This window comes from Schistocerca serialis, chromosome 6 (genome assembly GCF_023864345.2).
Source record: "Schistocerca serialis cubense isolate TAMUIC-IGC-003099 chromosome 6, iqSchSeri2.2, whole genome shotgun sequence".
Classification (NCBI taxonomy): domain Eukaryota; kingdom Metazoa; phylum Arthropoda; class Insecta; order Orthoptera; family Acrididae; genus Schistocerca; species Schistocerca serialis.
In genome coordinates, this window is record NC_064643.1 from 161770026 (window position 1) to 161914204 (window position 144179).

Consider the following 144179-nt stretch of genomic DNA (forward strand, 5'->3'; position numbering starts at 1 on the left):
GCTAGGTTTAAAACTTCGGCCTTCTGTTTATCATTATCAGTTACGTTACCCATACTGTCAGCAAGAGAAGGTATTGAATTATTTGTAGCCTTCATAGATTTTACGTACGACCAAAATTTTTTGGGGTTATTTTTAGAATCTGCAGATAAAATATTGCTTTCAAATTCGTTAAAAGAATCTCTCATTGTCCTTCTGACACCTGCTTTCATTTCGCGTAATTTATGTTTGTCAGCGGGGCAGTGACTACGTTTAAAACTACTGTGCAAAATTCTCTGTTTTCTCAGCAACTTCCTAATATGCTACAAGACTGATACTACATAATTTGTCATAAAATTTTGAACAGCTTGATTTGTGTGACGATCATGACTGTCACATCCTCAAAACGATAATCTGCTTTGGAAAAATTTCATTATTGATAAACTACTGCAATAAAAAAATTAAGCACCACAGATATGCAGGCAAAAAGCAGCAAGAAGAGGAAGCTAGAAACACTATTAAAAAGATAATGACAATTGTTTTTCGTCTGCATCTTCCAATAATGCTGCTACAGAACTGAATACTTTTTATGGGTTGAAAGCTCCTTCAATGAACCTATCATTGCTTTGCTTCTTGGCTACTTCTACCTCCATTCTAAAAATTCTTATTGTATGCAGAAAGTTTAATCACAACTATACTGTATGTGTTAATCATGTACTTTGGCACATACAAATGTCGCGATGGCTCCTGCGATAACCACAATATATTAGTAGTATTTTTCTTTCTGTGTCGATTTGTGCACTAACTGTTTATTAAATAATTCTGATGCACTATGTTGTCAGTAGATTAAGTGTTGTTCTTCACAGGAACTATTTAAGTTGTGTTAGATAGATGCATAAGAGGTAGATTGACTTCTGTGAAAGTAATCTCATCACGGTATAAGAAAAACGACGGTTACCTGAATTTTGAATGAAGTTACCACACAAAATTGTGTTAAGGTAAACGATTCGCCTTCTGTAAACAGCGAATTTGTGTTGAGACTTTTCTTGCTAAGTGAGGTACTACCGTTGTCAAGCCAAACTAAGCTTGGTACAGGTACTACTGTGGTGCGATGGCATAGGTAGTGATACATTGCTACACTCTGCTACGTCTACACCTCTTGGCAAGCAACAGCGCTTGGGTGGACACCAGGCATGTGTGTGTTACTGGAAGATATCCCAGAAGCAGAGTTCTTCAGATGGGCATTTAAGAACATACATAATATTACTAAATGAGAGATAATTACCGTTGAAATCCACACACAAGAGCTGGATATCTGTGTACTTAGGAGGCAAACTAAACTGTTTTAAGAAGTGTAAAGGGATATTGTTGCTATGAACTGAGTTAACATGCGGGTCTAATGACTATATTCATCTTCATACCGGAAAAGTGGATGACTGGTGCATAGGTTGTGAAAAATATTAAACTGATCTGGAAGAGTACGCGCGCTCCAGCCCAGAATCATGGACGTTCTCTTACCTTGGGTGGCTGATGTGCTCATGTGAACCAATGACTTCTGAGTGTTGTGTGTGAACTATCGGCGATGTGACGCTGTGTTCGCCTGCGCTGCTCACCGACGATCACTTCGTCACTTCGTGTGATACAGCACTGCTGAGCCACCAGCTCTGCGAGGGCGTTGCTGGTATGAAATTTTGCTATGCAAGCTGTGTTTCGTGCTCTACTAAAGACTCTCAGCGACGACACTGTCTATGCATTGACAGATTTTTCAATTGGTAATTGAATCATGACTTGTACTGTTCCAACGACGTGTTACTTGCTTTCAAACAGCACCATGAGACGTTTTGTAAAGTTTACGATGATTACACACTGATTAACCAGAAAATTACGACCTCCTACCTAACAGCCGGTATGTGCATCTCTGGCGCGGACAACAGCGGCGGCGGATCGTGGCATGGAAGCAATGAGGCCTTGGTAGGTCGCTGGAGAGAGCTGATACCACAGGTGCACACACAATTCACCTGATTCCCGTAAGTTGCGGAGAGGGTTGGGGGTGGGGGTGAGGGGGGTGGGGGTGCTGAATTCTGACGTCACGTCCAATCACATCCCAGATTTGTCCAATAAGGTTCACATTGGGGACCAGCACACCTATAGGAACTCGCCACTATGTTCCTCGTACCATTCCATCACACTCCTGGCCTTATGACATGGCGCGTTATCTTCGTGAAAAATGCCACTGCTGTCAGGATGCATGATCGTCATGAAGGAGTGTACGTTGTCTGCAAACAGTCTACGATACCGCTTTGTTGTTATGGTGCCTTGCACGAGCTTCTCTTGATCCACAGATCATCCATGCGAATGTTCTCTAGACCATAATGGAGCCGCCGCTAGCTCGTCCCCGTCCTGCAGTACAGGTGTCAAGGAGTTGTTCCACTGGAAGGTGACGGATTCACGCCCTCGTACCAGCATGATGAAGGAGGTATCGGGATTCATCAGCCCAAGTAATGCTCTGTCACTGCGCCAATGTACGGTGCAGATGATCACGTGCCCATATCTGTCATAGTTACTGATGTTGTGCTGTTAATAATCGCACTTTCATCGGTCGTCGCCTGCAAGTCCCATAGTTAGGAGTGTTTGGCACACTATTTGTTCAGTCACACTTGTACTCCTTCCAGCATTAAAGTCTTATGTTATTTCTAACACAGTTCGCTGCCTGCCCTGTTTTACCAGTCTGGCCAGCCTACTGTCTGACATCTGTAATGAGGGGTCCCCTTGCAGTGTCAAGGGCTAGAATAGAACCGTGGCCATTCCTAGCTTGATCACGTTTTTGCCTTGGTATTTTGACTGTTCTTTGGACTTCTGAAGGTTTTTTCCTCTGTTCGCTTTTTAACGCCTTTTCACTCACTTTTTCATGTTTTGAATTGTGGTCCTCTTTTTGGGTTTGACATCTACTTTCCAAGTTTTACGGAAGTGCAGGCAGGTTGGGGAAGGATGCCTTACTGTGGTGAATGGACTCTTCACTGTGCACTGTTATCTATTGCACCCGTCAATCAAGTGTACATATCTTTGCACTCAAAGTCCAACGCAGTAGCCAGTCCATCGTGGTGGGGTTACCTTGTGCCTTCTCAGTGGTAGCCCTGTGACAGTGAAGGGGTAGCACTGCTTTGGTACCCACGTCAGCCAAGGAGTAGGCACGTATCCAGGTTACCAGGACTCCGGCCAACAACCACTGGTTGCCTTTGCGTCGGCTGCGTGGTGCCCATGGGGAAAGTCTCCGAAGAGTGACTAGTGTCAGGGTGGATGATACCACAATGAAATGGATCAAACTAAATGGTGGCTGTGCCAACAGTGGCGTCTCAACATTGAGGAACAGCGATTTTAATGCAGAGGTTTACAAATCTTATGGCATTTCCGTCTTTGGCCATGCCTCAGGACGTAAGGAGGAATGGAAGTCGACAGTTTGCTGAGTTCTTGATTTGTTCCTGAACTGATGGTGTGGCCCTCACTACAACGGAGTCACTGTTTTTCGTTGAAAATGTTGAAAATCGTTTTGGGGAGGTTGCTGCAATAGATAAGATGAGAAATGGTTCTTTACTGATCAAAATGTCGCACGTCAACCAGCTGTGGGCACTTCAGGCCTGTGTCAAGATGGGAGATACACCTGTCACCATTTATCCTCATAACATGCTAAATAGATTTCAGGTTGTTATCTTCCATTGGGACCTAACGCTACAAACTGATGATGACCTGTCTATTAATTTGGCGTGGCGTGGAGTCCATTTTGTTCACAGTATTTTGAGGGGACCCATGGATAATAAAGTGCTTTTATTGTGGCCTTTGAAGGCAACATTTTATCAGAGATGGTTAAGGCCATTGTTTATAATTGTGATGTTAGGCCTTATTTTCCTCCTCCAATGAAACGTTTTACGTATCTAAAGTTTGGACATATGTCCTCCCATCTATAGGGCATGTGGATGGGCATCTCACGAGGGCAGCCCTTGCGACAAAACCTCTCAATGTATCAGCGGCCTGGAACTGCAGACTCCTCGTTCACTTCAATGGTCAGTGTTTAAGAGGGAAAAGAAAGTTCAAGAGTATAAAATGTTTGACCGCGTGTTTTATTAAGATTCAAAGAAAAAGTTTGAAAGACTCCATGCGACTGATTTGGTCTGGAATTTTGAGACTGCTGTTCAACAGCCTATACCTCATGTGATGGAAACGTCTCGCACGACACCACCTGGCCTTTGTTTTATTCCATGGCCTGCCGTATAGCTGGAGGAAGAAATGTCACCCCACTCGCCCCCTATACCATCGGTGCGGCCAGAGATGCCTAGTCGTTTTCTGGTGTCGTCAGGGATGAGGACACCTGTCAAGATGCTCCCCTCTCAAGACAATGACCAGCAGCCACATGCTGTGGGCCGAAGAGAAGTGTTGTCCTCTTCGCCCCCAGAATAGAAGTTTTGTATCCCGCCTGGAAGGTGGCGCGTGGGTTGGATCAGGAAACGGTGAAACACGTCGATACTGCTGTATGAATTTAAATCCCCTTTACTCGAGCAATAAGAATACGTAACTTGGAATGAGGTGCGATGCTAAAGTGAAGTGTCCTGGCTGGCTGCACCTGATGAAATGGGGCCGAATCTGTAGCGGAGCTCATAGAGTTGCACAACACCAGCTAGAGGGCGCTGCCGTCGGTGTCTCCTGGTAGTGCCAACCTTTGAAACTATGTGGCATCGTTACTATCGATACCACAAGAAGATTGGGAAATCTTCACAGAAATGGCAGTCTCACAAGGATAAGAACGATAAGCAAAAGGTAACTACTCTCTGAGGATTCTGATGTTCCACTCCCCATTCCTGCAGAGGTCGAGCCTATCCACTGATGACGGATCACGCAATCAGGTTGTCTACGACCTGGTAGCGAACTAATCACACCCATCTTTTGCATTTGGCTCATCCTCAGACCTCACTCCAACGATCCTTCAATGGAACTGTATTGGCTACTAGCGCCATCTGACCGATTTTGACTTACTCTGCAATTGGCAGAGACTTAAGGGAACACAGTTTGCGACAGCATGTCTCCCTGCATGCAAATTCTATGGCACCATTCGCGTTAATGTCGACAGAACGCCTGGTGGGGCCTGTACCCTCATACGATCTGATACTTCCAGAGAACAGGTGCCCCTCCCCACTTCACTAGAGACCGCGGCTGTTAGTGTCAACCTGTCAGTTCGTATGACAGTGTCGAACGTTTATCTACACCCAGACGGACGTTTCCAGTATCACGAGTTGTCAGAGTGACTGGAAAAGCCATCTCAGCTCTTCCTCGTACTGGGGGACTTTAACCCCCCGGCAAGCGCGGGTTTTATTATTGCACGAGCAGTGGCGCGGCGCATTTTGTAAGCCACTTTCGCTCCTCAGTTCTGTAGTATTGACATTAATTAGTTTATTGTTTTTAAGGGTAGGTATGTATCAATCAGAATAATATTAATTATATCGAAATAAAAAATTTTACTGTGCAGTTAATAGAAATACTTTATTATAAGCACAGTGGAAAAAACTAAGAAATAACGTTTAATATTTAGTCAAGAAATGTGTATACACTGTTCAAATGGCTCTGAGCACTATGGGACTCAACTGCTGAGGTCATTAGTCTATACACTCTTGCTCACTTATAGTGGGAAAGAATGTTTCGTTATTTAACATGGCTGCTAATTATATTTTATTTAGAAAAGTTGATATACATCTAAACACATAAATTACATAGTTCTAAAAAGCTATATTTCGCTGTCAGCGTTGAAAATTAAGATACTCATAGTGAACGCATACGGAAACCATATTATAACAGCTTACAGACAGGCCATGTTCACTACTTAGTAATTTAAGAGATGTCAAGATTCAAATCACTAATCATCAGAGTTTGCAGGTGTAACTTGGTACTTTTCACAGGTGTAACTAACACTTGTATGCTTCCTGCATACAAAACTATTACGAGAATCGCGCTTTATTGTTGTTTTAATATTCTTGGCTCTTCCACAAATAACACAGAGCCCCCGTTTCTTAGCCGAATGCTTCTCAACTTGCTCAGATGTTGTCCGGTAGCTCTGAAGGAACAGCGATATGTCCTAGGGAAGGCTCTGAATTTTGGCTCTTTCTATTAGATGTAGTTTCATGAGGTCATAAGCCAGGTTCTTCAGAAATATTCTTCTCGCAACCTTTCGATTTTGTCCATTTTAGGATCTGGGCGTGATACCAGCAATTTCCGTTACAGCGAAAAAGATCACCAAAGGGCACCTTCTCGTTATACGAGCCACAGAATATTTTCCACACATCTGGGCGACTGTATCAACGCCACCCTTAGTGGGATTGTAATCTAACTCAACCTCTGGCTTTCGAGAATCTTCATCGATAGTACCTGAATCATGCATAATTGACAACAACAAAACCGCCCTGTTCTTCTTCGGTACGAAGGAAACCAACGTCAAATCGTTTTTATATCCGAAGACGGATGGTCCAGGTACTCGATTTTTCTTAGGCAGTAATTCCAAGGAAATTTCCCGTTTATTCTCTCTGAGTTTCGTAATACACGTAAGCCTTTTACCTAATAGCGACATAGCCAAGGGGCAACTAGTGTACCAATTGCCCAAATTTATGTCCCTGTTGGATCCCTCTATATGACTCACGCTGAATTTGAGACTACATAAGGTCCTTCGGGCTGCTTTCCACGATATACCTCCAAATATCATAATGCCATATTTGGCAGGTTTGTTGGGGATGTATTGCACAAATCCACAGCGACCACGAAAAGCTTTGAAGTTTCTCATCAATGGCTACAAACTCACTGATTCTGTACGTACTTTTGGAATTGGTTACAAATTCATCCAAAAGATAACGTACTGCGGCTAACTTATCAGATCTCCTCCTCTCTTTTCTTGTGCCTTTATCGTCGAAACGAATACAATGCAGCAAGAATAGAAACTACTTGTAGCTCATCACAGCATCCAATTTCGATTCCTGATCCATCGGTATTCTACACTTCCGTTACATTCGTGGTTAGCTTTCTTCATTCCGAAGAGATAAAGGAACCCAAGGAGTGCCAGTATGTCACTTCTCGTCGGGTCTTTATTGTGTCTTTCTCTCTGATAATCAGAGAATTCTAGTTTGAGGTCAATATATTTGTTTGCATATTTCACAGTAGTATCGATCATTTCCATGTTAATCATCTTGAGGAATCCAGAAATCTCGGTTGTTACATCCCTGACAATAGCCTTTGGGTCCAGGAAAAATGTTTACAATATTTTTCTTTCTCGCTTTGCTAGTCGCAGTCCATTTAGAAGTTTTGTCTCTTCCCACAGGCCAATCACCAATAGAACCTGATTGACAATTATTGTCTTCATTTTCGTCTGATTCTACTCTTGTTCCGTTTCAGTGTTATGGTCATTACGAGTAATTACCTCCACTTCCTCATCAGTATCATCGTCTGATATAGGGTCTACATCTTCCGTAGACTCTGGATCTTCATTCAAGAGCCATTCGAGTTCCTCGTTAGTTAAACGCTTTATTGCCCTAAAATAAGAATTTATATTGATCACGGACCATAGGAACGTTGTTGGTAAAATAACACGGCCAGTCGCGCAGTGCCCCGAGTGAGCCGGAAGCGACAGCGGTGCACTAAATTCTCCGTTTAACAAATTCCTTAGCACCCACAATTATTGCACCGCACATAACAGTCGTCAGAACTATAATGAATGAATACGTCGAGTCTCAAAGGTCTCCGTTGTTACCAACACGTTTGATACACCGATTATGTAAATTTGGCGTACTCCGTACGCCGGCGCGCTTGCTCGAGGTTGAACGCCCATAATCCTCTGTGCGACGGCGACACTGTGCCTGCTAGACTCTGAGCACTGGGACAATTTTTGGAATTGTTTGTCAGCTACTATCACTGGAGCTGCAACACATTGCAATGGGGCCCACGTAACATACTCAACTACTAATCTCACAGTCTGCAGCCCCAGTATCTTACCCCTGATCCAATGGCGCGTCCGTGATGATGTTTGTGACAGCGACCATTTTCCTATCGTTTTTTTCACAGACGCCCGGAACATGCTCCTTTCGGAAAGCTGACTAGCAGGATTTCTCCTGTACAGCCACTTTTAAGGCCATTTGGGGAACTGATTTCGACAAAGTCCTACAGGATACTCTGTTGCTATTATTCATGGTGCAGCAGCAGTGATACCCTACTCCTCTGGCTCATCTCAACGACCACCGGTGCCATGGTGGTCTGAAGATACAGCTACAGCTGTCAGGAAACACCGCAGGGCGCTTCAGCGGCACAAGGGCAATCCGTCTACTGATCATTTAATAGGGACTCACGGCGAAAGCACGGTTTTTGATAAAGAAAAGGAAGCATGAGGTAGCGTTGGGAGCAATATGTATCATCTATGCAGTCAAAGACCCCATCGAGCCAAGTATGGACTAAACTCCGCCACATTTGCGGCCATCCACCACCCACGGCGATTCCTGGCATCCTTGTCAATGGCAACATCCATACTGATACTGTGGTACTTGCCGAATGTTTTGTGGCTCACTTTACTGAAGTATCCGCTTGCAATGATTACCATCCACATTTCGTGACCTGGAAACACATTACTGAGTGCTGCCCGTTTTCCTTCCATGCACATTGCTCTCTAAATATAAGCACTCCGTCTTCAGGCCACAAGTGGCCCATCGGGACCATCCGACCGCCGTGTCATCCTCAGATGAGGATGCGGATAGGCGGGGCGTGTGGTCAGCACACCGCTCTCCCGATCGTTATGATGGTTTTCTGGGACCGGAGCCGCTACTATTCGGTCGAATAGCTCCTCAATTGGCATCACGAGGCTGAGGGCATCCCGAAAAATGGCGACAGCCCACGGCGGGCCGGATGGTCACCCATCCAACTGCCGGCCACGCCCGACAACGCTTAACTTCGGTGATCTGACGGGAACCGGTGTATCCACTGCGGCAAGGTCGTTGCCCCGCTCTCTAGCATACAACGTCCCTTTTAGTGAATGAGAGCTTTGCAGGGCTTTGGTAGAATGTCGAGATATGGCCTCTGCAGCACACAAAATCCACAAACAAATACTCAAACATCTTCGTGCTGAAAGAATGAAACATATCCTTGGGCTTATAAATCGTATTTGGCGGGAAGGAGAATTTACCCCCTGAACCGTGAATTTACTTTCAAAACTTTTTTCTTAAGAATTTGCTTTATTTACTAGCGATTCATGAAGAACATTAACACATTTAATCACACTATGTGAGCGTGGGTAACTGATGGAAAACAAATCCAATTTCTTTCAACAAATGGAAATTTTATTCCTAAAAGCCTTTAAAATTATAATCAGAAAGCACCCTCTAAATATCAAGTTACAATTTATTCAGAGGAAGAAAGAACAAATTTTTGACATTATGAGCTTTCGGGTGAGAACCTTGCCGCTCCCTTTTGACAAGGTCGTAGTCACGACGGCTCACAACAACCTCTGAAAGACTACACTGGTGCAAATCTGCAACACACAGATTACTTTAAACTAAAAATTTTAACGACTCACACAAGCACATAAACTATGCTCCCCGTAGGAAGGATGGAAATGGTACAAAACACTAACATTAAAGATTAACTTGCCAGCGAAGGTGCAACTTGATTAAAAAAACTCTTACGGTGGAAGGGTGGCAACCTTATATACTAAAATGATCATTTAAATAAAAACCCATGAAATGTCGTCTCACATAAAATATACAAGGTTGGCCAAACATGCTCTACATTACACATATACCGCCTCTCAAGATGATAGGCAAGATAAAAACACATTTCCGGAATTCTGCCGTTACACTTCAAGCAGTAAATTCATTAACACACCGAATCCGACAAACATGACAGAGGAAGCTATTAACGTACGGCAGACCGACAGACAGACAGACACTAACTGCGTAACAAATGCGGACGAGAGACAGACGAGGAAGCTGGGGACGACGGACTGGCCAAGGAAATAAATAGAATTTAACAAGTAAATGAAACAACATATCACGAATCACTTAACTTCTAATAAACTGCGATGTCTGGCGAAGACCTGGCGCAGCACCCCCAAAACTCCTCCTGTTTCTCTCGTGTCAGCCGCGAAGCCACCACACCTCGCTATACGGCGCGGCCCACTGGACTGACGTGGCGACCTCACATGCACCGACGCTCAAGACGGACAAGTCATCTTGTCTCCAGAATGAGATTTTCACTCTGCAGCGGAGTGTGCGCTGATACGAAACTTCCTGGCAGATTAAAACTGTGTGCCCGACCGACACTGGAACTCGGGATCTTTTCCTTTCGCGGGCAAGTGCTCTACCATCTGAGCTACCGAAGCACGACTCACGCCCGGTAGAGCACTTGCCCGCGAAAGGCAAAGGTCCCGAGTTCGAGTCTCGGTCGGGCACACAGTTTTAATCTGCCAGGAAGTTTCAAGTCATTTTGTGTCCCAGTACGCGCCCGACCAACCGATCGATCCAACCACCAATGACCATTGCCTGAACAAACTGGAGCAGACTAGCGGCCTAACACATACTAGCACTCCGGACGACAGACAGACACGGACTGCCCCACGCTGACCCAGCTGACCAACTGACCGACTGGCGAGTTCATAGCGCGCCTTAAATGCACGTGAACAGGCTACCTTTCCACTTTCCCACCAGAGGGAGACACCAAAGCTGCGATTGCCACAGCGGCGTCACCCCCAGAAACGGAGGGCGACTTCTTCACACAACGTGCTGTGGCGCGCTCTTTAAAACAGTAGTTTTTACCACGTCTCACCTCCCTATGGCGGAAAGATATTATTATTCCTGTCCTGGAACTGAGGAAGGATCCCACTTTTTAACCAACTCTCTAACGAATAGGCTATGCAAGCTATTTAAACGAATGGTCAGCTGGCGGGCCCAGGCAGGAGGGCATGTATCGCTAATCCGAAGTGGCTTTCGGGCTTCCCAGTCCACCGCATATCATCTAGTTAGTCTGGAATCTGCAGTGCGCAATGCTTCTGTGCATCGACAACATTTGATTACTGTGTTCTCTGACCTACAGAAGGCATACGATACCACCTGGCGACATCATATCCTATGTACGCTGCATGAGCGTGGTTTCTGGGGCAGTTTAGCCATTATTATCCAGAATTTCCTGTCTCTCTGACTATTTCGGGTGTGGATAGGTTCGACTCTCAGCAATCAATATCTACAGGAAACTGGAGTCCCTCAGGGATCGGTTCTGAGCGTAACCCTTTTCACTGTCGTCGTCAATGGTATCGTAAATGCAGTGGGCCCCACACTCTCTCCGTCGCCGTATCTGGATGATCTCTGTCTGTACCATGCCTCTGCAACTCTGTGCGCCACTGAGCGCCAACTTCAGGGGGATGTCTGGAGAGTACATGACTGGGCCCTGAAACACGGCTCATAATTTTCTTCTGCAAAATCACGATTTGTGCATTTTTGCCGATTCCAGACTGTACACCAGCACCCAGAAATTTGTCTTGGTGACCAGTTACTTGAAATCAATGGAACTTTTCATTTTTAGGCACTTTATTTGACTGCAACCGAACTTGGCCGCCACATGTCCCCCAACTGAAGGCAGTTTACACGAAGAAGCTAAACGCTCTTCATTTTCTTAGTAACTTTTCGTGGAGCGCGAATTACGTAGTTCTGAAATTTTACAAAGCGCTGATTTTATCCCACTTGGATTATGGATGTGTTGCCTATGGGTCGGCAGCACCATCCGTACCGAGCTTGCTGGATCCTGTTCACCACACTGGTGTCTGGTTGGAACAAGAGACCTTCTGTATGAGCCCTTTTGACAGTCTGCTGGCAGAAGCTGGTGTCCCAGCGCTGCAAGTTAGATGACAATAGTTTCTGGTTCAAATGGCTCTGAGCACTATGGGACTTAACGTCTGAGGTCACCAGTCCCCTAGAACTTAGAACTACTTAAACCTAACTAATCTAAGGACATCACATACATCCATGCCCAAGGCAGGATTCGAACCTGCGACCGTAGCGGTCGCGCAGTTCCAGACTGTAGCGCCTAGAACCGCTCGGTCACCCCGGCCGGCTCAACAGTTTCTGGTAAATTGCGCAGTTACAATCTGTAAGACGTCTACTTACCCACGTCACTCAACTCTGTTCGACAATCAACGGTTCAAACTGTTTGCGCATTGCTCAAAACTGGATAGACCAGCTGGTATCCAACCCGTTACTCTACTGAAGGACGTCTAACAACCTCCTTCAGCCTGTGTTCCTAGACTGGCCTCTTGACACCACCCGAGGTTTGTATCCTGTCCTGTGATGCGGATGGACTTCTTCTCTGGCTCCAAGACAGATGCTGATCCTACCGCACCCTGACACACGTTTCGTTATATCCTCCTCGATTATTCTAATTTCGTACGCATCCACACGGACCGATCGAAAGTCAACGACGGGGCTGGTTACGCTTTTGTACGTGTAAGGGGTCACGAGATGCAGTCTCTGCCGAGTGTCTTCAGTATATACACTGCAGAGTAGGTTTTCATGTCTCATTCTTTGTGGTAAGTCAAATAACTGGCCACGACGGACTTTCTGATCTGTACTGATTCCGTGAGTTGCTTAAAAGGCATATCCCAGTACCATTCCAAAAATTTTTGGTCGCCAACATCCAGAACCTACTGGTTGACCTCTACAATTCTGAAAAGACAGTGACCTTCATCTGGACACCAATATACATAGGCCTTCCAGGAAATGAACATGTCGACTGTCTAGCTAAAGAGGCAACTACAGGAGATCAACTTGACACTGGAATACTGGACACGATTACAACTTCGACGCAATGTTTTGAGGCTGTGGTAATTATAATGGCAGCCTACTACGACCCAAAACAAGTTGAGAGCAATTGAAGGGTCTACTAAAGTGTGGGAGACATCTTTCGAGGCCTCTCGGAAAGATGCCATTGTGTCGTGCCGACTACTCATCGGTCTCACGACACTCACCCATGATTTCCTTCTGCTTCAGGAGGATCCTCCTTACTGCAGTTGCAGTAGCGTACTAACGATGGTGCATGTTCCTGTTGAATGCGCCCTGCTGGCCGATCTGCGTCACGCTCTCAGTTTGCCTACTTCACTACCTCAGATGCTTGCAGATGACTAGACAGCCACAACCAAAGTGTTGCGGATTTTAAACTAAATTATAATACTACTCGATTTTAAGTGTTAGAAGTGCTTGGGGGGGGGGGGGGGGGGCGGAGTACTTCCTCCTTCGGCGGGTACCCCCTCCCCCTCGCTTTGCTTCTAGACACACTTGTGCAAGATGCTGCCTGGGTTATCTATATTTACTTTTGCCTCTCGTGTTAAAGTACCGTCACGCCCTTTGTAAAACTATTTCACTTGCTTATATAGTTAGAGCAGCCATGTTCCCACTTTTTCCGCTTTTTACCATTTTAAATATTTCTGTCATGAAATGGAGGGACTGATAACCCCTTTAAACACATAATCATCATCATCATTATCATAAAGTAATGGACGTGGTTTCACCATGGTTTTGAAGATACCCCAGCACTCCTCGAAAGCCGAGAACTCGTGCCGTCACAACCTCCCCTCGGTCAAACTCAGATCGCGCGCCTTCCCCATTCTACACACTGACAGGACGCTCACAGATATTACATGTAACGTGGGTGACTAGCAGTCATTCCTCCTCAAGTGACACTGCTATTGGCTGGATGTGTTTATATCGATAGCAGGTCAGTGGTCATAATGTTCTGGCTATCAGGCCCCGTCCGAGAAAGTTGGACCGCAGGGTTGCGAGCATAATTTCAGGTGGTACAACATTGGGCGACTTGCATGTCGATGAATGGATGATGAGAACAACACAACACCCAGTCCACGAGTGAAGAAAATCTCCAACGCTCCTGGGAATCTAACCCGGGCCCGCTGCATGGTAGGAAAACATATTACCACTCAGCTAAGCAGGTGGACAGTTCTATGCATAGTGTTTACTAACCCATTCGCCTTCAGGAAATTTACACCTGATTTTTTCCCTTATGCTTGTCATCTGACTGTTGCATGTATCTGGCCGTTGGGGATGGGGCCAAGCTGCCCTTCTCCATCCTTGAGTGTGCTTGCTGTTCACCTTGACTCATGCACAAGAATGGCTAATCTGATCGACCCATGAAAGAAGATTTTTTAACCAAAAGAATTTAATTCGCTTTCTGGCACTGTCAATAGTAAAAACTACTTCTCCACTCATCTTGAAGAAGAAAGATCGTTGAACAGATTGCATATACTTTTGTTATGCAAACATATCGTTCATGGTTATGCTGACAAACTAAATTCCATAAATACCAATTCACTTCATTCTGTATGTAAAACCAGTTGCTATTGTATTTCCACAGTCAATGATAGCCATATCGCACGATCTATGTACAAAAAATTTTAATATTCCCTATTTTGAAATTACAATGTGAACGTATGATTCAGAAGCAAATTTGTATGAGTCCAGAGCAAAAGATAAATCTAACTTTGAACAGCATAGATGTAGTCGAGTAAAACATTGTAATCACTGATGCACGTATCATGCAGTAAAAAGGAAAGAAATGAAATACTAATTCCACTCTGATTCAAATCGTAATAAAGAAAAAAAAAGAATATTTCGACCATTACTGCTAATGACATGCACTGTTTAAGATGAAGTAATTATCCAAACGTAAATGTAGCATTCAAAAAAATAAAGCATCAATCCTAAGGAAACAATTTATGGAGCAATGAAAAATAAAATCACACAAATTATGGCGTTCAGCTAAGGATTTCAGACACTGAATAGTAGCAGTAACATTTAAATACTTAACGATACCTGCTCCCATTGTGTGCTGCATAACATTTTATGAACTTCTTACGATTCTGTCGGATTATGTATTGTGTCAGATGTGACGACGAAGTATGCTGGTGGCGGACAGTTGATCCGAAATTCCGATCAGAAACGGAAGGACTTTGATATTGTTGGTAGATATCGTGATACGTGTACTTTAATGAGGCATGTGATACGTCATTTTGTCTGTACGCATTCGATGTAAGGATCATAGTAGTTCGTTGAAGAGACGGAATAAACATTAATCTCGTTGTGAGACTAAAATTACGTAATTACTTGTATTCATTAGTTTCATTAGTGTGGTATCGATAGCTACGATGTCACACGGTAGGTGCGCTCTGCAAGGTTGGCACTACGACAGACACCGACGACAGCGCACTCTAGCCGGAGAGGGAGAGCTCTACCAGCTCCGCTCCAGATTCTCCACTCTTCGTGAAGAGCAGACGGCCTGGAAACACCGCTTCAACCTCAGCTTGCTATTCAGACTATGCACTACTTAAGACGGGAATACGGTTTTGCACCTACGGGCTCTTCAGTTGTAAAGTTACGTATGTCATTGACTAATCATTAAATGTACTTTCACCTAAAAATCTGTACCGAGAGTCTTACCTCACCTGCTCCTGCTCACTTCCTACATTCGGCCTACCCACTCCGTTTACAGGAGCAGACCCACGCGCCGCCTTCCTGGCGGGATACAAAAATTAGAATTACGAATTTGATTGTTAACCCTTTTATCATTACGAGAATTCTTGTATGGTATTGTATTCAATGCCGGTTCATGGTAAGGCGCCAGAGCTTGTGCCTTCAGAAATGACTTACTTTTGCTACTTGCTGCAAGCTACTGGAATTTCCCCGCACCACCCATTGCTTGAGCAATCGGGCACTCATTTCAGGCGTAATGAATTCTGCTTTTTAAACTGAAAAGAAAAGAGCTGAAATTCTCAGTTTCACTGCATCGTTACTCTGTAATTAACACTTCAGTGCCTGGCAGAGGTTTGATTGAACCACCTTCAAACTACTTCCTGTCGTTGCACTCTCGAAGATCACGGGAAAAATCAAAACTTAGATCTTTCCGTGGGAGCTCTGATTTATCTTATTTTATTATGATGATCATTTCACCCTAAGTTGATGGGCTACAACAAAATCTTTTCACACTTTGAGGAGGAAGCTGCTGGTTGAAATTTCATGTGGGGGTCGTGCCGCAGCAAAAAACGCCTTTGTTTTAATGACTGCCAAACCAATTCGTGTATCATATTCGCGACACGCCTCCGTTATTCGCGATAATACCGGGTGATCAAAAAGTCAGTATAAATTTGAAAACTTAATAAACAACGGAATAATGTAGATAGAGATGTAAAAATTGACACACATGCTTGGAATGACATGGGATTTTATTAGAACAAAAAAAAGCTAAGTTCACAAAATGTCAGACAGATGGCGCTGGACAGCAAAACGTCAGTGACTCGCATGACAATAGTGTATAAAAGGAGCTATAATGAGAGAGAGAATCAGATGCGCCAGCAGTCGCAGCGTGTTGCCGTTACCTGAAAAGGCGCTTTTAGTGATGCTTTGTTATCAGAATGGGGAATGTGCTAGTTCAGCATTACGATCCTATCGCCATAGGAAGGGGATTCGAACGGGTAAAGGTCCGTTGACAAATGCAGCTGAGGCGAGAATGATTTCGAAGTTCGAAGCCACGGGCTCTTTAGACGATAGACCCCATAGTGGCCGACCGAGCACAAGGCGTAATGCTGCTGAGACAGTTCAGGAAGAAATCGAGAATGTAGCGGGTTCGTCTACGCACGGGGAAGTGAGCGCTTGTGCAGTCGCACGTCGCACCGGCATTCCATACACTACTGTTTAGTTGGCACTTAGCCGTTCCCTCCGATGCCATCCGTACAAAATCCATCGGCATCATGAACTGTTACCTGGTGATTTAGTGAAGCGGAGTACATTTGCGGTGTGGGCGTATCAAAAGATGGCGGAAGATTACGATTGGTTGAGTAACGTGTTGTGGACCAACGAAGCTCATTTCACGCTCCGAGGGTCTGTCAACGCCCACAACTGCGGAATTTGGGCTACCGAAAATCCTAGAACTGTCGTGGAAACTCCACTGCATGACGAGAAAGTCACGGCATGGGTTGGATTTACCACATCTACCGTTATCGGGCCTTTTTCCTTCGAGGAAACGCGTGATTCTGGTTTTGTAACTGCTATCGTGACGGGTGAGAGGTACGCCGATATGTACAGAATAGCATCATCCCCAACCTGGCTGATAAACACCGGCTGGAACGTACGATGTTTATGCAGGATAGCGCTCCACCCCATATTGCTAGACGCGTGAAAGATCTCTTGCGCGCGTCGTTTGGTGATGATCGTGGGCTCAGCCGCCACTTTCGTCATGCTTGGCCTCCCAGGTCCCTAGACCTCAGTCCGTGTGATTATTGGCTTTGGGGTTACCTGAAGTCGCAAGTGTATCGTGATCGACCGAAATCTCTAGGGATGCTGAAAGACAACATCCGACGCCAGTGCCTCACCATGACTTCGGACATGCTTTACAGTGCTGTTCACAACATTATTCCTCGACTACAGCTTTTGTTCAGGAATGATGGTGGACATATTGAGCATTTCCTGTAAAGAACATCATCTTTGCTCTGTCTTACTTTGTTATGATAATTATTGCTATTCTGATCAGATGAAGCGCCATCTGGAGGACATTTTTTGAACTTTTGTATATTTTTGGTTCTAACAAAACCCCATATCATTCATAGCATGTGCGTCAATTTGTACCTCTCTATCTACATTATTCCGGGATTTATTCAAGTTTCAAATTTATACTGACTTTTTGATCACCCGGTACTAAACGAGCTGTCTTTCCTTGAACTTTTTCTATGCCATCCATCAGTCCTGTCCGATGCGCATCCCACACCACGCAGCAATACGCCAGAGGAGGGCGGACAAGCGTAGTGTAAGCGGTCTCTTCAGTAAACCTGCTGTATCTTCTAATTGTTCTGCCAATACATTGCAGTCTATGGTTCGCTTTCCCCACAACAGTAGCTATGTGATCGTTCCAATTTACAGTTATTCGTATTTTAATTCCTAAGTATTTAGTTGAGTTTACAGCTTTTAGATTTAAGTGATGTATCGTGTGTGTGAAATTTAGAAGATTCCTTTTTGTGCTCATTTGAATTACTTCACACTTTTCATGATTTATATTAATTGCCGCTTTTTGCACCATACAGATGTCTGAATAATCAGTTTTCATCATTCGATGACATTACATTAGGGTAAGCCTTCTGGGAATCTAAAAATATGGAATCCGTTTGACGTCCCCTGTCGATGGCACTCATTACGTCGTGAGAATAAAAGAGCTAGTTGTGGTTCAAAAGAACGATATTTTCCCAATCTGTGTTGACCATTTGTCAATAAATCGTTTTCTTAGAAGTGATTCACAATCTTCGAGCACAGTACATGTTCCAAACTCCTATTGCAAACCGACGTTAGTGATATGTGTCTGTAGTTCCACGGATTACTCCTAATACTATCTTGGCTATATACGAAACTATTAGCCTCGATTGCGGTAATGAAACCAATCTTTAGCTAGGGTCCAGCCCAAGTAATTGAGCCTTCTTCAGAAGATAAACCTGATTCTATAATATGTCTACGAGGGCATGGTCTAGAAATAAAATAGCCTGAATAGGCGTAGTCACATTTTAAAAATGCCGTACATAGGTACTAAGTCAACACCAAGACTCAAGCTTCGGCGAGCGCCTCGTCTCCATGGACGCCGTGCGGTGGGCCTCGGGAGCTCATCTGCATCTACATCTACGTGATTACTCTGCTATTCACAATGAAGTGCCTGGCAGAGGGTTCAATGAACCACCTTCAAGCTGTCTCTCTACCGTTCCACTCTCGAACGGCAGGCGGGGAAAAACGAGCACTTAAATTTTTCTGTGCTAGCCCTGGTTTCTCTTATTTTATCGTGATGATCATTTCTTCCTATGTAGGTGGGTGCCAACAGAATGTTTTCGCAATCCCCTATTTCGCGATAATACAAAACGAGCTGCCCTTCTTTGTACTTTTTCGATGTCATCCGTCAGTCGCACGTAATGGGGATCCCACACCACACAGAAATACTCCAGAATAGGGAGGACAAGCGTGGTGTAATCAGTCTCTTTAGTAGACCCGTTGCACCTTCTAAGTGTTCTGCCAATGAATCGCAGTCTTAGGTTTGCTCTGCCCAGAATATTATCTATGTGATCGTTCCAGTTTAGGTTATTTGTAATTGTAATCCATAAGTATTTAGTTGAATTTACAGCCCTCAGATTTGTGTGACTTATCGCATAATCGAAATTTAGCGGATTTTTTTGGTACTCATGTGAATAACTTCACACTTTTCCTTAATCAGGGTAAACTGCCACTTTTCCGACCAAACAGATATCTTATCTAAACCATTTTGCAAGTCGTTTTGGTCATCTGATGGCCTTACAAGAGCGTAAATGACAGCACCATCTGCAAGCAATCTAAGACGTCTACTCAGATTGTGTCCTATGTCGTTAATATAGATCAGGAACGATAGAGGGCCTATAACACTTCCTTGACGAACGCCGGATATTACCTCTATTTTACTCGATGACTTTCCGGCTATTACTACGAACTGTGACCTTTCTGACAGGAAATCACGAATCCAGTCGCACAACTGAGGCGATACTCCGTAGGCACGCAGTTTGGTTAGGAGACGCTTGTGAGGAACAGTGTCGAAAGCTCACGTGAGCATCCATCATATTCAAAGATGGGACCACCTTTACGCTGAATGGTACCTTCACCTTTCACAACAGTCATCTGTGGGATAGCACGCAGAGCACCCATGTTGTGGTGACAGCGAATCATCAGCATCGGTGCAGCCCGTATATATTGGCCAGGATAATTGGCGCCCTATTTTGGGACCAGTCTTCCTTCCACGTCGCCTAACATGTCGGAACTATCGGAGTATCTTGCGGATGGCTTTGCCTCCCCTACTGGAAGAACTGCCATTGATGATTCGAACGGTTGTATGGCTGCTACATGATATGCTCCAGCCCACTTCGCCGTTAACGTCCGGACGCTTCTCTGTCGTGTCTTCCCTGCTCGATGGATCGGACGAGGGAATCCAGTTGTATGGCCTGCTTATTCACCAGGACTCAATCGGTGATATTTCTGGTTATGGATCCATCTCAAAAGTATCGTGTATGGTGTGCCCATTACAGATGTGAAGACACTACACCAGTGTATCCATGCCGCCCTTGACACTGTCTGGATGTAGCGTGGCCGATGTGAACGTGTGAGACAGAACATTTCTAGTAGGAGTAATCCATCTAACTACAGACCTATATCATTGACGTCGGTTTGCAGTAGGGTTTTGGAGCATATACTGTATTCAAACATTATGTATCTATTGATAAGTAATCAGCATGGTTTCAGAAAACATCGTTCTTGTGCAACGCAGCTAGCTCTTTATTCGCACGAAGTAAAGGCCGTTATCGACAGGGGATCTCAAGTTGATTCCGTATTCCTAGATTTCCGGAAAGCTTTTGACACCGTTCCTCACAAGCGACTTCTAATCAATGATGGGGTATTGTCTCAGTTGTGCGACTGGAGTCGTGCTTTCCTGTCAGGAAGGTCGCAGTTCGTAGTAATAGACGGCAAATCATCTAGTAAAACTGAAGTGATATCAGGTGTTCCCCAGGGAAGCGTCCTGGGACCTCTGCTGTTCCTGATCTATATAAATGACCTGGATGACAATCTGAACAGTTCTCTTAGGTTGTTCGCAGATGATGCTGTAATTTACCGTCTAGTAAGGTCATCCGAAGACCAGTATTAGTTGCAAAGCGATTTAGAAAAAATTGCTGTATGGTGTGGCAGGTGGCAGTTGACGCTAAATAACGAAAAGTGTGAGGTGATCCACATGAGTCCCAAAAGAAATCCGTTAGAATTCGATTACTCGATAAATAGTATAATTCTCAAGGCTGTCAATTCAACTAAGTACCTGGGTGTTAAAATTACGAACAACTTCAGATGGAAAGACCACATAGATAATATTGTGGGGAAAGAGAGCCAAAGGTTGCGTTTCATTGGCAGGACACTTAGAAGATGCAACAAGTCCATTAAAGAGACAGCTTACACTACACTCGTTCGTCCTCTGTTAGAATATTGCTGCGTGGTGTGGGATCCTTACCAGGTGGTATTGATGGAGGACATCGAAAGGGTGCAGAAAAGGGCAGCTCGTTTTGTATTATCACGTAGTAGGGGAGAGAGTGTGGCAGATATGATACGCGAATTGGGATGGAAGTCATTAAAGCAAAGACGTTTTTCGTCGCGGCGAGATCTACTTTCTCTTCCGAATGCGAAAATATTTTGTTGAGCCCAACCTACATAGGTAGGAATGATCATCAAAATAAAATAAGAGAAATCAGAGCTCGAACAGAAAGGTTTAGGTGTTCGTTTTTCCCGCGTGCTGTTCGGGAGTGGAATGGTAGAGAGATAGTATGATTGTGGTTCGACGAACCCTCTGCCAAGCACTTAAATGTGAATTGCAGAGTAGTCATGTAGATGTAGATGGAGATGTACGGCGCGTACACGCATCCGTTGAGGATCATGGAAACCATTTCTGACACACTCTGTAACTGTGGCTGCATGATACAGCGCGTATTAGACCTCAGTCTCCCTAACAATGTATGACTGAATAAATGGAAACATGGAACTCATGCATTTCCGGACGTAGGTTCATTAGACTTTTTTGTTCCGTGTCGTCTCATCGAACAATCCATAGAGCCTGTAGACGGTGGAAAAAATCACCCTGCACATAAATAGACGAAAATTTTTAGTGTGTGTGTGTGTGTGTGTGTGTGCGTGTGTGTGTGTGTCTGTGTGTGTGTGTGTGTGTGTGTGTGTCTGTGTGTGTGTGTGTGTGTGTGCCTGTGTGTGTGTCTATACAAAAGCACTTTTAGTAATATATTTATTTTTTGAGTTGAAATGTGTTTACTAGTATTTAACACACCGTTTATCCACAGTAAAAGTGAGTCTCTTTATGTCATCACTCATGTTTAAGGACATAACAATGCGCTTGTGTCAGTCACTATGTTTAGTCCTTTCTCCGTCGCTGTCTCTACTAGCATCTTCAAATTACGCTTGTTAACTCACTTTGCACTTTGGTCTGTGGATAAACCAGAAAAGAGGGAAATCTAAGCGTTTGAAATGTGGCGTTATAGAAGGATACTGAATATCCGGTTGGCTGATAAGGCAAGTGATACGAAAGATCCGCGCACAATATGTGAAGCAAAAATAAGTGAAAAACTCCGATTAGAAAAAGGACATGACATGGGTTAAAACATGAGGGAATAGCTTGTCTGGTACTAGTGGGAGTCATAGTTGGTAAGGAATGTAGGAGAAAACAGAGGCTGTAGTTATCATCATCATGAGGCACTACATGCAATGACTTGTTGATCTATCTCTATTTTCCCGGCCTTCACCGTATTTACCATTCGGCCGTGGTTGCTGCAGTTCTTTTTATTGATGACACTTTATAACATTTTTTTATGAAGCTGATAAATACAACAGACAAGTGAGGGAAAAAATTAAAATAGGAAAGAAAATATAAACGAGAGTAAATTAATTTTGTACTTGGGAAATACAGTAGCCGGCGACAACAGAAATATAACAGATATTACAAAAAAGAATTGTAGTGACTAAGGAGGCCCTCGTAAATAAGACTGAATTGTTAACAAACAAACAACTCAATCTAGAAGCAAGAAAAAAGTCATGAAGATATTTATTTGGAGTGTTTTAAGATTTGGTCGTAAAGGGTTGACTCTAGAGAAACCAGAAAGGGAAAAGTTAGATCCAACAGAAATTAGGATATGGATAAGAGCCACAAACACCCTGAACTGGGAAAAAATCTAATCGACGATTGTTAAAATACTTATTGTTTTTCATGATACAGAAAAAATCCTACATTAACTGTACACCTAATTCCACATTATTTTGGGTTATCTGACATTATCGCCAGCGACTGGAATATATACCAAAAAATTTAAGGGTGTTAAGTGTAACTGCTGCTCTTTGTTGAGGAAATTGTCAAAAGAGATGAAATAATGGTGGACCGCTTCGAACCAGTCAAAACACTAACGGGTTTGGAATTAAAAATTATTTCTTAGGCTTTAAGTCCACTTTTTCGATAATTCTCTGCCTCTGTGACTCTTTATAGAGGACATTTATTTTCTCATCAGAGTGAATGTATTGGTACACGCACTACAATATCACTAGGCCTTTCGTTGATTTTAAGTCTCTTTTCAGCGTCTGTAATATTGTTTACAACTGTTTTGTTTGCTAAACTGCATACCTTTGAATTTCCTTCCTGCCCTGTTTCTTAGTAATACGAAACATATCGTGATTTCAAAGGTATTTTTTTCTCTGTTTTCTACGCACTACTTTTAACGTTATAATGTCCTATTTTTCATTATTTAACTTCACATTTAGCCTCATTTACCCATCTTTGTGCGCTTATGTTCAAGAACTAACAGTATCCAATGATATTTCATCTATTTTGCCTTTGACTGCTACTTGGTTTTCTTACTACTACTGTGCTTTCCTCAAACTGCAACCTTAGTAATCGCTTTTCTCCTTTCAAAACATCTTTACAGAATTACCCCTTCTTTATTTTTACTTACTACTTTCCTGTGTCGATCGGGGTGTTTATTTCATGCAATTGTCCTTTTGCATCTTCAGGATGTATACGACCCGGGACAACCGGGAGGTCCGGGAAAAACCCGGGAATTTTTTCATCCGGGAGAAAACCAGGAAAAACCTGGGAATTTTTTTAGAATTCCGGGAATTTTTTGTTATTTTAGTTTTCAGTTAAGTTTTTGTAATTTTGACTGGTAACTATTGTATCCCGCTAGTGCAGAATAATACTGCAGCAATAAAACATGAACGAAAAAAAAAGAAAATAAAACATAAATTGAAAAGGACACATGCCACCCATATACGAGGGTTATTCCAAAAGTAAGGTCCGATCGGTCGCGAAATGGAAACGACTATGAAAATCCGATAAAGCTTTGCACAGATGTGTTGGGTAGTGTCTCTAGTATAACCCCAGTTAGCATCACGTCGCTCTTCTCATTTCTGAGCTCGCAGTGAGTGCGTAAAGATGTCTAGAAAATAGTGTCTGCCGCCAAGTACGAGGGCCTGGTGAGAAATTTCGCCTGAAGCTATGCAGCCAACATTACATAACTATCGTGCTGTTTCGTCTTCACGACAATTCTCAGCCGCATTCTGCAGGGGCAATGAAGATGCTCCTGCATCGTTTTCAAATGGAAATGTGAGATTACCCACAATACAGTCCGCAATTGTCTTCCCCTGAGTTTCATCTCTGGTCACATGAACCGCTGTCTTTGAAGACAACATTTTGACACAGACAACGAGGTGTAGGCCAGCGTGGAGAATTGGCGGAAAGCACTGGCGGCTGCCTTCTATGTTGAGGCTATTGAAAAGTTGGTACAACGCTATGACAAAAGTCTAAGTCAGAACGGCGACTACGTAGAGAAGTAGCTGAAAGGTGTAGCTAATTGTTACAAGTAAAACATTTCTGATGTTCACTGTGGTTTCAATTTGGCAATCAATCGGACCTTACTTTTGGAATAACCCTCGTACAACAACAAAACACAGTGCTCATACAAGCGTCTGCCAACAGCAAAATGTGTCAAAGGCTTTAGGAACACTATGAAATGCTTCATAACAACAAATTGGCTCCAATTAGCGTGACGTCACAACTGTTTAGATTCGTTTTAGCAGTTACGAGAGGGCTCATGCGCATGCGCAGTTGAGTCGCGTGTGAGTAGTACCACAGTCTATGTGGTAGTACCCTCTCCCGCTTCTGGCTACAGGAATATGGCTGTTGGCTGTGTAAGCAGTTGCAGCAAGCAGCTAGATGCTAGCGGGAAAAATGTACTGCCGCGCCCAAGCTGCCAGTTCACGCATGCGCAGCAGGCCCGTATCTATGAAGGAGGGAGGGGGGGGAGGTGCCAAATTATTATTCTTCAGGAGAAAAAACCTTATTTCACAAAGCGCCTAGCATCCAGCACACGTTGGTCTATCGATTGCACATGTGATTTTGAAACGCATCCCTGTTGGTTTTTGAACACTCTGTAAGTTGATTTCCGAATGAATCATAAATTGATTTTTGAATAGGAGCATAACGTACGTGATGTCTCTATCAGGGGAATCCTCGTCGCATCTAGAAATAAACTTTCCTGCAGGCAAAAGGCGACCTGCTATACGAGCTGAGCGGAGTAAAGCCGAACGAGTGAACGCCAATCGCTGTCTGATCAGGTGGTTGAATGGGTTTGCGAATAATCAGCGTAGTTATTATTGTTAGTGAAATCCGTAGATTCAGACTACCAGAGTGGAAATAAACGACTAACAGGAGTAACTGGTAAGAAAGATTACGTATTATCTTCTCGGTGTATCCAAGAAAATGAAATTTTGTCAGAAAATTTTTGGGCCGCCGCTATCTAGTATTGCCCCGGTTCGGAAATATCGTACATTCGGGGCTGATGCGCAGAGCAGTGTGAGTTATAGTGGGGATGTGTGTAGTCTCCACGTGACCCCTGTTTACATTTAGTGTCTCTGAGCACTATGGAACTTAACATCTGAGGTCATCAGTCCCCTAGAACTTAGAACTACTTAAACCTAACTACCCTAAGGATATCACACACATCCATGTCCGAAGCAGGATTCGAACCTGCGACCGCAGCGGTCGCGCGGTTAGAGACTGAAGCGCCTAGAACCGCTCGGCCACTCCGGCCGACTTACATTTAGTGAATTTGCTGTTTCCTCTTCGTTTACTGCCCTCACGTCAAATGAAAACAAAACGGATTTCTGTGACCGGGAGCTGTCAAGTGAATTAAAATATATTCACATAATTACGGAAGGCTAATATATGTTATTAGTTTCAGATTTTATTTTATTTCCACATTTCTGACAGTGATGGATTAATCGCCTTGTAGAACAATTAAGTTATTTTTGTCGGCTTGCTAAAGAAATCTGGTTTTTATTAATCTTTTACGCTGAAGCAGTAAATGTATTTGAAACGAAGTGTTTAGTTCCACACTATTGGCTAATTTCAACTGTTAACAACATTCCAAGCGCACTTTGTCATTTCTAGCAAGTATGGCATAATAAAGAATCAAAAATGAGTCAATACAGTACTGGTACTCCAAGAAACCCACACTGAAAAGCTTAATATCAGATCGAGGCCTACTTCATACGGAATCTGGAAATTCGAATGTGTTCTTTTAGTATGGACTTTAAATGTGACATTTCAGTATGGTTCAGGAAATTCCGATGCTCTTGGATGATGTCTTTGTCCTTTGGTGACGTAAAATCTTTTAATGCATTACACGTACGAACATAAATGCTTCCTGCGTCATAGTAGCTGTTAAAGCGCAGTGGCGCCTGTTATCTGGCGCTCTCTTACAACTACTGAAACGAACCTATTCCTAACAGGTCGCGCGAAAATATTGCGAATGGTGGTTTGAAAATCGTTACTTTCAAAGTAAATTTTCTTTTTCGCAAATTGAACTATGGCGAGAATGTACGATGAGTTTCTTAAATCACAGAGCGTTTGATGACGAGCCATTTAGAAGTATTTAGAGCCCAGAAGATTAGACATTCATGTCGTTATTATGAGCAAATTGATGTAGTGTTACGGCAAGCTCTCTCTGTTGTGCGGTAGCTAATTTATTTGTGGAATACTTTGAGGACAGGTCACCGGACTCGGCTAAAGATTTTATTGGCACATTTGTGTGACATATCTTGAAGTGTAACGCCGGCCGGAGTGGCCGAGCGGTTCTAGGGGCTGCAGTGTGGAACTGCGCGAACGCTGCAGGTTCGAATCCTGCCTCGGGCATGGATGTGTGTGATGTCCTTAGGTTAGTTGGGTTTAACTAGTTCCAAGTTCTAGGGGACTGATGACCTCAGAAGTTAAGTCCCATAGTCCTCACAGCCATTTGAACCATTTTTTGAATTGTAACACGCGCAAAAAAGATCAGCATTACATGTGAAAGCTTAGCTTCTCTTGCAGCTTATTAACCTTAGAGACCAATATTATATCTGAAAGCTTTGCTTTTCTTGTAGCAAAACTCTGTATATTAATTTAAAACATTAACTTTTCCTGTTTGTGTGTCCGCGCTACATAACAATGATGTTGCTATTAGCTGACTACATCACCTGTCCTGTGGTCTGAACATCCTCTGTCATTGTCTGGCGGAATCACGTGACATGACCTATGACTGGCTTACAAAAGCGCACTGCTATCTCGATTTCAATGGTTCGGAAAGTAACATGAGGTGTGTGGTGGAAATCGAATTTATACTTTCGTAATACGAAAATATGCTGCGTACATGTTGCTGCACATCAAAAATCTTTCCAAAAGGGGTTTTCTTCCCTGAGTTTCGTTTTCTAAAATGCCGGGAAATTCTACGCCCGTGTATAAAAACATAACCATTCAAAGGATTGATAAGTTTTACAGTTCACATGGGGAAATTAACTGTCACTTAATAATACGGAAAAAGTGTTTTCATCCGGGAGAAAGTGTATTTTTAACCGGGAAATAAGGGGAAAATCCGGGAATATTTTTTCCTTGTCCGCGTATACACTATGATCTTGCTTACTTTCGGCATTATGATATGCCGCTTGGACTTACATTCCCACATAGGAAGTTAACGCTCTTGGAGCTGATGAAATTAATGTTATCCGCAAGCTCAAAAACTTCTAAAGCGAACAGAAAATAATTATTTCCTTATCTTACATATTATTTCAATGTTGGAGAAGGTAGAAAAACTTTGCAACAAATTAATCTGATGTATAGTCTAGGTCGTGCAAAACACAAAGGTAAATCACACTAAGATAGAGACGCGTGATGTATAGCACTCACACCAAGTTGAGTGCAGTTTTAATGCGTTTTGCCAATACCGTCCAGGAAAATAAAGGAGTTTGTCCGTTTCTGTCCCTTGTCGTGTGCACAAAACATCACAAATACCGTTTATTTATCGCAATTTCATCCCATATGGCCCTGGTGGTAAAGGCCTCATTTGGTTCGTCAAAGCAAAATAAATTTTAAAAGTAGTAACAGATTTTTAAAATAAATTTTAAGTTCATAAAATCGTGTCATACAGGTATTTTACAAAAACTTAGATCTGTGTCAACCAAATGTACCGGTTTTATACCATAGCTGGATGTCACCTTTACAAATGACATCTATGAGATGGGCACTCATCCAGGAGGCTGTTGCCTATAGTCGTCACTGGATGACAACACCTGACAATGGCCGCTGTGGTTTTCCTTTTCGAGAGTCATGCGAATAGCAGTTGCATTAACAATCATCTACCTATAATTTTTTGAGCGAAAAAGGTAGTGATATTTGTTGAATTTGCTGCAGTCTTCCCCTAAAATTTATTCCCTATGCAATTACCTCCACACATCCTATTATCCTATCCCTTTTTCTGGCCAGTGTTCTGCACATATTCCATTCGTCACCAAACGTCTTTTAGCCTGGAAAACCTTCTTTGTGTGTGCTGCTATACTCTTTTTTTTTGTCCTCTTCGCATGGTCCTTCGTGAGTTATTTTGCCTGCAATCTAGCAAAATTCATTCACTTCGCCTACCTCGCGTTCTCAAATTTCGAATATACGTTTATCGCTAATTGCATTTCCCCTAATCCTAATTACTTTTGTCTTTCTTCGACTTTCTTTCAATTCATAGTGAATGACTGTTCATTCCACTGAATGGATCCTGTAATTCTTCCACCCTTTCACTGAGGACAGCAGTGTCATCATCGAATATAAACATCGGTTTTCTTTCAATCTCAGTTTTAACCCCAGTCCTGAACCTTTCTTTTACTGCTGTCCTTGCTTTTCCTATGTACAGGTTCAACTCCAGGGGGCGCTAGCTGAAGACATCGTAGCGAAATTATGTACAACATGCAAATATCGAACAATGACACAGTCAGGAGTTTGTATGAAGCTTTTGTCGACAGCTTCAAGAAAATTTACGTATTAGTGAAACGGCCGATTTTCTACTAGAGCAATTAAATTTTTTGTGTGGTGCTTCGTTCAGCACATAAGCGTTATGGCTCCTATTTGGGAAACAAGATATAGAGAGTTTATTATATCTGAGTAATACAAACAGGTATGTTATATCATACTTATGGTATGAAACCGCAACGCCCGTTCCGCATATTTCGATCATGGGTCTATTACCTTTCTTGCTCTATGTTCATGATCTACCATTTTATCTAATAACGACCAAAATTAATTCACTTTTGCTGATAATACAAGCATTATTGTCCAACCGATCATGAAATACCCACAGGGAAACGTAAATGTTCCCTGGTTTTCCCTGGTTTTGCATAACTGAATTAGCTTTAAAAAATAGAGAAACCAAAGTCCATCCAATTTTGTACTGTGAAAAATACATCTCCTGTGAATGCAGTTTACCAATAAATAATAATAATAATAATAATATTCTAAGTTCTTGATTGTGCACACTAGCGAAACTTTAACTTGGAAAAAGCTATATAGTCGAACTGGTACAACTTTACATATACCCACTTTTCTCGTAAGGATAATTGTCAACTTTAGTCAAATAGAAATAAGTAAGTTCACATATCTTTAACATTTTTATTCACTAAAGTCCTACAGGAAAATATTTTGTGATAGCACCATATTCGGATAAAAGTTATTCACAAAATGAAAGTAATCACTATTAAATTTTCAGGTGACACGACGTACATATAGCAGGAATATGTTTAAGCAACTGGGAAATTTAATCACAGACTTACACATTTATGCACTCATGAAATTCGTTGCCAGCAACCCATTTAAGTTTGAGAGTAGTGAGATATTCAGAAATACAATACTACATGTAAAAATGGTCTTCACATACCTCTAGTTGATCCGTCTTTGGGACAGAAAGTGGTGCAACAATCGACTATAAAATTCTTTGATTTTCTGTCTAAGAGAATAAGATGCCACCACTTGCCCGCAAAAGGCAAAGGTCCCGATTTCGAGTCTCGGTCCGGCACACAGTTTTAATCTGTCAGGAAGTTTCATATCAGCGCACACGCCGCTGCAGACTAAAAATCTCATTCTATTAAAGACTTGCTCCTTTTGAAAAAATAGTGCTATACATACAATAGTGTTATTATATTTTATTCACAAGTTTTAATTTTTTTTACTGAGTTTCCACCGCCTGTAGCTGACGTAATGCAGAAAATGCGCGCGCCCCTTCGTACTCTGTTTAATCCGTGGCAGAACAGCCACTAGCAGCAGGTTTACCCTTGTGGCCACAACCTCGCAGCTAGCTGGTCACCACGCCTCCAACTCCAACCAAATGGGCGAAGGCTGCACTATTGTATTTCTCATCTTCTGTGCACACTACGTAACGCTACGGCCAATTGTGACGCTACAGTATTTCTAGTCTTTGTACATGTTATATAAAGGCTGACTTTCAAATCTTTAAGGTGCTCATAATCTACAGACAGCCTTTTAAATATGCCGAAACCGGTCGCCTCATTAAATGAGAGATTCTACGATCTTGGCTCTTTTTTTCTAAATGATCATCAGTGATAATTAGGCGCGGAAGAAAATCACTGAACTAGTGTGGACATTTGTTGAGTATGCCATCTCATCGCTGGTCAAAGAAAACTGGGAAAATGGTAACAACCTGGTAGACGTAAAATTTTAATGCTGCAGACCACGCCGTTCTTGTTAAGACCACATCAACAAAATAACTCAGCATCGCAATATACACAAGGAGGCCACCCTGAATAGAGAGGCTTGGCAGAATATTGCAAGAATACGTCAAAATTTTGTCATTAATTGATTAACTGATATCAGTAACTGATTTTGATAATGTATGAGAAGTGATCTTGTGTAATACTAATAATAGTAATAATGTGTGTGTATGTCTATGTTTACATGTATGTGTGTGTACATAAGTGTATATAGGGTGAGTCACGTGAGACGGAACGCTCATTTTATTTCGTGAACGGTTCCAGATATCGAAACGAGAATATCGGCAAATGGTGGCACGCTAAAGGCCACTTCCTTTTATTGTGTTGCAAAGAGCGTCAACTCTTGTAACGATGTAGATATTGAAGCAAGTATGACTTTTTAAATAGAGTGACATATTTCAACGACATCAAGAACCTTGAAAAGACGAGTACTGCGATACAATTCTTGTTACCTTTGAGGTTGAAACTCTTCGTAAAAGAATCCGAGAAATATACTAAAGCTGAAAGCGAGCCAGCCACAATCGGCTACTGCGTTGTAAGCACTCTCATGCTAGGCTATGCCGTCGTATCACGTACTTGCCGGCCGGCGTGGCCGTGCGGTTCTAGGCGCTTCAGCCTGGAACCGCGTGACCGCTACGGTCACACGTTCGAATCCTGCCTCGGGCATGGATGTGTGTGATGTACTTAGGTTAGTTAGGTTTAAGTAGTTCTAAGTTCTACGGGACTGATGACGTCAGATGTTAAGTCCCATAGTACTCAGAGCCATTTGAACCATTTTGTATCACGTACTTGTCTGCACCGCAGAACTAGCAGACATGTACACCAATGAGGAGACATTAGATACGCTACTTTTTCACGGCCTTCAAAAAAAAAAAAAAAAAAAAAAAAGTGCTGTCGAAACGGATGGCTGTATAGGATCCCTATTCTGATCGTCATTGCCCACAGTATAAGGCACTTGCGCAAATTATTAGATCACCACAGTGCGAACATGCAGCCTCAACGTCAAACACAGGTCGAGTACGAAGACGGCAACAGATAGAGCACACGAAAAAGCTGTTTCATATACGACACTTACCAATATGCATGTTGGCACGAGACGTATTGCCGTAGAATGTGGGATCAGCCAGACGAGTGTCATTAGCGTCTTGCATCGGTACAAGTGCCATATTTATCATTTGTCACGACATCAGGCACTCGCAGTACGTGATTTCTAAAGTCGTACAGAATTTTGTCTGTTTGTTCTGCAGTGCCTGAGAGACGACACTATATTTTCCATAACACTCACTATTCGGCAGCTGAAAATCCGCCCTTGTTTCATCAGAAACAGCACCAACGACGGTCGAGCATAAACGTATGGTGCGGTATCGCAGGAAATTCCATTATGGGACCTTACCTCATCACAGGGCTGTTAAAAGGAAATACGTACGTACACTTCGTTACGAATATTCAGCCTATTCTCCTAGAAGAAGTACCACTGAATAAGTGACAATTTTCGTGTTTCCAAGACGACGGTTGTCCAGTTCACTCAAGCCGTGTTGCAAACCAAATACCGAACGGAAAGTCTCGTGACAGATGAATAGGACAGAGTTCTGCAGTACAATGGCCATCGAGACCCCTGATTAGACTCCTCTTGATATCTGTCTATGGGGAGCACTACAAGGTGCAGTCTGTCATGAATCCTCAACTACGTCACGCGGTACACGCTGTCTAAATTGCCATAGCATGCAACGATATATCATCCAACGTACTTTCGTCTGTTCATCTATCTTTCGAATGGTGACTGTACATGTGTCTTGAAGTCGATTGTAGATAATCTGAGCACATGCTTAAGTAAAGTGTACACTATCTTTTGTTGAGAAAGCCGGTCGGAGTGGCCGAGCGGTTCTAAGGGCTACAGTTTGGAACCGCGCGACCGCTACGGTCGCAGGTTTGAATCCTGCCTCGGGCATGGGTGTGTGTGATGTCCTTAGGTTAGATAGGTTACAGTAGTTCTAAGTTCTAGGGGACTGATGACCTGAGATGTTAAGTCCCATAGTGCTCAGAGCCATTTGAACCATTTTTTTTTTTTTTTTTTTTGAGAAAAGTATTTATTTTGGGGTGATGTATCTTCAGCCACTCTGAATAAAATGTTTACTTTACTTGAAGTGTATTCAGTCTAATTACGATTTATTATTGTGTACACAGACACATTTGTTCCACAGCGGGTGCTTTACATTAAGGGAGCATTGAAGTGTCTACAGGTGAAGACAGATCAGATTTCTCCTTTTTTCAAATCTAAGAGAGTTAACACAGTATCGATATTTTATTTTTAACGTGCATAGGACTCTTTATTACTGTGAAGTATGACCGACGGATGTTTCTGTTTTGGCTTTTGACAAGTAAACAGGCACGGTGAGCGTTTAAATAGAAAACTGCCAGACCAAACTGCAGTTGTTCCTACAAAAATCTTTAAGCGTACACACTTTGGAAACAGTTTTCCTACGCCGTGTCTGATGCTCCAGAAGATAGCATATCTACGTCTACATCTACAAAGATACTCTGCAAGGCACTGTACAGTGAGTGGCGGAGGGTACCGTGTACCACAATTTGTCATTCCCTTTCCTGTTCCACTCGCAAATAGAGCGAGGGATAAACGACTGTCTGTATGCCTCCATATAAGCCCTAATTTCTCGCATCTTATCTTAATACTCCTTACGAGCAATGTATGTTGGCAGTAGTAGAATCGTTCGGCAGTCAGCCGGTTCTCCAAATGTTCTCTACAGTACTTCTCGAAAAGAACGTCGCCTTCCCTCCAGGGATTCCCATTTGTGTTCCCGAAGCATCTCCATAACTTACGTGTTGTTCGAACCTATCGGTCTAGCAGCCCGCCTCTGAATTGCTGCGACGTCTCCCTTCAGACTGACCTGGTACGGATTCCAAACACTCGAGGAGAACCCCAGAATAGGTCGCACCGTCTCCTTTACAGGCGAAGCACTCTTTCTTAAAATTCTCCCAATATACCGAAGTCCACCATTTGCCTTCCTTGCCACAGTTCTCACATGCTCGTTGTGACGTACCTTTTGAATTTCTTACTTTTATGTTTTCGTTTTCTTTAAAGGTGAAGCAGTAGCCCAGCGTAGAGTCTGCGCCTACCGTCATGTATTTTCGATTTTTCAGATGTTAAAAAACATAAGAGGTTTTTACTGTTCCTCAGTAAGAGGAAGGATTCGCGCTCTGCTACTTACCTTAGCGTGTAGTAGTAGACCGCCATTTTGGGCGATGTGAATAAGTGAGGAGTGTGTATTTTCTATGTGCATTGAACAGAAGAATATAGTATTATTTTATTAACTAAAAGGTTGCATGAGTTATTATTAGTAGTATTACTGTAATAAGAAGGACTGTAGCCCACTTGTATACTTCGGAAAATTACGAAGATCCGACTAACGCAAAATGGACACAGTCAAGATTTTGTAGGTGGATACGGCGATCGCACATAATATTATAAATTTGTAAGCATAAACCTACAACAAGAGAAGAGCTATTTCATTTATGTGGAACTAATATGAAAAGATTCTTTACCTGTGTACAGGCATAGCTGAGCTTATTGTGTTTGTCCGAGTGCCGAAAAATTAATCTCGTTAATTCCACATATTTAAAAAACATTTTATAATTTTTTTATTATTCTATTATTTATTAGATTATAAAGTGGCGACCGTGACAGGCACGATACGTAATGGCCAAAACTGTTAGTACTAGTATTGTTAAGACAATGAATAAACATATATGTTAATAATTCCTTTATGTTCCATGTACGCTGATGACATGACGGAGACGATGCTGTAATGCTGAAAAAAATACTAATGGCAAGAAAAAGAAATAATAAATAAATTAGAAGGAAGAAGACAACAATCTGATAGGACCGCGCAATGTATATAGAAAATGCGTTTCCAGTAGACCTATAAGAAAATCCAAAAACCTTTTTCCCAAAATCCAAAGCCTAAAGCCTCAGAGGTTAACGCAGTTGCAGTTAAGTAGAGAGAATGACATTTCTGTATCAGTACTAAAAGTATATTGAGTGAACGACAATTGAGATTACAATCAGAAATAGCTGTACATGCATTTTGTAGCGCGAGAAGTAGCGCGGAAGTAGAATCTAAACAGACAAAATTTTAATTTTGGTAACCGCAGAGGCGTCAAGGTTCCTATAATGGAAGGACAAAACAATAAGAAAATGTTATTCAGAAATCAAAATGACAATGTAGTATACTTGCATTTGAAAAACGCAACAATGAGTGGTTTAGAGCAGTTAAGCGGTGATTATTTGGATGCTGGGTGCGACATGCCATTGTTGTATTCGACGGCCATGAATACAGAACATTTCATTACAAGCAATACGTTGATTACAATACACGAAATTAATGATACCTCAAGGCAAAGGAATATTTTAAATGGAAGTAGTACGCGAAGTACAGACGCAGATGCTGACAGGCGTAGGCCAGAAGTGACTAGAGAAGATAAGCCTTATTTCGAGCCTTAACAGGGATACAAACAGGCATGAACGCTATGAAAATAGACATAAATTCAAAAGTGTCGAGTTTAGAAACAATACAAGCAGATGAACACAATCAATTCAAAGATGGCGAGTTTAGACAAGATACAAACAGACATGAATAATATGAAAGCAGACATGACCACAGTAAAGTCCGAGATCGGGAACGTGAATACAAACATGACACACGTTTCAGACGAGGTAAAATATTTGGTCACAGAACTCAACAATTTGGATACGGAGTTCACACAGCAGATTCGCAAGTCTCCATGGAGGTAGATAGGAGGATTAACGAGCAAGTGCAAACTTCAGTTCACAATATGAGTGAGAAATTAAAAGACATAATGGAAGAGAAATTTGAAACACTAACACGCATGTATGGACAGGAGCTATCCGGAATCGGAGAAACTCATGGTAATTTACAGGTAATGCAAAAGAACACGCAGGTTAACATAGATAATGTACAATCGGAAGTAGCGAAGCTGCATTCTTTCGGATATAGGATTACTTAAGCTAGAACATAAAAGAATCAACTCAGACATTGTGCAACTTTACGAAACGGTAAAGTGTAATACAAAAGATGAAAACACAACGTTCGCAGAAAAATGAGTACGCGAACAGCGTACTTATGTGGAAGCGGCAAAGGAAGTAACGGGGGACAGGGAGGAAGAAATTTTAAAACGCGTAGAACATGATATCAAACAGGTAGAACAAAGGTTAAGGGACAAAATAGTTACAAAACAAAGTACGATAATATCATCGCCGGGGGCTGTAAACGGAGCTATAAACAGCCGTCCGCCGGTGAGAGAAATCAGTGGCACGGACAACAATGCCCAACCCACGCCGCATGTAAATGTTCTTCCGTCCTGCTGGACAGCGTTGCTAATGGACGAGAGTTTAATAAAACACCGACAGAGTCCTGTATTCTGAAATGAAAAAAAGCGAACGCACCCGGTAGTGTTTGTCCGAGCCTTTAGGAATGTGCTGCCCAGGACTTGGACAGAAGCTCAAAAGATCAAATATGTGGTAGGACACACTGAGGGTGACGCCCTTTTGTGGGCTACAGAGATGTCGGAACTTTGCGAGACATATGATCAGTTTGGAAATGCATTTTTAGGTAAACAGCTATCCAGGAGAGATTAAGACGAGAGGTATTTAACCCAGTATGATATCATCCAAAATTCGGAGGCTAAGGAACTATTTTGAAACATATCTAAACAAGACCCGCTACTGGAACAATCCGATATCTCATGTCGATGAATTGAAAATCTTCAGGCACAATTTACCTGTAAGTGTTAGTGAAAAATTAGTAACCATTCCTGAATATGATGTCGAGTATTTGCTCCCAGTGGTCGACTCAGTAGATCTAATTCATGAGGATGGGCAAGCCATGTCTAGTTATCGTAATGGTAATGAATACAACCCAAATGGGAAGAACAACTACTGTAACGGCAATGGCTTTGGAAACTATAATGGTGGTGCGCGTATGAATGAATGGCATCCGTATGCACCGCCGCGTCATAACGGAAATCCGCACAATCGGCTTACCCTTCAGCCACAGGGTGTCCGAAGGCACGAAAATAAATATCAGCCCCATAGGTACGGCAATGGCCGAGACAGGAGAAATTCAAGACAAAACTTTGACACTAGGCGACAAGGAAATGCAAGTTACCAGGGTAGGAATATGCAACACAGGGATCCGAGAGAGAACCGGCAGCCCGTACAGTCAAACCCAAACAACCGGGACACGAACTGGCGAACACACAGTGAACATAGTAAAGTGACGGCAGAAAATGAAGCAATACCTTTACAGCCCCCAGGAAATAGTAATCTAGCGTGGCTAGAGGAAGAAGGTAGGAGTTTTGTCACACATTGATGAATAAACCGACTGGCGCTCGGTTCCTCTCCAGCTAGGGGGTACAATATTAATATTTCCGGTACCCTTTCCTCTTTTACTATCCAGTTTAGCCAATAAGGAATGTTCAGTTTTCTTCTACTATCTAACATGCAAAGAATGACATGCAACCTAGTGAATAGGAATTTTCCTAGTGTTTTGATATTGCAATTTCTTAAGACTTAAATATCTATAGTAGCAAAGGAAACCTTTTGCTATTCCTTGAGGAAACACGGAATATACAACAAGAAGTAAAACAATTATACACAATACTGAGCGAGCGAAAACCATTAGATGACGTAGTTTTACTACATCAGGAGAAGACACTTGAATAAGAGTGATTGAAAAGAAAGGAATTCACAGCGCACGAGCTTTAAGCGGGCGTCATGAGCGGTGAAGTGTACTGAGACGCGCAGCCGCGCTTAAAGCAGAGTGTACATGAACAATTATATGCGAAGCGGCTAACAGCTGGTCGTAGGGGCAGATACGCAAGAAGCAAGGTTGAGTTCAGTGTTCCCTTTTTAAGATGCGCCAAGACACACTGCCCACCGCGACGGAAACCATTTGAGAATTTAAGCGAAGCGGCATCCACGGCGCGCAGCCAGCTGGACAAAACAGAAGCGATATGAAATGGTTATCAGCTGATTACTATGACGTAAATCAGTTACACAAACGAAATGAATAGAGACATTTACGTCCTAGTTGGAGACTATACTGTAAAGAGTCCCAATTTTAAGACTGTATCATTAAGTTAAGCATACGTAGTTTTAAGAAAATGAGCGCATTGACGCAAGTAAACAGTAAGGAGCGTGGAATACACAATTTTTTAACTTATCACAGGCTATTGAATGTACGTAGTTAGAAATAAGTATAAGTGTTCAAAGTAGAAGAGAATATACATGACCTATCCCAGTATGTACAAAAGGATTAAGACAAGTCTGAAAGAGAAGTAACAACCTGCACACTTCAAAGAACACAATTAGCACAGAACTTAAGAACTAAGCGACTTACATAGAGCACGTAAGTAAGAGACGACGAGAAAGATATAACGAAATATACACATATAAAAATGCGTGTGACTGAGACGTAAAGTATAAAATAACATATTTTACAAGATTTGGCGAAGAGGAGCAGTGGTGCACTTACAAAACTACATTTCTTTACAGACAACATTAGAAGTAGCGAGATTGATGTACAGGGAGAATACCTACAAATTTGCTTTTACAGAACTCACTTATGTTAGTTGCCATTAATTGCATGTTACCTTATATGAAAAGCATAAGCAGCAAAATAAAACTGTTAACACGAATCGTACAACACGCGGGAGATAAGCTAAGTAAATACTAAAGCCAACCAATATGCACACAACGTAATTACATGAACTTCAAATGACTGAGGTAAGTACTGTACGTTTAAAAAGGCGATATGGAGAAATAAACGATTTTCACTGCTGGATAATACTTGGAAATAGAGAGAGTGTGAAAGATTTTGGATTCAATTGGAGGTATTAATTAGTTAATCTACTTTGTGATGACACATCATACATGGAGTGAAACTAAGAAGAGAATGAAAGTGTATTAGAGTAATATGAGTTTATTTATAATTGCGGGAAGAAATAAATAGAGCGGTGGTTCCAGTGTGAGAAACCGACAGGTAATACATAGTTATAAATGGAGATTTATGTGGAAGATTTTTAATCAATAATTATATGGGAATACGGCGATGAATATGAAGATTAATGTTACAGGGGTACCTAGGGAAGGGCCACGAAGATGACGTAAGAAAGAATAGATTATATAATTTTAAGTCTTAGAATGAATGTTTGTATGAGTGTGGAAAGCGAAGTATGATGATGCATGTACGCTAAGTAATTATGAATACGAACATCTCGAAGAAGCAGTGAACAGTAAAGAAGAAACAGTGAAGTCAGTAGTAACAAACGTACACAGTACATTTAACATACACCAAACACGGTGATTTGCCGCACATACATTAGAATGTAAGATAACGTACTATGAAAAATATTTCCTTAGCGATCAATTGCTACAGCTTGAGCAACTATAAAGTGAATGTAAATGAGCACAAATTGCAGTGAAACAATATTTTCTACACTGAGTTCTTGACACACGCAGAAGCGAAAACAGTACTTTAACATAAGCACATTCTTCTATAGCGGGAATAAATTATGCGTGGAATTACACAGTACAAAAATGCAATAAAATTGCCGGTCACGCGTTAAAAAGGTACACATGTATATGTCGTCGCACCAATAACGCGGAAATACGGCTTGAAATATGTGTACATGAATGTGAAATATTACGACGATTGACAAGCAGTGATGAAGTCAGGATTGTCAAGGCATAAAACATCCCAAACACTCTCTTACAAACGAGCCCTTGCAAAAATATTGTATATAGTATGAAGTTTATCAAATGCCAAGGATAGAATAAGTACATTAACGACGCAGTACACGTAGCAATCCTAGAAGTAGCTTGATCTCTGAAGCAGACCCTAGCAAATCCTCTTTTTCCATGTAGTGCTGCAACGTATTTTCTATGTGTAGTTGTGGAGGCAAAATCGCGCAGGAGGTCGTTCCTGCAAGACAAGAGAAGAAAATGCAAATATTCAGAATGAATACTAGATTCCTTCTAATTTACTCATTAGAGGGTATGATGATACCTAACATGGAGCCCATATATGGAATGTGAATGTGAACTGTAAATTTATTTGTCAGTTATATTATTGTCATTGTCTATGTCTACGAAAAATGTATGTACTATTTTCTATGTGTAATTTTGAGGGTAAAAGTGCGCAGGAGGTCGGCCCTGCAAGACTAGAACAGCAAAACCAAATATTCAGAGTAAATGAAAGATTTCTTCTGATTTACATATTAGTGTGTAAGATAGTGCATGTCCATATATGACATGTGAATGTCAAATGTAAATTTATATGTCAACCTCATTATTGTCTATGTCTATGTAAAATGTATGCACTATTATAATTTTTTATGAAATTTTATTCTTGAAGGAGAACCATTTGTGTATGTATGTGAAGAGCAACGCTATGGACGAGTAAAACACTCGCACGTGTGAAGTGATAAAAAATAAAATAACGGCTGAGCTGTGATAAGAGTAAACGCTATAGTCTAGTGAAGTGAATACAGTGAGTGTGATGCGTGTGCGACGGAGGAATCAGAGGAAATCCATATAACCACGAACTGACGTGGGAGGACCGCCGAGCTATAACGCACAACGGAAGATAATGTCGAATCCTGCAGTGCGGCACTTACCTTCAATTTCACTGGCCGAAAACTTCGTCCAGGTGTGAGTTGATGTATTGGTGTTCTTCGGGTTGAGCGTTGGAGCTGAATCCGTCGTATCCAGTCTCCGGACTGGAGGGCATACACAACACCGACTTCATAATCCTGGAGCGACATTACAATGGATGCGCGGGCAGTGCTGCTGCTCACGTGGCGCTTGAGTCACTGCGACGGGTGCGCTAAACAATGAGCTGCAGCTGGCCTAAGTACAGCGAACAAGGAGATAGCGTGTGCCGAAAGGACAACTCCTCAGAATTTTCAATGAACCAAAAGCAAGAGAGAAAAACAATTTTTAAAACAGAGTGAAAGGACAATTTTAGAAATTTTAAATTTTTCCCCTGTTCACACCATACAACTTAACAAATGTAAAGAGAAATAACAAAGACGTTAGCACAACATGGATGTGCAATTATGTAATATAAGTACCGGGTGATCAAAAAGTCAGTATCAATTTGAAAACTTAACCACGGAATAATGTAGTTAGAGAGGTAAAAATTGACACACATGCTTGGAATGACATGGAGTTTTATTAAAACCAAATAAATAAATAAATAAACGAAGTTCACAAAATGTTCGACAGATGGCGCTGGACAGCAAAACCTCAGTGACTGCGCATGACAATCGTGTATAAAAGGAGCTGTAATGAGAGAGAGAATCAGATGCGCCAGCATTCGCAGCATGTTGACGTTACCTGAAAAGGCGCTTTTAGTGAAGCTGCATTATCAGAATGGGGAATCTGCTGGTTCAGCGTTACGATCCTGTCGCCATAGGAAGGGAATTCGAACGGGTAAAGGTCCGTTGACAAATGCAGCTGTGGCGAGAATGATTTCGGAGTTCGAAGCCACGGGTTCTTTAGACGATAGGCCCCGTAGTGGCCGACCGAGCACAAGGCGTAATGCTGCTGAGACAGTTCAGGAAGAAATGGAGACTGTAGCGGTTTCGTCTGTGGACGGGGAAGTCAGCGCCCGTGCAGTCGCACGTCGCACCGGCATTCCATACACTACTGCTTGGTTGGCACTGAGGCGTACCCTCCGACGCCATCCGTACAAAATCCATCGGCATCATGATCTGTTACCTGGCGATTTAGTCAAGTGGAGGGCATTTGCGTTGTGGGCGTTTCAGAAGATGGCGGAAGATGGCGATTGGTTGAGTAACGTGTTGTGGACCGACGAAGCTCATTTCACGCTCCGAGGGACTCAAAAATGGTTCAAATGGCTCTCAGTCCCCTAGAACTTAGAACTACTTAAACCTAACTAACCTAAGGACAGCACACAACACCCAGTCATCACGAGGCAGAGAAAATCCCTGACCCCGCAGGGAATCGAACGCGGAAACCCGAGTGTGGGAAGCGAGAACGTTACCGCACGACCACGAGCTGCGGACGCTCCGAGGGACTGTCAACGCCCACATCTACCGTTATCGGGCCTTTTTTCTTCGAGTAAATGCGTGATTCTGGTTTTGTAACTGCTACCGTGACCGGTGAGAGGTACACCAATATGTTACAGAATCGCATCATCCCCAGCCTGGCTGATAAACACCGGCTGGAACGTACGATGTTTATGCAGGATAGCGCTCCACCCCATATTGCTAGACGTGTCGTTTGGTGATGATCGTGTGCTCAGCCGCCACTTTCGTCATGCTTGGCCTCCCAGGTCCCCACACCTCAGTCCGTGCGATTATTGGCTTTTAGATTACCTGAAGTCGCAAGTGTGATCGACCGACATCTCTAGGGATGTTGAACGACAACATCCGAAGTCAATGCCTCCCATAACTCCGGACATGCTTTACAGTGCTGTTCACAACAGTATTCCTCGGTTACAGCTATTGTTGAGGAATGGTGGTGGACATATTGAGCATTTCCTGTAAAGAACATCATCTTTGCTGTGTCTAGCTTGTTATGCTAATTGTTGCAATTCTGATCAGATGAAACGCCATCTCTCGGACATTTTTTGAACTTTTGTATTTTTTTGGTTCTAATAAAACCCCATGTCATTCCAAGCATGTGCGTCAATTTGTACCTCTCTATCTACATTATTCCGTGATTTATTCAGTATTCAAATTTATACTGACTTTTTGATCACCCGGTATATGTGAATGTATTTGTGTGTATGAATTTGCAATGGGCAACGAAATGAAGCTTTGTAGATATACTTGTCGTAGCATAAGGGTATTAAAACTCCATTGACTTGCACCAAGTGACTGAACTATGAGCCCCAGTGTAAATAAGGTTACTGTATACTGTCTCCCTAAATAAAGAGACTTATTTCTGACAGTATACAGTAGGGTGGCATTTGTGATGTACCTTTCGCATTTCTTACTTTTATGTTTTCGTTTTCTTTAAAGGCAAAGAGAAAACGTGAAGCGGTAGCCCAGCGCTGAGCCTGCGCCTACCGTCATGTATTTTTGATTTTCAGATGCTAAAAAACATAAGATGTTTTTCCTGTTCCTCAGTGAGAGGAAGGATTCGCGCTCTGCTGGTTATCTTAGCGCGTAGTTGCAGACCGCCATTTTTGGCGATGTGAAAAAGTGAGGAGTATGTATTTTCTATGCGCATCGAACAGAAGAATATAGTATTATTTTATTAACTAAAAGGTTGTATGATTTATTATTTCAAGTAGTACTGTAATGAGAAGAACTGAAGCCCACCTGTGTACTTCGGAAAATGGACACGGTCAAGATTTTGCAGGTGGATACGGCGATCAGACATAAATTTGTAAGCATAGACCTAAAACAGGAGAAGAGCTATTTCATTTATGTGGAACTAATGAAAAGATTCTTTACCCGTTTACATGCACAGCCCAGCTTATTGTGCTTGTCCGAGAGCCGAAAAATTAATGTCGTTAATTCCATATATCTAAAAAACATGTTATCATTTTTTATTATACGTGTTATATCGTAACACCTCATATCGCTTTGCAACCTTATGCCCAGATATTTAAACGACTTAACTATGTCAATAAGTACACTAGCAATATTGTATCCAAACATTTCAGGTTTTATCTTCATACTCATCGGCATCAACTTACATTTTTCCACGTTTAGAGGTAGCTGCCATTCATCACACTAACTGGAAATTTTGTCTAAGTCGTCTTGTATCTCCCTCCAGCCACCGAACGTGGACACCTTACCGTACACCACGGCATCAACAACAAACAACCGCAGATAGCTGCCCACTCTGTCAACGAAATCAGTCATGTATATGGAGAACAACAGCGGACCTATCACACTTCCCTGAGGCACTAATGACGGTACCCTTGTCTCTGATGAACACTCGCCGTCGAGGACAACATACTGGGTTCTGTTATTTAAGAAATGTTTGAGACACTCACATACCTGTGAACTTATTCCATATGCTCGTATCTTCGTTAACAGCCGGCAGTGGGGCACAAATATCACAGCTGACCTTGTATCTATGTCGTATAGGAAATCAGGTTTTATCTTAGTAGCACAGGCCTGTTTTGCTGCATATATTGTTTACGCCGCATTGGTCGAATCTGGCCGCATTGCTTTCCAATTTTAGCACATTTCTCGCATTGTTTTACCGAAGGTTTCAGTGTCAATATTAACAACCGCTGCTCATTGTAATTGTCATTCCAAGAGCTCCTGAATGCATTTATACGGCACCATTACAAAAAATTGACCATACTTATTTCAATATCTTGATTGATACCAAAATTCAGGGCGTTATCGATACAAAACATCAGGTTGCTCTCGACATACTATCAACTGCAGAAACCCCCTTTACGATATCTGGAACGGTTTATGAAATGAAAGCTGTGCTAAGTCTTAGGTGACTCATCCTGTATGCTTATTATCACCATAATCATTTGTGCAGTCGACAGCTCCACATAATATCTTTTATCGTGAGGTGACGAAGAACAACAAGGACGCATATTCCGAGCAATCGGAAATTATCTGATTTTGCCTGAGTCACTCTTACAGGCAGTTTCCTCTGGGATTCCGACTGATTACCGGTTTCTCTGCCTCGCAGTAGATGACGTCACACGAAATTTCGCACAGTCACTGTGACTGGCGGAGCGAAGGCCAGCTGTTATATGAGGGAGCAGAGAGCGGGCTTCAGACAGGAGACAGCTCGCCACCCAGCGGTGAGTGTGCGGAAGCAGCCGCGTCTTGTGCCATCTCTCTCCTAGCTGCTCACTGCTGCGTGCTGTGGTTTGACGTGTGTGTGTGTGTGTGAGTGTGTGTCATCATTGTCTTTATGTTCTATTTTTGTACTATGAAGACTAACTGCTTAGTGAGAGCTCAAGTGCTCATTAGTCAGTTCGCACGCTTGTAACAGACAGCTGGCGGAACTGCCGTAGCTATGCGAACCGAACCAGCAGGTGTGCACTGCTCCGCCTTTGAACGTCCTTGAACTTCTCTGCGCATGCGCATTTCGTTGTTAGATCGTTGTTTTTCAAACAGCCTCGTTTTGTTTGTCAACAGCCGCGGCATTACTTCGACGAAAGTTATTCCACAAACACAGGTTGCGACGTTACCGTTCCACGGACTAAGTATGCGCGACTGACTAGGTACGGCCGTGTCGTAATTTAGTGTAGCTCCTGATGTTTCGTGGCTTTAGTATAGCAGGCGGCGATGGAAAATGTGCTCACAGATACGGGGGATGGTGTACGGGTGGTGTCATTAACTGTCTGAACGACAAAAGTAGGTAAGAGAGATTGCCGATGAAAAATGCGCATTGTTTTCAGAGAGATTGCCTATTAAAACAGGCATTTTTTTAAAATTTTGCATGGAGTTATTTCCGTGATCCGTGTGCCATATTCATGATATACGTTATGAGATGGCATGTGATTGTTGAACAAACGGTTACAGAGACTATTAGAAATATATAGGCGACACTTACATCAACGCTAAAGCCAGAGATGTTTAAAAATACTTAAAAATCATTTAAAAACATTAAAAAGGTGATAAATTATATTCTACTAGCTGACAAACACGGTGTTGTCCGGTACTTATTTACTTTAATTTTCTATTCGTCCATCTCTTCCTTCATCCTCTCTCTGTCCATTTCCTTCTGCCCCTCTCTCTGTCTGTTTCCTGCTCTTCCTTTCCTCTGTCCTTTTCCTCCTCTCCCTCTGTCTGTTCGTATCCACCTCCTCCGTCTCTCTGTCTGTCTCTTCCTCCCCCTGCCCTTGTCAATCTCTTTCTCTCTCTCTCTCTCTCTCTCTCTCTCTCTATCTCCTTCTCTGCTCTCTGCCTGTCCATTTCCCTCTCCCCTATCTCCTTCCACCTGCTTATCCTTCTGTCTGACCCTATCTCCCTCTTCCCCTTCGCAGTTTGTGCGTCTCTTCGTCCTCCCTTATGTCTGCACGTCATCACACTCACACCAATAGTTGGCAGCTGTTTCTTCCCAGACTGTAATTAATATGTGTACCAAATTCGATTGATGTTGTTCCGATGGTTTAGGATGAGCTTTTTACCTGTGGCTTTGCCCGCATATGCATATTCAAAGATATTTCACAAATATTTAACATATTTCATACGTATTTGTACACACATGTTACCTATTACCTATATGTCTAGAGAATTTCGCCCTGCACTTTCATTTTCACTTAATGTTTATGATACCGTATCTTCTAACTTATATGCTGTACAATGATATAATTGATGCAGGTGCCTTTTGTGCCATATGTGGACACAGTTGGCGAAATGTATTGCGAATAGAGATAGTAGCAAAGAAGTAATAAATTGAAACATCCAGCATGATGCGGTAGTTTTTTCTCGCATCTCAGCATTTGGCTTCATATCTCCTCAACCATGTGTTGTACAGTGCATATTTTTGTAGGTACATTAAGCTGCAAATGTGGCTGCTGCGGCAAATGTGGATCCTGTATACTAAAGTGCTGGGAATAGAGTTAGTGGTAACGAACTAATAAGTTTAAACGTCTTGCACGATGAGGTAGTTTTTGACACATTCGGCTTTTATGACGTCATTATCTCCTGACCTAAGTGTCGTACAATGACGTGATTTTTCTGATACGTACAATAATATATGTGTATACTGTCTGCAAAATATCTCAAGAATGCAGTCAGCAGTAAAGGAGTAATAAAGTAAAACTTTATGTTTCATATGGCAGTTTTGCTGCATGAATAGTGGAAATCTAAAAACAACAAAATTTTTCCCTTTAAACATTTTGTGGGGGTCGTCAATGAGAACAAGTTTCATAAACTTTGAAATTGCAAGTCACTAAGTGGTCTCTTTCTCAAATACTGGGTAGCTAAAGTATGGGCTACACTGATTTTTCACCCTCATTCCCATCCCTTGGTAGGCATGTGGTTCTTGCCCACACGGTGATTCTTTCCAGAGAGTTAATGATATGTGTAGCAAAGCTGGATGAAATCGGTCCTGTGGTTTAGGGGCAGATGTAGAACATACATACATGCATATGTAGGTACATCTATTTTAATAATTTGTATGAGTTTTTAAGTTATGATTTCCCTTGAACAAAGATAAAAGCCGATTTTATTTATGATTAAGGGTAACCACACATCTAAACCTGAAGTCTTCCACTGTCTGACATTGTTGAGCCTTATTCTCTTTTTTTCATGTCAGTCTTCTGTGTGTTTCGAAGCGGTCTACCACGAATTTCTCTCTTGCCCTGACCTCTTCACCTAAAAACTGCGCTTGCACGCAACGTCCTCAGTTGCTTTTTGGGTATTTTCCCATCTATGCCTTTGTCTACAGTTTTTAACTTCTACTGCCCCCGCTAGTACCACGGGAGTTATTTCTTGATGTCCTATAGTCTTGTCCGTTCTCCTTCTGAGTATTTCCCACACTTTCCTTTTCTCGTTGAGTCTGTGGGGAACTCCGCTATTCGGAACACTGTCAGGCCACTTAATTTTCAACATCCTTCTCAGGAACCACATCTCAAACGCTTCGCCACGCGGTTTAGCCGCGCGGTCTGGGGCGCCTTCCTACGGTCCACGCGGCTCCCCCCGTTGGAGGTCTGAGTCCTTCGTCGGGCATAGTCGTGTGTATTATCCTTAGCGTAAGTTAGTTTAAGTTAGAATAAGTAGTGTGTAAGCTTAGGGACTGATGACCTACGCAGTTTGGTCCCGTAATATCTTACCGCAAAGTTCCAAATTTCAAACGCTTCGATTATTGCAGCCCAAGGTATACTTTCATACAATGCTGTACTACAAACGTACATTCTCAGAAATATCTTCCTCTGATTAAGACCGACTTTTGATACTAGCAGACTATCCTTGACCCGTAATGCCCTGTTTTCTAGTGATAACGTGCTTTTTATGTCCTCCTTACTTTGTTCGTTACGTGTAATTTTTCTTCGTGATCCCCCATTTTGCTGTTAAGCTGATCGCTAATCTCATTTACGATACTTCTCACTACTTTCGTCTTTCTTTGGTTTACCTTCAGTACATTCTTTACTCATTAGACTATTCATTCCAATCAACAGGTCATGCATTTCCTCTTCGGTTTCATCGGCGATTCTAATACCATCAAGGAATCTTAACATTGATATTCCTTCAGCCTGAATTTTAATCTCACTCTTGAACATTTATTTTCATCATATTGCTTTTTCGACTCAACAGTAATAGACTGCATCCCTGGATTACACCCTCTCGAGATTTCATTCTTATTATTCTATTATCGTAATGTGTAAGAGGTCGTGGCAGTATTATCAACTCTCATCTCTACATTAAAACGAAAACTCGTAAATATTCACCATGTAGCCATACTTACAAATTAATTTGTGATGTGAATGTAAAATGACTTGTTCTACATCATTGCAATTTATCGTACAAAAAATCCATGGAACGTGAAACTAACTAACTTTGCACACACTGTATGTTACCCCTGTTTCCCTGTAGCTTACTCCTTTTTTTTCTGAATTTCGAGTATCGCGCACTACTCTGCGTACTCCAATATTATTCCAGGTTCGACATATCCTAAGAACGTGTAGTGATTTTTCTTAAGTCTTGCTTCCACTACCACGATCAACGTCAGAACTGCTTCTGTGACGCCGACCGCTGTGACCGAGTGGTTCTAGGCACTTCAGTCCGGAACCGCGCTGCTGCTACGGTCGCAGGTTCGAATCCTGCTTCCGGCATGGATGTGTGTGATGTCCTTAGGTTAGTTGGGTTTAAGTAGTTCTAAGTCTAGGGGACTGATGACGTCAGATGTCAAGTCCCATAGTGCTTAGAGCCATTTGAACCATTATTGAGCTTCTGTGACGCCTTTACTTTCCTTGAGCCAAACTGATCGCCATCTGACAGGTTCTGAATTTTCTTGTCCATTTTTCTGTGTATTGTTCTTATCATCCATGGGATGTTAAGTTCATAGTACGATAGTTTTCGCACTTATCTGCCATTCCCATGTAGAGTGTGTGGATGATAATTTTCCGAAAGTCTGATACTGCATCTGCAGACTCATGAATTCCACAAACATGCTGGAACAGCCACTCCTTTGCCACTGCCACTAATGAGTTTAGAAATTCCAAAACAGTTTCATTTGTACCTTCAGCCTTATTTGATGTCAACTCTTCCAATAATCTGTTAAACTCTGGTTGTCCAATATCTCCCATATCAATTTCCAGGATAGTACCGCAAAATTTGAGACTCCTGGAAGTGGGAGGAAGTGAAATCGGATATGTTGATTTTCAGAAAGACGTGAGCTGTAGTTGACGACAATTTTTGCAGGATAATGTGTAAAAGATGCTCAACGTAAATGAGAGGGGAGAGGATTCTGCAGCTGTTGCGAAGGGATAGGCAGGTGTGGGGGATAGCGGATGACATTCTGAGGAAAAGCGATGTTAAACATGAACGGGCGAGCATTCCTCTGCGCGGGTTCCATGGTCAGGCAGTGAGAGACGGAGAGAGAGGGAGCATGAGGGATTGCGTGGGGAGGGTGAGCGAGCAGATGTAAACATGAAAGGAAAGGGGCGGCGGGTTGATGTATAACTGCGGCAGCGTACAGGGACACGTAACAATGGATGAAAGGACAAAATAGTGAACAGTTTTTAAAAACAGAAACTGTCACTACTACGTGGTGAACCAGTGGCGGCAGTACTTTAATTAGTCAGGTCATTTTCCGCTGCGCAGCAAGGCAACATCAGCAGATATTAGGTTTCGAGTTTTGCTTACAGTAACGGAGCTGCGTGTTTTCGAACTCAGAAACTTGGATTTGCCGCCTAGACAGTCTTTGATATGCCGCGTAACAGATATTTTTGGGGAGGTTCTTAATGCTTGAATCGAGACAGAACGTTTTCGCGGCACACAGGTTTAAATCACCAGATGTGTCAGGCATGGAGTTTTATCTCGACAAATATGTCGTGTGCGGAGGAATTCGGTTTCGCATTTAGCTGCCAGTCACAGCACAGATAAGGGACAGTTAAAAAATAACTGATAATGAAAAATAACTTAAGCTGCGATGACTGTCAACAAGTAACAACCGTTTGGCACTTATCTATTCTCAGTGCGAATATAATAAACTTTATTGAGACAAAGAAGCTTATGCCCACGAATCGAATGAGCATGGGTTTAGAATGCGTCACTCATGCGAAACTCAGCTTGCCCTTTTCTCACATCATGTACTGCGAACTATCGACGAGGGGCGACAGGTAGAGTTCATATTTCCAGATTTCCGGAAAGCATTTAACAAGATGCCCCATTGCAGGCTGTTAACGAAGGTGCGAGCATATGGAAAAAGCTCACAGATATGTGAGACGCTCGAAGACTTCTTTAGTAATGGAACCCAGTATGTCGTCTTCGATAGCGAGTGTTCATCGGAGACAAGGTTATCGTCAGGAGTGCCCCAGGAGTGTGATAGGACCACTATTGTCCTCTATATACATAAATGATATGGCGGACGGAGTGGGTAGCAAACTGCGGTTGATGCCGTGGTGTATGGTAAGGTGTCGAAATTGAGTGACTGTAGGGAGACACAAGACGACTTAGACAAAATTTGCAGTTGGTGTGATGAATGGCAGCTAGCTATAAATGTGGGAGAAATCTAAATTGATGCGGATGAGTAGGAAGACCAAACCTTTAATGTTCGGATAGAGTATTACTAGTGTCCTTCTTGACACAGTCACGTCGTCTGAATATCTGGGCGTAACGTTGAAAAGCGATACGAGATGGAACGAGCATGTGACGACTGTGGTAGGGAATCCGAATGGTCAACTTCGGTGTATTTGGAGAATCTTCGGAAAGAGTGCTTCACCTGTAAAGGAGAATGCATATAGGACGCTGGTGCGACCTATTCTTCAGTACTGCCGCAGTGTTTGGAATCCTATCCAGGTCGGATTGAAGGAAGACATTCGAAGCAATTCAGAGGCGGGCTGCGAGATTGGTTACCGATAGGTTAGAATAAGACGTAAGTGCTACGGTGTTGCTTGGGAGACTGAAATGGGAATCCCTGGAGGGAAGGCGATGTTCTTTTCAAGAAACACCATTGAGAAAATTTAGAGATGCGGTATTTGAAGCTGACTGCAGAACAATTCTGCTGCTGCCAACATACATTGCGGGTAAAGACGACGAAGATACGAGAAATTAGGGCTCATACGGACACATATAGATAGTCGTTTTTCTCTCGCTCTATTTGCAAGCTGAAGAGGAAAGCAAATGAGTTATGGTGGTACAGGGTACCCTCCGCCATGCACCCTACGGCAGCTGGCGGAGTTCTGATGCAGATGCAGTGTGCAGTTCTGTTACGAAACTACGGAGCTAGTTGACGTTTAACCGTCGTGTCATGCTCTGTGCATTCAGCACTATTCTTGGATGGAAATATTTTATTTTTATTCATTTATTTAATTAACCTGCTCTCATTAGCGCCATCAGGTTCTTTCTTATTGCGGACCAGGGTTTCACGCGTACAATACACTTTTTACACCATAGATACCTAGCAAATAACGATTTTAATATGCAAATGGTATTAAAACGATTTGAGTGGTATAGTGAGGATGAGAGTAAATAATACTGAGGGCTCTGAGCACTATGGCTCTGAGCACTATGGGACTTAACATCTATGGTCATCAGTCCCCTAGAACTTAGAACTACTTAAACCTAACTAACCTAAGGACAGCACACAACACCCAGCCATCACGAGGCAGAGAAAATCCCTGACCCCGTCGGGAATCGAACCTGGGAACCCGGGCGTGGGAAGCGAGAACGCTACCGCACGACCACGAGATGCGGGCAATAATAATACTGACTGTGAACTACAAAAGCTTATACTGGCTGTACTTCTGTTACTGCTTACTGCTACCTCTAATCATGATAACAGCTATAATACTGAGCTGCACGGGATTTTCCGAGGGGTCTAGGCGGCTACAGTGATGGACTGTGCGGCTGATCCCGGCGGAGGTTCGAACCCTTCCTCGGGCATGGGTGTGCGTGTGTGTTCGTCCTTAGGATAATTTAGGTGAAGTAGTGTGTAAGATTAGGGACTGATGACCTTAGCAGTTAAGTCCCATAACATTTCGCACACATTTTTGAACAATAATACTGAGAATAATGATAATAATAACAATAACGAATTTAAAGACGTTCAAAACAGATGTTTTATGATTTAGCGAGTCCTGGGTAAAGGAAATTTAAGGAAACTGCACCAGGCAAGTACACTGAAAGAAAAAGTATAATAGATTCTAAGGAAGGACGTATGGTGGTAACAGAAGCAGTGGTAATCATTATTGTTGCTTTAGAAGATACGTCAGTAACTGCCTTCTGAGTCTGTATGTGTTATTTAGTTATGTAACATAATGTGGGTGATTATTGCAGCGTCGAGTTTCTGTTACTGACAAGGACTTAGAGGAAGTAGCTGAACAATGGAGAGGGACGGAGAGGATTTTGGTCTGACGGGATGGGACGTTGCTGTCATTTTGCTCAGGCAAGAGCGTCAAGGACGAGGAGAGATTATGAGAGACTGTCTGCGTTGATAAGACAGTAGAGAAGACCGATGGTACGGAAATCCCTGCGCCTGTCTGCACGCAGCTAAGACAACTGTTCATAAGTTGGCGAAATATGACCACGGATTCGAACATCACACGTATAAAGAACAATGGCATTCATAACCCGTTCCAGGTGCCGAGAGATTTTCTGAGAAAGGCCTTGCAGAGTAACATAGCTGAAATCAATAATTCGGAGTATCAAAGTCTGTACGTTTCTTTCCTGTTATTTTTGTAAGCTATCTCTGACTGCCAGGGCATCATCTAGACTGAAATCTCAATACATTTACTTCGAATTTTGGAAACAAGGCATCTGATGACTGTCTTTCGTTGGTTACAAACAGCGTTACTTCGTTTGCCAGATGAAGTACAGTTTACACAGAGAGAAAAGAGTGTAAATATTAGTGGAAGTCACGTGCCATGACTGATGATGAGAAGACCGATGGTACGGAAATCCCTGCGCCTGTCTGCACGCAGCTAAGACAACTGTTCATAAGTTGGCGAAATATGACCACGGATTCGAACATCACACGTATAAAGAACAATGGCATTCATAACCCGTTCCAGGTGCCGAGAGATTTTCTGAGAAAGGCCTTGCAGAGTAACATAGCTGAAATCAATAATTCGGAGTATCAAAGTCTGTACGTTTCTTTCGTGTTATTTTTGTAAGCTATCTCTGACTGCCAGGGCATCATCTAGACTGAAATCTCAATACATTTACTTCGAATTTTGGAAACAAGGCATCTGATGACTGTCTTTCGTTGGTTACAAACAGCGTTACTTCGTTTGCCAGATGAAGTACAGTTTACACAGAGAGAAAAGAGTGTAAAGATTAGTGGAAGTCACGTGTCATGACTGATGATGAAGCTGCCCAAGCAAAGCGACATCAGTACATGATCAATTAGTCCCTGCCGTTACGAAATACCTGAAGGGAAAGAAACTCGCTAAACGTTCTATACTGATACTCGACAATTTGACATCTCATCCATCCGAAGATGAACCTTAAAAGGTGAAATAAAACCTTTATTTCTTCCTGCCAATTTAGCATGTGTAATATTACCCGTGGACCAGGGGGTCATTGGGTGGCTGAAGAGGCGATACAGTCGAAAATACATTTGATCAGTTTCAGAAGGACACAAGAAGGAAGCAGCTCGTTTCAATGAAATTAATAAAAAGAAAAGATGTAATCAACACAGCTGCCTCAGTGTTGGAAGAAATTGAGGCATCAACGCATGAAAAATCTTGGCGCAAACTGTGACAAGAAATGAATGACGCTAAAGATGAAACACCGAAAGAAACGTGTGAAGAGAATCAAGATGAAACAATCTACGCCAAGAGTGATGAAATTGAGATGTAGACACTCCAGCGATTTTGAAGCAATTGCTGATTTTACAACCGGTTGTTGAGCAAAATGATGTAATGGAGTGGATGCTTACAGCTGTCGTTGAGTGCACAACGGGTGAAGAATTAACTGACGGTCAAATCATTGATGCCGTACATCGAACAACGGATGAGAACAAGAAAGACGATGACGGCAACAAAGACAAAGAACCTATGGCTCGAGTACCGCATACAGATCGTAAAAATGGATTTGATATAGTATCTCAATACATCGAACGAAGCTCTAAGTCTCCCCCATAAGACATTTTGTGCATACGTAAAGGCGGAGCATTGCGACAAAATCAACGTCGCTGGTTGCTAAGCAAATGCTCATTCCAGATTCTTTTTGTCCTGCTTAAGAACAGAACATTTTCTTACCATGCCATTTCATGTTTTAAAAAGTTAATTGCAAGTAAATTGTCTGTCACTTCAGTACTGTAATAAGGTAGGTAGAGCTATTAATCTTTCACTCACATTTACAGTATCTGACCGTACATTACAGGCGTGTCTTACAGTACAGATACTACACTACTGCCATTAAAATTGCTACACCACGAAGATGACGTGCTACAGACGCGAAATTAAATCGACAGGAAGAAGATGCTGTGATAATCAAATAATTAGCTTTTCAGAGCACCCACACAAGGTTGACACCGGTGGCGACACCTACAACGTGCTAACATGAGGAAAGATTACAACAGATTTCTCATACACACACAGCAGTTGACCGGCGTTGCCTGGTGAAACGTTGTTGTGATGCCTCGTGTACGGAGGAGAAATACGTACCATCACGTTTCCGAATTTGATAAAGGTCGGATCGTAGCCTTTCGGGATTCCGATTTATGGTATCGCGACATTGCTGCTCGCGTTGGTCGAGATCCAATGATTGTTAGCAGAATATGGAATCGGTGGGATCAGGAGGGTAATACGGAACGCCGTGCTGGATCCCAACGGCCTCGTATCACTAGCAGTCGAGATGAGCGGCATCTTATCCGCATGGCTGTAACAGATCGTGCAGCGACGTCTCGATCCCTGAGTCAACAAATGGGGACGTTTGCAAGATAACAACCATCTACACGAACAGTTCGACGACACTTGTAGCAGCATGGACTATCAGCTCGGAGACCATGGCTGCGGTTACCCTCCACGCTGCATCACAGACAGGAGCGCCTGCGATGGTGTACTCAACGACGAACCTGGGTGCACGACTGGCAAAACGTCATTTTTTCGGATGAATCCAGGTTCTGTTTACAGCATTATGATGGTAGCATCCGTGCTTGGCGACATCACGGTGAACGCACATTGGAAGCGTGTATTCGTCATCGCCATACTGGCGTATCACCCAACGTGATGGTATGAGGTGCCATTGGTTACACGTCTCGGTCACCTCTTGTTCGCATTGACGGCACTGTGAATAGTGGGTGTTTCATTTCAGATGTGTTACGACCCGTGGCTCTACCCTTCATTCGATCCCTGCGAAACCCTACAATTCAGCAGGATAGTGCACGACCACATCTTGCATGTCCTGTACGGGCCTTTCTGGATACAGAAAATGTTCGACTGCTGCTCTGACCAGCACATTCTCCAGATTTCTCACCAACTGAAAACGTCTGGTCAATGGTGGCCAAGCAACTGGCTCGTCACAATAGCTCGTCACAATACGCCAGTCACTACTCTTGATGAACTGTGATATCGTGTAGAAGCTGCATGGGCAGCTGTGCCTGTAAGCGCCATCCAAGCACTGTTTGACTCAATGCCCAGGCGTATCCAGGCCGTTATTGCGGACAGAGATGGTTGTTCTGGGTACCGGTTTCTCAGTATCTATGCTCCCAAACTGTGTGGAAATGTAATCACATGTCAGTTCCACTATAATATATTTGTGCAATGAATACCCGTTTGTCATCTGTATCTCTTCTTGGTGTAGCAATTTTAATGGCCAGTAGTGTAGTTCACATTACACTTTCGTGTAAGATTTTTTAATGTGCCGACGTTTTCTTTTCGTTTTGTTACTGTTTTAACATGGAACAGAATTTCAGACAGTATTTCCAGTTGAAAATTAAAGTCTTACTGTACTGTATTGTGATGTTACAGGTAAAAAAAAAATTTTTTTTCTCCGATAATCCGACCTTTCTTACCTTGCGACCATGCTCTCGATCCTGTAGGGTACGGATTAGCGAGGTTTACTGTATGCAGGGTGTTACAAAAAGGTACGGCCAAACTTTCAGGAAACATTCCTCACACACAAATAAAGAAAAGATGTTATGTGGACATGTGTCCGGAAACGCTTAATTTCCATGTTAGAGCTCATTTTAGTTTCGTCATTATGTACTGTACTTCCTCGATTCACCGCCAGTTGGCCCAATTGAAGGAGGGCAATGTTGACTTCGGTGCTTGTGTTGACATGCGACACATTGCTCTACAGTACTAGCATCAAGCACATCAGTACGTAGCATCAACAGGTTAGTGTTCATCACGAACGTGGTTTTGCAGTCAGTGCAATGTTTACAAATGCGGAGTTGGCAAATGCTCATTTGATGTGTGTATAAGCACGGGCCAATAGCCGTGGCGCGGTACGTTTGTATCGAGACAGATTTCCAGACCGAAGGTGTCCCGAGAGGAAGACGTTCGAAGCAATTGATCGGCGTCTTACGGAGCACGGAACATTCCAGCTTATGACTCGCGACTGGAGAGTGCTACGGGAGAACCAGTTGTTTCCGTACCATGTACAGCGTGTGCAGGCACTATCAGCAGCTGATTGGCCTCCACGGGTACACTTCTGCGAATGGTTCAGCCAACAATGTGTCAATCCTCATTTCAGTGCAAATGTTCTCTTTACGGATGAGGCTTCATTCCAACGTGATCAAATTGTAAATTTTCACAATCAACATGTGTGGACTGACGGGAATCCGCACGCAATTGTGCAATCACGTCATCAAAACAGATTTTCTGTGAACGTTTGAGCGGGAATTGTTAGTGATGTCTTGATTGGGCCCCATGTTCTTCCACCTACGCTCAATGGAGCACGTTATCATGATTTAATACGGGATACTCTACCTATGCTGCTAGAACATGTGCCTTTACGAGTACGACACAACATGTGGTTCATGCACGATGGAGCTCCTGCACATTTCACATTTGGTGCAGGATTCTAGAGCGAGACGTTTACGAGGAATCGTATTTTGAAAAGTTCCCACACTGACTCTTGTACAGCATCTGTTGTAGCACACACTCAGGAACAACACAAGTGTATACACTAGGTATGTCGATTCTGACTGTAGCCTATCCCCGATGTTATTCAATCTGTATATCGAGGAAGCAGTAAACGAAACAAAAGAAAGAAGAAATAAAAGAAGAAATAAAAACTTTGAGGTTCACCGATGACATTGTAATTCTGTCAGAGACAGCAAAGGACCTGGAAGAGCAGCTGAACGGAATGGACAGTGTCTTGAAAGGAGGATATAAGGTAAACATCAACAGAAGCAAAACGAGGATAATGGAATTTAGTCGAATTAAATCGGGTGATTAGGAAATGAGAGGCTTAAAGTAATAAAGGAGTTTTGCTGTTTGGGGAGCAAAATAACTGATGATGGTCGAAGTAGAGAGGATATAAAATGTAGACTGGCAATGGCAAGGAAAGCGTTTCTGAAGAAGAGAAATTTGTTAACATCGAGTATAGATTTAAGTGTCAGGAGGTCGTTTCTGAAAGTATTTGTATGGAGTGTAGCCATGTATAGAAGTGAAACGTGGACGATAAATAGTTTAGACAAGGAGAGAATAGAAGCTTTCGAAATGTGGTGGTACAGAAGGATGCTGAAGATTAGATGGGTAGATCACATAACTAATGAGGAGATATTGAACAGAATTGGAGAGAAGAGAAATCTGTGGCACAACTTGACTAGGAGAAGGGATCGGTTGGTGGGGCATATTCCGAGGCATCAAGAGATCACCAATTTAGTATTGGAGGGCTGCGTGGAGCTTAAAAATCGTAGAGGAAGACCAAGAGATGAATACACTAAGCAGATTCAGAAGAATGTAGGTTGCAGTAGGTACTGGAAGATGAAGAAGCTTGCACAGGATAGAGTAGTACGAAGAGCTGCATCACACCAGGCTCAGGACTGAAGACCACCACACTCGCTAGCATTTCGACAGAGATGTCTGAGCAGGCTGCAGTAATACGTTGTTGCATATCAGCGGATGTTGTTGATATGTACTTGTAGACAGCAGTTTTCAACTTTCCCCACTGAAAGAAGACTACAGGCATCAAATCTGGGAAGAGGCCGGCAGACCCTCTGCGTCCAATACAAAGACTTGAAAACAATTTGTTGAGACGTGCTGTTATACTTGGTGCACTTTGGGCTGGATAGCCATCATGTTGGTATCAAAAATTCGTGTTCTGTCTATGAAACACGGGTGAGTGAACTGATGGTTCACTATCCCACACCACACGTTTATGGTGGAACGACTGCTGCACACGTGCTAGCATTTTGGCAGAGATGTGTGAGCAGGCTGTAGAAACACGTCGTTGCATATCAGCGGATCTAGCTGGCTGTCGTCCCCATTTGACAAACGCAACGGAGATTGTCAAGAGACAAATAGTGCAGGTTTCGGAGGTTTATCCGGCCATAATTGGTTGAGTCTTTTTATCACTAAACAAGATACATGATACATCTCGAGTACCCTTTCTTTATGCCCATGTACAGAAGTTAATACGATTCTCATAATCGTTTTCATGCTGCTCTTGGTGAAAAGGGATGTGATAGCAATGGAACCTTGTCGACGAAGAATGCGTTGGACACTTGCCTCACTCGTGCCACTTCCTCCTGCGATTGCGCTGAACCTAAAGTGCGTATCAACTGCAACAGCAGCAAGAACATTAATTTCCCCCTCTTCGGTCGTCACTTGTTTCCTTGTTACGTTGTCAAGGTGTTACACTACGACTTTCACGTAACTGCTTGAAAATGTTGATAAATAATTTCCGAGATGGTTGATGTCAGTTGGGATATCTCGCAGCATACAGTTTAGACAAGAAGAGATTAGAAGCTTTTGAAATGTGGTGCTACGGAAGAATGATGAAGATTAGTAGGGTAGATCACGTAATTGATGAGAAGGTACAGAATAGAATTGGGGAGAAGAGGAACTTATGGCGCAATTTGACAAGAAGGGGGGATCGGTTGGCAGGACATGTTCTGAGGCATCAAGTCATCGCAAATTTATACTGGAGGGAAGCGTGAAGGGTAAAAATCGCAGTGGGAGGCCAAGAGATGAATACACTAAGCAGATTCAGATGGATGGAGGTTGCAATAGTTACTCGGAGTAGAAGAGTAGCATGGAGAGCTGCGTCGAACCAGTCTTTGGACTGAAGACTACACAACAACAACACACAGTACAAGACCGAACTGCATTGTTTCTACTCTCTCCATATACGACGAGCATGTCGCCTTTTTCTGCACTGGTAAATCCCATCGCCCGCTCACGACCTACTGCTTGAACCGTCACACACTGACTGATTAGCAAGTCGCAATGCACTCAAGGAACACACAAGCGCACTGCAAGCAAACATAGCACCATCGTTTTCAGCAGCTATAATAGTTGAAAGGCCGAAGCGAGTGTCGGTGTGGAAACTTTTCACAATACGATGTCTCGCACTTTGGTAATGTCAACAGATCTTTTTCCATATAAAAAAGTGTTTGTGAGCACAAAAAATACACTTTCTAAGTATGATTAGAGTATGTATATTGGCTAATAGTACGAGCCCCAGACTACCGATCCATTCTCTGAAAATCGGACATCAATAGCACTTTTCATTTCCGCAATATTTACGGTGCAAGTTTTAGGTGATTCACCCTTTACACATTGCGCAACAAAAATTAAAGTATCACTTTTTCGAAACCCCATAACTGTCACACACTGCGACGCATAATTCTGAAATTTCGCACGGGGGTGCCCACAATGTTCATCTCTAATGGTGCTACAGTGTGGCACGCTGTGACGTCACCCTCGGGCTCAGCAATAATTCGAAGTGTAAACACATGTGAAAAAAAGGCCAGAGTTCAGAAGTTCATGTGAGCTGTAAGGTGGGTTAATAATGCCACATTGCCACCGTATGTCACCACAAATATTCTGTCCTAAGCCCTTGTGGACGTGTCACAAGATGGGAAGGTCATGACATCCCCGTTAGCCATTTTTCAACGCTTACTGTGACGCCTCTACAATTGAAAAACGATATCCAGCGTTGAAATCATACGGTTTTCTTGTGGGTGGGCGAGGGAAACTTTACAGACATCAAGCCACTCAGAATACATACTTAAAAGCTCCAGTGGGTGACACAGGGAGAGTCAATGAAACCACCCCTTCCCTTGGGACGTAGATGCCCACGCATTTCACTGTCGAATACGACAATTTTGCAGTCCAGTGAGCAATAATATGACGTTCTTCACAACGTTTGACGCTGCTGCCCTGGGCGCTGCAGCCCTACTGTAAGGACTTCGTAGGCCGCAACCACACTGAACGCGATCTGCCCCTTTATAGTGTAGTGTGACCACAGTTTTTGCTCCATTACACGGATTGGGACCGCTAGGAACCGTTCAGAACCATTCGAAGAAAACTGAACAGCGATCCGAAGCAGCAAACGGGTCTTTTGTTTTTTCAGGGCTTCTGTTTTCTTCCCTTCTGTGGCGTGATCACAGGGGGATGCTGCATTATCATGTATGTGAATAAAACGGCAAACGGTCCCTCTATGACGCGGCAGTTCAGCAACTCCCTCAGTGACATCCCTCACATTTTTGTTGAGCACTTCAAAAATGTACCTGTGCGAGATTTCGACACCAATTTCGTCTCCAGGTTTCTCTAACTCCTGAGGGTTAGGCAATTCTTTCGACTCCCCATAAGTGGGTTTTGCTTACCTTCAGGTGCGAGGTCAGCCACAAGAGTAAACTGGCGTCTGCGTTTCTGACATGTACGTTTATAAACTGATCCTTTAATTTTGTTGCAGTACATATAAATATTGCAATTACTGGTAGAATGTCACTTCTTGCAACTAACAGGTTTTTTGAGTGTCATAACCAGAAGTCGTCTGAACAGAGACTTTCAGCATTTCGTCTTAGCGATTCATTTGACGGTCTCTGTTCACTTTTGATGAACAGGACTAAATTTCACACAAGTGTTACGCACAAATATTGACTTTCACTCCCTGTCGACACGTAATTAGGGACGAATTCTTACAAATGCACAATGCAGAGTTGTGATAACCGAAATTTTTATCTGTATATATCATCATCGGATCGCTATCCATATTCTTTCGTTCACTCAATTTCTCTTTCGTGTATTAAAATAACATGAGCACAGTTCGTTGTTTGCTTGAGCATGGGGGAGATTTAATTCCCAACGTGTGAACAACCTTTTGTCTTCCATTAGCGTCTGCGGAACAATCTATACTGGCGTTCCCTTTTTTGTTCACATTAGAAAGTCTTGGTTGAAAAATTGTTATCAATGTGTCTTTCCTTTCATACAATTAAAATCAAGGTTTCACTGAGGTTCTGGCAGAGAAATTAATGTCCTGAAGCGTCTGTGAAGGTCTATGGATGTAAGGAGTTGGGTTTAACGTCCCGTCGACATCGAGGCACTGAAGAGCTATGAAAGCCAGCTGTGTGACAGGAAACGTGCCAACTTGAGGCAATGAAGGTGTGTTAGTTGTCACAGATGCGAGATATACGCGAGGCTATACCACAGAGAACGTCACGACAATCTGCAGTCCACAAAGATACACTGTATACTGATTTCACAAGTATTCTCTGTTCCTTTAGCTCCCATGGCCTATCTTTGTGAGGTTTTATTTATGCTCCACATTTTTATTGTTTCTCATTTTTATTATTTCTCAAAAAAATGGCTCTGAGCACTATGGGACTTAACTTCTGAGGACATCAGCCCCCTAGAACTTAAAACTACTTAAACCTAACTAACCTAAGGACATCACACACACCCATGCCCCAGGCAGGATTCGCACCTGCGACCGTAGCGGTCGCGCGGTTCCAGACTGTAGTTCCTAGAACCGCTCGGTCATCTTATTATTTCTCATTTTCATTATTTCTTGCCGTAAGTTTTGTGACAATTGTTTCAAGAACGTATCACAAAGGGGTTCTTCATAATGGCCCACACTTGGACATTTTTCTAAGCGTTGGATATTATCAGCAACAGCTTCTTATCTCATGATTGCGGTGTAATCTTAAGCATTTATCTTATCCAGCATCTTCGTGCTGTAGTGAGTCAGAAGTGATATATGATAAACAAACTTCTCAGAAATTACAAAATGGATATTCGGCCGAATTTTCATAGCCAAATGAAGAGTGGGAAATGCACAAATGTGATATCAAAGTAGCGAGCTTGAGGTCTAGTTTTGTGAAGAAAGATTTACTAGTTTGGAAGTAATTCTGATGTTTTCATTTCTTATCAGATCCCCGCAGATTGACAACGTCTCTTGCGTCTTCTGAATGCCATCTCTGTGGCCTGTGTATGTGTCAGGTCTTTCTTTCTTATTGTAAGCGAGACTGAGCGATGAGTGCTAACAAGTGCATCTATTACTTATACAGTTTTACTGTCATTTACTTCCTCACTCTGCTGCCTAGTGTTCTTTGTATCCTATGATGTTAATTTAATTTAGTGTCGATATAATATTCAAGCTCGTAACCTACAGCACAACCTAAGAAATTAAAACAGGAAATACGCTCTAAAATATCACCAGCAGCGCACCGTCTTTTACTTTAAAATCCGTTGTCTTACTCTTTCTATGAGAAGTCCAGACAATTTATCGAGCTTTTCGGGTTGTGCTCAGCGAACATCATGGTGTTCATCTAGTTATGAGGTCCTGTTTTAGTGCCTCGGTTGATCATGTTTTTCCATTGTCTAACAATGTCGCCAATATAGATATTTAAATTATAGTCTATAGGGTACACCGGTCTTCTCTCTAGCGGGGTTTCTTAAGTAATTTGTCATATATGTGTGTGTATGATAGCGCGTGTTTGTGTTTGTGTGTGGGGGTGGGGAGTGGGTGTTTAGAAAAAGGCGGAGGGCGTGAAGTGGTGGTTGGGGAAGGCGCGCGCGCACACATGCACACACACTCACTCACTCACACAACACACACACACACACACACACACACAAAGAGAGAGAGAGATAGAGATAGGAAGGCTTGAGTGATATCAACAATTTTCTGTGAAATTCTGCACAGTAATTTTTCCGTCAGCACATGAGAACCAATGCAATGCCTGTATGTTATTTTGCAGAGTCGCCAGCATGGCCTTCTACGCAGAGTCGTGGCTAACCGAGGTGTTGGTAGCCCTGTCGCTGGTAGTGGCGGCAGTGTACGCGTGGTTCTCGTACTCTTATAAGTACTGGCAGAGAAAGGGCGTGCCCTACCTCGAGCCGCGGTTCCCCTTCGGCAACGTCTACAACAGCTTTGTGGGAAAGACGTCCGGGCCGTTAGAGCTGAATGAAGCTTACCTGCAGTTTAAAGGTAAGAGGACACACCGAAAAGCTTAACTCATTCTTCCTTCTTTTTGTACTGATAGTTCAGTCGGATAAGAACCTTATCATTAGTTTCGGAGATGTAGTTTCATTTCTGATCCGTTATTAAGAAACTCACGATCACTGCAAAGAACTACTTGAGGTCTCATAGTTTCCATATACGAACTAGATGGAGAAACTTTTTCTTCGATATTTAAACGGCTTTCTTAATTATTGTTTGGTTGACGTTTCGCGCTTTGAAGTGAATACGATATCGGTTTGGTTGTTCACCCACATGACGTTCTTAGTGTGTCACTTTTTTTAAATTATTGAATGCTAACAACGCCAAAAGTTTATGCAACGCAAGGTTTAGGAGGATAGCAACGCGGTAATGCAAGTAACAAGGCATATTATTCCATCACCTGAGTCTCTGTAGGGGAATCATTCATCTGTTTTCTTCTAATGACTAAATTTGGACACGTGTTGTATGTTCAGAAGATATTTCGTCCACACAGGTGAACTAACTGAATTCGATGTTGTTGTTAGTCGGGCTGACGGACTTTGTCATTGTCATCCAACAATGAATCGAAAACGCAACCATCTGAAGTAATGAAGAGCACCAAACTTAATTAATGAACACAACTCAAAACAAAGGAAGTAGAACGTAGAACATATACGGAATCATGTGAAAAGCAACGATATGTGATTCAGTTACTGGTACGATGCAAGAACCTGCTAGTTATCGCTCATTATCCTCTGTTAGCACAGGAAAAGTTGAGTAAATAATTAGAGGGTGCTTAACACATCGCGGCGTCAACAAGAAAACTCTCGCAAAAGGAACTGCGGCGAGCTTCCGCTTATCCAGCTTAACGTGAATCTGAGACTCCGGAAATAATCAGAAACCACAAATAAATCTAAAATACATTAGGCTCAAATTGAACATCAAACTACATTACGTACGCGTCACTGGCTCGAAACATTTAATTGATATTTATGGATATCTTCCCCCTAGGGAAAAGATGAGGCAGACATATAGCCAGTAGAACAGCTGTGGACGTGTTATTAAGGCAGAGTTCCCACAGTTATCTAAGGATGAAGTGAATAACATGTAAAATATGTTTCCTAGGGGAAAGATGAGGCAGACGTATAGCCAGGAGAACAGCTGTGGACATGTTATTAGGACAGAGTTCCCACAGTTATCTGAACATGAAATGAATAACATGTAAAACATTTTTCAGGCTAGTACTGGGCCCTGAGGCACATGCGTAACAGTATATTCTAAATGAAAACACTCAATCTAGGTGTAACAAAACACTTCAATATTCTTTTTGTATTTTTTCAAAGATCGGCTTACTGATAATCTGCTAACAGATGATGGGAAGCTTTCTGTATTGGCTATCCACGCACTAGAAAAAAATTTCTAACGAAGTGTGGCGTCCTGAATTTCTTACTCCAGAAGATCTACTCGCCGTCAAGTTATCTCAGTGGAAAAAGGAATCTGGAATGAACGATTCCACATGTGAAATGTTTCCCTCTGTTATGCACAAAGAAACCCTTATGGATTTCTTTCATTTCATGTGAGCCCTATCCCCAAAGGAACTCCACCATACGACTAAAATTAGTTTATCAGTCACAGATATAGCCCGAAGCCTCTTTGTCGGCCTGCCAGAGAACCATTCACTGTCACGCCTCGAAATGAACTCCCATTCGACCACAAGTAAGGGCGCTCAGTTCTGGCAGAAACCGGGCCTACTACAGCAGCTGACCAGTCAGGAAAAACGTGGAACGTGCTGCACGTCCATTGGCTCCGCACACCTAAGTTCTAGCAATAACCTCAAGCTGTGCGACCGAAGCTAGCACCACTTGGAGCTTTAATCAGAGGACTTCCCAAACAAGGGCGAATTCGAATACAGCTTTCACTGTCCTCACTAAATAACTTGGTAACAACCCAGATAATATGTAACCATCCCCACACTATCATCAATACTAAAAAACATGGTACAACTGAGATACTGTGTAACAGTCCCAGTTTGCTAACAACATAAAGAAAATAACCATCCACACACTATAATCTCTAAACGTCCATTATAAACAACTGAAAAAGTCACTGTTTCCCCAGCTTTCTGGTGCATGATGATACTGGGCAAGGGAAGTCCTGGAATAGTATCAGGATCAGTGGCTTTGGGTTCTCTTCACTGACGTGTGCAGGATTTATTTGAACTCTGATTAGCAACTTACATAAATGCGAAGACGCCCTGGTAGCAATGCACTTTACAGGCATGCAGTATCACAGGTTCATCAGTGTGATGCGTCACGCATGTTTGAGGCCAATGTCATGACTGGATGCTGGACGCTTCTCTAAGGTGCCGATGGTCATTTGAGGACTGTGTAGTGTGAGGACAACATGATCTGTGGTCAATGTGGACCGCCATCGAAAATAACAAGAGTCTTGTGCTCCAACATCCCCACCACTTTCTGAACAGCAGGCCAAGGAGGATACAATCGCACATAAACCAAGCATTAAGCCCTAGAGGATCACACTGACTGTCTAGAGAACGAAGATATTTTGTTGTATTTTTTCCAGAAAGTCGTCATCCCATGATTCTACAAGCACATTAGATCACGCTGGTCTACAGAAGATTGAGTTCGTAAGCATGAGTCATATAACACACTTTCACTGTTGTCTGGTGACACTTTTTGTGTGATTACAGGCTTGAAACATACAATAACTGAATTTGGGATTCAAGTCCGTTATAGTTCGTGGGATGCAGCTACGAAATGTTCGCTGCTACCCAGCAGTAGATTAAAATTTTACAAATGTGAAAGGATGTGCAATATCGAAGTGACTGCATTTACTTTGATTATTCTTTTGTTCGCAAAGTACAGTAAACGTTTTTTTTTAGTTTAGTAAAGCTTCTTATTTCTCTGATCGCCTATACTCTACGTTCACAAGCGTTCGCAGATATGAGTCAAAACATTTTTGAGCAGTTTGCACACAGGAAGTACGTGATTCGAGCAGTTTGCACACAGGAAGTACGTGACTGACAAAGTATATCTGTAAACAAACTCTGCAGTTTCTGGTTAAAATTATACCAAAATAGATACGTATAGAGTTCCAACTTCAAATGCAAATTTCATGAAGTATCAACTGCATAAAATGGCCTTTTAAGATAGCAAAATCTGCAGCAGTATATGCACTTTAGGAGCATTTATCTCTGTTCATATAACGAGTCTGGTTAGGAATAGCAAGTGTAAGAGTTTGCGTGAAACCTGTAGCTAGCCGGAGTGGCCGAGCGGTTAAAGGCGCTACAGTCTGTAACCGCACGACCGCTACGGTCGCAGGTTCGAATCCTGCCTCGGGCATGGATGTGTGTGATGTCCTTAGGTTAGTTAGGTTTAAGTAGTTCTAAGTTCTAGGGGACTTATGACCACAGCAGTTGAGTCCCATAGTGCTCAGAGCCATTTGAACCATTTTTTGCGTGAAACCTGTTTATTTGAAACGTGAAGCAAATGTAAGCCATCTTGTTTGTTCCAGGCCAACGCTTCGGCGGAATATATTTCTTTAACCGACCGGGTCTCGTGATAGTGGACCCAGATTTGATCCGTACAATTCTCGTCAAGGATTTCTGGACCTTCCAGGACAGAGGAGTGAAGACGGACGAAAATGAACCTCTTAACAGCCACCTTTTTCTACTTGGTGGAAACAAATGGAGGAGGCTGCGTGTGAAGCTGACGCCCACGTTCACTTCTGGCAAGATGAAGATGATGTTCCAGGTGAGGTGGCTCTCTCAGTACTTTCAACACACGGCGACCTCTTCGCCTAATTTTGCAGTACGCAGAATTGTCCCTAGACTTGCGGAGCACGTTGCGGCCTTTCGGCATGTGGCTTATGCTCTGATGTCCCAAGGACCTGCTTCTGGCTTTAGGGTGTGGGCAGCTACGCTCAAGTATCTCAGAAACATCTCAAAGAGTGAATGAGGTTGAGCAGCGGTTTCTGGAGTGCTTTCCGGAGACAGCGCTTCAAATTCCTATTCAGACCACCCAGATTCCGATTTCCAGTGGTTTCCCTAAAACGTTTTTTCTTTCAGACCGACCAGTCTGATTTATTCGCATCTGGAGCCAGTGTTCCGCTGCGAAAGAGCTCGTCATCAGATCTTGCCGTCTTTACGGTCCCGGACATCTACGAAGGTGTTATACTGAACGAGACCTTGAAGTTCCACATAAATCCAAGGAAAATGTCTCTTTTTTGAGATGCTGTTTGCTATGTTTTACTATTACTGAAAACGTCCGTAATGTGCTAGTCCCTACTCCTGAAGTGTGTGTAATCTAATGATGTAACGAAACTTCTGCCAGTTGCGATGGTTGATGGACTAACAGTTTAACGACAAGCAGGTCGTTCTAAACGGAGATTGGTTGCGAAATTTTAGCTGCACAATTCACGGAACTATGCGAATAATGCTTTTGTTGACCCTGAAACTAAACCAGCAATAACATAACATTATAATAAATATACTGTTTTAATCTCACGGTCTGGAAGGTTGTAGGCAAACTAGAGCGAGCTTCCGACAGTCCCCCTAACTAGCTTTCTCAAGTGTGTGAAGCACAGATCTACGGATTCTGGAATTCATTCTGGAGAGCTATGGTTGTTCACAGCACACACTCAAACCAACTCTAAGCTCCAACTCCACCTCCAGCTCCTTATGCGAGTAGGCGGGCTACCGTGCCGCAAAATTCTCTTCATCCAAGATGTTTTGTTCTGTTATTCGATTTCATGAGGTCAGAGTCGGTTGTTGGAGCTCTAAAGTTACTTTGCTTGGTTTCAAGGAGTTTCATAATTCTTGTATTTTTCTTAGAGGTGAGGGAAACCTCTTTAAAATCTCATCTTGGTTTGGATAGCTGGTGCTTTCATGTTTAATGTGTGATGTACACTTTTATTCAGCTCTTACTCTATCGCGTCTGATTCGTTGTCTTTTTTTCTGTAGAGGAATGCGCAGGTTCTTAGGCCCTAGCAGGTTGGTGTCATCTGTGATGATCTCTTCACTCCCGTAATCAATGTACTACCGAGGCGTTTGTGGTGCATAATCGTATTAATAGTGTAGGAAGTTAATGTCCAGCCTATGGCATCATATTTTTGCTGAAAATTGTATGTGTTTTTTGCTTTGTAGTTTTGTATTGACCTTCTTGTATGTGTTGCATAGCGGCGATATGCGCCTCTCTATACAGGTGCCGTATGTCTGGCTGTTCATGTGTACAGGCTTTGCGCGCTCTGTTGTAGGTTTTATGGACGGTTATGGGTTAGTGTTTCCTAGGGTACTTCGTTTGTTCTACAACGGTGATCAACCTTATCAAACCGAGTCTGTTCTCCACTCTGCGGATTGCTTCTTCTGCGAATGAGGCATGTGATGGAATAACGTGCCTCTTCATTCCCAGTTATTTTGCCGTGCCTACAGTCGCTAAAATTTGTACCCTCATACTGAATTCCTTGGAAACTCCTAATGGGGTAAAACATACTTATTAACCATTTGTTAGAAGCCACTACTTTAGGCCTTTCGTGGAATACAGTTGTAATTAACTGGGCCACCCGTGCTGGGATTCCGTGTTTTATGCGACAGAGACTTGAGTGCTACTAGTACATATTGTCGAACGACCTCGATATGTAAATCAAGCGATGAGGTGCTGTCAATGAGACTGAGTCTCTTGACTTATGGTTGGCGATGTGGATTAAGTCGTCAAATGTGGCTTGTTTTTTCTTTGATCATTTTAATTGATGAAAGGATAAAATTTAAAAATGCAACAAATGATGCAGGCGAATGGGAATACAAACGTCTAAGAAATTGACAGGAAGTGCAAATTTGCTAAGCAGGAATGGCTACATGAACAATGTAAGGATTTAGAAACATACTTCACTAGGGCAAAGATACATACCGTCTACAGTAAAATTAAAGAGGCCTTTGGGGAATAGAGGTGCACTTGTATAAATATCAGCTCAGATGGTAAACATGTCCTAAGCAATGAAGGGAAAGCTGAAAGATGGAAGCAATTTGTACAGGGTCTTTACAAGGGAAATGAACTTGAAAGCAATGTTAGTGAAAGGGAAGTGGACGTACATGAAGATAAGATGAGAGATATTATACTGCGAGAAGAATTTGACAAAGCTCTGAAAGACATCAGCCTAAACAAGGCCACGGTGGTAGACGATATTCCCTCAGAACTTCTGGAAGAGCCTCCGAAGACAGAGCCATGGCAAAACTCATTCATCTGTTGTGCAAGATATGAGAAAGGCGAAATACCTTCAGAATTCAAGAAAAATGTAGTAATTCCAATTCCAAAGAAAGCAGTTGCTGACAGAAGTGAAAATTACTGGACAATCAGTTTATTAATTCATGGTTGTATAATACTAACACGAATTCTTCACAGAAGAGTGAAAATACTTGTAGAAGTAGATCTCAGGAAAGATCAGTTTGGATTACGAAAAAATATAGGAACATGCTAGGCAATACCAACTCTGCGACTTACCTTAGAATATTGCTTAAGGAAAGGCAAACCGACATTTATAGCATTTGTGTACTTGGAGAAGCCATTTGACAACGTTGCCTGGAATACCGTCTTTGAAATTCTGAAGATAGTAGGGGTAAAATACAAAGTCCAGGCGGCAGTTATAAGAGTTGATCGGCATTAAAGGGAAGCAGCAGTTGAGAAGGGAGTGGCACACGGTTGTAGCCTATCCCTGGTGCTATTCAAAATGTACATTGAACAAGTAGTAAAGGAAACCAAAGAAAAATTTGGAATAGGAATTAAATTTGAGGGAGAAGACATTCAAACTTTCAGGTTTGCTGATGACATTGTAATTCTGTCAGACACTGAAGAGAACTTGGAAGGAGGATATATGATGAAGATCAACAAACGTACAACAATGCTAACGTAATGTACTCGAATAAAGTTGCTAAGAGAATTAATTAGGAAACGAGACATTTAAAATAGTAGATGAGTTTTGCTATTTGGGCAACAAAATAATTTGATGATGGCTGAAGGGGAGAGGATATAAAATGTAGACCGGTAACGGCAAGTACTACAGAAGAATGTTGTAATTTAGGTGGGTAGGTCACGTAAGTAATGAGGAGGTACTGAATGGAAATGGGGAGACAAGAAATTTGTGGCCCAGCTTTGTTCAAAAGAAGGGGTCGGTTGATAGGACACATTCTGAGACATTCAAGGGATCACCTGCTTAGTTGGTGGGAGGTGTGGGTGATAAAAATCGTAGAGGGAGACAAAGAGATGAATACAGTAAGCAGATTCAAAAAGATGTAAGTTGTGGTAGTTATTCGGAGAAGAAGAGGCTCGCACAAGGTATAGTAGCATGGACAGCTGCATCAAACGAGTCTTCAGACTAAAGACCAGAACAACAATAATAACAAGTTATTTTCGGTTTATATTTATATGTACAATCTGACTGTTAATTATTTCATTGGTCGATACTGGCTTGCATCACGTACTAATTGTTTCTGTAGTACTGAACGCCAAGGAGTTACTTAGGGCTGAGTGCCGACAAAAAGGGCAACATGGGCAACAAATTCCTCAGAAGCCACATTCGGCTAAAGAGGGGCTGCGAAAGGGGGTTGTCATGTTCTGCAGGGGTGGGCAGTTACTGCCGTGAGAGAGAGTAGAGAGAGGAGGCGGTAGTTTACAATGCTGGAGGCCAAAGAACCCTTGTAGAATGGGCAGTGCAGGCGAGAGATTGAACTCTGGTAGCCCGAAAAATATTTCGGAACCTCGTACCTGGATGAAGAGCGCTGGGGGCAGAACATGGAGAAAAAGACATCCTTCTAGTGTAAGGAATACTTGCAATCACAGGCGATGATCGCAAGCTGACGTCCGAGGAATCTTCTCACGGGAAGTGCCAGAGCCCGTTTCCCACTGTAAACCACAGATGCGTATTTGATTGGTATTTTTAAAGATGTAGGAGGAGAAACTACCACAAAGTCTTTGGAAACGAGTGTGAGCTTCAGGCGATTGGCTGGCTGATACGTGATCCATGTTGTGGGAGGTAATGTTTTGTAACAGCTGCTTTGATTCGGAGGAGGAGGAGGGGAGATTAGTGTGTAGCATCCTGTTGACTATTAGGTGATTAGAGATGGAGCACGAGTTCAGATGAGGGAAGCATGGAGAAGGAAAGCGACCATGCGCTTTCGAAAGAACCAGCGCGGCATTTGCCTTAGGCGATGTAGGGAAATCACGAAAAACCTAAATCAGGATGACTGGACACGGGGTTGAACCGTCGTCCTCCCGAATGCGCGTCTATTGTGCTAATCACTGTGCTACCCCACACCTCGACTGACTGCAAGCATAGGCTCTGCATGTCCAGGAGGGAGCATGGACACACTTCGCTGCAGGGGTCGCTCGAAGGCACTTCCTCCCACGGTGGACCTAGAGACTTCGCTGGCGAGAGCCACAGAGGAGAATCTGCTGGTCAGATTTGGAGAAATTTTGATTTAGCCACAAATAATGTCCGAAGTCGATTCTCTGTGAACACAGTTGTTATTTTGTTTTCTCGAGCAACGACTCTTCCCCTTTCTGTGGGGTCTGACACACCTTGAAGTGTTTCCTCATGGATAAATACCTGAATTTCTGTTCCTGACTAGTCAACAAACAGAAATTTTGACTCGTATTCTGTCTTGTACTCAAGTAATTTCAGCCCTAGAAGGTTGCCGACTGCATATTGCGTCCACTGTGTAGGCAGAGAATTACGGTACGCCGCATTGTCTGCACTGTGGCCAACGCACCCACGGGAAGATCACTGGTGCTGCATAATCGCTAGCAAATGAAGTAAAACCATAACTCATTGTTTCGTTATTCGTTTTATGTAAGTCCCTAGGTGTAGGCTGTCGATGGCAGGGTCGTTTTAATCATTTACAGGTGTGAGGATTCAGCTGCAGAGACAACATTAGCAAGCCACATATACACACTGTATGTTACAAAAGAGCCATGGGGGTTTACACACGTATGGACAGCAGGTGGAAAAAAGGGGCTGTACTGTGCAGGAGTTACCCTTCTAGTGACTGTCCTGCCACCGACAGTTAGACAAAAGTGTTGCTTACTTGCAACTGTCTACATCTACGTCTACTTCTTCATGGTTACTCTGCAATTCACAATTAAGTGCCTGGTAGAGGGTTCGTCGAACCATTTTGATACTGCTTCTCTAGCATTCGACTCTCGAATGGCGCGTGGGAAAAAGGAACACCTAAATCTTTCCGTTCGAGCTCTGATTTCTCTTATTTTATTGTGATCGTCATTTCTCCCTACGTAGGTGGGTGTCAACAAAATATTTTCGCATTCGGAAGAGAAAGTTGGTGATTGAAATTTCGTAAATAGATCTCGCCGCAAAGAAAACCGCTTTTGTTTCAGTGACCGCCACCCCTATTCGCGTATAGTATCAGTGACACTCTCACCCCTATTGCGCGATAAAACGAAACGAACCCTTCTTTACACTTTTGCGATTTCCTCCGTCAATTCTACCTGGCAAGGATCCCACACCTTGCAGAAATATTCCAGCAGAGGACGAACGAGTGTAGTGTAAGCTGTCTCTTTAGTGGGTTTGTCGCATCTACTAAGTGTTCTGCCAACAAAGCGCAGTCTTTGTTTCGCCTTCCCCACAGTATTATCTATGTGGTCTTTCCAATTTAAGTTGCTCGTAATTGTAATTCCTAGGTATTTAGTCAAATTGACTGCCCTTAGATTTGTGCGATTTATAGTATACCCAACATTTATCGGATTTCTTTTAGTACCTATGTGTATGACCTCGCACTTTTTTAATCAAAGAGTCAAAAGGCACATCACGAACCATGGGAAAAGATAAAGATAAAACAATGTGGAACTCCTCTAGAATGATGATATGAAAACAGCTTGCACTGTTGGGCCAAACCGTTGTAATAACGGGTTGGTCGACTTTTAGAACGCAGTACATCAGCGATTTTGCGTGGCGTGCTGTGACAAGCCCTCATTAGGTTTCTAGAGGCACGCGGTAACAGACGCCTACACACAGGTCACGTGGTTCCCGTACATAATAGGTCAGTGGTCTGAGGACGCAGATAGTTTACGACACCCCAAATGTATGTCATCAGTTTCAGATCAGGCTAATTTGGAGGACAAGACAACAACGTGAATTCACCATCATGCTCCTCTAACCAGTTCAGTACGATTCTGGCCTTCTTACACAGACAGATATCCTGCTGGAAGATGCTATAGCCATCGGGAAATACACCAGCTATGAAGGGATGCAGGTGGTCCTCACCAATGTTGACATAGTCTAAAGTTGTCACGCTGTTTTCGGTTACTGCCGAAAGTCCTACGGAAGCCCAGGTGAATGTCCCACGTAGCATAAAAATGACGCTATCAGGCTGCGATCCATGGCGCCCCTCATGTTTGGTGCAGCTGTTCACTTGGATGGTGGCGTTTCCAATCACGACCATCAATCTGGTGTAATACGAAACGTGATTCATCTGACTGTGCTATAAGTTTCCATTGAGTCGCGTCGCAATATGTATGATGACGTGTCCACTAACAACTTAACTGACGATGTGGTTGGGTCAACATGGACAGACGTCGGAGTTGTTTGATACAGAGCCCTGCGTTCAGCAAGTGTTCCAAACTTTGTCGCTAGAGATACCAAAGATCGCCGACTGCCGTGTTTTGTAGAGAAGGCAAACAGCCGTCATCCACGTTCTGCGATGAGGCTTGGGCGTCCAACGCCTTGTCACTTTCAACCACTTTCCGTGACAGTCACGACACAGTAGCTCAATGTGCCGACTAGCCGTTTCCTCGAAGTTCCTTCCCAGGCGGAGGAGGCAAAGCAGTCTTCCCTTTGTCAAAGTCTCTTACGTAAGTCGATTTCCCCATTCACGGCCCTTATCACCACTAGGGTGATTCCTCACTTGTCACTGCCCAGTTTATATACTTTTCTTATTACAACATGTGCCCACAGGGCCACTATGTACCTGTCGGTCTCGTTCTGGAAAGTGGTCATAAGGCTTTGGCTCAATTCGTGTACGTACTCAGCTGTTTCTGCTAATGAAGTCGCAGGTGTCTATGGCACGTTAAACGAGGAGGGTGACAGCAAGTTGTGTTTTCGGTACGGGGAGGGTGGAGAGACAGTAGCGAACTGTAGACCCTCACAACCGAATCGTGGATCCGTGACTGCAGGTAGTTCACACCCTACTGCAGGTGCAACATTAATTCGTGTGTCTTTTGATTTTGTACAGGTGGGTACCACGCGAACCGCGACCAGTCTGATGTCAAGAAAAAATTCAAACGCTCTCCTGTCTGTGCCTGAAATGTTCCATTCACTTCGGTACAGTTGTAAACTGCTGTTTTGCACAGTTCCCCAGGTGCGATCCGCCCAACTGTTGGTGACGAAAAGCTTGACATAGTTACTACAGTGATGCGCTTTCTGCCTTGCAGACGCTAGCGGACTGCGGCCGCGAGATGGGGGAGGTGCTGGAGGAGCCCGCGTCCAGAGGGCAGGTGGTCGAGATGCGCGAGCTGAGTGCGCGCTTCGCCACTGACGTCATCGCGTCCGTCGCGTTCGGCGTCGAGGTGAACTGCCAGCGCAACCCGGAGGCGGCGTTCAGGCAGTGGGGCCGCCGCTTCTTCCAGCAAAACTTCCGCAACACGGTCAACTCCGTCCTCATGGCCATCAACCCCAAGCTCCTCACCATCTTAAGGTAAGCACTGTAGTGCTGAAACGGTCTGTGTTTGAGCGGGTACGACGCGGCTGCGCCTGCTGGAGGGGAGACCTAGCGGTTAGTTGCCGGTCCCACATGACTGCTTGACCGTCCCACACTCTCTTCATGTCTGTTGTCCGGACTCCGGATATGCGAATTACCGAGCACGACCGCTCTTTGCTGACGTCACGCCTCGCCTCGTCGCATAGTGTTGCACAAATTCAAGGCCATTCTTTGTCTCTCTCTCTCTCGGTCCACCCTTCCTCCCCATTCTTTCTTCTCTTTTTCTCCACCCTTCCTCCCTTTTATTTCTTCTCTCTCTCTCTCTCTCTCTCCCCTTTCTTTCTTCGCTCTGCCTCTCTCCTTCACTCTCCTCCTTCTTTCCCTTTATTTTTTTTCTCTCTCTCCCACTCTCCCTTCCTCCCTTTTCATTCTTCTCTCTCTCTCTCGCCCCACCCTTCCTTCCCCTTGTTTCTTCTCTCTTCCCTCCCTCCCTCTGCCTTCCCCCCCTTTCTTTCTTCTGTCTCTTGTGTCCTTCTCTCTCTCCACTTTCTTCTCCTTTCTTTATTTTCTATTTCTCTCTCTCTCTCTCCCCCCCCCTCTCTCTCTCTCCCTGAATCTCTCCCATTCTCCTTTCCTCCCTTTTCTTTCTCTCTCTCTGTGTCTCTCTCTTCCCCCTTCTTTACATTTCATTCTCTTTCTCTCTCTCTCTCTCCCAGTCTCCCCTCCTCCCTTTCCTTTCTTCTCTCTCTCTCTCTCTCTATCTATCTTTCCACCCTTCCTCCCCATTCTTTCTTTTCCCTCCCTTTGTCTCTCTCTCCTTCCCCCCTCTCTCTCTCTCACTCTCTCTCTCTCTATTTTAACATAAATGCAATGTTTCCAAGAGCACATTGTGGACAGGGCCATCCAACGAGCTCACGATTCTGATGATCTAACGCGCCAAATCGAAAAAAATTTGGCGCAGTATTCCTCAGGTGGACGTTAAGCAACTCTATTAGTCAATGACAATCGGAATAACGGCTTGCACAAGTGCCAGAGGTGTGCCAACGCGTTATTGACTTGCCGAATTTATGAAGCTATTTTATTTTAAAATTTATTTCGTGATACTTACAAGCTACAGCTAGAAAGTCACGAAATGATACTATTAATAGGTTATGTCAGTGTGGTCAATAGTTTCTCGCTAGAACGTAGATGAGAAATAGTTGCATCAACAAATGATCAGTCAAAGCAAAACGAGATGACCATGCGTAGAAACAAGATTCTATAGTAATAGGAAACAACAGGTACTTTATTTCAGTTTCTGTAGTAATGTGTGCCAACAACTTTAATCTTGGCACAGCTGAGAGCTCATTTAATCCATACGGACACAGGCACTGACTCATTTATTTTACAATGATTCTTTGTGCTCAGAACCAGCGGCATAGTAGACATATAATAAGGTGTACCTCTATCTCTGTTATAGACTTCACATACCTGAAATGTCCGATAAGCAATTACTTCTCGACTGTTAAAAGTCTCCAGCCTGGTACGTGTCTACTTTAGGACCACGGACTACAGCCACAGTAACCCAACCATTACCATGTCCATTAGCGTCTGAGTTCGTAAGCGTGAAATTCGATACGCATCCGCAAAAGGCTTCAGTTCCTATAGTAAGTATAGCTACATATCTTCGATAAAATAATATACTATGCTTATCTCCGATACTTAAGAATATAACGTTAAAGGAGGCCAGAGCGGCTAAAATTTACTTCGGCTGTTGCATAAGGCACGTTGCGGTTAGATAAGGAAGTGCGGCGTAAGTGACGTTTCTCTTAAGACGGCGTCAGTCGTGGAGCAGCCACACTTGCAGCGCCATCGACACAGACTGGTGATGCTGGGATGTTATAGGAGGAGAAGGCGTTCGCACCTTACAGTATATAGAGCTACTGATAATATTGCTATTAGGGTAGAATGGAGTGGCGGCCCAAGTGATTTTGCATGGCCCTACGGTCTTTTGCGTATTGAATTTCACGCAGACGCTAATAGACATGGTAATGGTTGGATTACTGTGGCTGTAGTCCGTGGTCCTATAGCAGGCACTGTAGCAGGGCTGGAGACTTTTAACAGACGATAAATTACTGCCTATCGGACATTTCAGATACGTTAAGTCTATAACAGAGGTAGAGGTACATCTTATTATATGTCTACAATGCCGTTGGTTCTCAGGACGAGGAATCATCGTAAAATAAGCGAGTCAGATTCTATGTCCGTACAGCTTAAAGTAGCTCTTAATTGTGCCAAGACTAAAGTTGTTGGTGATGTCACACATTATTACAGAAACTGAAATAAAGTACCTATCCTTTCATTACCTCCCGTGAGATGCAGAAGCATCGACACGGACTGAGCGTGCCACGATCGACAGGTAAGACTGTAGTGTAGAAACAGATGGAAGTGTAGTGTACAACACGTCTTACTGCATTACTGACAATGTAGAATACATGGTAGTTATCTGTCTGTCCACTGGCAACCTGTTTGGAGGTATTACCTGTAATGAAAGTTTTCTTCTCCTTCCGCACACTTTCAAAATAGTGCAACGTGGGGAAGCACTTGTGGCTGTGCTTTATTTTCTTTACTGACCGATTGGAAAAGTTTGTTGTTCCTGGAACCCTGTCTTAAATGTGATTTATTGTTTCATCTTTTGCCCCTACCGTTTGCCTCTACTGCAACGCCACTGCATACAGTGACACGTGCCAGATTATGCAAACTTTCCCTGCACATGTGGTGCCACGCTAGGTTGAAAAGAGATAGCAACGAGAACGTTCCAGTTGCACAGCAAGTTGGCAGTCGACACTGAACTGGGGTGGCCACCCTTTCGGAACAGAGGGATGGACTGGACCGGCACTCACGAAGAGGGTGCGTTTCTTCTTCAGTGCCGTGTTGTATCAGAGGAGCCCTGCCAACAGGGCACTTTCACTTTCTGCACAAATGTTCTTCTGATAGCGTCCTTCTCAGGCCATCCTGTGTAATCTACTGATAGCTTACATTAAATTTAGCAACTGAAATGTAACGATGTTACTGTAAATGAAACACTAAAACTACAGGCTGACAATTACTGAACTATATGGAAAAAAATTAGTTACAAACTACGGCGTGCATACACTTTATTCGAGCTCCCCCCGTCGGAGGTTCGAGTCCTCCCTCGGGCATGGGTATGTGTGTCGTCCTTAGCGTAAGTTAGTTTAAGTTAGATTAAATACTGTGTAAGCTTAGTGACCGATCACCTCAGCAGTTTGGTCCCATAATACCTTACCAGAAATTTCCAAATTTTACAATTTATTCGACAGATAAACGTCACTACAGATATTCAGATTTCGGTCATGACATGTTCGATATGGCTGCCATGATTGGCGATGATGTGGCGCAGACGAATAGCGAAATTCTGTATGACCCGCTGAAGTGTCGGAACATCTATGCTGTCGATGACCTCCTGCATGGCTGTTTTCAGCACGGTATTCTTTTTGGGGTTATTGCTGTACATCTTGTCTTTAATATAGCCCTACAAAAAGGAGTCGCAAGTGTTCACATCCGGAGAATACGGCGGCCAATCGAGGCCCAAGCCAGTGGCCTCTGGGTACCCCAGAGCCAGAATGCGGTCCCAAAAGTGCTCCTCCAGGACATCAAACAGTCTCCTGCTTCGATGGGTTCGAGCTCCGTCCTGCATGAACCACATTTTGTCTAAATCAGAGTAACTTTAGACAAAGGGATGAAATCGGTCCTCCAGAACCTTGGCGTACAGTTCGGTAGTCACCGTGCCATCAAGGAATATCGCAGAGATTATTCCGTGACTGTACATTACACACCACACAGTTCAAATGGCTCAAATGGATCTGAGCACTATGGGACTTAACCTCTGAGGTCATAAGTCCCCTAGAACTTAGAACTACTTAAACCTAACTAACCTAAGGACATCACACACACCCATGCCTGAGGCAGGATTCGAACCCGCGACCGTAGCGGTCGTGCGGTTCCAGACAGAAGCGCATAGAACCACTCGGCCACCCCGGCCGGCACACCACACAGTAACCCGTTAAGGGTGAAGAGACTTCTCGATCGCGAAATGCGCATTCTCAGTCCTCCAAATGCACCAATTTTGCGTATTGACGAACCCATCTAAATGAAAGAGGGCATCGTCGCTAATTCAAACCGTACTAATTGTGGAAAACGGTGTGGAGCTTCGTAGACATTTTTTTTAATTCTTTAATTTCTAGCAACCCGGTAAGAACAATTGTAGGCCATTAAAGACAAATTTCCTTGTGCTTCCTGCAGTCCCAAGAGCAACTTGACTGAGGTGTCGCACTACTTCCGCAAGATGGTGAGCGACACGGTCAAGTACAGGGAGGACAACGGCGTAACGAGAAACGACTTCATGCACCTGCTGATCCAGCTGAAGAATGTGGGCTGCGTCGACAGCGACCGGCCGGGAGCAAACAAGCAGAAGGACGAGGACGACAAGTGGAGTGAGTGCTTTTTTTTCTCTTTTTTTGTCCTCAACTGTGACTGCTAGCGCTCCAGTAGGACAAAACACGAATGAGTTTCAGAATGTGGGACTTGCCACAGAAGAGACTCTGGATAAGAAATAAGTTGTAGCTGAAGTGCGTCAATCCCGTATTACAAAAGTTATACTTGATTAATATATTAATCAAGTAATATATTAGACACTGATACTTTTTAGAAACCTCCGATTGTGAAGTCTTTTGGAGTGTTACAAGGGTAGGGCGACAAACAATCCATCGTCCGTGATATTTAAAAGAGTAGATAAAGATCAATCAAGTACAGTAGGCCGCTCAGTTTACTTAATATATGGGACTTAAACAGTCAAAGTTACTTATCTTTGTTAAATATTGAGGTGGTCACAGCTTGCAAAAGTGAAAAGAACTGATGATAGTGGATTAAAACAGTACAAAGCTTACAAACTGGAGTAGAAACGAGGGAGCAACAAACAGAGGAAAGGGGCGCGCTTACTACGTACATTTTTTCGACAGCCTTGCAGACCTAACTGACTGTCAAGTCACTAGAGAGGGAAGCTGCGTGTGCAGGCCGCAACCCTAGCAGTAATTTCTGGAAACATCTTAGACATGAAGGTTAAAGAACCTTAAAGACAGAGAAAACGTCAAAGTAATCGTCAAATTAAGGCAGTTAACCACATTAACTCGACGTTACAAGCGAGTCGTCAACATTACAAGTCGTTGTGCTCACTGCTGAGCGTTGTGACTCCATGAGCCATACTTCTCCATTCTGGACCGTTACGATCTTCTCTTAGAGCCCGCTGAAGAGGTAGATCAGAGATCTTCTCGATCTGATCCACCCATCTGCTCGCTGCTCTTTTCCTTGGTCCCTTTCCCTCGATCTTCTCTTTCACGACTATTTTCTCTATGTTCTTTTTCCATATTTTCTCACAATGTGGCCTAAGAACTGCAGAATGTATTGGTTGACACAAGTAGAAAGACGCCTGGAGAGACTGAGTTGCTCAATAATGGTCGTATATGGTCTTCTTTCGGTCCACTTTATGCGCAGTTTCCTGCGCCAACACCAATGCCCTAGGTGTCCATGTTTCGCAGTCACAAAAAAAGACGGTAAAAACGAATGTTTCAACAAGCCGGACCTTTGTGTTTTTCGTTATTGCTTTGTTCTCCAAGCTCTTGTTGAGCGCCTTTATAGCCACTCGCTCTAGCGTGATCCGTCTTCTTACCTCATCTTCTCAGCCTCCATGTGTCGCAATTGGTTGGCCCAAGATAGATGCAAAAATGCCCAACTTTCAGGTTCTTTAATCGACCTGTGAGTTGAACCTGCGCTCCTCAGTGAATTATCATTATTTTGGGCTTTTGGAGATCGAGGTCCAGTCCATATGACAGACTAATGTCCTTTAACTTTTGTTAGTAGCTCAGCTAGTTCATCTTCCCTGCCCGCTAAAAGCACAGCAACATAAGCAAATTGGAAGTTGTTAATAGTTTTTCCACCAACTGACATACCTTACAATCCAGCCGTCAAGAACAGTCCCAATGACAAGTTCTGCGTAATTCTCTTTCAGCTGGGGGGTGGGGACTGAACAGAACCCTAACACCTTTTGATACACTGAAGAAATCAGACCTTGCGAGCTCTTGTCTTCACAGCTGCGAGGTGATTAGTCTACAGACTTCTGATCAGCGCTGTCAAGTGTGTTTGGACACCGAACTCTGCAAGCACCTCCCACAACTTTTTAGGCAAGAACACAAATCTCCTGCGATTTCTTGATTTTCCGTCCGATGTTGAGAATCTATTCAAAACTTCTTTTTCCTTCAACCAAACGTGCTTGTTCCGTGGATATGTCAGACTGAATGTACGGCTTCAAACCCTGGTTCGAGACGTAGAGCAAAATTTTGCTTGTTTGGGATATGAAGACAATAGCTCGGTAGTTGTAGCAGTTCCTGGTTGACTTTTTGTTGCATAGGAGCATGGAGAGACTTCGACTAGTCTTCTGACCGCTCCCCAGTTTCCCATATTCTTGTACACATCGAATGCAGCACATAAACACTTTCCTGTCCCATTTCTTTGATAACTTCACCATATATACTGTCTACAGCGAGGGTTTTACAGTTCTCGAGATGCTGAATTACAGTGTCTCTTTCACTGCGTAATATTGCATGTTACGGGGTAAGCTGCTCAACTGCTTCACATTCCATACTGTTTTTAATCCCAGAATACATAGCTTTTAACAGTACTGTTTCCACTTTGCATTTGGCAACAAGTTGGATACAAAAAATATATAAGTGCGAGTATCTGTCCGATCGTAGACTGCTGCATGAAACATGTCACCTTTACTAACTGTGAGCTCTACACCTGTAGCAGCCTACTAAATATTACACTTCAGCACCAAAATCCCATACGTACAAGATCCGTCGCTTGGATCCATGTAAGCAATAAGGTTTAAAATTAATGGTATTCACTTCTCACTTCTCGCTTTTCAGGGCAGTGCATAGCGGATTAGATACGTTTCCAAGCAATCGACTAAGCCCGGTACCTCACTCTGATTACCACTGCTCTGTCCCTTCAGCTGCCCTGCCACATGCCATTGTCCTCCACACCTTCATCATGACCCTGCATCTCCCCCTGTTTTCTTGTTCCCTGAAACGTATTCCGTGCAACCTTGGCACAGAATTATCCAAGCGAGATTGTATGTGTTGAAAGATGGCTCAGCCAAATTAATGTGCTGGCTGCTGCACGATGTGTCTTGCCCTGTCGTTGTACAGATGATAACAAGAGTCTTCACAATGGATTAAAATGTTCAGGAACTGTTGAATTCTAAATGCCTCGTGTAATGTATTGCGCGGAAAATCGCGAATTACCCTGTAGCCGCCCAGTTAAAGATAGATAAGCGTCGTAGCAAGCCATCGCTAGGAATACAGAACTGCTAAAATTAACCTCTGCCGAACAAAAACACTGAGATGCTCACTATGGATTTTCCTTTCTGGCCTTACCGCATCACTGACGATTGAATTAACAAGAAGTCTGATACAACTCGAGAAAGACGCCGATCCTGGCACTGACGGTGCTACTCAGATCAAAATGTGTCATATCCATAAAAATGCTGTCCAATATCCTTGACATGCGTTTGTTGTAGATTCTTAGTGCATATTCTCAGCTCATATACAACCTGAGACAAAAAATAAAACGACGCCCTACGAAGGAATTATCCGAATCAGACGGAAACAGGTAGATGTGCTGTACGTGTGCAGAGGAACAAACGATTATAATTTCAGAAAAATTAGGTGATTTATTCAAGAGAAATAGCTTTACAAATTGGCCCTTATGCAAACAGGCATTCGGCTTGGCGTTGATTGACAGAGCTGCTGAATGTCCTCCTGAGGGATATGGTGAAAAATTTTGCCTAATTGGACGTTATAAACTCTGAGAAAGGGAATTCTAAGGCTCAATCTAGATATAGTGGGGATCAGCCAAGTATAATGGAAAGAAGACATAGATTTCTAGTCAGGTGAGTATAGGGTAGCATCAGAAAATGGGTATAACGGGGATAGGATTCGTTATGAATGGAAAAGTAAGACAGAGACTGAGTTACTGTCAGCAGTTCAGTGATAGGGTCTTTCTCATCAGAATCGACAGCAAACCAAAACCGACAACGATAGTTCAATTATACCTGCTGACGTCGCAAGTTGAAGACGAAGGGACAGAGAAGTATACTAGGATATTGAACAGGTAATTAAGTACGTAAATGGAGCTGAAAATCTAATAGTCATCGGGGACTGATGACTCCATAGTGCTTAGCGCCATATGAACCATTTGAACACCGTGAGAGTAGAAGAATACCGGCGTACTGTTCCAGGACTGTCCATTGACGAAGTCGCTGCCCAGGCGTTCGTCTTCTTCATCGCGGGCTTCGAGACGTCCTCGACTACCATGAGCTTCGCCCTCCACGAACTCGCCCACCATCCGGAGGTCCAAGGGCGCCTGCAGACGGAAATCGACGCAGTTCTGAAGCAACACGGTGGACAAATCACCTATGAGGCAGTCAATAGCATGCCCTACCTCGAAAAAGTCGTTGCAGGTGCGTAGCAATTTCTGTCGCAACATGTTTCACTCATATCACGCTGGCCTGCCCTGTAGAGAATAAGTGTAGCACTGGTTCTGGTACTTTAGACAGGAAGAGATTTCTGTAGAGTCTTGTGCCGTAAGGAATCAAGGGAGAGGATTTTGTTATAGGTGGCCTGCGTCCTGTTTCTACAACACAAATGCACACGTGGATTAGTATGGTTCTTTTCTTACCTGAAGCTGCTACTTAATTTTAATAGAGTTCATGTTCGTGCTACAAGCTCCTCAGCAGTAATCTTATTGCAGACATATCGGTAATCTTGGTATTAAAAACTTTAGTCTCGCTGGTATAGTCACAACTCTGGTCGCTATGTACCGTCGTAGCCTGAGAGAGTCAGTGAGGCCCTACAATCAGCGGCATCGGTATAAATACCCGCTGTCGAGAGGGCGTTGGCGGCGTATTGTTTGTCGGTGTGTCTCTGGCCTCTCACATGATAGGGGCGCTTGATCCAGCGCCTACTATCGATCGTCGAGCTGTATCTTTGCCTACCGGTATGCTGCTGACAGCTTACGCCATCACAATTTCTGTATATTACCTGCATCTGAACAACTGTATTAGTCTAGGCGGTACGTAAGCCTAAGGTGAACCAGGACTGTGGTGCGACTCTTCTAGATAATCTAGGAGCTAGTGTCGAATGGTGGCAATTTTTTGGCGTATTAGTTCGTAAGAAAATGCAATATTTTTGATTAAAAGCAACACGTTATGTGGTTTAGGGCATACGGTTTTATTTTTGGGAATCTTTTGCGATTTACGAAGTGGTGGTAAAGCTGCCATCTAAGAGAAGAGTTAAAAGTTTTTTTGCTCATTTCGCTGTGTAAAATTCGTGCATATTTATACGAGGGGCGGTCAATAAGCAACGCAACAAATTTTTCTCTCTACCAATTTCGGTTCAAAAAATGCGGAATTTGTTGTGGGACGTCGTGGAGTGTACCCGCTTCAGCCCCTATAGTTTCACGAAGTTCGTGTAGGTAGCGGCTCTATACGTCGTCTTCAAAAAGGCGTTTGTAACCTAGTTGCGTTCCAAGCAGAGAGCTGTCACTGAGTTTCTTTTGGCGGAAAACAAGAGTATCGCTGATATTCGTAGGCGCTTGCGCAATGTCTACGGAGACCTGGCAGTGAACAAAAACATCGTGATTCGTTGGGCGAGGCGTCTGTCATCACTGGAATATAGTACGTGTAAACCTGTCCGATCTATCGTGTGCCGAATAGCATCACGCAGCAGTTACTCTTGAAATGTTGGAACGTGTGGACGCTCTAATTCGGGATGATCGACGGATCACAATCAAACGCTTCGCTGCACAACTGAACGTCTCTGTTGGTAGTGCTGACAATCTCATCCACTAGTTGGAGTGCTCAAAGGTACGTGCCCATTGAGTTCCTAGCTGCCTAACTAAAGACCATAAAAACCGACGAAGGACCATCTATGCGGAATTACAAGGCTGATCGTGACAATTTCTTGTCGAATTTTGTCACAGGCAGTGAAACATGGGTTCATCACTTCAGTACCCCACTCTAAGTGTAAATGGTTGCGCAAAAATACTTCACCTCTTAGGAGTTAAAAAACTCAGCAAATAGGGAGCATCATGACAGATACAGGGATTAATGACCACAAGGTCCACCGCAACATCCACATCCACCAAAAGTCAATCCGAAATATATCTATTTAAAAAATTCTTCCCAACTGACTATGTAATTGCAGACCATACGTGTCTTACGTTCAAAGAAACAGTACCTGCAGCAGTTGATGACTTATACCGAATAAATTAATAAAACATGCTGCTGATTCCCCATGGTACACAAAAGAGGTCAGAACACTTGCAAAGGGACGAAAAAAGCATGCCAGATTTAAAAGAACACAAAATCTCCAGCATTAGCGATGTTTTACTGAAGGTCGTAACTTAACGCAGACTTCAATATGAGATGCTTTTAACAGCTTCCACAACGAAACTCTGTCTCGATATCATGTAAAGTACACCAGCAGCAACACATAATCAATACCTTCGCTGCGCGATAACAATGGGATTATGACCGATGTCAGCGCAACCAAAGCGGTGTTACTAAACGCAGTTTTCCGAAATTCCATCACCAAAGAAGTACATATTCCAGAATTCGAATGAAGAACAGCTATTAACATGAGTCACAATTACAAATAGATATACTCGGTGTAGCGAAGCAGCTTAAATCACTTAACAAAGGCTCAGTGTAATTAAGCGCTTAAATCAACTAGTAAAGGCAGGTCTTCTGATCTAGATAGTATAGTAGTTAGGTTCCTATGCTTATACAATAGCCTCATATTTAGCTATCATATACAACCGCTCGCTCGACGAAAGGCCCATACATAAAGACTGAAAAGTTTCACAGGGCACACGGTCACACCAGTACTCAATAAAGGAAATGGAGGTAATTCGATGACTTACAGACCCGCATTACTGACGTGAATTTGCAGTGGGATTTTGGTACATATACTGTTTTTGAACATTGTGAATTATTTCTAAGATAATGGATTGTTGGCATACAGTCAGCACGGATTCAGAAAGTAGCTGCTAACAGGGGATCTCAAATTGATAACATATTTCTAGAGTTCGAGACAGCTTTCGACACCATTCCTCCCGAGAGACCTGTAATCATATTGCGTACCCATCGAATATCGTTTCAATTGTACGACTGAATTCGTGGTTTCCTCTCAGAAAGGTATAGTACGTACTATTCGAGGGAAAATCATCGCGTAAAACGGAAGTTATATGTACCATTCCCCAAGGAAATATGATGGGTCCTCTTCTGTTCCTATTCTATGTAAAAGTTTTGGGAGATTTTTGCAGATGATGCTGTCATTTACCGTCTAGTGAAGTCCTCAGAAGACCAAAACCAACTGCAAAATGACCTAAACACTGTATCTGTACGGTGCGAAAAGTAGCAATTGTCTCTCAATCGGGAAAAATGTGAGGGCATGCACATGCGTACGAAAAGAAATCCATTAAATATAGGTCACACGTTAGATCACACAAATTTAAAGGCTGCCAATTGAACTAAATAGTTAGGAATTACAATTACGGATAATGTAAACTGTAACGATGACATATATAACGTTGTGGGGGTGGCAAACAAAACATTGGGTTGTATTGAAGATGGAACAGGTGTACTAAAGAGACTGCCTACACTATGCCTGTCCGTCGTATGCTACGTATTGCTGTGCAGAATGGGATCCATACCAGACGATTGAGGAAGGACATCTAAAAAGTCCAAAGAAGGGCAGTTCGTATTGTATTATCGCTAATAAAACTGAGAGTGTGACGGATATGACAAACGAGTTGGGGAGGCAATCATTAAAACAAAGGTTTTTTCGCTGCGGTGAGATCTTTTGACGAAATTTTTAGCATAAATTTTCTCCTCTAAATGTGAAAATATTTTATTTACGCCAAGCTACATAGGACGAAATTATCATTGTAATAAAAATAGGCCGGTCGGGGTGGCCGAGCGGTTCTAGGCGCTACAGTTTGGAACCGCGCGACCGCTACAGTCGCAGGTTCGAATCCTGCCTCGGGCATGGATGTGTGTGATGTCCTTAGGTTAGTTAGGTTTAAGTAGTTCTAAGTTCTAGGGGACTGATGACCACAGATGTTAAGTCCCATAGTACTCAGAGCCATTTGAACCATTTTTTGAATAAAAATAAGAGAAATCATAGCTCGTATAGAGAGCGATAAGTGATGATTTTTCCCACACTCTGCTGCAGAGTGGAAAGATCGAGAAATGGTCTGAAGGTGGTTCGACGAACCGTCTGCACGGAACACCAGTGATTGTTGCAGAGTACTCATGCAGAAGCAGATGTAGTTATACCTCTGGACCATTTCCTTACTATGATGACGACGCGGAAAGGAGACCGTCTTTGATAAACACTCCCTCGATATTTTCAAACTTTAGCGGCAGTTCACAAAGTTGGCAACTTTATTTACGTCTCTGTAAGTTTTGTGGGATGTGTGGACTGTTTCTATGCCAAGGCGTATGGCACAGGTGTCAATAAATTTGACACAGAGAACAGTCCGAAATGAGTCTTACCACTGGGTATATACACTGCTCCCCTCAATATTTGGAAACGCATCGTTTGTTTGTTACCAATCCATTGGCGTTTGGACAGGAATAAGTAGTTCATGCAGGTAGTGACAGATGGGAGGGAACAGACAGAAGGGGCGTGTGAGAATGTCAAACATAAAGACAGCGATCAATACATGGGGAAAGCTGGTGACATATTAAGAAATTTCTGAGAGAAATTTACGAAATTTGTACCGATTCTTCGTACTGCCCTGACAAGAACTACTCTTAACAGAGAACATAAATTTTAAAAAGTCACCTTTTTCAACCTGTCTTGTCTTCCAGAGTGAATTTTTCACTCTTCAGCTGAGTGTGCGCCGATATGAAACTTCCTGGCAGGTTAGAAGTGTGTACCAGACCGAAACTCGAAATCAGGACCTCTGTCTTTCGCGGGCAACTACTCTACCGACTCAGGTACCCAAGGACGTCTCAGAACCCGTCCTCAGCTTTACTTCCGCCAATACCTAACCTCCTACTTTCCAAACTTCACAGAAGTTCTCTCCTGCGAAGCTTGGACTAGCATTCCTGGAAGAAAGACAATTGCGGATACATGACTTAGCCACAAACTGGAGAGGGGGGGGGCGGGAGTTTGCAGAATGAAATTTTCACTCTGCAGCGATGTGTGCGCTGATATGAAACTTTCTGTCGGATTAAAACTGTGTGCCGGATCGAGACCGGAACTCTGGACCTTTGCCTTTCTTTGTCAAGTGCTCTACCGACCGAAGTTTGGAAGATAGGAGATGAGGTACTGCCGGAAGTAAAGTTCTGCAGTGGGCTCGTGAGTTGTGCTTGGGTAGCTCAGTCGCAGAAGCACTTGCCAGCGAAAGGCAAACGTCCCGATTTTGAGTCTTGGTTCGGTACACAGTTTTAATCTGGCAGGAAGCTTCATGCTTTGTGTTGTTGTGACCTTCAGCCCGAAGTCAGGTCTGATGCGGTTCCCCATACTACTCATCCTTTGGAAACGTTCTTAATTCGAGATAAGTATCGCAATCTGCATCCATTTTCATCTGCTTACAATGTTTAAGCTTCGGCAGCCCTCCACAGTTTTTAGCTCCACAATATTGTCCACTACCAAACTAATGATTCGTTGCTTCCAGAGGATGTGTCCTGTGAACTGATCCCTTCTTCTAGTTATGTTGTGCCATAAATTTCTTTTCTCCTCTGATTGAGTGTCCCGTCCGTAGTTACTACCCAGTATTCTTTTGTAGACAGGTAGGAGTAATCCTATCGGATATGCATCCATATTCGTTAACTGAGTGACTTGCTGAGTATTTCGAAGACCTATTTCCCTCTTTCTTTGCAGCATTTTTTGATGACAGGAGAAAAAAAAATCTTGTAGGCTGCAGCCTTTAAGCAGTCAGTACTCGCATTCAATCAGTTTTGATATTTTGTAGACTGATAATATTTGCATCATTCACTCTCAGTTACTAGTTAATGTTGTTTGTCCTGTAGACATAAATGCGGTTACTGGGTGTTTTGCGACTGAATTTTAGTTGAGCTCGTTGAGGCAACATGTATCTTCTAAGCGTCTCAGGTATTTTCTGTAGTCTCTACATAAAATGAATCTATTAATAACTATTTTATTAACTATGAATATGTCACTTTCATACGTTTTCCTTAGATGTGTGGAGTGTCATAGCAACACATTTACGTTCACTCATTATGTTGACTATTTATAAGTTTCATATACAACATCAGGAGTTACTTTTATAAGTGTAAAATATAAGAGAAATGAAGCTAACTGCTTAACTAAGAAACTATATATAGTGTAAATGGTAACTGAATCTCAAAGTACACGTGTGATGCACCACACCTCTAAACCAAAGAACTCAAAACTAAATTCATACGTATTCTAATGGATCTCTGAATGTATGTGTGTGTGTGTGTGTGTGTGTGTTCCACATCTCTTCCTAAATTACTGGACCAGTTTCAACCAAACTTGGTACACATATACCTTACTGTCAGACGACAATGGCTGTCGGGCTAAGAACCACATACCTATCAGAGGAGTGAGTGTGAAAATAAATCCACGACGCTTGAATTCCCAAACTTTATTGATCCAGTATTTGAGAATGAGTGCACATAGCGACTTGCAACAAATTCTACATATAATTTCAAACTTTTAAGAAACTTGTTGTCTCTTGTAACCCCTACAAAATTTTTATCGCACACTACTTTTCCGCTGTTCATGCAGTTAATGTACGGCATGAGGCATGGCATTAAAAAGTATTACCTCTTTACTTCTGACTGTATTTGGGATGCTTTTTACAGACAGTATGCACAAATATCACTGAAAGTAAGTGCAAAATTATATCATTCTGCGACATTTAGTTTGGGAGATATGACGTCATGACCAGTGAGATGCGTGAAAGACGGCCGCTTCGTGCATGGAGTTTAACTTTATTACTTGTTTACTACTAACTCCATTTGCAACACATTCTGCAGACAGTATCCACAAAAGCCATTGAATGTATCTACAAATTGTATCACTGGACGATATGAGTTCAGGAGTGTCGACGTCGTGAACATTAAGTACGAGACTAGACGCTGCGTGGTATGGGCGTGAGCGCACTGCTGCAAGTAAATTACCTGAGCAACACCTGGTTTCTCCAAAAAAATGGCTCTGAGCACTATGGGACTTAACATCTGTGGTCATCAGTCCCGTAGAACTTAGAACTACTTAAACCTAACTAACCTAAGGACATCACACACATCCGTGCCCGAGGCAGGATTCTAACCTGCGACCGGAGCGGTCACGCGGTTCCAGACTGAAGCGCCTAGACCGCACGGCCACACCGGCCAGGTCCTGGTTTCTCCGCTAGTAATTAAAATAAGGCATATGGTTAGAATAACTGCGACTTCTTTTGCAGACTACTGAAAATGAGTAATGCAATTACAAGAATGTTGTACATAGAACAGAATTTAGAATACGGTGTTAAAAGTTGTCACTGTAGAGTGGATCCTTTCGTAAAATGACGGAATATGACTACTTTTTACTTGTAATTAGGGTGATTTGAAAATGACATGAAATACAGATGTCAGAAATTTGCTTGGAAATGACGCCTAGTCGAAATCAGCTAATCGCGCGATTGAATAAAGCTCGCGTTACTGCCTACTGAAGACCATGTTTACGTTTGTTAATTAGAAGAAGCAAGTTTGACTGAAAAATTAAATACACTGGTGTCCAAAATTAAAGGAACAAATAGAAATTTTTCACTGTTGCGTTTATTTTGCCACAAAACAGTATAAACAGGTGATAGTAAAGTGGAAAAAAGAATACAGAACCTAAACGACGGCAATATGCATAACGGTACACAAAAATGTTCTTCCTTTTATCCAACTTGCTCCCACATTCCAACAACTGGTTAATGTCCTGAGCGTGGGATGTTACCACGTCTGGCTCCAATACAACCCTGACAACGACGGGACATGCTCTGAGTGATGTCATCAGTCTCATCTAGAGGAAACAACAGCCATTCTTCCTGCGGCGCTGCTCGCAAGTCTCGGAGAGTGGTTGGTGGATGCTGACGTGGTGCAACCCGTCCCCCTAGCTAATCCCAGACATGCTCTATGGGATTCAAATCGGGAGAGAGAGAAGACCACGCCATGGGTGCAATATCTGTCATTTCCAAGGAAACATCAACCACCCGTGTTATATGAGGTCGATCATTATCATCCATCAGTACGAAGTCTGGGCCAACAGCACCTCGCAACAACCGCAGACGAGGGCCCAGGGTTCCGTCACGGTACCTGACACCAGTTAAACCCTGCCGATTCACCTGTTCAATTTCAAGAAGAGGTGCTCGAGTGGTCAACATAATTCCTGCCCACACCAATGAGGATCTTCCGCGATATCAGTCTCTTCCCACATTGTCTGGATTCAGAAATTGTGTTCCACGTTCTCTCCAGATGCGAATGCGTCGATAATTACTCTCCAGACCAAATAGGGACTCATGTGCGAAAAGAACATTGGCCCACAGTTCGGCCGTCCAGGTGGCAAGTTGACTACTTCACTCCAGACCTTCCCTTCTGCGAAGATGCATCAGAGGTACACATACAGAAGGTCTCCGAAAATAAAAGCTACTCTGCCGAGGCCTTATGTGCACTGTTTGTCTCGATACAACGCCTCCAGTGGATGCTGCAAAGTCAGATGCGAGTTGCCGTGCAGTACTAAGGCGATACCGTAGGCCCTTACGGCCAAATAACGGTCCTCTCCTTTTGATATCACACGTGATCGGCCCTGCCCTGATCTTCGGGATACTGGTTCAGTGCCTATGAATAGTCGCCACATCCGAGAAACAACAAAACGCTTCACATTAAGCCATTCAACAACACGAGTTTGCGTCTGTCCCGCTTCCATTCTCCTCATGGTCCTCCACAGCAAGGTGTCTGTAGGCGTCTCCTCTGCGCAGTACTTGAGCGTCTGTGACTGTATACACAGCGATTGGGGATATGGGACTAACCGGCAAACAGTACCCCGTTTGATAGGTGCCCTGACGTCACCGATGACGTGGTCGTCCATGGACCGGAGTGCCACACTCCGCGAAGAACACGATTGAGGACATCTGTTAACATTTTGTATGGTTATACCGTGGTTTGGACACAACACGTGGAAACAGCAGTTTGTTACTTAAGTTGTGAATACCAGTGTAAAATTATGTGGCGAAATACGAATAGTAGAATACACTACTGGCCATTAAAATTGCTACACCAAGAAGAAATGCAGATGACAAACGACTATTCATTGGACAAATATATTATACTAGAACTGACATGTGATTACATTTTGATGCAATTTCGGTGCATAGATCCTGAGAAATCAGTACCCAGAACAACCACCTCTGGCCGTAATAACGGCCTTGATACGCCTGGGCGTTGAGTCAAACAGAGCTTGGATGGCGTGTACAGGTACAGCTGCCCATGCAGCTTCAACCCGATACCACAGTCCATCAAGAGTAGCGACTGGCGTATTGTGACGAGCCAGTTGCTCGGCCACCATTGACCAGACGTTTTCAGTAGGTGAGAGATCTGGAGAATGTGCTGGCCAGGGCAGCAGTCGAACATTTTCTGTATCCAGAAAGGCCCGTACAGGACCTGCAACATGCGGTCGTGCGTTATCCTGCTGAAATGTAGGGTTTCGCAGGGATCGAATGAAGGGTAGAGCCACGGGTCGTAACACATCTGATATGTAACGTCCGCTGTTCAAAGTGTCGTCAATGCGAACGAGAGGTGACCGAGACGTGTAACCAGTGACACCCCATACCATCACGCCGGGTGATACGCCAGTATGGCGATGACGAATACACGCTTCCAATGTGCGCTCACCGCTTTGTCGCATAACACGGATGCTACCATCATGATGCTGTAAACAGAACCTGGATTCATCCGAAAAAATGACGTTTTGCCATTCGTGCACCCAGGTTCGTCCAAATGGTTCAAATGGCTCTGAGCACTATGGGACTTAACATCTATGGTCATCAGTCCCCTAGAACTTAGAACTACTTAAACCTAACTAACCTGACAGCACACAACACCCAGCCATCACGAAGCAGAGAAAATCCCTGACCCCGCCGGGAATCGAACCCGGGAACCCGGGTGTGGGAAGCGAGAACGCTACCGCACGACCACGAGATGCGGGCCACCCAGGTTCGTCGTCGACTACATCATCGTAGGCGTTCCTGTCTGTGATGCAGCGTCAAGGGCAACAGCAGACATGGTCAACGAGCTGATAATCCATGCTGCTGCAAACGTCGTCGAACTGTTCGTGCAGATGGTTGTTGTCTTGCAAACGTCCCCGTCTTTTGACTCAAGGATAGAGACGTGGCTGCACGATCCGTTACAGTCATGCGCATAAGATGCCTGTCATCTCGAGTGCTAGTGATACGAGGCCTTTGGGATCCAGCACGGCGTTCCGTATTACCCTCCTGAACCCACCGATTCTATATTCTGCAAACACTCATTGGATCTCGACCAACGCGAGCAGCACTGTCGCGATACGATAAAGCGCAATCGCGATAGGCTGCAATCCGACCTTTATCAAAGTCGGAAATGTGATGGTACGCATTTCTCCTCCTTACACGAGGCATCACAACAACGTTTCACCAGGCAACGCCGTTCAACTGCTGTTTGTGTATGAGAAATCGGTTGGAAACTTTCCTCATGTCAGCAAGATGGCGCCACACTTGTGTGAATGCTCTGAAAAGCTAATCATTTGCATATCACAGCATCTTCTTCCTGTCGGTTAAATTTCGCGTCTGTAGCACGTCATCTTCGTGGTGTAGCAATTTTAATGGCCAGTAGTGTAGTTATTCATATCTAAATGGTAAACAGCTACTAGTGTCCAGCTTGGGAATGCTGTCGTGACTGTCAGATAATAGGGAGAAGGCTTACGGAGTCCGACGCCTGTTGCAGAGACGCTGAGGAAGTACCCGCCGGTGATGATACTCAACAGGGAGAGCAACGCCGAGTACCGGATTCCCGACACGGACGTAGTGCTCGACAAGGGCACCCCCATCATAATTCCGGTGTACGGCCTGCACCACGACCCCGACATCTTCCCGGACCCCGAGCGCTTCGACCCCGAGAGGTTCTCCGAGGAGCAGAAGGCCCAGAGGCACCCCTACGTCTACCTGCCGTTCGGAGAGGGGCCTCGCATCTGCATAGGTGAGTCCTGCAGCTGTACCAGCTGCCCTTCACCTTCACGACAACACCGCCCAAACTTCGCAAATGTCAATTTCCGTCATAATCACCTCACACGCAAATAACATGTTCAGGCTAGAACAAACATACAGAATACACACTCCCCCCATGAGCAGTGTTTAAGATTTTCTTTAAATTCCAGATCACAAAAAGGGTAAACCTTTCCTCGGCGCGAAGGTTGGTTTCAAAATCACAGTGCTTCAAGAGGCACGGTCCTATTGCAGGTCCTAATCTTTCACCTTCGTTCGACCCTCGACTCAACTTAAAGAGCGAGTTATACGGGGACTTGTAGTCTAAGGTAGACTCCCATCCACTGTGCAACATTTACCAGATCATTATCAGAGTATAAAGTAGCGGTAAACGACCAAAAAATGTCCTGGGACCAATCCAACACCCGCACTAATGTGTTATCAGACTGGCACTCGGTCACATCTTTTTCCTTTGGCGTCTGACCGCCCCTTGCGTCCGAGTGGTCAAGATAATACATGTCCACACCATTCAGGATCTTCCTCGATATCAGTCTCTTTCCACAATGTTTGGATTCCGAAATTGTGTTCCACCTTCCCTTCCTTGTACTTTCAAGTTTAACTTCCCATTATTTTATAAAAGCACAGGACGGAACATGTAGTCGGTCTGTCAACCATTGCCCACAGAAACAGTCTCTCACGAGTCCTGCCTTACGTCATTCATTTGCTCCTCCTCCAAAGGCAGAGTCTCTTAGGTGATCTGCACCTGCCATTAGTGGCTCCAGCGTCCTTCTCTCGTAAATACTTATTTATCCGCTCTTCAAATTAAATTCCTTTTCTCTTGGAATCAAAACTGATGGGACAACTCTTGTCTTTACAAGTTAAGATGCTCCCCTTTTAACATTCTCACACAGCCTGATTAACGCAAATAATAAATAAAACATCAATACAATATTTTACTCGATGATGTTTTGTCAGTTACTACGAACTGTGACCGTTCTGACAGAAAATTACGCATCCAATCGCTCCACTACATCTACATCATTTGCGAAGTGTTGGTGTAGATGTAGTTCCGCTATTGGATTCCTAATTTTCTGTCTGAACGGTCACAGTTCGTAGTAATTGACGGAAAATCGTCGAGTAAAATAGAACTGATATCAAGTCTTTCCCAAGGGCCCGACACGACATTCTTCATTTCAATGACTGCTTCACGGCCTATGCCATCTGGGTCCTTCCCACCAACACTAGCTTATCTTTTATGAACGGCGCAGGTGGGAACTCTCATTGAAATGTATTCTATGTTTCCAAAACCCTCCTGGCCTGTTGTTATGAATTACTACATGTATATCACAACATCACAAGCCGGCGATGGGGGCGGAAATGTTAAGCTATAAAATTACAAATTACTCAACTTTCGTACAAGATGGTCCAAGTTCTTCCCCAAATAAATAACTTTGTGCTTTTAAGTTTAACTTCCATTTATTTGATAGAAGCACAGGACAGAACATCTAGTCGGTCTGTCAAATGGTTCAAATAGCTCTGAGCACTACGGAACTTAACATCTGAGGTCATCAGTCCCCTAACGAACCTAAGGACATCACACACATCCATGCCCGAGGCAGGATTCCAACCTGCGACCGTAGCAGTCGCGCGGTCCCGAACTGAAGCGCCTAGAACCGCTCGGTCACAGCGGCCAGCAGTCGGTCTGACAACCAGTGCCCACAGAAACCGTCTCTCACGTATCCTGCCTTACATCATTCACACTTTCATACGAATCATACAGAACTTTTTATCATTACAAAGAGCGTTGCAATCAACTTCAAGACTTACATTTATTTTATATGTTTTCCGTATTGTATTATTTTTCGTTTTTTGTTTTTGGACAATGAAACTTCAATGTGTTTCCCAAATTCGCGCCATTTTTGTTGAAATTTAACGTTTTTACATTCCAAGATTTTAGGGTCAAACATTTTCATCCACACATTCAAGGACTTTTACGATGATTCTGATCTGTGAAAGAAGTCGCTTTCCTACTTAACGTCACCTTCTCTACAGTACACACAGAATTTCGTAACATTGAACAATGAACTACACATTATCATTATAGCAGTCCGCCGCCGGTAGCTGAGTGGTCAGCGCGACAGAATGTCAATCCTAAGGCCCAGGGTTCGATTCCCGTCGGAGATCTTCTCCGCTCAGGGACTGGGTGTTGTGTTGTCCTAATCATCATCATTTCATCCCCATCGACGCGCAAGTGGCCGACGTGGCGTCAAATCGAAAGATTTGCACCTGGTAAACGGTCTAACCGACGGGAGACCCTAGCAACACGACATCTATTTTTATTACAGCATTACCAGCTACTGTATGTACATCGTGAAAAACGCACCTTAATATCACAAATCAAACGGAAAAGGTCTCTCTACATCCTCATTTACCTTTCTGACAGTCAGTACTTCAGAACACAATATGACTCATTTATTTCATAATTGCCAATATTTTTCTTCTTGCATGTGCAAGTGTCGAACTGTTTATAATGTGTTAATACCTGTCAGCTTATTATCTTCCTACTGTGCCAGTTACATCTTATTCTTAAGATTAAAGTTTATAGCATTAAACACCAAATTTCTGCCCTCTTCATAACTACAAAGTCTTCTATCTTTACGACACAAATTCTCGTTTTTAGATCCTAAAACGTATCCTTTCTCATAATTAAAATTCTTGTTATTCCTTCTCTAAATCTGTAATTTTTCTTCCTCAAAGCTACGAGTGTCTTTCAATAATTAAAAGAGACAAATTGGTCTGGAGAAAAAAGCCTTTATTTTTACAAAACAGTACTTTTTCTACTTTTCAACACAATCCCCTTGAACATTTATACACTTGTTCCAACGGGCTACAACCTTTTTTATTCCGGCTACAAAGAACTCTTTATCTTGGTGTTTGAATCAATTCCCCACTAACGTTTTCATGTTCTCGTTGTCCTGGTATCTCTTCCCAGGTAATGCCTGCTTCAGTGCACCAAACAAATGGAAATCACTAGGTGCTAAATCAGGACTGTAAGGTTGATGAGGCAGTACTTCCCTGCCCGTTTTGTCGATGGTTTACGGGTTAGTTGAGCAATATGAGGACGTGCGTTACTTTGCTGGAGAATCACACCTCTCCTCTGAGATCCATGACGTCTCTCTCTCATGGCTGGTTTCACCTTGTTTAAAAGCAAATGTGAGTAGTACTGGCTGTTCATTGTACGCTGCTCTTCGAGATAAGCACAAAAAAACTGAACCTTTTGTATCCCAAAACACCGTCAACATGACTTTTCCTGCTGATGCTTGAGTTTTGAATTTTTGCTTGACAGGTGAGTTGGTGTGCTTCCACTCCATAATTTGTCTTTTTGATCCTGGCTCATAATAGTGAACCCAAGTTTCATCACAAGTTAAAATTTTTTTGAGGAGGTGCTCACCTTCTCTTTCACAATGTTTCGTTAGCTATCTGCACGCTCTCAAACTTGTTTCCTTGTGTAGCTGCGTCAACTCCTCTGGAACCCATCTTGCACATGTTTTGCGGTACTTCAACTTGTTGCAGATAAAGTTATGAACTGTACCAGTACTAACTTGAACTTTATCAACTATCATTTCCACAGTCAGGTGGCGGTCGGCACGAATAATGTCATCAATTCGACTTTCAAGTGAGGGAGTTAAAACGGTAACCGGTAGGCCGGAACGGTGTTCGTCAGTCACTGAGTCGCGACCACTTTTGAACTGCTCTGCCCACTTGTAAAAATTTGCACGATTCATACAACCTTCACCATAAACTTTAGATATTCTACAGTATATATTCAGAAAATAAAAAGAAATAATAGAACGTTGTTCAACTAATGTGGACGTTCCAGGCGGACTCGCAATCTTGAAATGTATTTTGGAGTTTATAAACAAAATATCAGCTGATCAGGGACCATCCCGGTGATGTCAACTTAAAGCCACAAAATTACCAAACTTGCCCTACTAACAGTTTTTCCCCAGACCAGTTTGTCTCTTTAATTATTGAATGACCCTAGTACAATTAGTCATTCTTGGTTTTTTATATTCTCTGCTTAAGACCTGAATATATCTCAGTTAGTCTGTAATAAAAGTTTCTCGTGAAGCTGGTCTTACTGCCTCCACCGAACCGAACGAAACTTGCACTTCTTATTGCTTCAAACAAACTATCGCAACGAGCAAGACAGTTCAGTGCTGCCGATCCGCAGGATCTTAGACTCGTTACAGAGTCCCACTCCTCTGGCATTCAAGCTCATTCACTTCTTTCGTGCTATTTCTACTGCATTACATGTTTTCGACTGCGTTCTTATTTCGTTTCACACAAAAGTTACATCTACATGTGTTTATAAATGAATTTCTTCGCGTATTTTCAAGTATCTATCAGTTAACTTCACATCCCTCACAATTTCTTCCGTTTCACTTAAGAGGACGCACGGGTTGAATTCTGTCAAAAGCAGGGGAAAATAGCTGAAAATATACTTCTCGCGTGAATTATTATATTTTAAAGCTTATGACGTCCTTTTTCAGACAGAGGTCAACAACAGACTTCTCTCTGAATTACGAGTCTCTAAAATATCTTCTTGTGTCATCAGCCCGTAGTCTGTCAGTTCGATGCTCCATTATGTTCTTACCTCTTGGAAACACTCAGGTAACTTCACTGGTTCATCTTTCATACAGCCAGCTGGTTACACGTCACGCCTATCCCTGATTCATCGTCAGTGTGGTTGTGGTTTGGTTTTCTGCTCCAGATCGTCCCGTGATCCATTTGTCTGCTTTCCGCCCTCTCCTCCCCAGAGATTCCACGCGCGCTTGTCTACATTGTTCGTCAAGTAATCCTCAGTTTTTAAAATGATTTTCTCGTGAAAAATTCAACTGTTACTGCCTGTCATCAGTACACAGTGACTGATCGTAAAAAATTCTTTCCAGACACACGGGAATGTTAGTTTTGAAACCTATGTTTACTTTACCAATACATTGCAGAGCATTTATAATCTTTTACTTCTTTCATTCTACCTCCAGTCATTGTATTCAACATCCCCCATTACAACAGGCCGTTAGTTGGCCATTTGATTGTATTGTTAATATGTGTGATTTCATCTTAATGTGTTGATTTCCCATTACATATGTAACATTGTACATTTACACGAATATTCATTGTCTGGAAATCACCGTAAAGGACATGGCGATGGGTTCTTCCACACAGTAGTGTTTTCTTCTGTTACAGTCGTGGGTGAAGTGCCGGAAGAGTGGCTGCTCCACGCTCCTGTGCACGCTACAGTTATTCTGATTTCGTTACTAGTTTCAGTGGCAGCGACATCCAGAGAGCTGCGACGCGTTTCCAACTTCCTCACTTAACTGTTAGTGGCTCATAGGACATTACGAGATCCTAAATCTCAAAACGTGGACCTATTTTATCACCGGAATATTTTTACCCAAGAGGATGCCATCATCATTAAGCTATTCAGTAAAACTGCATGCCCTTATGATAAATAATGTCTATAGTTTCCCTTGCTTTCAATAGTTTGTAGTATCGACAAAGCAGTTGGCCAGTGTTACACAGTCAATCGCTCACACAGACTGTTGCCCCCGTAGCTGCTGCCCCTCTTGAGGAATCATGTGACTGACTGGTGTCTCCACAGGTATCCCTCCAATGTCGTTGATGTTCGAAAGCCACTCCATCTCGGCATATACACTCCTGGAAATTGAAATAAGAACACCATGAATTCATTGTCCCAGGAAGGGGAAACTTTATTGACACATTCCTGGGGTCAGATACATCACATGATCACACTGACAGAACCACAGGCACATAGACACAGGCAACAGAGCATGCACAATGTCGGCACTAGTACAGTGTATATCCACCTTTCGCAGCAATGCAGGCTGCTATTCTCCCATGGAGACGATCGTAGAGATGCTGGATGTAGTCCTGTGGAACGGCTTGCCATGCCATTTCCACCTGGCGCCTCAGTTGGACCAGCGTTCGTGCTGGACGTTCAGACCGCGTGAGACGACGCTTCATCCAGTCCCAAACATGCTCAATGGGGGACAGATCCGGAGATCTTGCTGGCCAGGGTAGTTGACTTACACCTTCTAGAGCACGTTGGGTGGCACGGGATACATGCGGACGTGCATTGTCCTGTTGGAACAGCAAGTTCCCTTGCCGGTCTAGGAATGGTAGACGGTGGGTTCGATGACGGTTTGGATGTACCGCGCACTATTCAGTGTCCCCTCGACGATCACCAGTGGTGTACGGCCAGTGTAGGAGATCGCTCCCCACACCATGATGCCGGGTGTTGGCCCTGTGTGCCTCGGTCGTATGAAGTCCTGATTGTGGCGCTCACCTGCACGGCACCAAACACGCATACGACCATCATTGGCACCAAGGCAGAAGCGACTCTCATCGCTGAAGACGACACGTCTCCATTCGTCCCTCCATTCACGCCTGTCGCGACACCACTGGAGGCGGGCTGCACGATGTTGGGGCGTGAGCGGAAGACGGCCTAACGGTGTGCGGGACCGTAGCCCAGCTTCATGGAGACGGTTGCGAATGGTCCTCGCCGATACCCCAGGAGCAACAGTGTCCCTAATTGGCTGGGAAGTGGCGGTGCGGTCCCCTACGGCACTGCGTAGGATCCTACGGTCTTGGCGTGCATCCGTGCGTCGCTGCGGTCCGGTCCCAGGTCGACGGGCACGTGCACCTTCCGCCGACCACTGGCGACAACATCGATGTACTGTGGAGACCTCACGCCCCACGTGTTGAGCAATTCGGCGGTACGTCCACCCGGCCTCCCGCATGCCCACTATACGCCCTCGCTCAAAGTCCGTCAACTGCACATACGGTTCACGTCCACGCTGTCGCGGCATGCTACCAGTGTTAAAGACTGCGATGGAGCTCCGTATGCCACGGCAAACTGGCTGACACTGACGGCGGCGGTGCACAAATGCTGCGCAGCTAGCGCCATTCGACGGCCAACACCGTGGTTCCTGGTGTGTCCGCTGTGCCGTGCGTGTGATCATTGCTTGTACAGCCCTCTGGCAGTGTCCGGAGCAAGTATGGTGGGTCTGACACACCGGTGTCAATGTGTTCTTTTTTCCATTTCCAGGAGTGTATTTACAAAACATTCATCCTGAGAACATACTCTTTGCTACACACACGCTCTCTCTCTCTCTCTCTCTCTCTCTCTCTCTCTCTCTCTCACACACACACACACACACACACACACACACATACACACAGAATCATTCACATTACAAGTGTTAATCGTCTTTCTTTATGTATATTTTTATAATTATTATTTAAAACTCGATTTCCTTACCTCGGCACGTTCTTGTTTCTTGGCACCCTCGATGTGGTGAGCTCGCTCTCCCAGTTCGGTGTGGTTTTTTACTGTATCCATAATTAAGCTAGAGGCGAGTCACAGTTAGGAAAAATTCTTGTCGTACAGGTCCTCTGGTATACCATTGGAATGCTGATGTGCATAGATATACGTAACAGGAACGATGTCCTGTGCACTGACGAGAAAAAAATCGCAGCACAAAATCATTAAAGTAATGAAATTTCGGAAATGCGTTTGTCTGGGTAACATACGTAAATGACAAATACTCCGAGATCATAGGTCAATGTAAGCACGAGATAAGCCATTCCAAATCTGAGATGCTGGTACATTAATAATACATAAGTAGCCGCCAGAATATTTCGTGTAAGCGTGGCAAACGTGTGTGCATTGTGTTGTACAGGAGCCGGATGTCAGTTTGTGGGACGGAGTTCCATGCCAACTGCACTTGGGCGGTCAGTGTAGGAACGGTTGATGCTGTTGGTGGATGAGGATAGAGTTGTCGTCCGATGATGTCCCATATGCCCTCGATTCGGAACAGATCTGGTGTTCGAGCAGGCCAAGGCCACAGCGGTACGTGGGCGAGTGTTATCCTGTTGGAAAACATCCCCCGGAATGCTGTTCATGAATGGCGGCGCAACGGGTGGAATCACCAGACTGATGTACAAATCTGCGTAAGGGTCCGTCGGATAAACACGAGAGTGCTCCTGCTGTTATACAAAATCGCACTCCAGACTATAACTCCGGGTGTAGGTCCAGTGCGGCCTAGCACACAGACAGATTGGTTGCAGTCAAACAACTGGCTTCCTTCTAAACAACGCACGGTCTTCACTGGCATCGAGACACAACAAGCTTTCATCCCAAAACACAACAGACCTCCACCCTGCCCTGCAATGAGCTCTAGCTTGACGCCACTGAAGTCGCATGGTTGTGGTTTGGGGTCAGTGAAACGCACGCTACAGGGCATCTGGCTCGGAGCTGTCCTTGAAGTAACCGATTTGTAACAGCTCGTTGTGTCACTGTGGTGCCAAGTGCTGCTCAAATTGCTGCTGCAGATGCAGTACGATGGGCCAGAGCCATACGTCGAACACGACTGTCTTCCCTCCCGGTAATGACACGTGGCCGTGCTGAACCCGTACATTCTCGTGATCACCGCTGTCAGCAGCCATGTATAGTGGCTACATTCCCGTCAAGTCTTTCTGGAATATCGCAGGAGGAACGTGCAGCATCTCGTAGCCCTATTACATGACGTCGTTCAAGCTCAGTGTGGTGCTGAAAATGGCGTCTTTGTCGTCTTAAAGGAATTCTTTACTAACAACTGCATACCACGTCCAATCTCAAAGCTAACTAACTAACTCTCACGACCGTTCCAGTGTGTATTTAAAGCAAACCTAATTTGCATCCTCACATTGGCGCTACTACCGCCACTCGTATGAGACTGGCACGAAATCTGAATAGACATCATCTTTCAGAAGCAGAAACACGCCAACCAACTTTCGTTTATGTCGCACAACTCCTTTTTGGTACTGCGTTTTTCTTTTCCATCAGTGTAGTAACGCTAGATATTTTCCTTTCACGGCCCCTTGCGTTTCTTAACGCATTCTTGATCTGAATTATTAAACCTGAGTTATGGATGTTGTTGTGCTCCTGACTGTACATGGTGATCGCATCTTTCACCAGTCTGTCAGTGACATTAAGGTAAAGGCCGGAATGGCGCGTTATAGATGCATAAAAGTATTTCGATTTTCCTCTCTCGCGAGTGCTTCACGTGTTGGATTGTATTATACACCAGGGGTTGTTACAATGAGTATATGAGCGTGTGTAGAAAAATAACACGAACGTGACTTTCGCATATAGGAACATTTGGTTGCGCTCGATGTTGGTTACTGTGTGTTAATAGCTGATCTTCAAACTGTTAAAGTCTTTTCTTATTTAAACTACAATTAAAATTATAGCTTTATAACGTCGACGGGTTTTTGGAACGTTTAGAAGCTTTTCATGGGCCGGAACAAAGTTGATCACAAGTAAATAAAAACCGACTTGGACTGTTTGTGATCACATTTTCTCATGATACAGCAAGTTCAGAGATTAATGACTTCTCATTTCGTGGCACAGCACCTGCCTCTTGTTACAAAATGTGAGAGGGTATTTTTGTTCTCTAGTAAATGTTTCTTGTTTCAGGCATGCGGTTTGGTCTGGTGCAAACGAAGGTCGGCCTTATAAACATACTGTCGAGGTACAGCGTTGAACCCAGCGAGAAGAGCGTTCGCCACTTGTCCCTGGAACCGAGGGCTTTCCTGATGACACCCAAGGGCGGGATACAGCTGAGGCTCAGCAAGAGGCTTACAGCCTAGCGTTATGTCACAAGACACCATTTCCTCTGTAAAAGACTGTTACCCAGAGATTCCCAAACCTGTACATAGTGTATATAATACTGTATTTTTTCGTTACTGAATGCTGATTGTTTTTAATAAAGCGATTGTTGTGAAACCTCTAGCCTCTCGAGTAATCACAATGTCATTCGCACCTGACGTACCCCTCGTATCACGCGTGTAATACTGAAGCTGAGAATCATATTCGAAAGGTATTACTTTCACAATGAAAACATGTTTTGTAAGTCATTCCGTTGTAATCTGTGATAGACATGTCTGTTTATATTATGAATACGTAAGTTTTTTCCTTTTTCCTCATTACCTTCTTTCACATAAGGCATCTTCTGCTGCGCGCTTTTTATGGCTGTATTGTGTTCGATGTAATGTGACTCTTTTTACAAATCCATACATGCTATAAAAGTGGATGTATGTACACTCATGTTCAGAAAAAAAAAACAGAACACTTTGAACGACCAGAGATGGGACGTTGATATCCTCAGAACATGTACATTAGTATCTTCTGCAGAAATGATTAGCATTTGAGCCATGTCGGGTTCAAGGCAAACATCGATATCGCGATGCAACAGAGTCTACCGGTAAAATATGCCTGCGGCGCTTGTTGTCGCTATGAACCGAGGAGAACGGATCAGCGTGACTTGAGCAGATATACAGGATGCCTCACAGACGTATGCCCTAATCGTACCGTCAAGTCAGTGACTTCGAAAGAGAGCGCTTTTTTTTTTGGTATGAGAAATGTGATGCATCCGTCCTAAAAACTGCTTCTCGTGTGAGACCAACTTTTTCGGCAGTGTAACGAGTATGTGCAGAGTGGTTCACATAAGGCCGCAGAACACGACGAGACTGGTTAGGTCGCACCATCTACACCACCCCCCAAGAAGATAAACACCTCATCCGAATATCATTGCAGGAGATGTCTGCGTCCTCCTCGGCTCTGGTGCAACAGTGGAACACATCGTAAACTATTAGCGAAGACAATTCATAGCCGTTTATTACGGCATGGGTTACGTGCGCGTCGTCCCCTTCTCTGGCTACCTTTTCCGAATGTGCAGAAACATGCTGGACGGCAATCGTGAATGAAAAGACAGGGGACGGGAATGGCATGAGGTAGTGTTTTCGGACGAATCCAGATTCTGTTGGTTCGCCGCATACAGGGGGAGCGGCTTCACGGTGACTGCTTCCGGACAAGACATAACAGCGCCAGCCTAAGGCCTTATGGTGTCGGGTACTATTGGCTACAACCACAAGTCACAGTTGGTGCGTGTCCAGGGCAATGTGACCAGTCTGTCCTACGTGAATGACGTCTTGCGACCAGTAGCCATAGCCTTTCTGCGCAATACCTCAGACACAATTTTTAGTAAGACAATGCACGACCACATGTTGCTGCACGAACGCATGCCTTCTTGGTGTCATAGCATGTGAGCCTTTCACCCTGGCCAACAAGATCTCCAGAACTGTCGCCAATCGAAAATGTGTGGAATATGGTGAAATGACGGATGTTGCACTGTGTCCCAGTCCCAACCACCACTGACGAACTTTGGAGCCAGGTGAATGCAGCATGGGTAACTATCCACAGAACGCCATTCGCGCCTTATACGCGTCGATGCCATCACGCATGGAACAAGTTATCAGAAAGTATGTCGGACCCTCTTCCTGCTAGGCAACAGGACACATGCTCAACCGAGCTGACTGAAATGCTAATCATTTCTGTAGAAAGTACTAATGTACATGTCATGTGAATATAGAGCTTTCTCTAGTCGTTCAAGATGTTCTACTTTTTCTGAACATGAGTGTGAGTGTGTATGTTCCACATCTCCTTCTTTCAACAAAACTTGGCACACCCTTTTCTAAATGTCAAGGAACAATATTTGTGGGAGTAAGAACCACCTACCAATCGTGGTTCAGGAGATATAACGTCATAAGCACTGTCATGTATTAAAAAATTTCCCCATCATGCATGATGTTTAAATTTATTACTTCTTCGCTGCTCAGTCCGTTCGCAACATATTTCGCAGACAATATCCACATGCGCCGCTGAATGTACCTACGTAAATATACCATTATTGAACGACACGTAGGTCAGGGGATATGACGTCATAATCACTGAGATCCGTGAAAAAATGCTGCATCATGCATGAAGTTTTTACACATTTAATTTTCACTACTAAGACACTCCTACAGTCGAGTCAACTTAAGAAAAAAAAACCTGACACCTGGCAACGCATTTGACAGCGTTTAAGTTCGAAGTGCAAATGGCTGTAGGCGAAAACAGTCCCCTCCTACAGAGCTACGAAGAGGCGTTACCATAGGGACGTCTACACCATGGCGTTGTAGGCACGCGTAGCAGCTGCGCCCAGCATACAGAAACTGTCCCATCTTCGTAAGACTGTTTCTTAATTTCAAACGTTTTGACATGAATACGTGGAAATAATTTTTTTTCATTATTTCACCACGAACAAAATTCATATTCTGTTTCCATTTTTAATAGAATGTCCGCTTTGTCAGCTAGTTATGTACACCTATGTGGCATATGACATGAGGCAGTGTTATGTACACATATACAGTGTATTTCCGTGAGAGCGTGCAAAAATTTAACAGGACGGAGAGGGTGCTCCACTGAACTATTCGATGTAGGGAACCTGGGATCGGGAAAGCCAGCTCAAGGAGATAATAGGAATAAAGTCACACTACTGTCTACTTTTTTATTTACGAAGTTACAAAACTTCCTGGCAGATGGCAGATTAAAACCATGTGCCGGACCGAGACTCGAACTCGGGATCTTTGCCTTTCGTGGGCAAGTGCTCTACCATCGGAGCTACCCAAGCACTACTCATGACCCCTCCTCACAGCTTCAGGTCTGCCAGTACCTCGTCTGCTACCTTCCAAACTTCACAGAATCTCTTCCGCGAACCTGGCAGATCTAGCACTCCTGGATGAAAGGATATTGCGGAGACATGGCTTAGCCAGCGCACAATCCGCTGCAGAGTGAAAATCTCATTCTGGAAACATCCCCCAAGCAGTGGCACAGCCGCAGAAGATCTTCTTCAGACGTCGAAACATCCACGTACGAGTGACATTGGGGAGACGTTCCGACAGTCTCCACAAGTAAACGTTATAGCGATGTCTCAAAAGTGGAATGCAAGACAATCGGACGAAGCTAGCGAGGCTCGCACTGAACCTTTGTAGTGTCGAGACTAAGGTGATCGCAAGCACAATCTCAAAACACATTTGAAGCTGCCACTTACAAGCACACGTATTCATAAGGAGACCAAAAGTCATCCATAGAACACTGGACTCGCATTCGGGAGGACGACGGTTCAATCCCGTCTCCGGCCATCCTGATTTAGGTTTTCCGTGATTTCCCTAAATCGTTTAAGGCAAATGCCGGGATGGTTCCTTTGAAAGGGCACGGCCGATTTCCTTCCCAATCCTTCCCTAACCCGAGCTTGCGCTCCGTCTCTAATGACCTCGTTGTCGACGGGACGTTAAACACTAACCACCACCACCACCACCACCATCCATAGAATCTCGGACTAGTGCTACGCAACGGCACACGATGCTTCTTGTGATATAGGATAGTTGTGGACGTTAACTTGATGCTACATTAAACGGTACCGCTGAGATCTGAAGACTAAACAGAAATGCTTCACCGGTCATATGTCGGTTATCATCACACACGGAAAGAGTTAGGATGAATCTTAAATATTCGCAGACAAATCTATTTTTCATCTTTCTATCAAATAAAGGGACATTTTTCTGCCGTAAGGATAGTTATGTCTGTGGTGAGCTAACGAGAAAATGTTTCGTAATTGCTACGGCATGAAGTCAAGCGCCGGCCGCCACTCGAGAACGATAGAGCAGAGGAGGCTATGAGAAGGGGTCAGACAATCGCACACTGACCGGACCTCCCTCCAGGACCACAACGCGACAGCAGTGGCCCCTATGTGGAGAAGATAGAAGCGCCGCGACCGACTGGCGACTGGTGACGGCCCAGTTGAATAGCAGCTTCAAGATTAATCACTTTGATAGGAGCTTCAATATTAGCTACTTCGATTGCAGTTCAGGACAGACATTTGTCAGTTAGAGATCAGCAGTCACTGCAAAGACTGATTGTTTCGTACGTCGCCCTTTGCTTGCGACACATCTGTGTAATAGGCAAAGTTAAGTACAGTATTTGATTGTGTTTCTAGCGAACGGAGTAGGCAGGATTCCTAGACACAACGGTAATTCATGGCACAACTACAGAAGTAAAATCCTTCAAATATTAGCAGTATCTGCCCCCATTAGAGAATATTTCATGGATTAGAATTATAGCAGATTCGGCGAGTAATAACGGAGCTTGTGCTGATCTACTGTCAATGTTCGTATTTTTCATTTACTACGGTGACAAGCGTTACAACAAACTGTCCAAGAAGGTAAACACATGTATAAACTGTATCATAATGCGAAGTATGCATAAACCTAACTTACAAACAGCCTACGTTGTAGATTCGACAAGAGGTTTGGGCATCAACCTCAAACCGTGAATTCTATTGACCATTGATGTTTCAGAATCTGTAGAAGCTCACGCCAGTTTTCTATGTTGTTAACTAGTTACGACCAACAAATCCCCCATTTTGTAAAGAATCGAAATGCCACAAATAAAACGGTTTCAACCTTCTTATACTTCACAAATGAGTTAACGTGTAAAATACAGAATGCATCATAACTCGTAGCGTAAATGAACACAGTAGGAAGTACACGATACTAGAAGCAAAGAAAACTCAGTAATCAGTGGCTCTACAACGCATACCTTAGAAGCTATACATACTTCTTCATTTTCGATACTGTGAAACTAATTTCTCTACTGCAAGCTCTTTGCTTTCACTATTATGAGAGGATGTAATATGGACCAAAAAAGAAAAGAAGTCTGCTAACATGGTCTCTGAGGTGCATACCTTAAGAGCTATGAAGATTTGTTCAGTAGAAGAGCTGTTTCACAGCAGTGACGATGAAGAAGTACTCATAGATGCGTTTTAGGGCCCATGTTTACTGAGTCCTTTTTGCTTCTAGTATTGTGCACTTTCAACCGCATGCGCTTACGTTATTGATTATAGATATGTAAGCGATATGTATAGATATGTAAGCGAGAAAAACTGTAGAGAAGGTTTGATTTATGTTTAAAGTTTGTTGGAAACCTATAAGAGCTGTTATTTTCAAACGCTGGATGAATATGGTGAGGGTAATCCGGGTTCTGTTTTAAGCAAAAGCAAGTTTTTCACCCATCTCAATGTTTGTGAACGTAATATCTCCTGAATGATAAGTCGTACTACCACATAATTTTGCACGTACATTCAGTGGTGTATTGGGGGGGGGGGGGGGGGGGTAGTCTGCAAAATGTGTTGCGAACATAGTTACTACTAATGAAGTAAAAAATTAAAACGTCGTGTCTGACGTGGCAGCTTTACTGAATGCACAGCGAATGTAATCATCATTTTGTGGAGAATGTATGTTTCGTAAAGCTTTAAAAGTACATTACGTGATCAAAAGCATCCGGACACCAGGCTAAAAATGACTTACAAGTTAGTGGCGCCCACCATCGGTAATACTGGAATTCAGTATCGTGTTGGTCCACCCTTAGCTTTGATGACAGCTTTCACTCACGCAGGCATACGTTCAATCAGGTGCTGGAAGGTTTCTTGGGAAATGGCAACCCATTCTTCACGGAGTGCTGCACTGAGGAGAGGTATCGACGTCGGTCGGTGAGGCCTGGCACGAAGTTGGCGTTCCAAAACATCCCAAAGGTGTTCTACAGGATTCAGGTCAGATCTCTGTGCAGGCCAGTCTATTACAGGGATGTTATTGTCGTGTAACCACTCCGCCACAGGCTGTGCAATATGAACAGGTGCTCCATTGTGTTGACAGATGCAATCGCCATCCCCGAATTGCTCTTCAACACTGGGAAGTAATTAGGTGCTTAAAACATCAATGTAGGCCTGTGCTGTGATAGTGCCACGCAACACAACAAGGGGTGCAAGCCCGCTCCATGAAAAACACGACCACATCATAACACCACCGCCTCCGAATTTTACTGTTAGCACTACACACGCTGGTAGATGGATTTCATCGGGCATTCGCCATACCCACATCCTGCCATCGGATGGCCATACTGTGTACAATGATTCATCACTCTACACAACGCTTTTCCACTGTTCAATCGTCGAATGGTTATGCTTCTTACATGAAGCGAGGCATCGTTTGGCATTTACTGGCGCGTTGGGTTGCTTATGGGCAGTCGCTCGACCATGAGATCTAAGTTTTCTCACCTCCCACCTAACTGTCATAGTACTTGCAGTGGATGCAGTTTGGAATTCCTGTGTGATGGTTTGGATAGATGTCTGCCTATTACGCATTACGACCCTCTTCAACTCTCAGCGGTCTCTGTCAGTCAACAGACGAGTTCGACCTGTACATTTTTGTGCTGTACGTGGTCCTTCGCGTTTCCACTTCACTATCACATCGGAAACAGTGGACCTAGGGATGTTTAGGACTGCGGAAATCTCGGGTACAAACGTATGACACAAGTGAAACCTGGCCACGTTCAAAGTCCGTGAGTTCCGCGGAGCACCCCACTCTGCTCTCTCACGATGTTTAATGACTACTGAGGTCGCTGACATGGAGTACCTCGCAGTAGGTGGCAGCACTATGCACTTAATATGAAAAAATTATGTTTTTGGGGGGGTGTCCGTATACTTTTGATTACATAATGTATATGTAAAGATTGTTGCAAGACACTGCGTGCTCCCATTATCAAATACTGGATGAGTGTAATCGGTGTATTCGCACTCTGTGAGGTACGCGCAAGGTATATACAGCAGTTTGAACTGTAATACGAGGAGCGTTCAATATGCACTGCAACTTCTTTTGTCTAGGCTTATTTCGGTTGAAAAATTGCGGAATGTGTTGTGGAACATGGTGGATTATTCCACTAGAGCCTCTACAGCTTCATGAAATTCTGTAGCAGAGGTGCCATCCAAGCGATGAGGTTTCACTGAGTTTCTTTTGGCGGAAACTCGAGCATCGCATATATTCATAAGCACTTGTAGAATAAGTATGGAGACCTGGCAGTGGACAAAAGCACGGAGAGCCGTTGGGCGAGGCGTCCGTCATCGTCACATCAGTGTACGCGCAGACCTCCTGCGTGCCGGCCGGCATCACACAGCTGTGACTCCTGCAATCTATGAATACGCTGACACTCTCATTCCCGGTGATCGACGAATTACAAACACCTCGCCGCACAACTGGTCGTCTCTGTTGAGCTGACACACTCGTCTATCAGTTGGGGCACTCAAAGGTGTGTGCCTGCCGAGCTCCTCGACGCCTAATACGAGGTGCATTCAAGTTCTAAGGCCTCCGATTTTTTTTCTCCGGACTGGAAAGATATAGAAACATTCGCATTGTTTTAAAATGAGGCAGCGTTCATTGTCAATACGTCCCAGAGATGGCAGCACCGTACGGCAGATGGAATTTTACCGCCAGCGGCGAGAATGAGAACTGTTTTAAATGGCGACGTTTTCCTTACTTGAACAGCGTGCAATCATTCGTTTTCTGAATTTGCGTGGTGTGAAACCAATTGAAATTCATCGACAGTCGAAGGAGACATGTGGTGATGGAGTTATGGATGTGTAGAAAGTGCGTTCGTGGGTGCGACAGTTTAATGAAGGCAGAACATCGTGTGACAACAAACCGAAACAACCTCGGGCTCGCACAAGCCGGTCTGACGACATGATCGAGAAAGTGGAGAGAATTGTTTTGGGGGATCGCAGAATGACTGTTGAACAGATCGCCTCCAGAGTTGGCATTTCTGTGGGTTCTGTGCACACAATCCTGCATGACGACCTGAAAATGCGAAAAGTGTCACCCAGGTGGGTGCCACGAATGCTGACGGACGACCACATGGCTGCCCGTGTGACATGTTGCCAAGCAATGTTGAAGCGCAACGACAGCATGAATGGGGCTTTCTTTTCGTCGGTTGTGACAATGGAAGAGACGTGGATGCCATTTTTCAATCCAGAAACAAAGCGCCAGTCAGCTCAATCGATGCACACAGATTCACCGCCACCAAAAAAATTTCGGGTAACCGCCAGTGCTGAAAAAATGATGGTGTCCATGTTCTGGGGCAGCGAGGGCGTAATCCTTACCCATTGCGTTCCAAAGGGCACTACGGTAACAAGTGCATCCTACGAAAATGTTTTGAAGAACAAATTCCTTCCTGCACTGCAACAAAAACGTCCGGGAAGGGCTGTGCGTGTGCTGTTTCAGCAAGACAACGCACCCGCACATCGAGCTAACGTTACGCAACAGTTTCATCGTGATAACAACTTTGAAGTGATTCCTCATACTCCCTACTCACCTGACCTGGCTCCTAGTGACTTTTGGCTTTTTCCAACAATGAAAGACACTCTCCGTGGCCGCACATTCACCAGCCGTGCTGCTATTGCCTCAGCGATTTTCCAGTGGTCAAAACAGACTCCTAAAGAAGCCTTCGCCGCTGCCATGGAATCATGGCGTCAGCGTCGTGAAAAATGTGTACGTCTGCAGGGCGATTACGTCGAGAAGTAACGCCAGTTTCATCGATTTCGGGTGAGTAGTTAATTAGAAAAAAAATCGGAGGCCTTAGAACTTGAATGCACCTCGTAGATCATTGTATTGTATTGTATGTTAACCGGGGACCAAGAAACGAAGGAGAGGTTCCGTCCTCGCCGCAGCCGCAATGCTCCACAATCCCACGACGACTACCGCAGTCCACTGCACGCCTCCGCCGCCCCACACCGAACCCAGGGTTACTGTGCGGTTTGGCCCCCGGTGGACCCCCCCAGGGAACGTCTCACACCAGACGAGTGTAGCCCCTATGTTTGCGTGATAGAGTAATGATGGTGTACGCGTACGTGGAGAATTTGTTGGTGCAGTAATCGCCGACTTAGTGTAAGTGAGGCGGAATAAGGGGAACCAGCCCTCATTCGCCGAGGCAGATGGAAAACCGGCTAAAAACCATCCACAGAGTGGCCGGTTTACCGGACCTCGACACAAATCCGCCGGGCGGATTCGTGCCGGGGACCGGCGCTCCTTCCCTCCCGGAAAGCCGTGCGTTAGACCGCACAGTCAACAGGGCGGGCTTAATAGATCATAGACGGCAACGTTGGACCACCTGTGCGGATTTTCTTGGCGTAGAGGATGCCTTCCATGGAGAGCAAAAGCAGTTCTATGGCAGAAACAGTCATCGCTTTGACATCTTACTGCGGGTGTTATGCGACAACTATAATTTTCATATGAATAAGCGAACTGTAATTTCAGATATTCAGACCATGAGGTTACTATCCAAAAGAAAGAATAACGATTCAATTGCCGACATCTCAAATTTAAATTTGGTCTCAGGGACGTTTTCTACGCTGAGAAAAAGGAATTAGAAGACGGAATGAGTCGTCCATTTAACACATCACAACTGGAAATGCCAATGAGACAAAAAGGAAAAATTATTACTATGTTCGCTATATGGAACCTGTAATATTCATGTAAATAAGCAAAATATAATTTTAGATATTAAAATCAGAACCTGTTCCTTACAAAAAGACAAAAATATGAATTCGATTTCTCGCTATTCAAATTTAAATTTGATTTACGTGGTGTATTCAAAGCAGAGAAAAAGCTGTTGAACGTCAGAATGAATCGTCGTTTCAACACACCAAACTTGAACCTGCTACAGAAACAAAATACAAAACGTATTGCTACAGGTGCCATACGGAACTCGTAATTTTCATGTAAATAAGCAAATTGTAATTTCAAATATTCATACCACAGCGTTACTTATCGAAAGAAAAAATCAGAATTCAGTTGGCGACTTCTCAGAATTAAATTAGGTGTGGGGGACGCCATCTATGCAAGAGAAAAGGAATTCGAAAGTGGAATGAGTCGTCCACTTAACACATCCCAATTGGACCTGCTAAACAAACATAAGAAGTGTTACTATGTTCACATTGTGAAGCCTGTAATTTTCATGTAAATAAGCAAACTATAATTTTAGATATTAAACGAGAACCTATTACTTACAAAAATACAAAGGTCTCAATGCAGTCCCTCTTTCCTCAAATGTAAATCTGATGTAAAGGATGTCTTCTACGCAGAGCAAAATCAGCTTGATGGCGTAATGAATGGTCGTTATCACACATATCAATTGAACCTGTTATAGCAGGCCGTTGTAGCCGAGCGCTTCTAGGCGCTTCAGTCTCGAACCGCGCGATCGCTACGGTCGCAGGTTCGAATCCTGCTTCGGGCTTGGCTGTTTGTGATGTCCTTAGGTTTAAGTAGTTCTAAGTTCTAGGGGACTGATGACCTCAGATGTTAAGTCCCATAGTGTTCAGAGCCATTTTTTTGAGCCTGCTATAGACACGAAAATATAAACTTTTGACTACATGTAGTATTAAACCCTTATAACTTTCGTGTAAATAAGCAAAGTGTAATTACAAATCTTCAAACCGCAACGCTGCTAACCAAAAGGAAAAATCTTAATTCAGTTGCCCACGTTCGGAGCAAAAGGAATTCGAAGGTAGAATGAGTCATCTCTTTAACACATCACACTTGAAACTTCTGAAGACGCAAAAAAAAGGTGTTACTATTCACTAAATGGAACCTGTAACTTCAGATAATAAAACGAGTAGCTATTAGTTACAAATACACAAAAATCTGAATTCAATTGCCCACTCCTCAAATTTAAATTTGGTGGTGGAGATGTCTCCTCTGCAGAGAAAAAGGAAATCAGTGGCAGAATGAATCGTCGTTTTAACGCCAATCACACATGTACCTGTTAAACAAACAAAAGACAAGAAGTGTTACTATTGGTGCTTTACCACACCTGTAATTTTCTTATGAATAAGCAGACTTTAATTTCAAATATTCAAACCACAAGGCTACTTACCAAAAGAAAACATCTTAATTAAGGTGACGACATCTCAAATTTAAACTTTGTGTGGGGGGATCTCTTCTATGCAGAGCAATAGGAATTCAAAGCAAAATAAATCGTCCCTTTAACACATCCCTATTGGACCTGCTAAAGAAAGAAAGGAGAAAAAGTATTACTATGTTCACTATAGGAGACCAGTTATTTTCATGTAAATAAGCAAGCTAAAAGCTAGGTATTAAAGCTAGAACCTATTACTTACAAAAAGACAAAAATCATATTACAGTTCCCCAAGACTTAAAGTTAATTTGATATAGGGGATGTCTTCTATGTAGAGCAAAAGGAGATCAATGACACAATCAACCGTTTTTTTTAACACAGTCCACTTGAACCTGCTAAAGAGACAAAGGAGAATAAGTGCTAGCATACTGATTACTTGAAACCCGTAATTTTTCATGTAAATAACACAAATGGAATTTCAGATATTAAAAGCAGAATCATTACTTACAAAAAATAAAAATTTGTATTCAATTGCCCTCTCTTCACATTTAAATTTGGTGAATGGAATGTCTTCTATGCAGATGAAAAGCATTACAACGACAGAATTAATCGTCCTTTTAACACATTCCACTTGAGCCTACAAGAAAAAAAGAGAAAAAGAGCTTTCACTGTATTATACGAGACCTGTAATTTTCATGTGAATAAGAAAACTGTAATTTCAAATGCCCAGACCATACGTTTACGTTACAGAAGGAACAAATCTGAATTCAGCTGCTCATGTCTCAAATTTTACGGGGGCGTCTACCAAGGAGAGCGAAAGCAAATCGAATTCAGAATGACTCGTCTCTTTAGCACAACCCACTTGAATCTGGTGAAGCGACAAAAGAGAAAACGTGTTACAGATTTCACTATTTGTAACCTGTAAACTGTTGTTTCAGATTTCGAACCTGAACCTACTACTTACAAGAAGACAAAAATCTGGATTCAAATGCCGACAGCTCAAAATTAAATTTGGTGTAGAAGATGTCTCCTATGCAGAGAAAAAGTTCGATGGCAGAATAAATAACACATTCCACACGAACCCGCTAAAGAAAGGAAAGAAAAAATGTGTTACTAAGTATATTATCTGACACCTATAATTTTCATGTGAATAAACTGTAATTTCTGAAACCAGAACCCATTATTTAAAAAAAGACAAAAACCAGAATTCAACCGGCCACTAATCAAAGTTAAATTTGATGTAGAGGATGACTTCTATGCATAGCAAATGAAGACCAATGACAAAACGAATCATCTTAACACACACATACAGAACTTGTTAAAGAAATGGAAAGCAAAATGTGTTACTACGTGAATTATTCGAAACCTGTAATTTTCATGTGAATAAGTTAATTACGATTTCAAGTACTGAAACTGGATAATTACTTGCCACAAAAAAACTAAATTCAGTTGCCCACATCTCAAGTTTAAATTTGGTGTGGATAACGTCTCTTACGCAGCGCAAAGGGAACTCGACGACAGAATAAGTCGTCTCTTCAATACATCTCATTTGCCCCTGCTGAAGAGACAAGAGGCAAAAATTTTACAATATTAACTAATTGAAACCTGTAATTTTTGCGTAAATAAGCAAACTGAAATAACTGATATTAATACCAGAACTTATTGCTTACGAAAAGACAAAAATCTGAATTCAAATTGTAACGACTCAAAATTAAATGTAGTGTAGGAGATGTCTTCTATGCATTGCACCAGTAATACGATGGCAGAAAGAGTCGTCTCTTTAACACATCCCACATGAAGCTGCTTAAGAAACAGGAGAAAAAGTGTTATTACTTGTATTACACGAAATTTGTATTTTTCATGTGAATTAGTAATCTGTCATTTCAAATAATTAAACCACAAGTTTACTTAACAAAAGCAAAAACTGGATTCAGTTACCCACCTCCCAAATTTATATTTGGTGTGGGGGATGTCTTCTGTGCAGAGGAAAAGGAGTTCAGTTAAACAATGTGTCCCACTTTAAGCTGCTATGGAGAAAAAAGAGAAAAAGTGTTACTATGTTCACAATATGAAACCTGTAATTTTCGAGTAAATCAGAGAAGTGTAATTTCACATATTAAAACCAGGAACTACTACCTACAAAAAGACAAAAATCTAAATTCAAATTCCGACGACTCAGAACTCAGTTTGGTGTAGGGGATGTCTTCTATGCAGAACATTCCACATGGTCCTGCTAAAGAACCAAAAGAGAAAATGTGTTACTGCGTGTATTAAACGAAACCTGTATATTTCATGTGATTCAGCTAAACGCAATTTCGAATATTGGAACGAATGCCTATTACCCACAAAAAATGATTTGAGTTCGATTCACCATACCACAAACTTAAATTTCGTTTATGGAATGTCCTCTATGCAAATCAAATGCAGTTCAGTGCCAGAATGAACCCTCGTTTTAAAACATCCGACATAAAACTGCTAAAGAAAAACAGAAAAAAAGTGTTACTATGTGTATTATACGAAACAGTAATTTCCGTGTGAATAAGCAATTTAAAATATTGAAACCATAAGGTTGTTCACCAAAAGGCAAAAATCTGAATTCAATGACACACATCTCAGACTTAAATTTCATGTGTGGGACGTTTTGTATGTAGAGCAAAAGGAATTCAAAGGCAGATTGGATTCTCTCTTTCACACATCCCCCTTGAATCTGCTAAAAAGACGAAAGAGAAAAGTTTTACTATGTTCGCTATACGAAACCTCTACACAAGCAAACTGTAAATTCGGGTATCAAAACCAGAAGCTCTTACCTACAAAATAACAAAATGATATCAAATTGCCCATGGCTCAAATTAAATTTACTGTAGGAGACGTCTTCTCTGTCTAGCAATGAAGTTCAGTGGCAGAATGAATCGTCGTTTTAATACAACCTACACGAATCTGCTAATTAAACACAAACAGAAAAGTGTATTACACGAAACCTTTAATTTTCATGTTTCTAATTAAACTGTAATTTCAAATATTCAAACCACAAAGATAATTGTCAAAAGGAAAAAAATCTGAATTCAGTTGCCCAAGTGTAAAATTTAAATTTGGAATGGGGGTCGTCTTCCATGCACAGCAAAGGGAACAGGAAGGTAGAATGAGTTATCTCTTTAACACTTTCCACTTGAACCTGTTAAAGAGACAGAGGAGAATAAGCGTTAGCATGTTGATTACTTGAAACCTGTAATTTTTTTATGTAAATAAGAGAAATGGAATTTCAGATATTAAAATCAGAACCTATCACTTATAAAAATACAAAAATTTGAAGTCAGTTTCACCCAACGCAAATTTAATTTTTATGTCGGGGATGTCCCTTTTATACAGAGTAAAAGTAGTTCGATGGCAAAATGAAACATCCCACATGAACCCGCGACACAAACAAGAGAGGAGAGGTCTTACTATGTTTATTACACGAAACTTGTTTTTTCGTGTGAATGAGCAAACTGTAATATCAAATATTCTGACCACAAGATTACTTAAAAAAGGAAAAATTCTGGTTTTAATTACCCTTATCCCAAATTTTAATCTTGTGTGCGGCAAGTCTTCTGCGCCGAGCAAAAGGATATCTCTTTAACACATAAAACTTGAACCTGCTAGAGATACAAAAGAGAAAAAGTGTTAACTATGATCACTACATGAAACTCGTAAATTGCTTGTAAAAAACCAAATTATTATTTCAGACATTAAAACGAGAAGCTGGTACTTGCAAAAAGACAGAAATCTGAATCCAAATGCCAGCGACTCAAACATAAACTTGGTGTAGAGCAAAAGGAATTCGTAGGCAGAATATGTCACTTCTTTAACGTATCCCGCTTCAACCTGCTAAAGAGAGAAAGAGAAAAGGTATTACTTTGTTCATCATTTGAAACCCATTATTTTTTGTAAATAAACAAACTGTAATTTCAGATATTGAAACCAGAAAATATTACTTACAAAAAGACATGAATCTGAATTCAATTGCCAACGACACAAATTTGAATTGGGTGCAGGGGATAACTTCTATGCAGACCAAAAGCAGGTCAATGGCAGAATGAAACGTCGTTTTAAAACGTGCCACATGAACCTGCTACTGAAACAAAAGGGAGAAACTATTACTATGTTCATCATGTGAAACCTGTAACTTTCATGCAAGTAAGCAGAACTCAATTTCAAATATTCAAACTACACAGTTACTTATCGAAACAAAACACAAAAATCTCAGATCAGGTGCCTACGTCTCAAATTTAAATTTGGTGTGACAGATGTCTTCTGTAAAGAGAAAAATGAACTTGAGGGCAAAATGAATCGTCTCTTTAACACATCTCTCTCGAACCTGTTAAATACTCAAAAGAGAAATATACTTACTATGTTAACTCTATAAAACCTGTAATTAAGCAATCTATAATTTGAGATATTAAAACCAGACAATCTACTTACAAAGAGAGAAAAACCTGAATTCAATTCCCCACTCCTTAAATTTAAATTAGTGGGCATGGACATCATCTATGCAAAAGCAAAGGAATTCAAAGACAGAGTGAGTCATCTCTTTAGCACATCCCACTCTAACCTGCTAAAGGGACAAAAGGGAATAAGTGTTACTATGTTCAAATTGAAGCCTATAATGTTTTTGTCAATAAGCACACTATAATTTACTATATTAAACTCAGAATGCGCTACTTACAAAAAGACATAAATCTGAATTCAATTCCTCACAACTCCAATTTAAATTTGGTGTATGGGATATCTACCATGCAGAAAAAAGGAGTTCAATGGAAAAATTTATCGTCGATTCAACACATCCCACACGAATCAACTACAGAAACAAAAGAGAACCATCTTACTACGTGTATTATACAAAACGTGTAATATTCATCTCTATAAGCCTACTATAATTTCAAACCTTCAAACCGGAAGGTTACTCAACAAAAGAAAAAATTCTGAAATCAGTTTCCCACGACTCAAATTTAAATTTGGTGTGGGGGTGTCTACCGTGCAGAACAAAAGTTGTTCAATGTAAAAATAAATCGTTGTTTTAGCACATCCCATACGAAGCTGCTAAGGAGACAAGAGAAAGAATTTACTACGTGTATTACACTAAACATGTAATTTTCCTGAGCATAAGCAAACTGTAATTTCAGATATTAAAACTATAACCTAGTACCTACAAGAGGACAAATGTCCTACGTCAAAATTTTGCATTTGGTATAGGGAATGTTTTCTACACAGAGTAATAGCAGATCAATGGTAGAATGAATCGTCGTTTTAAAACGTGCCACATGAACCTGCTACTGAAACAAAAGGGAGAAACTATTACTATGTTCATCATATGAAACCTGTAACTTTCATGCAAGTAAGCAGAACTCAATTTCAAATATTCAAACTACACAGTTACTTATCGAAACAAAACACAAAAATCTCAGATCAGGTGCCTACGTCTCAAATTTAAATTTGGTGTGACAGATGTCTTCTGTAAAGAGAAAAATGAACTTGAGGGCAAAATGAATCGTCTCTTTAACACATCTCTCTCGAACCTGTTAAATACTCAAAAGAGAAATATACTTACTATGTTAACTCTATAAAACCTGTAATTAAGCAATCTATAATTTGAGATATTAAAACCAGACAATCTACTTACAAAGAGAGAAAAACCTGAATTCAATTCCCCACTCCTTAAATTTAAATTAGTGGGCATGGACATCATCTATGCAAAAGCAAAGGAATTCAAAGACAGAGTGAGTCATCTCTTTAGCACATCCCACTCTAACCTGCTAAAGGGACAAAAGGGAATAAGTGTTACTATGTTCAAATTGAAGCCTATAATGTTTTTGTCAATAAGCACACTATAATTTACTATATTAAACTCAGAATGCGCTACTTACAAAAAGACATAAATCTGAATTCAATTACTCACAACTCCAATTTAAATTTGGTGTATGGGATATCTACCATGCAGAAAAAAGGAGTTCAATGGAAAAATTTATCGTCGATTCAACACATCCCACACGAATCAACTACAGAAACAAAAGAGAACCATCTTACTACGTGTATTATACAAAACGTGTAATATTCATCTCTATAAGCCAACTATAATTTCAAACCTTCAAACCGGAAGGTTACTCAACAAAAGAAAAAATTCTGAAATCAGTTTCCCACGACTCAAATTTAAATTTGGTGTGGGGGTGTCTACCGTGCAGAACAAAAGTTGTTCAATGTAAAAATAAATCGTTGTTTTAGCACATCCCATACGAAGCTGCTAAGGAGACAAGAGAAAGAATTTACTACGTGTATTACACTAAACATGTAATTTTCCTGAGCATAAGCAAACTGTAATTTCAGATATTAAAACTATAACCTAGTACCTACAAGAGGACAAATGTCCTACGTCAAAATTTTGCATTTGGTATAGGGAATGTCTTCTACACAGAGTAATAGCAGATCAATGGTAGAATGAATCGTCGTTTTAACACATCCCACATGGCCCTACTAAAGAAACAAAAGAGGAAAGGTGTTACTAGGTGTATTATACGAAACCTCTATTTTTCATACGAATAACCGAACTGTAACACAAATATTGAAACAAGGAGGTTACTTATCAAAAGAAAAAATCTGAATTGAGTTGCCCACATCTCAAATTTAAATTCGGTGTGGCAGAATGAGTCGCCTCTTCAACACATGCCACTTGAACCTGCTAAAGAGGCAAAAGAGAAAAGCCTCACTACGATCACTATATGAAGCCTGTAATTTTTATCTAAATATGCAAACTCTAATTTTAGGTATTTAAAGCAGAACTTATTGCTTACAAAGAGATTAGAATCTGAATTCAATTGTCCACACAACAAATTTTCACCTCGTTTGGGGGACGTCTTCTACGAAGAGCAAAAGGAGTTCAATGGAATACTGAATCATCATTTCAACACCGACATGAACCAGCTAAAGGAACGAAAGACAACTGTTTTAATACATGCATTATTCCAAACCTGTAATCCTCATGTGAATAAGCAGACTGTAATTTCAAATCTTCAATCCGCAAGGTTACTTACCAAACGGAAATTATCTCAGTTCTGTTGCCCACGACTCAAATTTAAATTCTGTGTGGGGGACGCCATCTATGCAGAGCGAAAGAAATTCGAAGACGGAATTTGTCGTCTCTTTAACACACACCTCTCGAACCTGCTGAAAAGACAAAATAGAATAAGTGTTACTATGTTCACTAAATGAAACCTGTAATTTTGATGTAAATAAGCAAACTGTAACCACAGAGATTAAACCTTGAACGTACTACTTACAAAGTAACAAAAGGCTAAGTCAATTGTCCACACCTCAAATTTAAATTTGCTGAAGGGGATATCCGCCAGGCACAACAAATGGAGTTCTATTTCAGAATGACTCGACTCTTTAATGAAAGATGGTGGCAGCTTTGCTCTGATATATTTGTAGATCCATATCTCTGTCAATTGCTGTTCATTCTCACTGAAATTTTGCACACTTACGTACCATGGTCCAATATGTTTTAAATAATTTTTATAGAATTGTTAATAAAATTTTAATGTTGAGAGAATTTTAATTTTTTGGTACAGTATTATTATAAAGTACACTTTTTCATTATTTCCAGGCAAATTTGGCAAATTTTTTTCTACGATAAGTAATCTGAAGTAAAAATTTACATTTCAGTGCAGTAACTTTTTGGTTCGTTATTTCTATTGTTCTCTGTGATATTTTGGATTTGAACACTTTTATGGACTAATTTTCCATATAATATCAACTGTAAAACTCTTAATAATGCGTAGATTGTAATATTATTCTGCTTAAATATTGCTTCCATTAAAAGAATAGCTGTGCCAAATTTCATCGAAAATCTTCCAACACTTTCTGATATATGTGTTCCTGAAAGTAGGAAATCTTAAGATGTATAAAAATGGTTTTAAAGTTTGGATGAAATGTTTTAAAAATTTTTTAATCATACTTAGCTAGAACTGCCCACATCCATATTCCAGTTCTTCCTCATCATCCTTTGCAGCTCTTTTAATTCCTCTGTTCCTGTATTCTGTACTGAAGTCTCCAACTTCGCGATTGGTTTTTTATAGATGATCCACAGTATCTGCTCGGTGAAGACCCCAGGTGTAAAGCCAAATTTGCTTAGGATGTGAAGTCTTTCCACATTCACATTATTAAACACTGCTGCAGCTTCCAAAGCACAAATGTTCACTACCAGATTGGAAACAAACACAGTCTTTGGACATCTCTTCCAAATAAGAGCACTGAAACTTTTATTTGGGTTCTGCGTTTTGCCGTGCAGCCATTTTTCTAGTACTTCTGGTGAAGCCAGTGCTTGAAAAGTTGGTTTAATGGCCATTTCAACAACATAATGAAGGTTATTTTTACGGCTGTAAGCTTCCCAACTTTCCTTGCTTTTCGTAAATTTGCACTGTTCGTTAGGACATAGACCACGTTGAGGTGTAGTGTCTGTCGACAGGTAATGAAACCAACTGGCCCATACTGCCTTCCTCAATCTATCCAAATCCGTGAGGTTATTTCTAATTGCAGCATCAAAATACATTTGCAGGCTGTCAGTTCTCTTCTTAGTTAGCCTGTTTTTACCTCCTAGTGGTACCCCGTCCTCTGGTAGCTTGGCTTTATTGTCTGCAACAAGTCTTCTGAAGCGTCCACCCAGCGTTTCCTGAATACGGCCTATGCACTCTAGTTATTCAAAAGCGTCATCTTTTCCATAGGGCTGGCTTTCAACTACATTCTTGAAAGCACTAGCCTCCATCTCCTAAATACTGCGTGTATCTTACTCCATACTTTCGCAAAGACCTGTGGAAAATAAGTTTCATACCAGCAGCTTCCATCCCACCACTGCAGCCTATACAACGCTATACTTGACTAAAACGGTAAGCAACATTTTTTTCACATCAGTCTCATTACTTTATTGTCGCACCTCGTAAGCAGTTTTTCAAATATATAAACCACATCCTTACCTTGAGTTATTACAGTGACCAGTATACGCAGCGCAGCAAATAATATGAGCGACATGGTACTTTCTCTCAAGGTACGAAAATTCTATTAACAACTACAGGAAAGACGTAATTCTTAGACTCGAAAGAATACTGAAATTCGTGTCAGTTTGTAAATGCAGTAGTTAAATTTTAGAGGAACTTAAAATGGAAAAAAAGAGCTGAAGTTGTCAGAGTAATTATATTTGTTTTGTACGGAGAGTGGCGAAACCCGAAGCAGCAGAACGAAGTCGTGACGCTCAGCGCTCCAGAGATAGCCAGCAAAAGTGGGCCCTACACCGACACAAGCGATGGGAAAAACCAACCAGTATTTTAGCTATGAATAAACGGTATTTTTAGCTATTTTTTTCCGTTTTGGTTATAACAGATTTTTTTTGTTTTTTATTAATAACCGGATAAAAGCTGGCATATCTCTTTGCCATAGCAGCTGTGCAAGAATTTTTGGTCTTTAAATAGTTTTTAACGAGTGTAGGGTGTATAATAATTATGTGTAGTAGTTATGTGTTATTTATGGTTGTTCAAAGCTGAAAAATACGTAAAGAATTATTACAGGTTAAGTGAACGGTTTAGAGACATTGACACGTTAAACCACAATATTCGGAAGCGGCAGCAGTCGATCAAGGAAAGTCGGCACGTGTGTCGACATCGGTCACGTTTCTGCCCAGCGTGAGAAGGCCGATGATGAGCGGGGTTTGCGACGCGTCGGCCGTTGTGGCCGAGTGGTTCTAGGAGCTTCAGTCTGGAACCGCGCTGCTGCTACGGTGACAGGTTCGAATCCTGCCTCGGGCATGGATGTGTGTGTTGTCCTTAGGTTAGTTAGGTTTAAGTAGTTCTAAGTCTAGAGGACTGATGACCTCAGATGTTAAGTCCCATAGTGCTCAGAGCCATTTTTTCTTGCGATGCGCGCGGCTGGTCCCGGCGGAGGTTCGAGTCCTCCCTCAGGCATGGGTGTGTGTGTGTTTGTCCTCAGGATAATTTAGGTTAATTAGTGTGTAAGCTTAGGGACTGATGACCTTAGCAGTTAAGTCCCATAAGATTTCACAAACATTTTTTTTCTTCCTATGCGCAGGAGGACGACTGGGCAATGCCCAACCGCGCCAACGTAGAGGCAAAACAATGGAAAGTGGGCACCTGTGTCGACATTGGTCACATTTCTGTCCAACGTTTGAAGTATGGATCAACGACCGAAGAGTCAGTCGACGTCCTAGAAACTTCGCGACATCGGCAAAAACACCGAATAAATACCTCTGACAAACGGGCGTGAAGTGGTCCTTTGAGGCGGTCCTTCGAGGGGAGAAAGAAGACACGAAGAAACATCGCCTGGACTGACGGACCGATGGCTAGTCAGCGGACGTCATACTTCGCTACGACTTAGCCGCTACGCTGTTCAACAGAAGTAGATGTCGGTACCGCACCGATAAGTCAACGAAGAAGATGCCATCCTAGATGTTACCAGAAAGAAGTTCGTGTGGTACTTACCCAGATGGCTCATGAGGACGAAGGGACAGCGGCCTCGCCAAATGGGTCACCTGTGAACCTAGGGGTTGCCGAATTCCGCCAGAAGACGGCGAACCTGTGGGTCGCTGGTTCGATTCCGGGATGGAGCACTCCGAGCTATGCCGCAGACGCTTGTTAATAACGCAACGAGCTAATGCACAAGAAGAATGCAGCGCCGCCGCCGCAGATAGGCATGGGCACAGTGCTGAGGGAAGAATACGACACCTGACGCGCCGCTGCAACACGGGCCGTCGCCGCATCAGCTGTCACCGTGGACTGCAGGCTACGACTCCGCCGCTCCGCAGCCGCGAGGAACTTAGCGGATTAAAACACATTGTATTAGTCTGTTTGTTTAAAGGGTCGGTAAATGGCTGTTAGTGGAACCACCAATATTTCACTCACGCCTCACCCTCTGAGCTGAACAAAGAGCCCATTCTACAGCCCACAAAGTGTCGTTTTCCCTCCCGCCATCCCCAACGAAATAATAACCTTTCCTTCCCTCCGGTCACTAACGTTTAATATGTAGTGTCACTAAATACCGACCCGCAACACCATTCCTTTGAGATAACGGATTATTACTGAAAGTGGGAAAAGCGAACAGCGTCATTTTAATTACAAAGCCGAAAGTTAGCAATGATCAACAAAGACATAAGAATCGGTTCAACATTGTTGAGACAAACAGGGTACTAGCACAAACAGGCAGCCTGGGTGGCTGACTAAAGGGATAAGAATATCTTGTAGAACAAAGTGGCAATTATATCAAAACGTTAGAAACAGTCAAAATCTAAATGCAGCAGCCCATTACAAACAGTATTGTAAGGTGCTTAAAAAAGTTATTAGGAAGGCAAAAAGTATGTGGTATGCAGATAGAATAGCTAAGTCTCAGGATAAAATTAAAACCATATGGTCAGTCGTAAAGGAAGTGGCTGGTCTGCAGAGACAGGTCGAGGATATAGAATCAGTGCGTAGTGGGGATGTCCGTGTTGCTGATAAGTCGCATATATGTACAGTACTTAATAATCACTTTCTGAATATAGCAGGTGAACTAAATAGAAACCTAGTCCCAACAGGGAATCATATAGCGCTCTTAGAAAAAAGTGTTCCGAGACTGTTACCTGAAATGCTCCTCCATGATACTGACAAGAGGGAGATTGAGTTAATAATTAAATCACTAAAGACCAAGAACTCTCATGGATATGACGGGGTATCTAGCAGAATACTGAAGTATTGTTCCACGTATATTAGCTCAGTACTTAGCCATATCTGTAACTTTTCCTTTAGCAGTGGTCGGTTTCCTGACCGATTAAAGTACTCGGTAGTGAAGCCACTTTATAAAAAGGGAGACAGGGATAATGTTGACAATTATAGACCTATTTCTATGCCATCGGTGTTTGCTAAAGTTATCGAGAGGCTTGTATATACAAGGTTACTGCAGCATTTAAATTCACATAATTTGCTGTCAAATGTACAGTTTGGTTTTAGAAATGGCTTAACAACTGAAAATGCTATATTCTCTTTTCTCTGTGAGGTTTTGGACGGATTAAATAAAAGGTTGAGAACGTTAGGTGTTTTCTTTGATTTAACGAAGGCTTTTGACTGTGTTGACCACAAAATATTACTGCAGAAGTTGGAACATTATGGAGTAAGGGGAGTAGCTTACAATTGGTTCGCCTCCTACTTTATGAACAGAAAGCAGAAGGTAATCCTCCGCAATATTGAGAGTGGTAATGATGTTCAGTCCCAATGGGGCACTGTTAAATGGGGCGTTCCCCAAGGGTCGGTGCTGGGGCCACTGCTGTTCCTTATTTATGTAAATGATATGCCTTCTAGTATTACAGGTGATTCAAAAATATTTCTGTTTGCTGATGACACCACCTTGGTAGTGAAGGATCTTGTGTGTAATATTGAAACATTATCAAATAATGTAGTTCATGAAGTAAGTTCGTGGCTTGTGGAAAATAATTTGATGCTAAATCACAGTAAGACTCAGTTTTTACAGTTTCTAACCCACAATTCAACAAGAACTGACATTTTAATCAGACAGAATGGGCATGTTATAAGCGAGACGGAACAGTTCAAGTTTCTAGGCGTACGGATAGATAGTAAGCTGTTGTGGAAAGCCCATGTTCAGGATCTTGTTCAGAAACTAAATGCCGCTTTATTTACCATTAGAACAGTATCTGAAATAAGTGACATTTCAACACGAAAAGTAGTATACTTCGCATATTTTCATACGCTTATGTCATATGGTGTTATTTTTTGGGGTAATTCTTCTGATTCAAAAAGGATATTTTTGGCTCAAAAACGGGCTGTTCGAGCTATGTATGGTGTAAGTTCGAAAACCTCTTGTCGACCCCTATTCAATAGTCTGGGAATTTTGACATTGCCCTCACAGTATGTATTTTCTTTAATGTCGTTTGTTGTTAGCAATATTAGCTTATTCCCAAGAGTTAGCAGCTTTCACTCAGTTAATACTAGGCAGAAATCAAATCTGCATGTGGAATGCACTTCCTTGACTCTTGTGCAGAAAGGAGTGCAGTATTCTGCTGCATCCATTTTCAATAAGCTACCACAAGAACTCAAAAATCTTAGCAGTAGCCCAAACACTTTTAAGTCTAAACTGAAGAGTTTCCTCATGGCTCACTCCTTCTATTCTGTCGAGGAGCTCCTGGAAGAGATAAAAAATTAAGCAAATTCCAGTGTTACATTCTTGATTTTCTTTATTTAAACTAACGACTTGTTTCATTTTATCTGTTTCTACAATCGTGTTATAATTTCATGTATTGACTCGTTCCATGACCATGGAGACTTCTCCTAAATGTGGTCCCACGGAACAATAAATAAATAAATAAACAAATAAAATAAAAACAATACTGTGCCTCCTGCCGTGTGGCGTGGCCTATTTCACGGTACGCGTTTACGTGGAGTGTACAACACTTGTCCCCCACCCGACCTGTACTTTATTTTTCTGATGTCATCCTCGAATGTCCGTTGTATTGTAGAATGGCACCTCCCTAGCAGTTTGGTAGTATTTTGCAACTTATGGCAGGAATGACGTGCAGCATTAAAAAGATGACGAGGTGCAACAACGTTGCGACAGAAAATAAGGAGAAATGATCGATAACATGCCTTGGAAGGGAATGTAAATTCGACTGTTACGCCTACAATTTATTTGAAACGCTATAAACTTGGAATAATAATTGTTCTCTTAATTCCCGGCCGGAGTGGGCGAGCGGTTCTAGGCGCTACAGTCTGGAACCGCACGACCGATACGGTCGCAGGTTCGAATCCTGCCTCGGTCATGGATGTGTGTGATGTCCCTAGGTTAGTTAGATTTAAGTAGTTCTAAGTTCTAGGGGACTGATGACCTCAGAAGTTAAGTCCCATAGTGCTCAGAGCCATTTGATCTCTTAATTTTGTTTTCACTTCAGGGTGAACAATTGACATCATCTAAAAGTGACGACGCAGGGAAGTCGACAACGCCATCGCTGCGACGTCCTCCTTCACCTTCACCACCTCTGCTGGAGACAATGAGACCGATTTCTACCAGATCCCCCACCCCGCAACAGGTCGTGATCTCTTACTCCATCACCGTCAGTAGAAAGTTTCAGTCACTGTTCGAAGTCTACTTTTATTACTGGAAACAATAGCCATGAAAAATCGAAGACACGCTATAACAGAAACCAATTATCTTGAGCGGTTTTAATGGTCAGGTTAAACTGGGGACACAAAAAAACGGTATAACCGAAAATCGGTTGTTTCAGCGACAACCGCCTTCCGTGAACTACACAGGCAGAGGCAGTAATGCAGCGAGCACGTTTTTGGCCTACAGCCAAAGCGCCAACTGATGCTGACCGAATTCCCAAATCTGCGTGCACAGGGCGCCATTGGTCCTGGTACTTAGTATTTTGGGTGCGCTTAAGGGGATAGACCAGGGTGATGCTCGATTTTGGAATCCAAATTCATTTTTCAGTAAAATAACAAACAAAATACAAAACTGACTAATCCCTCATTGTGCGTCCTTAATGATCGTATTATGTATTTTTAAGTAAGGAACTTGCACTCGGAGGACACTACGTGACATCAACGAAAGGCCTTCGCGCGGTGCGAGAGCAGTTGGTGGGAACTCTGAATGCCAAAATTTTCTACTTAGAACTGATACTACACACATTAAAAAAAGTTGAGCATCACCCCGGTTCCCAGAACTCCTGAAGATAGACGTTGACCGTGCGTATTGTATCACAGACACAGTCCCTTTGACTGTTCAGAGATGTCACTAAACCCGCCCAAAGATGTAAAGAACCATGCACGAGCAGCGCCTATTAGACGGAGGGGCTCCTACAGCCTATCAGTTCCAGTCATTCCACCGGGAACAAGCTACACGGCTCGTGTTGTCTGTAGTTCAACCACGCATAGATTGTCAATACTGCTGTTCGATCGCTTCCGCATTGTTACTTTGTGCCAGGAAGGGCTCTCAACAACGAAAGTGTCCAGGCTTTTCGGGGTGAACCAAAGCGATGTTATTCGGACATGGAGGAGATACAGAGAGACAGGAACTGCCGATGACATGCCTCGCTCAGGCCGCCCAAGGGCTACTACTGCAGTGGACGACCGCTACCTATAGATTATGCTCGGAGGACACCTGACAGCAACGCCACCATGCTGAATAATACTTTTCGTGCAGCCACAAGACGTCGTGTTACGACTCAAACTGCGCGCAATAGGCTGCATGATGCGCAACTTCACTCCCGACATCCATGGCGAGATCCATCTTTGCAACGACGACACCATGCAGCACTGTACAGATGGTCCCAACAACATGCCGAAGGGACCGCTCAGGATTGGCATCACGTTCTCTTAACCGATAAGTGTCGTATATGCATTCAACCAGACAATCGGCGGAGACGTGTTTGGAGGCAACCTGGTCAGGCTGAACGCCTTAGACATACTGTCCAGCGAGTGCAGCAAGGTGGAGGTTCCCCGCTGTATTGCGGTGGCATTATGTGGGGCCGACATACGCCACGGGTGGTCATGGAAGACGCCGTAACGGCTGTACGATACACGAATGCCATCCTCCGACTGACAGTGCGACCATATCGGCGGCATATTGGCGAGGCATTCGTCTTCATGGACGACAATTCGCGCCCCCATCGTGCACATCTTGTGAATGACTTCATTCAAGATGACGACATCGCTCGAGTAGAGTGGCCAGCATGTTCTCCAGACATGAACCCTATCGAACATGCCTGGCATTGATTGAAAAAGGCTGTTTATGGACAACGTGACCCGTGACCCAGCAACCACTATGAGCGATCTACGCCGAATCGTCGTTGAGGAGTGGAACAATCTGGACCAGCAGTGCCATGATGAACTTGTGGATAGTATGCTGCGACGAATACAGGCATGATTCAATGCAAGAGGACGTGCTAATGGGCATTAGAGGTACTGGTGTGTACAGCAATGTGGACCACCACCTCTGAAAGTCTCGCTGTATGGTGGTACAACATGTAATGTATGGTTTTCATGAGCAATAAAAAGGGCGGAAATGATGTTTATGTTGATCTCTAGTCCAATTTTCTATACAGGTTGCGGAACTCTCAGAACCGTAGTGATGCGAAACTTTTTTGATGTGTCTAGTATTTAAAGTAGTACGTAGAGATATTTTAAAAAGTGGTTTTTAATAAAATTGAGGCACTGCGAAATAAATTCGCGTTATTTCTGCTAACTATTCATTATCCAAACGTGCACCAAAAATCGAAATTAAAATATATCACAAAAGTCCTACGTACTACAGTAGTGAACACACCACCTCAAATGTTTCACAAAGGTATAATGTAATTGCAATATAATTGCTACATTTACCGCCAATTTCAAAAATATTGTTAAAAAAACAAGTGTTTTAAGCTTCAACTACCGTTTTTTATTATTGAAACTGAACAACCATGTAGGCTTTCACGGCCGGCGTCTTCATCAGTAAACACTTCCGGGCTTAGTTGCCGTGGTCGATCTGTAGAACTTCTTCTCTCTGACGTTTCGTTCTCAACTACGGAGAACATCTTCCGAGGTGAGTCGACGACTGGCTGCTAGGAGCTGGGGCCGCCGCTTGTATGGAGATCATAGAGGGCGCCACCGCACGTCACGTGGCGTCGATGTGTAAGCTATCTCTGGCTATCGTCTGCTCTCTCGATTGCAGGCAATCGATTGTCACGTGATTGATGCAACGTCGACCGCCATATCTTGTCCAATTTTAATCCTTCTTCTTTACGATTAAAATTGTATTGATGTTTGTGGATTTCAATTGCCTCTCTGTACATACGTGTATAATAATGCGACGTCCTCGCTAGCACGCTTGTCTCACCAAATTTTATTTCGTGATCTCCATCCTTAAAAACATGTTCAGCTACTGCCGATTTGCCGATATGTCCCAAGCGACAGTTTCTTTTGTGCTGCGTCAACCGTGTATTGATGCTTCTTTTTGTAGTTCCTATGTAAACCCTGCCACAACTACACGGAATTTTATATACCCCTGGGCTGGCTAGGGGGTGACGAGCATCTTTTGTTGATCTTAGGCATTCACTAATTTTCTTAGTAGGTCTGAAAATAGTCTCCACCTGAAACTTGGCTAGTACTTTCCCAATGCGATCCGTGATGCTATGGATGAACGGAAGAAATACTTTTCCAGCTGATGGTTGTTGCTGTCTCCTATTTTTAGGCATTTTTCTACTTGGGTGAAGTGCTCGGTTAATCTCGTTTTTCGTATAACCATTTTTCGCAAAAGCCATTCGTAAATGATTTAGTTCTTCTTGTAAGTAGCCTGGTTCACAAATATTATTGGCCCTATCCACTAGTGTTTTTATGACCCCCCCTCTTTTGCCTAGGGTGGTGGTTTGAGTTCTTATGGAGGTAGCGATCAGTATGTGTACCCTTCCTGTAGACCTTATGGCCTAAGGTCCCATCCGCCCGTTTGATAACTGATACATCCAAAAAGTTAAGTTGTCCATTCTTCTCCTTCTCCGTAGTAAATTTGATCTTTGGGTTGATGCTATTTAAGTGCACCAGGAAATCATTCAAGTCTTCTTCCTCATGATTCCATATTACAAAGGTATCATCCACATACCGATACCACTTCGAGGGGCTTTTTTTGGCCGACTGCAGTGTTTGATGTTCAAAATATTCCATGAATAAATTCGCAATTGCGGGGCTTATGGGGCTTCCCATGGCTACCCCATCAATCTGTTCATAAAATTCACCATTGTACTGAAAATAGGTCGAGGATAGACAGTGTTGGAACAAGGCCACTATATCAGTAGGGAACATATCGGCTATATGAGAGAGAGCGTCATCAACTGGAACCATAGTGAACAAAGACACTATATCAAAACTGACAAGGATGTCATTAGAACCGACAGTAATTTCCCTCAGTTTCTCAATGAAGTGTAGAGTTTCTAATATGACTCTCAGTTTTGCCTATGTAAGGTTGTAACAAAGAGGGAAGGTGTCCGGCTAGTTCTTGGGTAGGAGCTCCAATTGCGCTGACTATCGGTCTCAAAGGAACGTCAGGCTTATGTATCTTTGGTAATCCATATAATCTCGGAGGATAAGCCTCCGTTTTACAAAGATACTTTTTAACTTCTGTAGGAATGGAAGACTGTTTTATCAGACGATTGGTGGCATTCAGCACACTCGTTGTGGGATCCTTTTTCAACTTCTTGTATGTGCTGGGTTCCAGGAGTTCACTGATCTTCTTGTGATAATCCTCAGTATTCATTAAAACAGTAACATTTCCATTGTCAGCGGCAACTATAATAACATTCTTGTCTACATTGATCTCCCGCAATGCCTTCCTTTCCCCTTGAGACAGATTGCTGCTGGGTGGCTTAGCTTTACGTAATATCCTGGAGGTTTCCATCCTAATTTCATCAGCAGAATATGGTGGTAACTGACGAATTCGTGCCTCTATATTAGCAATAATGTCCTCCATAGGAACCTTGGATGGAGTGAATGCAAAATTCCCTCCATTAGACAGAACAGAAAGTTCTTCCTTAGACAATTCCCTTTCCGATAAATTAATAACCGTTTGGGAATTGTTTGGAATCGGTGTTTCCTGTCGACCCTCCTGTAGACGATCAAACTTCTTCTTCTGCCTAATGGAAGACACTTCTGCACTAATCTCCATAGATCTAAATGTTAAACTGTCCACTTTGTTCCAATGACAAAACTGCATAGTATTGCTAATAAGTAAATGAAGATTTAGCAGTTGACTATCACATACCGCCAGTCCTCGTCGTGTCTGATGTATCCACTCACGTAGTAATACCAGTTCCATAAAATTCCGTGTAGTTGTGGCAGGATTTACATAGGAACTACAAAAAGAAGCATCAATACACGGTTGACGGAGCACAAAAGAAACTGTCGCTTGGGACATATCGACAAATCGGCAGTAGCGGAACATGTTTTTAAGGATGGATATCACGAAATAAAATTTGGTTAGACAAGCGTGCTAGCGAGGACGTCGCATTATTATACACGTATGTATAGAGAGGCAATTGAAATCCACAAACATCAATACAATTTTAATCGTAGAGAAGAAGAATTAAAATTGGACAAGATATGGTGGTCTATGTTGCATCAATCACGTGACAATCGATTGCCTGCAATCGAGAGAACAGACGATAGCCAGAGATAGCTACACATAGACGCCACGCGACGTGCGGTGGCGCCCTCTACGATCTCCATATGAGCGGCAGCCCCAGCTCCTAGCAGCCAGTCGTCGACTCACCTCGGAAGATGTTCTCCGTAGTTGAGAACGAAACGTCAGGGAGAAGAAGTTCTATAGATCGACCACGGCAACTTAGCCCGGAAGTGTTTACTGATGAATCCTGTGTGTTCTGCTTACTTTTTTTTTTGTTGAAAGCACAGCGGTCCCTAGGCTTACGCTCTACTTAATCTAATTTAAACTAACTTACGCTAAGAACAACAACAACAACACACACACACACACACACACACACACACACCTATGCCCGAGGAAGACGAGCGAACCGAGACAAGACGCCCCAGACCGCACGGCTACCACGCGCGGCTTCTGCTTAGCAATTGAAGGTGTTTCTGCACGACTGGGTTTAGTTTTCGAACTTTTTGTATCCGTATAAATAAGTTCGTTTGTCATTTTCGGGAACTCACATTTTTCTGCGAACAAAAAAAATGAACTGACAAGCAGGCACCAGCCGTTGTGGCTGAGCGGTTCTAGGCGCGTCAGTCCGGAACCGCGCTGCTGCTACGGTCGGAGATTCGAATCCTGCCTCGAGCATGGATGTGTGTGATGTCCTTAGGTTAGTTAGGTTTAAGCAGTTGTAAGTCTAGGGGACTGATGGCCTCAGATGTTAAGTCTCATAGTGCTTAGAGCCATTTGAACCATTTGACAAGCAGGCACGAGACAATCACGTGCTTTCAGGCTGTTTGCCATAAACAAAGACAAATCTTGTTGAGAATGATATTTTAATCGGTACTAATGTCCTCTGTCTCACTATCCAAAACTAACAGGACTCTTATTACGTAGATAACAATTATAGTATTACATCGGTTGCATTCCAGTGCTCGGACCCACCAGACCCTGCCGAAAAAATCGTAGTTTGAACATATTTTAACATTCACGGCGCACTTTTCTATGAATGAATCTTAAAAATAGACTCTCCAGGGACCATAGTAAGCCAATAAAAATCTGACCGTGATATTTCCACCCTTGTCTACCCCCTCAATCAAGGATAAGACGAGTATGTGATGTTTACATACGAAGTCAAGATTTTTGTGACCTGGAACGCACAACCTGGCATAACACATAGGTCCTCTCAGGTGACAAATCATGGGGAACCTCCTACTGTCGCGCCGGACCTCCTTTTGTCTAGCGTTGTGTAGCAACTCGACGTCACATGGACTCAAAAAATCGTTGAAAGTCCCCTGCATAATTGTTAAGCCATGGTGCTCTTTATAGCCATCCATAACTGCGGAAGTGTTGGCGTTGCAGGACTTTGCGCTCGAACTGACCTCTCGATTATGTCCCATAAATGTACGGTGGGATACATGTCGGGCGATCTGGGTTGCCAAATCATTCGCTCGCATTGTCCAGAATCTTCTTCAAACCAGTCACAAACAACTGTGGCCCAGTGACATGGCGCAGTGTTATCCATTAAAGTTCCATGGGTGTTTGGGGACATGAAGTCCACGAATGGCTACGGATTGTCTCCGAGGGGCCGAACATAATCACTTACAGTCAATGATCGGTTCAGTTAGACCAGGGAGCCCAATCCACTGCATTGCAAACACAGCCCGCATCATTAGGGAGCAGCACCAGCTTGCACAGTGGCTTGTTCACAACTTGGATCCATGGCTTCCTGGAGTCAGAGCCACACTTTAAAACTACCATCAGCTCTTGCCAGCCGAAACTGGGACTCATCTGAGCAGGCCACGGTTTTCCACTCGTCTAGAGTCCAACCGATGTAGTCACGATCCCAAGAGAGGCGCTGCAGGGGATGTCGTGTTGCAAGCAACGGCAATGGCGTCGGTCGTCTGCCTCCAAAACCCATTAACGCCGGATTTCATCGCACTGTCCTGATGGCCACGTTCATTGGGTATCCCACTTTGATTTCTGAAGTTATTTCACGCAGTGTTGCTTGTCTGTTAACTCTGACAACTCTACGGAAACGCTGCTGCTCTCGGTCGTTAAGTGAAGACCGTCGACTCTTGAGACTGTGGATCTCGGAATACTGAATTCCCTGACTATTTGCGGAATGGAACGTCCCATGCGTCTAGCTCCAACTGCCATTCCGCTTTCAGCGTCTGTTAATTCCCCTCATGCGACCGTAATCACGTCGGACACTTTTTCACATGTATCACCTGAGCATAAATTGCAGCTACGCCAATGCCCCGCTATTTTATACCTGGTGCACGCGATACTGCCGCCATCTGTGTACGCCGGCCGCTGTGGCCAAGCGGTTCTAGGCGTTTCAGTCCGGAACCGCGCTGCTGCTACGCTCGCAGGTTTGAATCCTGCCTCGGGCATTGATGTGTACGATGTCCTTATGTTAATTAGGTTTAAGTAGTTCTAAGTCTAGGGAACTGATGACCTCAGATGTTAAGTCCCGTAGTGCTCAGAGCCATTTGAACCACTTTGAACCATCTGTGTACGTGTATATGGATATCCCATTACTTTTGTCATCTCAGTGTATATCGTGTAGAGACTTTTCGCACGATGGTGAAGGTTGTAACACAGACACTATAGGACGGGTATTTCATAATGATCTACACCGCACAGATGTTCGATTAGCAGATGAGGTTCACTCACCGAAGGCGTCGCAGCTGACTCCACCATGGCCAACAGCAACCGCCTTCACAAACTGGGGCCTCTTCGGTTTTCTCACTGCCATCACCAAAGGGTAAGTGCAACGCAGCAGGGGCGGCGCCCTCCCCCCTCCCCCCTCCCTCAGACACCGGGTCCTTGCTCACTGGGGCAGGTGCCACAGCACCGTCCCTCGTACAGTAAGCTAGATTTTATAGTTGCATAAGGCTATATAGCGGAAAATGTTGCTTGAGTGTATATCCGAGGAGACGTATCCGTACGTGAAAGATCGCAGGGTCTTGGGCCGCCCCCTTCTTTTCTGGGATCTTGGTTTACTCGACTGTGTTTCACAGCGTTTGCTGTAAAGACGGGTGTTTCCAAGTATTCTGATAGTCTGCGGAATAGCGTTAATATTAAAAGAACTCTCCTACGGACGTCAGATCACATGCAAGAAGGTTTTGCTACGATTGTGGTCGGCAAATATTAGATCGGACGTCTTACATTGTGTTGTAACAATCAGCGAACAGCTATGCTCTGCACACAATACGAAATATTACTTTCTTTGGAAGTCGATGTACAAACTCTGCAATATCTGTATTAAAGGATTCAGTCACACATTCAACACAGATCAGACATACTTCAGTCCCTCTGAGAATGGCTGTATAGATCAGTGGACATTTGCTAAGGAAAACCGATCACTGGATCAGAACGACTAAACAGAGTAGGCAGGCTAGGAGGATTAGGAGGTTATGGTGGAACTGATGGAGAATTTGGGACCCACTGCTTCTTACGATGCAGTCTCCAAGTCGACGCAAAAAAAGTCAATGAAATCGCACACTGACATGTGCCCTCACATAAAAGTTCACAAAATAGACGTTTACTATTTGTTACATTGGAACACGAATTTATGCAACTGATTGAAACATATTTTACGTCTGTGACTTCAAACTTGCAACTAACAAATCCCAGTATTTTATTTACATACCGTTGGAGGCGAAGACAATCCTATACCGACAAGTAGAGGGTCCCAAAATTAATATTCCGAGCTTGAGAAACTTTCTCTCTCTCTCTCTCTCTCTCTCTCTCTCTCTCACGCACACACACACACACACACACACACACACACACACACACACACTGCCAAAAGTGCACGCATGAGAGGTTACGCAACCTGTTAACAAATACTTTAGATTTACTGTAGGTGGTGCCAAAGCAGTGGAAGTCATGAATACCTCGACATTCTATTTCAGTTTTCAGTAAATTGTACTATTGTTAACAGCAATGATCAATGTTATATCCAACATGTAACCCGATTAATAATCGGATAGATTAAACGCATTCCACGTCAAACGGTTCACGCAGCTATAGTACCAAATAAAGTGTTACTAAACTGACAGAATGCAGTTTTCGTCAACAGAATATTTAAAAATTACCATCATTACCTTGTGAAACATAAATAATAAACGTAAAATTCACCAGAAAGTTACTATCACTTTACCGTATTATTGACGCACAACTAGTTTGTTATATTTTACGTCACTGACAACCAACATAAACGCTATTTCAGTTGCCATACCATATGGATGCTGCCTATGGGTAATCGTGATGGCAAAGACTGTAGCAGAATATTCACAACACGAAAAACTGCGTGCACATTTAGCACATATATGTTAACGTATTTAATACAAAAGAAAAAAACTTTTTTTATACTCCCGAAAAAGACACATCACAAATTTTCGCGAATTCCTCTGAGCATAATCACTACTGACTACGCGTCAGTCTCATAGTATGCTACGAAAATTGTATTTCTCTTATCTTTAGGACGAGGAAACCCTCTACCGGACGCTCGAAACCGAAAATAAAATCCTCTGTTACTGATCTCGCTTTTAGAAAACTGGAAGTTTCGAATTCGCCTTTTATGCAACTGTGGAAGGCAGAGCAAACAAGACATATGTCCCAAAGTGTTCGTTTATACTCATTTACGCCATTCAAAGCGCAATTATTTGTCACGGTAAAACAATCAGAGAGTAAATAATACGTAGCGGGAAAAACAATCTCGCAGCGAACGGGACATATAAGTCGTTCAGAATTTTGAGATGAGCTCAAAACATAATATACAATCTGATGAAATGTAACTTCAATTGCCCTTGTCCTCCGTGAACCTGTATTTTAACGGAAATAATCCCCTATTTATAAAGATCAATTATTCAATATTCGAACCTGTGGCTTAGACACAGTGTGACTAACGGAGGTCAAATTACGTACATCCTTGTGTTCCATATCCTGATGTAAGGAGTGTTTCAGTTAACCCACGACTGGAAAACATTTCGAAGACTTTTAATTCACATGTATGGAACACGCATGAAACAGATTCTGACACTTACTGTTTTGTCTAAGGAGTCGCTCTTTCATTTGCTGAAAACTTAAAAAAGTCCACTAACACAGTAATAGTTGCGAGGAGCCACTATTTCAACTATTCAACTGTTGTTATGGTCAGATTATTCAATTCATTTCGTGACTATTTCACGCATGTGTGCAATACAAACCTTTTTCCGATAACGAGACTCGAGACGAGGATATAAAACAAGGAACTTGACGGTGCCACAGCTTCAAATTTGCAGCTGACGGATCGTCATACCCATATCTAAACACGCACGCAAAATAACCGTGCATTTTACTTTATCTTTGTTGCAGTCCACATCATTCATAGCTGACTTTTTTCTGATTTGTTTGCCCAGTGTCACATCAGTAAGTTTAAATTGTTTGGAGTATTTCCTTTTTCCTTTTCTGGTAGCAAACGGATTGTTCACAACAACAGAGCAACGTTTTCCTCTTAGCGGGCACAGTTACCTGCTCTGCGATTGAGTTTGCCATGACAGACAGAAGGAACTTAGCAGCGAAGTCATTAGTACCCAGTGACCGATGGAAAACAGTCGAGAAAGCAAAGGTTGTTAAGCCTTTCAAAGCATTTTTAATGAATAGTTCATATTTTTTCAACGTTCAGGCTTTTTCTGACAAGAAAACTTTTACAAAAGAGCTGAATTCAATTCTAGTTGTCGATTCCAAGGTTTATCATTTATCACACGGTAGAGGAAGCGATATCATACCGTTTACATTGTTACGGAATTAGCAACCCACAGCTGACGGAAATAAGTATTAAGTGGACCTGAAATCGATGATTTATGCGATACCACGAATGAAAATTCTAAAAGAATGCACAGTAGATGTGTGCTGTGGTTTGGTAGAGGATCTGTATTTTTTATTTTGTTTTCTGCGCTACTTTGATAAATAACACATGTTTTCAGCGTTTTACGGTAGTTGTATTCAATTCTTTGCTATAACATTTCTATGTCTGTGTCGCTTTCTGTACTATTACGATAAATAATAAACCTTACCTTGGAATCAATAACATGAACTGGCGTATGTAGATCCCCTTTCCATGGTTCATTATATTTCACGTTTTGGCAGTAGGTGTGTGCAGCTGTTTGTTAAGGATTTTTGTTTCTGATTTTAGTTTCTCTACTACTCACTAGGTGTGTACTGTGCATTCTTAAGAGAATTTTCATGTGTGGTATCAATCTAATTGTCGATTCTACGTTAAATTATTTTTCGTGATTTTTACTGCCTGCGAATTATTTCGGTAAGGATTTAAAGTTTTTGCGTCGCTCTCTATGCTACCGCAAAAACGGGAAAAATAACAAACGTTGGAGTCGACAATTAGACATGACCTACATAGTTCAAATACAGAGACAAGAACCAACAAAACAAATCCTAAAAGTAATAAGAATACACACTTAATGAGGAGTCACAAAAAATAACAAACCGTACGATGGAGAACTGTAATGGACCTTTATAGCTGTCCTGCTAGGTTCCTGCTGAACTACATCGCCGAAAATCGTGCCAGTTTCGGAAAAAAGTGGCCAAATATTTTTGATAACCAACATCATAAATACGATTAGTAACCTTTCCAGTTGTCCTCTCAGATTTCTGCCTAACGACACTTTCGGAAATCGCGAGGTATTTTAAATAAACATCATAGTTTACGCGAGTTAGTAAGAGAACCACAGGTAACATTAAATAACAGGTCACTTACATTCTTCGCATAGTAAACTCATGACGTTGCACAGCTGACGGGTGGAATCGGATACTAGAATTCATCCGGATTGGAAGAAATCAGATGCTTGTTGGTGACTTACCACAGACTCAATCAATGCTGAATGTCATTCCTGCGGTGCACAGTTTTTTACGACAATGCTGAATTGGACAGGAACATTCATGTTCCTCGCCATTCGACTCGTCTCAGGCTGTTTCTAAGCAACGTCACAGGGCGCTGAAGAGACCTCTTATTGTTGAAAACTGCGTCACGTCGCGTTTTGTGTCATTTACTCTAAGAGGGTATGCAGACAATTATCACCGTATAATTTAAGAAACTACACGCTAATAAAAACTGGGGCGTAAATGGGCTGTGGCTTTCGGGCAAAGTGCGTAAGAATAAGATGCCCTTGGCATCCAAAGAAAATGACTAAGGAAATATTAAAACAGGCGGAAAAAGGGACTAGGGTTGCCACATGTTGCTGGAACCTCCTCGGCACACTCTGAGAGGGGAAGGGGCCAGGTGTAGAAACGAAGTAAGAAATTTATTCAATATAGTTACATGGAACTTGTTGCGGCAGAAGTAGTTGGTACACCATATTTTTCGGAAGACTTCACCTTTTGCAGCAAGTCTTTTTTCCTTTTACGTATCTATAAAACTCCACACAAATCAACTCATAGTTAATCTGGCACTGGAAGATTGATTCCAAAGCCCATGGCAGCAGTAGATATTTTTCATCAGTCCAGTGGGCCGACATCACCGAAAACACTCTTTTTCACAGTGGCGTTGTGTGCAGGAATAGAAACTAATACTAGGATAATTTTAGCATTTGACATTTGCGTTCAGGATTTTCGGTTTCCTTCAGAAATTAAGGCCACCTTCCTTCCACGGGGAGTTTACACTTCCATTCTGCCGAGTCACACTTAATTTCTATAAAATTATTCATATACATGTCGCCTGATATCTTCACACCATTTTTAATTCAGTATATAATAGCGTTTTAAATCATAATCCAATCTGCGTTTTTAGATACCGGTATCCAATCAAATACTTCATATGTATTAAAAGAAATATCCCAAATATCTGAGTAATCAAATGCTATGTTATAGAAAGCCATTGTCTCTTCCTCAAATTTTGAAATCAAAATAATCGTTTCTTTGTTAGGGTTCTCATTCTTTAATTTGTTCAAATTCATCATCGTTTGCATGCCAATAAAACTGGCACTCTTCCTTTCATTCAGACATCTTTTAGTTTCGACTAATGAATTTCTTATTGCACCTGTCGAGACTTTATTCTTCTGCACACTTTTTATGTTCTTTTTCAGAGTCAAACCTGACGACAAAAACATGAAGTAAATTTCAATGGTCGATCTACTCAAAAAATCTGAAGTTATTTTACGTTGCCTGTCTTCGGCGCCGAAAACTGTTTTAATGGAAACTAAGCTTAAGAACTGCCTCAACGATAGACGTCTTGAGTGAGATAGAAGAGTCTGATGACTGACATCAACGGATAAGCAGAACTGTTTCAACTTCTTTGTCCTCAACGTGTAAATTGAAAAATATTTTCGTGGCGATTATTTCAATGTCGACAGTTAATATCTTAAAAGCGCTCCATATACTATTGTGGAGAATATGGACAGAGCATCCAATTCCTTCTGCATTTTTTCCTAGTTCTTTTTCAGTTTGGTGAAACACAGTCCGCTGGCCTCGTCGATGAAGCCCTCCGAAGTTGGTATTGGTATTATCCCCAAAGAAAGCGATTAATTTATTTAATGAAATTTGCAGTTGTCTTAAGAATTCTAGGCGAAACTTTGGGGCGAATCGAATTGCAACAGCTTCTGCTGGATTCCGTCAGTTTCAGTAAAGTCTTGAACAGCAACAGGAAATAAGTGTTCAGCGTTGTGGTTGGACGTGTCGGTGCCTATGCTGAAAAATGATGCTTCTTGAATTGTTTAATGGGTACGGACATGGAGTGCGGCGGGAGAATATTTTTAACGATCGCTGCAGGTTTGGTCCTGACTGTAGACTGCTTTGCGGCGACTTTAGAGTCAGGAAACAATGTGGGGTTCAGTTTTATGGTAACAGTCAAGAGAACTGAAAGACTTGATGCTCGACGACTTTATAAGCTGTTGTTACTTCTGCAGAAACAACGGGCAATTCTTCCTGGGTATACTCTTGAAGCATGAGTGGAAGAAATAGACTTTGATGTCGATGGTACCGCGAATATTCTTCGTAGAAACGTGATGCCTCACATCTACCTTATCTTCGTGAGTTACTGAGATGAAACAGTTACAAATGTCTCACAATGCTTCCTGATCCGTACTTCCTTTGTTGACAAAAGAGCACTCTTTTGTATAATCATCCGAAAAGTGACACTTTGTCTTTTATCCTTAGGCATTTTTGTAAGCTATGATGAGTTTATTAGATGATAAACAGTTGACCATAACATTTTAGTCATCGAAGTACAGGTCCCTATACACTTTACGACTATAAACCCGCAGAAAACACTTCAAACAATACCAACTTGCATTCGTTGTTCGTATTACGTTTAGAAAGAATCGTCTCATCATATCGGTACTCAGATGGCAGCTGTCCGATTCTTCTGTGTGGCACTGCTTAAATAGTTCCAACCCCATACTGCTGGCGAAGTCTGGTATTTTCGTGAATGTTGGCGCTAGATTAAGAAGGTGCTTGCACCACCGATACAGGATACGTTATATGCAACGCCATCAGTGAGATGGTCTTGTCAACACAAACTGACATAAATGAAACTAACTGCGGCTGCATTTACATGTTGCGTTAACACATGGCGAACCTTCAGTTCTTGTGCCAAGCTCGTAACAGTATTTTGCATAATCTGGACGAAACTGGTTCTTGTCGGGAGCCACCAACCAGCATCTGATTTCTTCCAATTCGGATGAATTCTAGTATCCTCTTCCATCCGTCAGAGTAAAGCCTTCTAGAGGAATGGTGGACGGATTACCTCAGTTATAAGAAAGTGACCCAACTGCAGAGGCTAGGCAAAGCAAGCGGAAGAAGAAGGTCGCGACGGAGGGACAACTGCGAACGCATAACGTTCCGTATACGTTACGGTCACGGAGGGAGTAAATTATTATACGTGTAATATTGTATGGCATGTTTACATTTTGTGTTTTTGTATCAACGGATAATTTGCGTTTTTTGTGTTTTGGTGGGTTAG

The 144179-nt window shown here is 42.8% G+C and overlaps 1 protein-coding gene and 2 long non-coding RNA genes across 3 annotated transcripts; 1 reads left to right on the plus strand and 2 right to left on the minus strand.

The window, feature by feature from the left end:
- Positions 1-44470: 44470 nt before the first annotated feature.
- LOC126484500 (probable cytochrome P450 6a14) lies at positions 44471-104194 on the plus strand. Its single transcript, XM_050108039.1, has 8 exons — positions 44471-44545; positions 63022-63251; positions 66777-67015; positions 74696-74958; positions 79264-79454; positions 83315-83536; positions 94079-94330; positions 103880-104194. Exons 2-8 carry the CDS (start codon positions 63032-63034, stop codon positions 104050-104052), a joined length of 1560 nt encoding a protein of 519 aa, XP_049963996.1. The 5' UTR covers positions 44471-44545; positions 63022-63031; the 3' UTR covers positions 104053-104194.
- An 11341-nt stretch (positions 104195-115535) lies between these two features.
- Positions 115536-116068, minus strand: LOC126484501 (uncharacterized). Its single transcript, XR_007587865.1, has 3 exons — positions 115986-116068; positions 115759-115889; positions 115536-115658 (listed from the first exon to the last, which is right to left on the minus strand). It is a non-coding gene; the product is annotated as an uncharacterized LOC126484501 (long non-coding RNA).
- A 623-nt stretch (positions 116069-116691) lies between these two features.
- LOC126484502 (uncharacterized) lies at positions 116692-117245 on the minus strand. Its single transcript, XR_007587866.1, has 3 exons — positions 117162-117245; positions 116964-117048; positions 116692-116821 (listed from the first exon to the last, which is right to left on the minus strand). It is a non-coding gene; the product is annotated as an uncharacterized LOC126484502 (long non-coding RNA).
- Positions 117246-144179: the final 26934 nt, after the last annotated feature.

What these genes read in the sequence shown, in the direction of transcription:
- LOC126484500 (XM_050108039.1), top strand. Translation starts at nt 63,032, where the DNA reads ATGGCCTTCTACGCAGAGTCGTGGCTAACCGAGGTGTTGGTAGCCCTG. An exon ending in AGATGAAGATGATGTTCCAG is followed by an intron (nt 67,016 to 74,695) that starts GTGAGGTGGCTC and finishes TCTGCCTTGCAG; the next exon opens with ACGCTAGCGGACTGCGGCCG. An exon ending in GGGGCCTCGCATCTGCATAG is followed by an intron (nt 94,331 to 103,879) that starts GTGAGTCCTGCA and finishes TTCTTGTTTCAG; the next exon opens with GCATGCGGTTTGGTCTGGTG.